Source organism: Gymnodraco acuticeps, unplaced genomic scaffold, assembly GCF_902827175.1.
Source record: "Gymnodraco acuticeps unplaced genomic scaffold, fGymAcu1.1, whole genome shotgun sequence".
Taxonomy (NCBI): Eukaryota; Metazoa; Chordata; class Actinopteri; order Perciformes; family Bathydraconidae; genus Gymnodraco; species Gymnodraco acuticeps.
Window position 1 is genome coordinate 1134420 of NW_022991375.1, and position 142672 is coordinate 1277091.

Here is a 142672-nt window from a genome sequence, read left to right on the forward strand (position 1 = left end):
ACCGTGTGGTGTTTTCAAAGTAATGAATGAATCAAATTGATCACATATATGATGGACCACATGTTCAATAAGCAGGCCTGTGTGGCCTTCTCCTGCCTGTCAGACGTGGTTGAACACAGACAGGGCCATCACTGGGCTTTGCTCTTTACATTGACCTTCGCTGTCTCTGTGCGTAATTGTGGTTGGGCCTGCAACCTTCACTCACTCAACAATATGGCTCTGGTCAAGCTTGAAAGCACGAGTTTGGAGGATAATCTCGTAATACACCACAAAGACCAGAGCAGACATACATTTATCCGAGACCGTGACAGCGGTCAAATAGAAGCACTTGACCGAGATTATGCGAAAGCCTCAGTCGGCGCCTTTTTCCTCCACAGACGAGGTTTCTCTGTCTTGATCTCATGTGGTTTGAAATAGAAATTGCACATAATTTACTGTATTCATTTGTGAAGGGGGGTAGCCTATGTTTTTAAAGGAAAGATACACAGTCTGTGTGTGTGTCTGCGTCATGGATAACAGGAGGCAATGGGTCTGTTTGCCTTGGGTGGGTTGTGTTTGCTTATACAGAATAATTATATCCCTTCAAGATCAAATGTATCGTACGTTTATTTACATCCGAGAACAAACATACATTTCTAGAAGATATGAGTCCGGTTGAGTTGCAGAAAACATGTTTATATTGAATATTTGTTTATTTTTCGAATACTATTTACAAAAGACGACATGGTAGACATATATGTGTCTAGGAAAACGTTTTAGACATCTCTAAATGAAATCCTTTAAATCCGTATCATGCTTAGACAATGCTGCAATCGAAGTGGATAGGGGCTACGGTCATTAATTTCTCATGTTTGGTTGTTTTTCTAACTTAAAATAATTATTCAACTATTGAATCTATCTGGTTTTATTTTAAAGAGATAGTAGAAACATTGTGGCCACCCATATAAATGATCGCCATCTTCAGTTAAGATCTTAGAATGAAGTTACAATAAACAATTTCCCAATTTGTGATGAATAAAGTATTTCTAATATCCAGTTCATTCAGCAAGATGAATTGAGGTTGGGTAATAAACGATGCGAAACACGTGGCTAAATAATATTCTACTGTGCATTATTTAATAAGAATGTAAACGTTACAAATGTAGTTCAGTAGTGATGTGTTACTTAAATTCGTCCATTTAATCGAATAATCCTGTTTAAGAGTCATATTATGTTTAATCTAAATGATCTATTTGACGCAGACAATTTTCTGCGTAACCGTTCGGAAAATTCTGAAAAACAACCTGTTTCGGGATATTAAAAAATGTAATGTCATATAGCAAAAATATCAGAAAAATCATACTTAGATACAAAGCCTACAAGCGAAGGGTTTCTTTGACTTATGATGGTTTCTCCCAAATGCCAGTTTACCAGCTGTTAAATATTTTTATTTTATATCGCGGGAGATCAAATAGTTAGTCAACTGCAGATGCTGAATATATATATTTATGTCTTAGCCTTTAGACCGTTTAAACAATTATTTCAAAATGAAATAATCCAAGGAAAATAATACAAATTCGCCTATTCGCCATCTTTTTGTCTTTATTCAGATTAGTAAAGTGTTTTTTTAGCATGCGCACAAAATGGAGGAGTGGAATTAGACATTACATTTCTAAAACTCTGAATGTGATTTTTGTTCAACCAATCAATAGAAAATCCGCAACAAACACGAGGATTGCTTGACGCAATAGCCAGTTTGTACATTTTGGGTTCCTTTTTTCCAATTAAATTGAAACCCTTCCATTACACTTACATTTCCGTCTCTTTCTTTACCTTTGTACTTTTTCTTTGTCAAATGTCATATAATCTCCCACTGAAATCCAGTTTATGTCCTTTTTGCCATGCAGGCCTATGCAGGCCTGCTCCTGCTGACGCCTTGTAACGAGGATTCCCTCTTCAGGCAAGCCCATCATCGTGAGTACCGTCATCATCAACCGGTAAGTCAGATCCTCTCCCGTTGACCGTGGAGTTGCTCAGTTTCCCTTCATGGCCTCTGTGTGGTCCGCCTCTGTCGTCGCCATTGCTATCCCGCATATTTGTCACCTGTGGATAAATCAACAGTTGTTTGGTGAATCAGGTTCAAACGTACTGATATATTGGCCTATATATTCCTGCTCGTTCATTTACGCAATTAAGTGTGAGCTCTTGTTTCATGTTTCAGTCTTATGGTTTTATAATCCCCCCGCATCTGCAGACTCGTATCAATGTAGCCAGCAACTTAACAGCTGAGCCAAGATCATTCAAGTTCAAAAATACTTACAAATAGTATTGTGTAAATATACGCATGCAAAACGCAAGCAATTGAATTATAAACAGTTATTGGATGTTTTGGCTGAAAATGATGTAGATAACAATAGCTTCGTCCAGTTGTGTTTTGGTTGTACGACCACTGCTCCGTGTACGCAGTGCATTGTACCTCCATGTTTGCAGTTGCATTGTAATGTTTGGTATTTAAAAGCATGTTTTAGAGTATGTGCATCAAAAGGTCAGTTAGTACCCGTTGTATACGACTTCCTGTGTATCTTTTCGGCCTCCCCACTCAGCAAACTAGGATGTTTATTTTTTTTCATTTTCAGATAAATAACATGGTGAATAGAAGCTTTGAGTTGCAGGTGTGGTGGCCTTTTTTCTACCATAAAATGAAAACAAAAACAGCCTCTACTAAAGCTTTTGGCTTTTATTTCAATAAAGGTTTAAAACTACAGGAGGTTTCTTTGCAAGACACTGAAAGCGCCCATTTAGTCTGCTTTACAGCTCACAGGCCTACCTGACGTGGCAATGTACTTGCAGATCCTCCCCACACTTGATTGTTTACTTGTTGTCTGACAAGGTTTTATGGCACACGGATTGGCCTGTGGATGTCGCTTCTCTTTGAAACCAAATCACTTCACTTCTACTTTCTACTTTAGTAAAAGTCAAAGCTGATTAATTAATTGGATTTGAGCGTGTTGTTTAAGTTACGAGCAAGTGCCTCTTTATTTCTTTATGATAGTATTTGTATCTGCACCAAGGTACAACAACATAGTAAGAAAGTTAGAAGGAATTAAGCTCTTATTTTTGACTAAATTACCTTTAACGCAGTATCCCTAAGTAGAAACACTATCTGTATCCCGGTATGACATTCATGTTATAGTCAAAAGTAATTTCATTAATGTTAATATTTTTATGTTTCCAAAATCTGACCAAAATCTGAAATAAACGAAGTAGTGCCTGTGCGTAAAAGCGCAAAAAGTCAACTTACATTTCAACATGAGGGGTTTTAATGTAAACGATTCTCCCGAAAACTACAAGACGCCATGATTAACTATTTAGTGATCTTTTTCCAGTTAAGTTCAAACCTACGAAATGAAGTACATTAAGGGCCTACGTATTTCACTATGCACCATTAGTACGTGGTAACGTTCATTAGACTTTTGCTCAGCTTAGAGTTACAGGCTCACACTATCGACTAATCTTGTAACCTTAAGCCTACGTAAATGCAGAAGCAATTAAAGGAACTCCATCCGGGGCACAGAGGGCCCTTTGCTCTCTGAAAAGGACCCTCTCCCTCCCCCGAACTTGAATTCGACCGTACAGACAAAGCTTTGGCTTTGAGAGCTTTTACGCAGAGCCAGACAGCAGTTTGAATGTCCAAAAACAGCACAGGGAGCATGGTCAGAGGATTAGCATAACATTTATCTTTAATAAAAAACACATTTAACATTACATTAGCATTTGGTTTTTAATATGTGTCTATTCTAAGAACACATTTTTTGTTGTTGTATTCAATGGTTAGAAATGGGCATATATATTGTAAAAATAAATCTTACCTTATTACTCTAGACATGATATATTTTTATGTGGGTGGAAATCCTCAGCTGCTGACTTTGAGTCCGTGTAGGTGGCGACTTCCTAACACGCTTGGCCTGTTTTGTGGTGTCTGTCTGGCCAGGGAGAAAAAAAAGTGCACCAGAATACTATAGCAGCTATAAAAACGCAGGTCTGTGCAGAGCTGCCTTTGGTTTTCCTGGGCATCCTGTGCTCAATTACAGCTTAAAAGCTTCAGGACAAGTCATAGAATTTGTCTGGATTGACTGAGAGGCGGAGCGTGTGGTCGCAAAGACGCTCGAGTTGTTTGTGCCCCTGCAGTTTATCCACATAAAATGGCCTGCAAGCAGGACTGTGACCAGCAGACTGCCTCTTTTGTTTTGTCTGTGTTCGTACACATAGGGCGATAGTTGGTGATTGCACCGTCTTAGAGTGTGTGATATTTGAAGGTTGTGTTTCACAATTGCAATTAGAACCCTCTTGGTTTCTCATGTACTCATTGGACTGTGGGGGCCAGGCCAGCCGCGGCGGTTAATCCGAGCTAAGGTCTCTCATTCACAGCACATTAGAGTCAGGTTGCAGCCTCTTCAAATCAAACTCCACGGTGGCCATATAGCAAAGAGCCAGGCAATGTGCTCGGTGACATGTTTACCAAATTAAATTGTAGACATCATTTAATTAATTTAATTAATATTGTGGGTATTTGTTATCCCTATTGCTTCATCTTCAGTGGAACATATATTCCAACATGCAATTCCTGTATGTAAATGTATAGGCTCCATACACTTTGGTTATTCACCATGCAGTTTTTTAACTAAATACCGAAGACAATTCTGCTAGTTCGTAAATCTGCGCAACATGATCCATTTAGAAAAAAATGTATGCGACTTGGATTTACGCAAATGTGTGTTCAGATGTTTTATGGGAATACATAGAAACAAATAGGGCTTTGATGAAAATTATTATTCATAAAACCATTAAAATGTCGTCTACATTTCTGGAATATGTCTTCTTGCTAAACAACGATCATTTGAATAAATATTGCACTAAAACATAAAGAAATGGCCGTGCGTAAAAGTGCAGCCGGTCGAGCGTTGCGACTTTTGCAACCATTAGCCTACATGTTTATATGAGGCAAAACAGAGCATTAAACGAGGATAATTTTTAAAATAAATAAATAAATGTAGTATTCTGAAGGAGTTGTAACATTTGGTTATTCAAGCAGACTGTTTTATTGGATCAAGGAGACGGACTATCAATTCTTGAACATTTTTCTCAGTGAACCGCCAGTCTTTTTTGAGAGGTATAGGTTGGATCCTTCTGTTGTTTATCACAAGTACACAACAAAGTTACAATACTAAAATGTAGTTGTAAATCTGAACGTTACAATTCAAAATACGTGTTTAACAATTCCATTGTCTAGGTTCATATTACATTTGAACCCTTTATTCGTGTTCTGTTCACTAAACATTTTAAGACGATATCGTGTATTTATTTTTGTCAGAATTTCAGTTTGTTCTTTGTTATATTGCTACTAACCCAAGGCTGTCGCCAGTTGAAACATTAGCCGCTACTTTGAACATGACCCTGATAACCAAATGCCCACTAGGCCAAATGCTATGTTGTAAAACCACCAAATGATGATGACTAAGAGGTTTCTAAAAGCAGACTTTAAGATAAGATGGTTGTCTCCTTCCTCAGTCCAGGTCCATGTTATCAAAGCACTTTAATGCTGGTTTAGTTAATGTCAGTGTCAACTGGGAATGCGACACTTTATCGTGCATAATACTTTTTGTTTTTCTCTCCTGTTCATCATTTATATTCTAGCAGAGCTAAAACGCTTAAATTACGCACACATTTTTTTTTTCAGGTGTGGAAAACACAACAAATCTAGAAATGCACAATAAATCTGGGGTATTTAAATTTGCTTTGATTTTAAATACCTCTGTTGTGTTTTAAAAAACATCATTCAATTTTAGTTTTCTTTAATTCTGACCTAGCATATTAAGGAATTCATTTTTAAGTCAATGTCAAGCATTAGGACACACAGCAGTCACGTCTCTCACACTATACACACACTCTTTATTTTTCCTTCACGTGCACGCTCACACGCAGGCACGCACACACTTATACACAGCCTGAAAATCTGTCAATTTCTGCCGCGTGGTCACGTGACCTCCTCCTCCGTAGAGAGGATGGAGATGGCTCTCCACGTCAGCCTACGTCTCCAAATGTCTGCTTAGCGAACCTGCTTCAAAGAGGCAGGAGGCACGGTGCTTCAGAGCCATGTTCAGGGCGGCTATAGAGGAATCAAAGCCCAACATAGAGTTATAGCAGAGGGTGAACTACGATGATGGATTTTGACGAAAGAGTCCCCGTCGGATCGAACATGTATTTGCCCAGCTGCACTTATTACGTGTCGGCGGGGGCTGATTTCTCCGGTCTTCCCTCGTTTTTATCCCAAAACCCGTCCACCCGCCCCATGACATACTCCTACTCCTCTAACCTGCCGCAGGTCCAGCCCGTCAGAGAGGTGACGTTCAGGGACTATGCAGCCATTGAAGCGTCCGGTAAATGGCCACACCGGGGGAACTTGCCCCATGGCTACCCCACCGCGGAAGACATGGTGCACCGGGACTGTATTTCGGCTCAGACAGCCGTCGTAGGGGACATGTTTGGTAAAAACAGTCCCGCAGCCTCTGCCGCGGCGTACCACCACCACCACCACCACCACCATACGGGTGCCGGATCCGCTGCCACCAATTTCTATGGGAACGTGGGCAGAAATGGCGTGCTGCCACAAGTCTTCGATCAGTTTTATGAAACCACGTACGGGAATGCGTCGGAGAGCTCCTCCACAAATGGCTACACAGGAGATAAACAAGCGACCAAGCAGCCGAGCTCTGCCCCGGAGGACGCACCGTCGTGCCGGGACACCGAGACGAAGGAGACCCGGGAGGAGACGAGCAGCCCGGAGTTATCTTCCGGCAACAATGAGGAGAAATCCAGCAGCAGTACGTATTAAAGTCAGCGCCTTGGTTATGAGAGAAAGTTTGCAATCTTGCGCGCTGCTGTTAACATTTTTATATGCTGTTTTATAAGCATATAAGGTTTATAGAGGGCCTGTAGACCCCCCACCCCCCAACAAAACTTTGTTATAAACTGCAGGATCACGTGTTTGGAATTAAAATTGGCCGTGAAAGACATACGTTTGGTGATTTTTCTATAACACCTCTTGACGTTTACAAAACGCACTTAGTTATGAATGTGAATTGTTACACATACCTGCGTTAATTCCGTGTATTATTAACGTGCTTGTTTCACGGTTTGTAAGCGTTAAAAGAGCACTTGCATGTAATGAGGGCTGTGCCTGGTATAAAGTTAAGCATACATTAGCTTTTGTGTGAAAGCCATCATAGAGTGTGTTCCAATATGTACATTTTCCCCTTTCTATTTTCTATAAAACTAATATCTTGGTATAAACTAGCTAATAAAACGCGTTGCATTTGAAGGTGAGCTTGTTGTTTTCATTTGGTTGGAAAGGTCAAAGCCCAAGTGTATAGTATAACAAACCAATATTAATGGTTTGGTAGTCTTTACAGTGTAATATAATATAACAATAAATTACACTTGAATGGGGAAATATGCTTTTTAATGCTTTATGTATGGAAATCCGTTCATGCGTAATCTTGCAACATCCAGGGTTTAACAATATGTTTGTAACATTGTGGCTAATATGAAATGTTTATTTTTTTTGACCGGTACACCTTTCTTTTTGTGCCTTCCAGGTGGACAGAGGACCCGCAAGAAAAGATGCCCTTATTCCAAATATCAGATCAGAGAACTTGAGAGAGAATTCTTTTTCAGTGTGTACATTAACAAGGAGAAACGGCTGCAACTGTCGCGCATGCTCAACCTCACCGACAGACAAGTGAAGATTTGGTTTCAGAACCGTCGTATGAAGGAGAAGAAACTGAACAGAGATAGATTACAATATTATACGTCTAATCCTCTGCTTTAGGGATCAACACAACACCGTCACAGCGTCCACAGCCCTCTGCCGTGGGACTGCCATGCGTTACCAGAGCGCCTGACTCCGGCTGTGACTCAGTGAACATTGTGTCCCACAATGGCCGCGACAGCAGCAACATTGCTCAGTGGTTAATTTCAAGTTCGAGGACAACATTATCCTGCGATCTGAATGACCTAAAAACTGAGCATGAATTAAGTCAATCGGTGGACTTTGATTTCGCTCTGAAGACTGTTTGGAGGAAAATGTAGAAAAGGATTGTTGTCCTCGCCAAGACTGTGCTTGCGAGGGCTCATGTTAATATTATTGTGACTCACAGACGCCTTGTTTATTTTCCTTTCACGCGGGCGGAAATGCAGTCACTAATTGACTGACTCAGTGTATTTTGTAATCAAAAGATTTGTTAAACTTTCTTTCTGTTTTTAAAATCAGAAAAGTGGGATTGAGGATGTTGGCGACTATGTGACTTTGATAACTGAATCTATATTGGTGTGACCAAATAATGAGTCCGAATGGATGAGAATGTAATGTGTTATTGTTTTGTGTGCTTATTTATTGTGTGGCCACTCGATTACTATGTCCTTTATTGCCACGGCTAATTAAGTGAAAGTCCCTTATTACAAGCAGGCTATTGTGATTCCGTGTCGAGTCTGGGCTGACTTCAAAAGGAGCTTTTTTCGTCTCTGCTGTAGACTGCAGAGTTAGGGCTATGAGTATATATTTTGCGTACCTTTCAACACCCACATCCATGTTGTCCTTTTTGATTTTTGGAGACTATCAATCAAGAATTGATGTTGCAGGCCAAAACCAGAGAGATAAGCTTGCCAGCTGGATCCTTGTGGAGTTGCACTGAGGTCACGCCCAACATATTCACACAGGTATGCAGCGGGCCTCTTCAGTCTTATATTGATACGCATAACAAAATGTTTTTCCACGACTCGTGATCCTTTGGTAGGCTACTTGCAGTCAAATGTAAAAAAAAGAAATGCTACATTTTTAAGTGTGCTATAAGGGCAAGGCTGGTCAGGGTCATCGCATTGAATCAATTGCTTGATATGCCCAAACTATTGTGTATTATACTATATTTCCAAATAAAAAACAAAATGAAAAGATCATTGAAAAAAAGAAATGTGCGTTGTATTTGTTCTGTTTGTCCCCCTAGCGTGTCCAAAAAAATATGAACATTTGGTGAGTACAATTACGCATATGTGAACAGAATGACCTCTCGCTTGCAACATATTAAAGTCAAGTGACTTTATATGTTGCAAACGATTCAAAATAAGTGAAATGGAGCAAATCTGTGCTCACATACAAAATATGAACCGTTCAACCAGGAACACACACAATGTAAATTATTTTAGTAAGTAAGTAACACATTTATTAATGAAGTTAAGTATTGAAAAATGCTATTAAATTACTCTAAATATTTAATGATAGGCTAGTTACTAACTAGTTAATTATAGTATCGATCACGTAAAAGTAAATAGTTTAAAAAGCAAGGACTTTCATGTGTTTTCACATTGTTGTGCTGTTGTTTTTCAACTATTTTGAACCATATCTCGGACCTTTTTGAAATGTATAAGATATTTACAACGTTTGCATTCTACCTAAAATACATCTTTGCTATTTAAGCAATGTTGATATCTTATATATCCATTATTATTTATCACAAGAACATTTATGTTGCCAAACATTCAGTACATCGTGTTGTTTTATTAGCTCCACACTCTTGCTCTAGTGTGTGTGTGTGTGTGTGTGTGTGTGTGTGTGTGTATGTGTGTGTGTGTGTGTGTGTGTGTGTTGTGTGTGTGGTGTGTGTGTGTGTGTGTGTGTGTGTGTGTGTGTGTGTGTGTGTGTGTGTGTGTGTGTGTGTGTGTGTGTGTGTGTGCAAACTGTCATTTCGCTGATTGGCTTTGGAAACACTGTTCCAACAGCAGTCTCCTTTGGCGAGGGTCGCCATATTTGCTGTTGTTATCACTGTGTTTATGGGCGCTAGCCGCAGCGCATTGGCGTTCATATATGACAGTCAAAAGGGCCATAAACGCGGGGAGAGAGGCTGAAGTTTATGGTTGCCTCTCTCTGCCATAGTCCGGCCTTGCCTCGCGCATCCTTTACTGCGCGCTGGAATTCCGTCCCTAATTACGGGGCATCCTCCCCGTTGCCGCAGCAACGCTGCCATAAAACCCGTCTGAGAGTCTGGGGCATTTGTACAATTGGAGTGCAGTGCAATAAACCGTCTGAGACCCAAGGTTATTAACTGTGTAACCAAGGAGGCGAGAGCAACGACAGTGAGAGGACGGATAGGAAAAGCTTCTGCTTGCTCGCTACATCGACTTCAGTTGGGAGGCTTTTCCCCCTCGTGTGCTTTATCCACCAGTCAGTTAGGTGCTGCTCTTGGGATTAGACTCACCTCCACCACCGGGCGGCGCTATTGGGACCAATGTCATGGCCGTGGATCTTTTCGTCTCCAAACTCACCTCGAATGCAAGCAGGTAAACGTATTTGTCACCCAGTCTATAGCTTAAACAGTTTGCTCCATTAGGGAAACGTTTTTATATGTTCATCCCTTAGAAAAATATTCTTGCATACGAAGTTAGTTTAAGTTAGGAGCCGTTTGTATTTAGTTTCCACATTTCTCTGGTGCTCACTGGGCCGTGCCGTGGAGAAAGTCTTCCTGGGGGCCCTAATAAGGCAACACATGTGCCATGCCTTCTGCTGCATGTGCTATTCATTTAGCTGAGCTTGAGCTTTTTAATGGTTGAAGTATAGCATGGCCGGCATGTACCTGGAGAGGTCTCCAACTAACAGTCTAACCACAAATGTTTTGGATTTGGGGAGAGGACTGCCTTAATTATTAATTTAAAAAACAAAACAATGGATACAGTTGGTACGTTAACGGCACAGCAGTAAGCATGGTGCTGGCTACAAAACAAATGAATACATTGTTGAAATTCTTCTCAAGCTATATGCAGCTCATCTATAATCAGAGCATCTCTCTTGTATTGCTCCTTCCTCTTCAAAGGTTCCGCTAACAACATTTAGCGTCCTCCCAAATCACATTATTCCCTCTACGTGCCAAGTATATGAAAAGTGCTTTTAACAGAGAAGATTTGATTATGATAAGGCAGCAATCGCGTCTCATTTTCCTTCCTGTCATTGATACAGAGCTGAGGCTATTCGGTGTCAGTGCGAGTGGCTATTCTGAACCTTGATGCGTGCGGACCTAGTCTCGTTCTCCTTTGTCTCTCGTGAAAAATAAATGCTTCCGCTGGATGTAATAAAACGCCGCATTATTGTTCATAACTGCACTCGGGACGAACATGATACGACTCAAACGGCCTCTCCGGCCACTATTATATGGGCCGGATCAAAGCCAGTGGTCAGAGTAAACTGTGTTGAGGATATAATAGCCGGGCAGCTGTGAAAATGAAGATTTAATAGCTACAATTAATAACTGTAACACGAAGATATCGATAGGCAGTACAACACCATGAAGTGAATGCAGGCCAACACAATGTAACATGGGCACACATAATTAATGGATGTATTTAGTTTCCTTAGTGGCTCATATGTCCTACAAGCAACAGGCCACTGCAGGGACGAGAAAACATGCTTTAAACCTAGTTATGTTAGTTAGTTTGTAGTAGGTTAACATTGTATTGGTTTTAAAAAATGTTTCTGGGGGATTTTGCTATACAGGCACAAACGTTTGGCGCACGGCCTTTCTTGTTAAAGCTCCCCACTGAACATACTAATTACTTTATATATTTCTACAGCATATCACTCTGCTTTAAAATAAAGCATTGTATTACTTTTTCGTATACACATAAATAACCTTCAATCATGTTATAGTAATTTAAATAATTTGAAGTAGTGAGATTTGAGCAGGAGCCATTGACAAATGTCCACCATCGACGCGCTAAAAACCTAAGCCAGTGTACATCAGTGAGCTGTCATTGACGGAGCGTTTGAAAACCTAAATGGGCTCAATTTATGAATTTCCCCTCAATCTTTCTCATTTCAGTACAACAGGCTGGATACGAACCCAGGGGGTTAGCGGCCACCTGGGCCTGGTAATGGCAAAGCTGGCCGAGATTAACTTCAACCTGGAGAGAGAATAGAGTGCACATGGCCAAGGACACTAGATGGAAGGAGAGTTTTATTGTGGCTCTTATTGGCCCAAATTGGACCGACAGGATGACTTGTATGTCTGCATTCCTTTCGCACATTGTGCCTGTTCCCCACAACACCGCGATCAATACGTTGATAGTTTTAACAAGTCAAATACTTATACTGTGCTCATTTTAGATTTGTTTTTAATTGAACATGTTGTAGGCTGCCGCAGTATTTATTCGCATTTCTTATAATCATCTTTGTGCCGACAGCCTTTGAACGAAAGTGATTGTTTTACCTTTTCTGTCCCATGCGTTATGACTTTGGGTACAGATAAACTAATTTCCATATCCTAAATTACTGAAAATACACATAAATACAACCATTATTAATGCGCATTTTGTTAACAAATAGTTTTATAAAAAAACACCTCTTTGTTTTATTTTGAGACATTAAATAACGAATATTCAACCAGAGAGAAAACCAATAACGAGATCTAATAAAAAACGTTACTGTGTATAGGTTTTTAATGATATTTTAATAAATAGATGTTTACAATGTGAAGAAACTCCATTTAGGAAACTATCTGTTTTGTAAACCTTTTTTTCGTCAAATTATTTTAGTTCTTGATGACAAAGATTTTGTTTGCCGTTGTTTACGCACGGGCATAGCGTTCCTCATCTTAATGAATTACACATACATTAATATAAGTCCAACATTTTAAATCAAAAAGGGTTATGTTTGATATAAAGGGGATTTTTTGTTGATGGATTACAACAAGGCAGTTCAAGGATGTACATTTGATATTGAATCATTCAGAGTCCTCTTCTGTGTAACAAAACATAAACGAAAATCTAAAGAGAAGAACAAAGAATGTCTGATATTACTCTTCTTTTCTTCAGACTACATTAGTGTTAACACCTTTGCTTTTAGTGCGGAAGACCAGGATGTCCTAAGGCCAGAGGATGCACCATATAAAACAGCTTTTTGCCAAGTCATTTAGCTAAAGGCGAATTCTACCTACAGTTAAAACATTTTATTACCTTTAAGTCCCATTGCTTTGTTGTCGTTTGTGGCTTCTGCAGTGCCATACTTGATTTGCAATCTGAGGGCCATATCTACCTCATGTAAGGAAGTATTTTTTTTAGAGCGTCTTTAACAAAAGGAGATGGTAATATTATTATAATGTTGTGTTCCACGACTCCTACTTGAGGTAAATTAAATCTGAAAGGCTGATACTGCGTTGCACCTATTTGAGCTGTGTGGTACATTTTGATTTGAATATAGGACAGGAGCAATCAGCTTCAGTGATTTTTTGATGGGATTTCAAAACTTGTTTAAAGAATGTATAGAAATGCATGTTTTTTCCCCCTTTACAGCTATGCAGTTGTTAAACTTTGCATCATGTTGGACCTCGCCCTCGGTAATGGTGGTGCATTAAGACGAGTTGAGGGAAAACACTGATTGCTCTGCTGCCTCCTTTCTCTGCCTCAGCTCCAAGATAGATATCGCTCCGGCAGCTACGTAGCCTCTGAGTGGGAGGGACTGCCCATCTTCCAGCATTTCCATTGGTTTTACATTCTGCACGGCAGAAAGGGGGGTGCCTCTAATCATATCCAGCATGTTTTGCACAAGAAATGTCAGCCAGAAAGGGCTATCTTCTTCCTTCGCCAAAATACACCACAATAATGTCATGTTCGGACAGCCCGTCAGGAAATGCGTTTTTAGTGGATTCTCTGATCAGTGGCCGCAATGAAAGCGCCGGAGGTCACTATGGGAGCACGGTGTGCGTGCCTCACAGCACTGCTACCGAAGTGCCTTACGGACTACACAACTATGGATACTTCCCAGGTATGGGTAAGCGAAGCGAAGTGGGTCCTCCAAACATGGTTTCCGCCTCTGGCCCGTACATGCCCAGCATGGAGATGTGGATGGACGCGCAGAGGTCATGTCGAATGGACCAAGAGCACCCGGTGGGTCCCCAGGTCGCGCCCTGCTCATTCCCGCAGAATATTAAGGAGGAGAGCACATACTGCCTGTATGAGCAGCCAAAGTGTCCTAAAGCCTCCACCGCGGAAGATCTCACTTATTCGAGGTTAACAACAGCTGGCCTAGGTTCGAGTTCTTGTACAGTTACCGATGGCGGCGGCGGGGGCTCAGTGCCTGTGCCAGGCTACTTCCGCTTGTCTCAGACGCACGCACATTCTCATAAACTTTACAACACTAACGGCCCCCAGCCGAACCCTTCCCATTCTCATTTTGGCCTACACCCCATTGCTCCCACTCGCTTCAACACGCCACCAACCTCGACTTCTGCTCCAGCCACGGCGCAGGAGGGGAGGAAGACCGAGGAGCCCGTGTCCTCGGGAAAAGCAGACCTGCAGCCTCACACGGCACCGGGAAGCGACGAGGCACGCGAGTCCTCGGATGCAGAAGCCTCCTCAGCCGACGAGACAGAAGAGCATGACAAAGAGAGAGCATCAAAGACCACCAAAGGTAATCACAGTTCATCATAGGTGTGGCCCTGCTCTGTTGCTTTGTTTGCATGCAGCGCAGGTAGAGAGAGGCTTTTTTTTAAAGGCACCTGTGAAGTTCTATTTCACTGGTTAGACTTGCAGTGATACATCAACTCACGGTCATGGTAACTCTGCATGTATTTATAGTCACCAAGTCTTTGTTCTCTAAGTTGTAGTGGTATCAGTAGATGATGTATAAGTGTGTATGAATAAGCCCAGAAAGATTATGCGTAAAATTGAAAAAGCAAGTTAAAGGGCTAAGCTAAGTTTGTTTTGATTAAAAAGTCCAACAGAGGTATTAACGATTTTATGATAATTTGTCTCAATACATACATGCATAACATATAGGTTTTACATTTATATCAATTACAATTTACTATAGACTCAACCAGTATTTCGTTTGAGTACTGCGTAAAATGCAGGCTAGTCAGTCGTTATATTCATGTAGGCCATTTTATATTGTCTGTGCCAAAATGCCTTTTTATTACTTCACTTTCTATGTCACAAAACACTCTTTTTAAATGAACGATTTTCAAACATTTGCAGTATGATGAATCTAACAAAGCAACCATACTTTACGCATAAACTACACCTATATACAAACACACACATAAAGGACACACAAATGTTACGCTATTGTGTGTGTGTGTGTGTGTGTGTGTGTGTGTGTGTGTGTGTGTGTGTGTGTGTGTGTGTATAACACAACCATAAACACAAACACAGATTCACACAATAGCTTTATTGGTATACAAAGCAATTTATAAAACGATTAGCATATTACCTATTATATGCAGGTGTCACACACGCAGGCTCTATATCGTTTCACACACACACACACACACACACACACACACACACACACACACACACACGCACGCACGCACGCACGCGCACACACACACACACACACACACACACACACACACACACACACACACACACACACACACACACAGTCCCCCATGTTGCAGTGCGTAATGTATCTGCCATTTTCTTTAGGAGCCGCAAAAATGCATAGCACGGCCAACTGGCTGACAGCAAAAAGTGGCCGGAAGAAACGCTGTCCATACACCAAGCATCAGACTCTGGAGCTGGAGAAGGAGTTCCTCTTCAACATGTACCTGACCCGAGAGCGCCGCCTAGAGATCAGTAAAGGCGTCCACCTGACGGACAGACAGGTTAAAATCTGGTTCCAGAACCGCAGGATGAAACTGAAGAAAATGACGCGGGAAAACAGGATCCGGGAGCTCACATCCAACTATGGATTTTCATGATGAACAAGGTGATCAAATTGAAATAGAAGATGTTTGGTGAAATCAATGACACCCTCCCTCCTCCAGCACCCCCACACCCTTCCTCACTTCTCTGTCCACCTAAGACTAATTTCACTGTGGGGTACTACTTTTTTTATTTCCAGACACGCTTAAAGTCGATGCATCGTCCTCTGTGCGCTATATTGAGAATAAGAAAATGGGGAAAAATTGAATGTAGAGTTTTATTTGATTGCTTTCTGATATTGTGTTTTTGTATCATCTACCTGTTTCTGTCCCTTCTGTCGTATGGTTGGATAGTGTCGTCAGTGGAGTTAAATTAACGCAATTTAAAAACATTGTGCACTGGAAGGTGGCTTAAATTTTCCACTTTTCCCCAAACTGCTGGCAAATAATCGTAAATGTATTCAAACAAATATTAATTTGTTTTATTTTAATTTGAATTGCATGATATTACATTTTCCTATACATTTATTTTGTAGTTATTCAATCACTCTGGAATATAACACGTACCACAAGGGAAGAAGAATAATTCACCATGTGATCATTAGATGTAGTCCACCATGGTATAGGCCTATTCTATATACGAGCTAAATGTATGAGTCGGATCTTTAATCACGATGAGGACGTTTACACGAAAAAGGTGTGCAAAGTGAAATAGGAATGTTTCTATTGTATATTTCTGTGTACATATTGTGTTTTTTGTGTAATGCTTAATAAATTATCAGCTCGCATAGAAGTAGCTGCCTGTATTTTTGTATTTATATGTCTAAAGGCAAAGTCTACAGAGCAGAAAAAACATCCTGTTTGAAATGCAAAACCCCAAATAACTTGGCCTCCATCAATGGGGACACACTGTGTGAACCAGCTGAAAAATGTAGATGCTAATGTAATGGCCATCGGAAATAATTAAGATATTAGGCTATAAGCCGTCTAGCTGCATGCTCAGCCGGCTATTGTAGAGTTTTATGACTGGCTGGTATATGAGGTTTCTCCCTCTCCTCTAAGAGCTGCTTCAGTCGTGGGAGAGCCTTTCAGACGGAGAGGAGGCCTGGCTCTCAGCTAGAAATCTGAACTGTAGCCTACTCATATATGGATAAAACATAACCTGCTGCTTTAATTTTGGAATACTGGGATTAACGTTTCGAGGATCGGGTAAGTCCATTTATCATTGCGAATGTGTTCATGTTTAGCCTTGTTGCACCGGCTTCACGATAGTGTTTACAAACAGATGTACTTTCTTAATGCAGACGATGTTTTGGACACTTGATGACGGGACCGACGAACACGGTGCATTATGAATTGGCTGATTGTGTTTCACTTGAGGCCCGGATCGACTGTCGAGTGGTTTAGGTAGTTTCATGTTGTTGGGGTCCATTTCTAACTCTGCAACATGAAACTGTCTTAATTGCCCCAGTTCCACTCTTCGAAACCAAAAGGAAAGCAAATCAGGGACATACAGATGATCGGGTTTGATGAAAATTGTGGAAAAGTATTTTGGAATCATGTTCTAAACCCCACTAGTTTATAAACCGGGGAGTGGTGATGGCTGTTGTGTATGTTCTTAACCTGTCTCCTGTAATGTTTTCCTTATACTTCTTTACTTGGGTTTCGTCGTTAAAATAAGCCTACGTGGCCATGTGTGCTGGATTTAAAATGTGATCAAAGCTGAACTGCAGTGTGCGTCGTGGATTTGGGATTAAGGGTAAAGCCGTGAGTGTTTTCCGTGAGTAGTAGTGACGCAGACACGCCAGACAAGGCCTCGGTTACGACCACTGCAGTGGAGGGGAAGGGGAAGGTGAATGGGGCAACAGCGACCTCCGTGGGCAGTGAGACCGGATGCTTCCGCTGCGCAATAGTATCTCAGACAAAAGGAGGGGAAGGGCTTTATGGCGATATTTAGATCCGCCAGACAGGCTGTTATCTCCAGAGGCAAAAGAAGTGAATAGCCCCTGTGGTAAACTGGGTGAAAAAACACCCTGATTTAGGTTTACAGCCTGGGAGCCATTGGCGTATTTTCCTCCTCTGAAGGTGTTTGTCTATTCTAAGTTTTAGTGCACAAATAGGCACACAGCCGCTCCTCCCCCCCCCATCGGGGTGTTTGATGTCTGTTTGCCAAATAAAGTGCAAGTAACACAGAGGTGATAGCTTGCAACCAGTATGCACATTATGGACAGCTTGTGCGTATTTTTTCGTCTTTTAAATAGTAAGAACAGAGTGGAAACAATTCCTGCAAGAGAATTGCCTGTGGCCTTGTGGGGTGTTGGCTCAGCTCTCCGTTTATTTGATGGTAATAAATAAATAAAAATGCAGCGTAATATGCGAGAACTCAAGGTTTTGCTCTGTATACGTGATCTGCGATGTGGGGAAAGGTTTAGGATAATGTGGATAATAATACGCACACAGTTAAAACGTTTTGGGAATATCCACATTAAAATGAAGTTAAGAATGCATTTTCTCTAAAATAAAAACAATCTCAGTATATTGTTAATTTTATATTATTTCAATCTGTAATCCATTTATTATCAGCTAAACTATTAAGAACTCCAACAAATATAAAGCTAGATTTGTTTTTTATGTTAACGCCTCTAGTGCGCAATTTGCTAATTGTTTAATAACAGTAATTGAATTTGTCTGTTAAATTTTACAAGCTCAATATTTACAACATGCATTTTAAATGTGCTGGTGTTCACCACCACTGCTCGCACCATTTGATTTTAAAAGGAGAAAACCACAAGCACCACACTTATTTGTAGCTCTATTTAAGTGTAATGTTACACCGAGGCACTGGCTGCTGGCATCAGTTAATTTGTTGATGGTGGTGATGATGGCGAAATATAGGCCCATACAAGTGATAACGGCAGTGTAAATAATAAACGGGTTTAACGGAGGGTTAAGCAGGGAGGAACCGGGAACCGCCAGTAATAGTACTAGGAACTTATTTCATAAATATTCGGCCATCGTGAATCAACTCAGTGGATCAATAACACAAATACTGCATATTTTGTTCATCTTTGTTTATCTATTTTTAATATCTTTATACATTTGAATTTTATTATTTTCACAACTTGCTTCAATATATGATCTATATTTTATATTGAACCCTAACCCAAATATTGCTTTACATTATATAAAATGCAATTATTTAATATCCAGTAACTGTTTTATTTGGTATATAGGTATAGTTTAACATCGTAATTACTGCCAAACTAATACCTGCAACTAACAAGACACATTTGTAACTGAACTATTCCTGCTCAATTTTCATCACATTTTCCCAAATAAATTCTCATTCATTTTTAAAGTTGTAATCTCGTGTTTGTTTTCTTTTTACTATTGGAAATGTAGTGCTGCAATATCTTCGTAAAACTACATATGCTGTAATGTGAATCATTACTTGTTGATAACCATGCACATTTACAGTGATGTGGAAATATCCTGTCTAAATCACAAAATGTGGTTATTGTTAAAAAATACATCATATGCATATATGCGTCTAAAGTGTAAATTAGTATAGGCCCCAAAACAACTACATTGTTTAAGTAAATGTGAGAGGGAAAATAAGTATTTTAGACTTATTTTAGATGACCTGCATAACTTGTTGGTGTTTGGCAGTTTTGTCCGTAAAAAATGTGTTAAATGCAAAATGCAGAACAAGGCCATTGGAAGATGTCTGCATCTGATACAGCCGAATAAAATGAATAATGCACTTTATAAAGTTATTTGAGATATAGGCGCTCTTTCAGCATTGAGCTGCTTAGTTTCTTTAATATAGTGGTTGAAACGTGTTTAGGTGAGCAGCAATAGGGTGCTACGTGTCCTATAAAGTACCTCGTAAAATCAGGCCTGTATCTTTTTGTGCAACCAAGAAGGGGTTTTAACAGCAGAAGCAGGTTAGGATACTGTAGCATTTATTTTACTCATCACATCTTTTTTATTTTCTGTTTTACAGAAAACAGATCCAACTTATGAATTCATAATTCTTAGCTTTAAAACTAGAGGTTGTTATAGGAGAGCGGGTGAGTATTTAATGACCAAAGGGATTGATTTATCCTTTATTGTTCAGCCTTTATGATCACGTGTGACTGCTACCCAATGGCGTGGCAGCTTGTCTCCCCATTACTAGCCCACTGTAGTTCTCTGTGGGGCCAAGTTGCTACTTGATTTCTCCACATTGTTATTTTGTGAGGCTGGCTTTACTGCGTGTGAATGTGTGTGTGGTGTGTGTGTGTGCGCGTTTTACTTTTTGCATGTATCTGTTGTATGACTGCGTACATGTAATTTCTCTGCCATGTCGACATCCGGAACACTAACTAGTTACTACGTCGATTCCCTCATTCTGCCCGAGAGCGAGGAGCTCTCTGTGCCGAGATACCCCTCCGGTCCTGGGCTCCAGCACTCCAGGCATCCCGCCTCCATCAGCGACCACAGCGAGCTCGGGACCTGCACTTTCCCGTCCAAACCTCCGGTATTCGGGCCATCATGGAGCCATGTCCCGGCTCAGTTCCCGGGCAGTGTTTCCTCTATGTACCATCACCACTACGGGCATCATCAAGGCCCGGTCGGTGCAGATACAGATAGCCGCTATCAGTCATGGCTGCTGGAGCCTATGTCCGGTTCCCTGCCCATGGCCGGATTACCGACGACCCATCACTACGGAATCAAACCGGAGGGTCTAGGGGCGCGAGCTGACGGCGCGCTGCCCGGCTCTCACACGGCGCTGCTGCTATCTGATTACGCCAACGGAACCGTAGCGACGGCATCACCGGGGGAAAAGGACGCACTGTCCGTCCACGCAGGGGACACGAGCGGAGAAGCTGAAGAGAAACCAGGCCTGGATCCAAGTAAGTCGCTGCAGAGTCCCCAATGTTTATAGTCTACTAATACCACATTTAGCTGTGAGGATTGGGTGCGTGATGGGGGTGCGCGTCTGAACAGATGCCATTCTGAACGTGCCATTTCCTTATGGGGACTGTTAATGGCCCAGCTCCCATTGCTATAAGATAACCTTTCGCAGCTTTTAAAGTGGCCGTGTGTGGAGAGAAATAGTTTTATTTGGTGTAGCTGCGGTCGGACATGTGTAGCCATTTTCTTCTCATTTTAGAGTTTTTTTCTTTTTCTGAGTCCAATTATGAGTGATGTTTGTTTTCGAATTGGGTTACTCAGCACCGGGCCCTCACACAAATGTCGCCCCCCCCCCCCTCCCCTCACTTTTTCCAGATAACCCTGTGGCCAACTGGCTCCACGCGAGTGCCACGAGAAAAAAACGCTGTCCGTACACCAAGTACCAGATCCTGGAGCTGGAGAAAGAATTCCTCTTTAACGCCTACCTGACCAGGGACCGTAGGTATGAGGTGGCGAGGCAGTTAAACCTCACCGAGAGACAGGTTAAAATCTGGTTCCAGAACCGCAGGATGAAGATGAAGAAGTTTAATAAAGAGGGCGCACCGAAAGGGATTGACTGAACCTTTAGACATTTGGCTGTTGGCGAGCTTTGTGCGTGGAAGCTCTTAACTCTGCTGGACCTTGTTTTTAAACTTAATTATCTTATTGTTCTATATAACAGAAGCTATTAGGCTTAATTGTCCTGTAAAAAAAGCATGTTGGGCTTTAGTTTGATGCGACTACCTTTATATTGCACAATTTTAACGGTGCCCACTCGTTTTGTATTTGTTCTTTTATTATTTTGATTTTAATTAATACCTCGTTAACGTGTATTTGTTGGCCTGGTCCATGTGCTCGTTTGTGTATGGATGTTTAGCTGCGTGTTCCGGTTCTTAGCTATATTTGTTGTCCATCTCAGAGTCACCTGAGCGTAGTTTGTAAAAATGTATTAATTTTATTGTTGTTTCTCCCTTACTGCTTAGAACTATGACTGATGACCCTGAATTTGAATCTAACATTGGAGCCGTATTACAGTTGCATTTTGAAGTAGGTGGTGAATAGACCTCAGAAACCTCTTGAATATGCTAAAATGCTAAATTAAAAGATGTTATGGAAGCTAAATCACACGACACGATTGACTACCTATGTCTTTCAACTACCTACAATAACCTTTTTTTCGATGGCGGATTATAGGCTAGGTTTGCTTGCATTATGCTGGAATTTCAGGGAATAACATTTTGGAAGTACATACTGTTTGTTAGTGAGAGAAATTTAAATAAAACACTGTAGGCTACTTAATGAATACCTCACGGTCTGCTGACCGTCTGACTTTTGGTTCACAAATGTAATTTGTACTTTATTTATTAAATAAAACAAATTATATCTGCGAATGCATGCACGTCACATTTTTATTTCACGTCGGCTTCACACTGAAATTATAGTTTTTTATAAATGATTGCTTGCTGCATAAAAAGTATTATTTGGATGCTGATTGCACTCTGGTTAATATGAAGGTTATTGCTGTCAACTAGATATCACGCCCCCCCCCCCCCCCCCCACACACACACGCACACACACACACACACACACACACACACACACACACACACACACACACACACACACACACACACTCTACAATATATAAATAACATCAATCAATCATTTTCATTTTGCAATAAAGAAATATCCATTTATTGGACATTCATTTATGGAGAATTAGGCCCAATAAAATTAAATAACATCTTAAATGTGTTTTTAAAAACTGTTAACGCTTTCCATTTTGCAGCACATACACCAAAACACACCAACACTAATATAAACGCACACACTTAAAGGGGAATTTGTGCGTGTTCCTGGATTGGGGACGGAGCTTCGTCTTGGCAGAGGATGTTGTTAGCTGTATACAGCCATAAAAGACAATTACCGCTATAACCTTTTATGGGGTGCAAAGCGCTGCGAGGCGAGAGGACACAAAACAAAAAAAGACATCGAGGTCTTCGACAGCTGAAGCCCGAAATAATGCAGCCGATGTGTTGCTGTTCAGCTCAGATATGACAAGGACGCTCAGCAAAAAGCTCCATCATTAGCACATGTCGACATAACCAATCTACAACACTACAATTATGAAATATAACAACTCAGAGGATTTAAAAGGCAGCTTGGCCTCAAAATACCAAAGGTTTTAGAGAAGAGTTCTACCTTTAAAACAGGACGTTTGCAAGGCCGGTTCAAGTCTCTGCATGTTGGAAAAAATATTTGGCACAAGGACATAGCAAATACGAGAAGCAACAAATCACATTTCAGCTAGCTGCAGAGCTTTACATCTGATGCTCGATCAGCATGCTTCTGTCATACACCAGGTTGTTAAGTTCTCTTAAACACAAAACATCTACTGGGAGATTACTGTAGTTAGAGGGTAAATAGGATTTTAGTCAAACTAACTGGAGTGCTGTTGTGACGCGCGTTAGGGGACGCAGATGGACCCAAACTTCAAAGACTCGAGCAGAGACAGTGCAATAAAACGCCTGGTCTGCTACACTGTCTGGCATTCCAGTTGTAATGGCTTTATGGCCGTCCAGACACAATTAGGCCGTTTCCAGAATGGCACCCATTTGTTTTTTCTTCTCTTTACGTGGGACTGCACCCTGGACAAAAGGCCGAGCGGAAATGATCAGCTTTATTGGACTCTCCCCGACGGGGACGTTCAGGACTCATGGTTATTTGGAGAGATCCTTTGTTTCTACCTGGGAACCTTCCGCCCTCTGCTCCTTAGCTTGGCCCTTCCTAAAGGAGAAAGAGCCATAAAGCCAGCAGCTAGCTCCAAACACAGACAGGCCTACTGCTTATTCAAAAATACATCTGGACATTTCTGTTAAATCGGTACTTTGGATAAAATCACAACCGAGGAAATATACTGCTACATTTTTAGATATGTCTCTCTCCCTTTTTATCTTGTATTTAATCCTTGATTGCAGCAGAAAAACACAACGCCTGCGCACATGATGCCTCTCCACCTTGCAGTCCCCACAAGTCCCCAGATGGTGGCGACACTGTTCCACAACATCACCCCACCATTGTTAACACTCCTCCCAATGAACCTGCACTGGGAAACAAACTGTAGTAACATTTTTTAAGAGACCACGCAAATAATTTCACACCTTTTTACAATCTCAGTGCAGAAACTGTTTCTCCAGCCTATGGCTCAGCAGAGAAGAAGCATGCCCTGCAGATAGGACGCTTTCTGTTCAATGTTTCTATTTCTTTAAGGGTTCGACGGCTTAATTGACGCAAATAATTTCAAACTGAACTTGTAATAGTAGAAATAGTAAAGCAATAGTTAGATGAAATATAACATGAATAAGTATTTGTAATGTCCTAAAATATATAAGGGGTTTACCATTTTAATTATGAACACATAATAACGCAATCAGTTTTCCATGTCGATCAATATTTTACCTTAAAATATTTGGAAAATTCAGGGTATATTATCCATTATTATTTTTCAAATTTGAATAGTTATTTTTAATTGTTACTATAACCATTTGCTTTCTTGTAACTCTGCGTATTTATTAAAGACATGCTTTATGCCAATTTATTGAGATAACATTGTTAAGCCGTTAAAAATAAAGCAAATTTGGAGGATGAATTAGGTGTTATTATTATTATTATTATTATTATTATTATTATTATAATAAAATATTATGTATAATGTTTCTAAATTCTCAACTAAGAAAATCTCGAAGCATATTTTGGAAGAAAGTATTCAACACTATCTTGTTTAAACTTAAAAATAGAAACTTGCATTGTGCATTATTTCTCTACCGATATTTTTTACATAAATGATATAATCAAAATATTTTAGCAAGTGACTGTAGGCCAATTTATAATTTAGAAGAGTAACAATGAAAATCACCTTCTGTCGGAATTGTTATATTTTTAGTTCGAATATCAAACTATATTATATCCAGCTATTATGTATTGTTTATTAGTGTATATGAACGAGTGTGTGTCGATTATTACCTTCAAGAAGGCACAATGTATTCCACGATGGTAAACACAAATAAAAGAATACATCTTTTAAATAGATGATTATTTGTAGTGCACTACGAAATATGACAAAAGCCCATGACCTTATACAACCTAAATTACCTCTAGATCAGTGGGATTGTGAGAATTTCTCTCGTGTGTAATTACATGTATGTGTTTGTGTGTGAAGTGTTAATCCCACTCTGCAGTCCTGCACCATAATGAAACCCCTGTATGCATGCTGATTGGATGAGAGCTGCCAGGCCTGCGCCACGTGGATGAGTTCTTTGGTCCAGAGTAAAAATGGGGTTTGGTGTAAATCTAGGCTGTATTGCTGTCATATATCACGCTACCTCGTAAAAACGACACTGAGGATTCTGGGCCAACAAATCAGAGAGAAAAAATATGAGTTCTTATTATGTGGATGGTCTTCTTAGTAAATATACGACGGCTACTTCTCTCTTCCCAAACGTGGAGCGGGCTTCTTGCAGTATTGGACCCAGTGGAGAGGACTATGGCTCGGCTCACACAGCTGCGGCCATCGCCTTTGCACCGTCTCTGTCCGGAGTTTACAGCGTCAGCAATGCAGTGTACCAGAGTCGCCCCGTGTTTACTTCGGGATATGGCCGGGGGCAGGACGCACACCCACTGCACTGCAGCCTGTTTGACCAGAGCCGCCTGTTCACCGACAGCTGCTGCCACCCGGAGCCGGGACCCCTCACCTCGCCGCCGGACAAACAATACCGGATGTACCCCTGGATGAGAGGATCAGGTAGGCTATTTGCTGATCTGTTTCTTATATGCTATATGAAAGCCCCTCAGGTCAATGCTTTTACAAAACATTGGGATACTTACATTGGCCGTTAGTGGTTCAATTAATTTCGTGAAGCCATTGGTGTTGCATGGGATGAATCGTAAAACTTTTATTGCGCAACTAATGAGTTCTGCAGCCATAAATTCATTTGGCCAGCGCTTCTGTGTGTTCAGTACGCAGAGACCTTGCCGCTGGGGGGTTTCTCTGCACTCCTATTACTCTTATAGCCTCTTCTCCCCTTTGTGGTTGTAAAAAAGAAGGCATGTTGTGTAAATCAGTTCTCTTGCACTCTGCAGCTCCTTTCTAATTGGGTCTGCACTGCAGAGGCTCTGGTATTTTCTAAAACTATTTGTTATGCACATTGCTGTATCAATATGCACCAGTATTGTCTGTTACATAAAGAAGTCAAGTGGATTTAGAATGAAAATAATTTGGATCATTGGCATTTGTTATAATTTTGAAGGTGAAGGTGTTGAGGCTGTAATCTAATTACTTATGGCTCCAGGTGCACAGAGCATCGCTGGCTTTTAATTGGAAAAGCATGCAGAGTTTCAAAGGAGGCATGCACCAAGTATCCCAGCAGGACTACTTTAAATAGATGCAGAGACATTTGAAAAATAATAATATCCCCTACTGATGTGAGGAGTGTGTTCGTATGAGTGTGTATTTGGTTAGGTGTAATGTACAAATGTACACAATTAATTGCGCAGTCACAACTAAATTAATGAGCCCCACAATAATTCCAAGTAAGCCTACACGTTTTTTATTGTCGTCATCAATTTCAACACCACTTTAATTTGTTTATAAATGCTTTATGAAGCGTCACATTTCATACATGTCGAGACAAATGTTTTATTGGAAGTGATACAGAGCTAGTGCATTTTATCTTACAGATCCGAACAGAAAGCGGGGACGGCAGACTTACTCCCGGTACCAGACGCTGGAGCTGGAGAAGGAGTTCCACTTTAACCGGTACCTGACCCGCAGGAGGAGGGTCGAGGTAGCCCATGCCCTCTGCCTCACAGAGAGGCAAATCAAAATTTGGTTTCAGAACCGCAGGATGAAGTGGAAGAAGGACAATAAGGGGGGGGCCGGTGCCGGCCCCCGGGGAAAAGGACGATGGTATCCAGGCGGTTCCAGAGGCCGGAGAGCCCGAAGCTGGTGAAACCCGGAGCCCCGGTTTGGAGTCAGAAACGGCTGCAAAGTAACAAAAGACATGCACGGACAGAGGATTAAATGGAAGAACCACAACATTAGAATGCGTAAGGGATATATCCCAAATGTTTACCATGCCATTCATGCACTCAGAGCTCTGTATGCTGATTAATTACACGACAGCTGAAGGCAATAATGTAATATACATTTAACAGTAGGCTGTATGCCACTATTTCAAACCCAAAATACATAATAAGGCTCCGCATGAAATACCGATATGAACTGCCTATCCAAATGATATATTTTTTAAAAATATGCAAGAAAATGTAACCTGATTATCTACTGAATTAACATTCCTTAACGAAAGACTACCTATTTTATGTTTCACATTTTCTTGCTCGCATTAAAAAACCGACACAATGAATTCAGCGCAATTTGAAATTGATTGTAAAATAAACGAATCTACCTATTCGAGTATTTTTCTCCACAGACTATTGCAACTTTTATGAAACAAGTAGGCTATTATTTTTGCGCATATGTGCCTTATTTTGAGTAGGCGAATTACAAATAAATGTCTTGTTAGTTAAATGCATCCAACTGTGATTTAGATGGTTCTGTATATTTCAGTAACTGTTACTTTTTAGTGTTATTTTTTAAATATAACTCACTTAGAATGTAAATGTGCCTGTTTTCGACACCTGGCTACTATTTGCCCCTCATACATCCCATAACTGTGTTTGTTTTGATATGACCTTCATATGTAACCTACCTCAGATTCCAGGAAAGTCAGCTATAGCTTATTATTGCAACACCCTCACGTGAACGTTTGAAGTCTTATCCATGCAATTATAAAACTATTCTTGCCTTTTTCATTAAGAAATATGTTCAGGTTAAATGACTGATAGCTACGTGTCTGTGAATGCTAAAACAAAAATAAACGCATGCACTTTTATTTTAACAGCAGTACATTTTAGCAGCCTATAAAGGCATTTATTTTTGTTCGTGTACAACAAGTAAACTCAAAATGTGCAAAAACTGTGATGTATACATATTTAGTGCCAACGTTTAGTTGTAGCCTATAAGTAACATGTAAACCAATAAATATTAAAAAACCGTATACCTCTGGGGATGTTTTAAATAATGAAAATGAAAATATATTTGCATGACATTACATGCTTTTTCTATTACCAAGCATTTGTTTGCATGTAATATTAAGTTACCCACAGCAAATATGATCATAATCATCAGTCATAATAACATGTACCGGTTGAGTAATAATATGTTGCTTCCAGTCAGTGCTGTTGACTGACGCCAATATCAGGTTGCATGTAATGAAACTTGTTGCAGTCCATTATGAGTGTAAGGTAAACACTTTAGTTTGGGAATGTGAACTATGAGGATGCGAGATGGGGCAGGCTGCAGATGAAGGGAAATTGCTGTTGAACTCTGCATTCCCTCTGTCCTCGGTAAGATGGCGCCTCACGGTGACCTGCCCCCTTCCTTCTCCTTTCTCTCCCCCTTCTCCCCCCCTCCCTTCGCTTCCCATCTCCTCCAGCACTGGGTCATAAATCCGTTGTTGTTTATGAAAATTTACAACCTGGCAATACAACTTTACGACCCGACTCGTCTTCCCATTGGTCGCAGCTTGTCACGTGGCAGGGAGCCATGAACATGAACTTTTTATATATAATTTCCAATAGCGGAATAGAGCTGCCTTTCATTTAACGGTCTCGGGCTTCCATGCGGCTGTTTTCCACCAGCGACCTTCTACAGTTTTATACCGGTTTTGGAATTTGGAGTTTTCTCTCGGTCGGGCAGGAGCTTGCTTTGTGTCATGACTGGATCGTTGAGGGTGCCCTGCTGTCGTTTGGGCATGATGGGTGGACGGAGCCCCGGTGCGTCACTGACCCCCAGGAGTCCCAGTTTCCGTCCAGGGACTCAGCTGGATACCTCCCTCCGTCACCGGCCGTCAGCACCTGCCAACTCCCTCTCCTCACCTCCCCCTGTTCACAGGCAGAAACCATCACAAGGTAAGACAAATTAAACGTATTAAACGTTTGCTTTTTCTATCAATTTACAATGATCAACCTTTAGAATAATACAGTTGTGTTCAAGTATTGCTACTTATTGTTTTCTGGTTAAATATCCACCGGTTGGAAGACATGGTTAAATGTTATTTGATTTGATTATGATTTCAATTGCGGAAGCTTAATATCTGATTAAGCGGAAATTAGTTAACACAAGTGCTGCTTTATCTTCCTGTTGGCTTTTGCATGCTTTCTATGCCGTATTTGTTTGTTGTTGGATTTGAATGTGGATGGACTTTTTGATGCAAAAATCATTAGGCAGATGCCATCTAAAAGAGGTGCTCTTTAACGCCCTCCTGTGGACACACTGGGGTTGCTTTGGTTGCAGCTTTGTCCGTTTTTGCTGCAAATGTCCTGCAGTGCAGGCTGGAGAGACAAGTCTAACTTGTGTGTTTAAATGCACCATGCTTTACTGTGTTATTAGTCACACAGGTGCATGCTGGATGATGCACATTGAATTTATAAACAGGCACATTTTCAGTGACAAAAACAGGATTATTTTATCGCATGAATGACCTTAAATAAACATACAGATGCTTCCCTCCAATCGAATTCAGACGATGTTTCTTTGCATGCATTTAGCGAGCCCAATGTAGAATATTGAGACACTGCAGTAATTTGTTTCTTGCGGTAAATTACTAGTCGATCAACTTCTGAAGATTTAAATTCAAAGCATGGACAGATTATTGCAAGATGAATCCTGCAAAAGGGAATGTATAGTTACTTTAATCAAATATGGTGTGCATTGATGTCCATATCCGAAATCTACATATTACAATTGTAGGCTAATTCACAAAACCAATAGCTTTGCTTTGACTGCTCTTGCTTTCAATATCCAATCGTTTTTTTCTCCAGTATTTTTGAGGATCGCTTTGCTGTTCGTATTCTATCACGTTTCTATCTAAATAATTAGCCTGCATGTGTGCGTTCAATACGTTTTTACAGCCGTGCGTAATTTAGGCATTAAGTGAAATTAAAATATTCTCAGTAAGTATTGAATTGCTATACTCTAAGACGCTGTTGTGTATGTGTGCAAAGGTGCCTGCAGAGTGCACTTCCCTCCTGTTTTCTGCAGCTTTGGCCCCCTCGCTCCCAGCCCAACCTGTTTGACAACAGTGCGCACTCACTTCTTTCATCTCCTTTCTTTTTGCTCCTTATTTAGTTCCTGGGTGTGTCCCTGGCTTGAAATAATGTTCGTGGGAACTTTGTTGCCATTGGCCAGCCATAAATCAGCTGTTGGAGCATGACTGAACACACACCCCGTAGGTCATCTCTTAGTGTGGGCCAACTGGATTTTGTGAGCAGGGTATTCACCCTTCCTCACACCGTGCGTTCTGGGGGATTGTTACCGCAAAGGGAGCACATACCTGTAGCAGAATAAATAATCTCTGGTTCATATGTTTGTCAGAAACACATGATGGGGCTTGTGCTGTGTAAAGGGGCTGCTGTTGGGAAATAGCATGTTGAAGAAAGCAAAGGACAAGCCGCTGCCTTCAAGAGACGAAAGTGCCATAAAAATTCCACAAAGAGAAAACCAAACGGACGAGGCGTCATGCCACCATTTAGGCGTCGTGTCTGTTTGCGGGTCTTCTGATTTTGTACTCCTGCTCAGGGTGAACATTGGTAATAGTAGATGATTTATAATGTGTGCATTGGCCAGGGTACATTTAGAGCTAGAACTACTTCGTTTTTTCTAACGTATAGGCAACGTTTTCCCTGAAAGTTTGAATTATGTATTGATAACCATCTCATGCTTCTGCTGTATTGTAATCGACCGATGAGACAATTGCTTTAAAACGTTTATGGCAATATCACAAAAAATGGTATATCATAAAAAGATGTAACGCATTAAAAGGAACATCAAATACTACGATGATACCTTTTTGTGATATAACGTTCAGCCATCCGAATGGATGCATTATGGCACAATGCAAATATCGAAACTCTTCATTATCATCTGAATAAGGCGTGAAATAATTTTACATTAAACATTTTGGCCCCATTTCATCCATTCATTGTGTCGAATATTTCCTTTTTCAATAACTTCAAATTCCGTCTCTTGTTTTTATAAATTGCACGGTGACTTGACACCAAGCTGCCCATAGAGCACATTGGGTTTTGTTCTCGATCTGTTGATATATCCAAAGCATAAAAGCACACAAAAAAACGATTGAAAAGATGTTGAGTGTTTACAATTCAATATAATGAGGTTTTGCTTTTATACGAAAGCGTAATAAAACACGCAACAACTTATTATATCATTGGAGAGCTTGTTGTTGGAAATCTTTACATTTAAATAGCCTAAAATAGACAGTATCGTGGCTTTACGTGTGTGCATAGCCTATGCTTAAATGTATTAATTATTCAACGTGGCATAAAGTACAGGCCTCGAATGGAAGTGTATGTGTTAATATTCGATAATGTGATGTTTAGCTTTTATCCTACCCGAAATATTTATTCACATTTTCCCACATTAGTCGCTCTTCAATTGTTTTATGATTATAAAAAAAAGTGTAGCCTATAGAGAAAAAACACAGCCCTGTTTTGAATGGGCTTTTATTCTATTAACTGCGCACACTATTTGCACTCATCACCTCATCATAACATGAATAACAGATTCTGATTGAATTATTTCTGTACACTTTCCTCGCAGAGATTGCACGCTCAGCATGTCACTTGTTGTATTGTTTAGGAGCCCGTTGGTTTTTGCCGCAATGGTCGTTAACCTCCGAATGACCCCGTGTGGAGCCCACGCCTCACAGAGCTCCGCAGACAGGCAGTGCGCCAGTTTGGCCAGAGGATGGCGCACCACGACAATTCAAAACACCCAAACCGTAGCTCAGAGTTGGCCCTATAGTCACGAGCGCATGGGGCGCGCTCCCTTCTCATCCCACCCAGTATTTCCTCCGTGCACGAGTTTACCTCTGGAGGTCACCAAGCAGGATTTACGACTGGTCAACAAAAGCACGTGATACTATGCCGTACCCCATATTTGGGTGCCTACGTAAGAGAGAATCAAGTCCATGTCCCACTCATTTCCATAATTCATCATAAATTGTGCAAGGGTGCTATAGGACGCGCTAAACCATAAGAGCCACAAATCAAGCACACAGGTTTAGTATTTTATCTTTGAATTTTATAAAAACAACAACAATACTTACTACGAGCGAACGGAGGAATTGTCAACAAATGAGCTCCTATTTTGTGAACTCATTCTGCGGTCGGTATCCCAATGGCGCGGACTTCCAGTTACATAATTATGGAGACCATAATACGGAAAACGAGCAATACAGAGACTCAACAGCCATGCACTCGAACAGGTATGGCTATGGCTACAACGGGATGGACCTAACAGTTGGTCGGACCGGTACCGGACACTTTGTGGGCGACGAGCAGACACCAGGCTACTCCCCGAGTCATTCAGCGGCGACAACACCCTCGGTGGAGCCGGTCAGGTACAACCAGTCTGCCAGCAACAACAGGACACCGTCTCTCTCGCCACCACCTGACCCACTACCGTGCTCCTCGGTCGCCACCTCTTCCCCGGTCCACGAAACTCAATCTCAACACCGAGCCGTGAAAAACTCTTTAAACACCCCGTGCTCGAGCTCTAACGGAGGCTCGCTGCTGCTCAGCCGGGACTGTGTGTCCAAATCTTCCCCCCTCGAGGAAGAGAAACCTACGGGAAGCGCACCAACAACTCCTCAAAATGTCACCGACTCATCACAGCCACAGATATACCCGTGGATGAGAAAACTTCACATAAATCATGGTAAAGTGCTTTTCTTTTAGTAATGTTGTATTGATTTTATAGATCTGTTGCTGGGTTAAGGTGTAATTGTGTTTATATATTATTGAGACGTTTTAAATGTTATCAAAACAGCACAGATTTTGATTATTTTAGTAGAAAATATGTTTACTATACAAAGGGGCATGTGGCGCCATGCGCATCTCACCTGTTTGGTGTTGTTCAGTACTGTTACCATAGACTAGGTACGCAATAATTGTATGAGATAAAATATAACTTTAAAGTCAGTTCAAATGTTTTCGATATAACCTGGACGTTGAGAATTTGTTGTAATGAAATATACTGTATTTATTTTAAGGTCAAATACCCAAAGTTGACCATGTGAATTACTTTTCGTAAGGTGCAGTTGAAAATGTGTAAATCTTACTAACGCTACTGGTTGTTTCTGCAATAACTAAGGGATCTACTTAGTCATGTTCCAACTTTAAAACCACAAACCAAAACAGGCAACGTTTTAAAAAATGCAAGAATTGTAATAAAACAAAGTTGCTGCACTATTTGTTTTTACATTTACTGTATCTGATGTGTTTCCCACTCTCTTTATGTAAAAAGATTTGTCAGGACCAGAGGGTAAGAGAGCCAGGACTGCATACACCCGGTACCAGACCCTGGAGCTGGAGAAGGAGTTCCACTTCAACCGGTACCTGACCCGCAGAAGGAGGATCGAGATAGCCCATGCCCTCTGCCTCTCAGAGAGACAGATCAAAATCTGGTTTCAGAACCGCAGGATGAAGTGGAAGAAAGACAACAAGCTGAAGAGCATGAACATGGCGTCTGCAGGCGGGGGAGGCTACAGGCCTTGATATTCACTCCTCTACCCCTGATAACGAGCACTATAAAAAAAATAAAACAAAGATTGTCATATCACATTCTCCTCCTAATTCAAAAAGCGCAGAGACTTGTGAACGGGCCGTGTGCGGGACAAGGGACATCCCACTTGAGCCCATTGTATGTCCAGCAACTGTCCCATTATATTCCTTAATATTATTTACTCTTTATTTCCACCGTGGTAATGCTTATGTAAGGAAAAAAATACATTATGTACAGTTATGTCTAGATTTAGAAGAAAAAGAGAGAAAATAAATGTTTGTTTAAATTATTTCCTGTTCAGACAAAGAAAAAAAAGAAAAACGCTTGAAATGCTACCTATTCACCGCAAATAAATCCAGTAAAAGTTGTGTGATAAGAACAATACCAGCCTAATAAAAAGAGGGTTGAGGTTGAGCTGTTTAGCCTTCGTTTTCTATATGTACTGTATATGTATGTATTTATTTGTGTGATGTATTGTATCAATTTGTCAGATAACTTGCTTCCAAAAGTAGAACCAGCAGAGCGTGAGCCTTGTGTGGTCATTGTGTGCATTGTAAACACATGTATGGACAGAGGTGCAGACTCAGTCTTGTATGTACAGTATAGCTGTGCCTTGCATCTTTATTTTGTATTATTTTTTTGCTGCTGTTTGCGTTGTTCACCTGGACGCAACATCTGAGTAAAACGAGTTTTATCTTTGTTTTCTCATAGCTGTTTTATGTGGAGGTTCCCCACAGTAAATCGCATTGCCTATGTGTATAACTCCATCGTGTTTAGCTTTTTGTAAATGTTTTTCAAAGACTGGAAGTCAAGAATATACTATAATAATAATAATAATAATAATAATAATAATAATAATGATGATGATGATGATGATGATGATGGCCATAATAAACTTTCTACTGGAACGGCAACATTATATTGAGTGAACTTTTTTGTGGAATCCAGATTCGTTTACGCATTTGCCACGACCGCGTAAAAGAAGCGAGGAGTCAGACCTTGCTGTTTGGTCTAAAATCTTTAAGTGAGCTTTCAGAAAATTGTCAAATCAAATCCTTGAATTCAACAGGTCCCCCTCGAATGAAAACTTCATATTTCACTCACCTTGCTCTGGAGATGGGGGTGTTTTGGGGTCCTTGGCCACTAACCGGCTGCATGGCCAGGCGTCCCCTTTGCGCACAGACTCATGGGCTATTCTCGGAGAATCAGCTCGACTTTTTCAGCTGTAAACTTTATTAGGGCCGATTCTGGCTCTCTGACATTTGGGTGCTAAATGAATGGGGGGTTTTGTCTATGAATTAGATCGTAAAAATCATCCAGAGCGCGGCCAGATAGGCTCACTGGCCATAAACGGTCACGTGGTGGCCATTAAAGTAAGTTTTATGGTTTTGGGGAGTTGACAGTATATTGCACATAACATATAATCGCACTGACGGCGAAGCTTAGTCTGACTCTCTCTTTGCAGGCTGTAAGTGTTACTTGACCGGTACAGACCGTGTCTATTGCTCTGTGTTGCTCAGAATGGACCGGACGCTTTCCAGGATGAGGACCGCGTCTCTGGGTAAGTTTCTGCAGACTATCCGGTAGCCAGAGAACAGCCCGCCTGTGTTAAACAGCCTTATTATTGTATTTGCTCCCTCTATCTGTCCCTATTAGTCCATTACACTAATTCGTCAGTCGTGCAGTGCTGAATCCTGGTCTCGGCAGATGTTGCGCAGGGTTGGGTCCGGCTCATGGCTATTTAATTGCTTCCTTCCCCGTGTAACTTGTTTCCCTCCATCTGTGGTGTAACTCATAATCCATTTTTACATGTTGGATAATTATCGCAGTGTCCATTTCCACCCCCACAAACTTCTAGTTGTTGTCGTTTTATTACATTGGAGGATTCACAGACCGTGAATCAGAAAGTTTAAAAGGGAAGTGTGTGTGGAGGTTTCCGCGATAAAGTTAGGCGTTAGTGCAGGCCTACAGATTTACTGCTAGCTCCGTTTGATTGGATTCTATATCTGCTTATGACTTTTTGGAAGTTGTGGGTCCATCCATGGAAAAAAGTTGCAGTCGTTGTTGTGCTGAGCTCTGCGCTCCACATGTTGGCACAGTGTATGGCTTTAGGGAAGGCTGTAAAGTGTCAAGTAAACACAACATGGGAACAAACATTTGAAAAGGAATTCCGTTTTGTGTCAGCCTCGTTGTTTTGTGTTTGGGGTTGAAAAGTTCAAATTACCTTTTAAAAGTCACTCTCGCTTTGTGGTGACCTCTTGTCCGATCAGTGCTGGGGCCAAACCAGCCACCATCCGGACCCTGATACCAAAAGACCATGGACTAAAATGGGGGGAAAATATATAATCTTTGACTTTTTTTAAAACTCATTTTCATTTTTAGTTTTAGTTTCCTGCATGCGTATTTTTTTTAACTAAAAGGTGTGTGACTCGGTGCGGCCGTTTCTAATTCGAAACTTCGAGGCCAAATATGAAATCCTATATACATTTTGGTGGATTTACCTTTTTGTGCCTATAGTTTTAGGAACCAAAATCACTTGTGACTACATGTATCTGAGTTAGTGACTGGGCGGCCAGCCATCATAACTCACCACGTTTTCTTTGTGTTTGCATCATTATGTCTAGAACCATTGCATTTTTTTGAAAAAATATTCTTTATTACTTAAAATTTGTTTTTGGACTTCCACCAATTCGGTAGTAGAATTTATTATCTGGCAACATTGTGGGGAAAAAACCTGGAAATGCAAGGTGGATTTCTTCCAAAATCTATTAAATTTTTTCCTCGTTTCTTTTTTTTATCAAACTGAAAGCAGTTTGATACAAATGTAATTAACACCTTACAAATCTGCAGCAATCGCTCGGTTTATATACTCATTGTTATGCATATGAGTCCATCCTAAGAAGATGCTGCATCTTTCTAGTTCGATTTTACACACACTGAAAATAAAACAAGACACTTTGAGAGTGCGGCTATTTGGAAAATAAACCCATTGCCAATATTTCATGAGGAGTCATTTCGACAGGGCCCCATGTGCGGCATACTGCCAGGCAGAGAGAGAGAAGCGTTGCAGGTTCATCTGGAGGTCAGCCACAGCACCAAGATAAATCTGCATCCTCTCAGAGCCACCAGCAGAGCTCGCTTTAGGCCAAGTTCACTGTCACCCTGCAGTATGGAGAGAGGGAAACTACTCACACATCCATGGTACCGAGCACACACACGCCTTCACGTTAATGACAAGTTTGCTTGGCGTTGCCTAAGCATAATGCGTTAAAAATGAATTTACCGAGGGACACAGAGCCTGTGGTAACATCCTGCACTGGAGGAGAAACTGGAGAGAGGGGAGTTTAACTTTACGCGTTGCCTCCAACAAAGACTTTTGGCTGCTTTTATTTTCTCTATAAGCTAATGAATGATTTGCATATTTTACAGCCCTATTAGTCTTGAGTGGGAGCCTATTGGATTTATCTTTTCACTCCCTCGTTGGAAACATCATAACGCTACAATCGCATTTTAGGTATTGTGCTGGCATCTCCTCTAATTATGAAAATTGTGAAAATGATCATCGTGATGGCAAGAGATATACACATTCTTCAAATACATTTGTCGTTGAGAGGGGCAGATATCTCACTGGGCTGGGACAGATGAGAGCGAGATAGCTGCAGAAGAGGAGGAAAAATTGGGGTCAAAAGTTTACGCGCTGAACAAGTCTCCGTCATCTGTTCACTCGGAGCTTGATGCCAGCCTTATAATAGCGATCTTGACTCTCCACACAAAAGACAGAATAGCTTTGAATTACATATGTTGCACAGTGCACTCCAGGTGAACCCTGAAAGCGCAGTGACCTCGCGTTTGGGACCGGGGGAGGGGACCCCCCACCCGTCCCCAGCAACAAGATTGAGTGGCTGGCGTTTATTAGGGCGGTTGATTGGTGAATTTCCTTTGAATAAATTGCATTTGATATGTTTAGGGACGAGGGCAACATTTGCATTTTGAGGATTGATACTCTCGACCCGGTCACAGGGTAATGGGAAGACCCACAGCCCCCAAATTGAGCCCCCGGACCCCTTAAAAAACATTTAGCCCCTCTCTTCCTGATCCTCTGAATAGAAGCCTTTTAAGAAAACTGAAATGGCACAGATGTTTCTTGTGACTCGTAGGGAAAATACAAAAAACACATTTTTTGTTAATAAATAGGTTTTACGCATATACGTAATTATTTTTGCTGGGCCTTTTTTTACCGCATGGGGAATGAATGCAATTTCTTTAAACTAAAATGTTGAACCTTTAGATGTTTGTAGGGAGACACCATTACAAATAAATGTGAACAAATCTAGATTATAACTAAACCTAATTTACACCAGAAACTAATACTTCAGTTAACATTACCCATGCTTAGGTCTCGGCAAAAGTGCATGAATTCTTGAACGCAACTCTACACACAATATTATAACAACTTATTTAAAAAATAATCCAACCAAAACTAAACACTTATTAAACCTTGGATCCTTTTTATAGAAAGGCCCAATCATTTCGGACTTTTTCAGACATAAACTTTTTAACTGTCATCTGAGCATCAAATAAAACAAAGTTATATTTAGACAATCTTATTTCATTTTTCATTTAGCACATTTGTAGACAGTCACACGCAGACACAACATATATTGCACTTTAAAAAGTGTTAAAATGCAAAAATGTGTAAATGAAATTCTCAAAATCGAGTCATTTTTTAATTCATAACTTTGTTTATTGAATCAATGAAGAATGAAAGCGACCAGATAGACGGCTAAATACTTTCCAAATGAATCCACATTTTTTGAACAGAATGCACAATTTCATATGTCTTCAATTATTTTTAATTCAAACGTTGACAGTCTTATTGTTAACTAACTCCAAAGTGCACATGAACCTTTCAGTTTATGTACTCTTTGGAACCATTTTGGAAACATTAGTTGTGTCGTCAATCTCTGAAATATACTGGCACAATACTATCAGTTGAAACGCCCTCTTTATTTTATAAGAATAAAGAAGTTGTCTATGCACTTTCTAAAGGAAGAAGCAGCTTGTCTTTGCCTTTATTAACGATCATTGTAGGCCTGAAGGTCACTGTTATTAGTCTAATCAAAGTTTGCAGCTGTATATAAAAGCTAGTGCCCATCCTGAGTTATTGTGAAAGCTTGTTCCGTTGCCAGTCCTTGCAGTGAAGTGGTTTAAAAGGACAATCACAAGTGGTGCACTGTATAAAAGAAAACATTTGTATTATGAGCGTTTACCTGTATCAAAATATGTCCATAAAGCTGTGAAAGGTATTTTCTGGCCCGAATCATTGCCACATCTTGGATGCAAAGAAGATTTTTTATCCCACCGTCAGGGATCCGTATAGACAGGAGACCTTGTGAGCACCATCTGCAATCTGTCACTATTGTCTCAGCACTTCACTGATAATCTAAATTTACAGTAAACTGTCAGCATGATGTATATTGCTTAAATAGACCTTCACCTCACAGTATATGCTCTGAAAGGGAACACCGTGATCTGGCTGTTAGATTATTATAACCTTAAATAAAATCCATAACGCACAGCTCTAACGGGTTTTATTCACATTAAGAGTGAAATGGATTTTTAAATTTAGTGGAAAATTGCTTAGATAGTGTAAGCTAGTTTGCCATCGCTTCCTTGTGCTCCAATGGTCAATTGGAGGATTATTATCCTATTATATATTGTGCATAGTTCGAGTGATTTCCAGATGCTTTATTATATTGAAACACACAGCAGCAGCTTGCAGGCCTGGACTATAACGGAGGTATTACCTGCAGTCTTATCTAAAATGCTTCTTTTGTATGGCTGAGCCGGATTTTTGAATCACAATAATATGTTTTAATAAAGCTATTAAAGAAACAAAAGTAGTCCATATAGCAACAAGTACTACAATGACCTGTAAAATCAGAGTGGATAATAGCTGATCTGGCCCATATTTATTCAGCACCTATATATAATAGAATGGCAGCAGACTGTAAATTTAGATATGATGTGAAGTAGTCTTACCGCTGACATTATGTTGACATATTGCCTCTCAGGTGGTCTCTCGGCCATACAGATACAGTAGATGTATGGCGGAAAGTACATCAGCTGCCATTTACAATGAGTTAGGTGTGAGAAAGCCTGTAAGATACACGAGATAGGAGCAGCTTTGCCTTGCAGCAACAGTGTGCTAACATGAGAGAAAAGCAATTTTTGAGGAGGATAAACTGAGGCATGTCTCTCGTTGCTGTGGGAAAGTCAATAATTCACCTGTTTTTAAATCTAGAGATTCAGTGATTTTTGAAGAAAAAATCTGCTGTATTTTATTCTAAATACATCAGCCCATTTGCAGCAGATCTTGGAAGACCCCTATTCCACCTTGTCTAACTCGTAGGGCGACGTGTGATTTTCGGGATAGTTTGAGGTCTTTTGCACATGTTTTAAAATCCTTTAGGGACCTTTCCAGGTGCTGACCTGCGCTAAGTACTCCCCCAACTCCCCAGAGCTGAACAGACCATGCAAAACTGAAGTCCAAGTCCGGGGTGAACCTCAGGTCACTGCGTCTAACATATATGAAAATGTCGCCTCTTTGGAAAGGGGGCACGCCTTGTTGTTTAACAAAGACTGTCAATGGGAAAGATTAATCAGAAACAAAATGGAAACGGTGTCACTTTGGGGTCAGGCAGAAGTTATCTCTGTTTAGAGGAGCGAATAGAATAGGGGGGACCAAGGAAAAAAGAAAAAAAGGAGAGAAAAGAAAGCTTTCAATATTTCCGAAGTTTGGCCTCTTGTTTCTCCATGCAGAGGCCTTGTTGACGTGGACAGTGTGGATCAGCTTTGTGAAGAGCTGCTGCATCTTCCTGGGACACATATACAGTGAGGCCCCTCGGACATGGAGAAGAAACAGGACCTGGACGTGATGGCCGATGGCGAGGAGCACGGTCAGAAACTTTTATATTCTCTACCTTAAAAAATGTGCAGTTGACCTTTTTTTTATTAATTATTTTTTTATTATTCTAAAATCTATGTGAGATCTTTCCTCAAATAATTATATTAAATGTTATTATTTTTTCATTTTCTTAATGAACCTGAATGTTTGCCCTTTTTAACTTTTAGTACTCACTATCTCATGTCATATATTTTGATAGTTACAACACATCAGGCTAATATCAGTATCTTTGCCTGGCTGTTTGCATTAAAGTGGTGCAGCGGCACGCGTAGGGGAGACGGATCAAGATATTGCATATTTGTATTGAAATAGTGGAAAATTGTTTCTGGACAACTTTTTATATATTTCACAATTCAAACAGATTTGTTAAATTGTATTGGGTGTGAGATTGTCTGTGCTGGACAGAGAATTGTGGTATGTCTTAAAAAATAAAATGTCTGAGCTGTTTCACAATCCCACGCCTTGGTTTGGCGTGTGGCCATGCATAATGAAAGATCCACTTGCAAGTGTTTGTTCAGTGTTTGGATTTCAATGGCAGGTAACGCATATAACTGGTAATACGTGATGGCCGTGCCAACAGAGCCTGATAACTTTCACGTGGTAAAATAAATACAACATCAAGTCTGACATCATTGCTATGTCCTGGCAAATGTGCAGAAAACATCATTACATTTGAAACGAAAAAAGGGGTCATATGCATGTACGCCGATGTGCAAAGAGAGAGAAGAGTGTTTTGTGTTTGTGTGTTTGTCATAGGCGTGTATTCACAAGGATGCACAAGAGTTATGCTTTATATGCAGGCGTGTGTCTTCAGTGATAATGTCATTGCTTGCAGGAAGCTTGTGCAAGGGTTTCTTTTTTGATCATTTAAATAAGCTGATATACAACAATATAGTTTGCACTGTTGTTATGCTGCCAGTGCCCCTGTTCAGCGACATTTTTGGGATTCAACACGTTTTAAACTCCAACAACAGACATTCACGTCACAGCGAGAAATATTCCTTTGTTTGTGATAACCTTTATTTTGTCAGGGCTTTCATTTCATATTCACTTTCAGATGAGGTGGAATTATTTTTGCACAAGCAGGAATACTTCACCCACATAAGTTTGGCCTCATGCAGTAAACAAGTTAGTTGATTGGTTTTGCTTTATATACGGTGATTTAATAAGGAAAACATCAACGTAAGCCAGTCCGAGCAGTGTTGGTGGTACCAATGCCATGCTTTCCATTGGTTCCTGTTTACATGATGCCCACAGGACACGCCGTGATTGGTGGCGCTTCACACGTGACCAGGCAACTTTGTACATTTGACAGGGAGTAGGAGGGTTTTGTGGAGATCAGAAAAACGACAGCGCGATAAAAATTAGTATTGTTGCACTTCACAAATTAATGACCATGAGTTCCTACTTGATAAACTCCAACTATATCGAGCCTTCCTTTCCTCCATGCGACGAATATCAGCAGAGCGGATACATCCCCAACGCTGGTGATTACTACGAGCGGCCAAAAGATACGGGCTTCCCCCATCACGAAGAACCATCCTATCCGAGGTCAAACTACACAGAAACGGGATACGATTACGGTAACGTCCCTGCTACCGGACTCGATGATTTCGGGGATGGGCATCACGCACAGCCGCAGCCGGTTCCACAGAGCCACGGTCCTCGCCTCTCCGCGGCCCCAGACGGTGGCGCAGGGGAAAATGCCAGCAAAGACTGCAGCCTCGCCAGTGAGGCATACCCCGGCGTAGCGAAGGGCAAGGAGCCAGTGGTCTATCCGTGGATGAAAAAGGTCCACGTTAACAACGGTGAGTTATCGTCACGGTTTAATAGCAGAACCACTGAGAAACAACCACTGGAACACACGCACGCCTATTGAGGCAGCACTAGCAGCCCTTACAACAGCAATTTACGACTATCGAGCAGCAGGGTCGGTAATTAAGGACCCTCGTAAATTTTATTGCCTGTGTTCGTCTGTCGGGGCCATGTGCCTTTGTTGCTTTTTAACCCAAAGTACCTCCACCACTGGAGCCGAGCCAAACTGTAATATCCAACCCCGCTGTTTTGTTAATCATTTCTAAGCTTGATATGTCCCTGGATGCGAGTGCTTGTACACTCGGCATCTCCACATTAAGGTCATGTCCGTAAACTGAAACAAGGCTTGAGAGTAAAACAAACAGAGCGGATGTGATTTCCCAACAAACCCAGAAATGTTTTATCGTTTTCCAACCATGTAATGTGTCCATTGGAGGAACTATAGGGCTTTGGATTAAACGCTATCAGCCTGCGTTTAACACCTGCTTGCATGCCTGTGTATGGCTTTTTTCTCCTCCAGTCAATCCCAATTACACTGGAGGAGTGCCCAAGAGGTCCCGCACTGCATACACCCGCCAGCAGGCTCTGGAGCTGGAGAAGGAGTTCCACTTCAACCGGTACCTGACCCGGCGCAGGCGGGTGGAGATTGCGCACACCATGTGTCTGTCCGAGCGCCAGGTCAAGATCTGGTTTCAGAACCGGAGGATGAAGTGGAAGAAGGAGCACAAGCTTCCCAACACGAAGATCCGCTCCTCCAGCTCGGCCTCGTCCTCAGCCTCGGGGCCCCAGCAGCAGCAAATCAAAACAGGCCAGCAGCTTGTCCCCACGCCGTGCACCGCAGGTCTATAGTGCTGAAATTAACCCCGTACCACAAAACCCAATCCAGACTGAGATGGCAAATATCACAAGTGGAATTTGATGGACCGATTCTCAGTATTTTACACACATGGTGTTATCTATTTCACCTTGCCTCTGCCATTGGGCCCCTGTCACGTCCTTTGTACCCTTTCCCTCTCCTGTCGTCCTCGCCCTCTTCATATAAGCTTGAAATTCACCTTTTATTGCCACGGTGGCCACTGAAGTGTTTCTATATTTGTTTATTATTATGAAAGAAGGATAACGCACATTCAAATGTAGGATCAATATGTATCATTACAGTTAACATTCAGTGAGGTAAACAGTATTTTTTCTATGTTCTCTGAGTATTTTATTTTCATTATTTTTTTATTATTGCTCATGGAAAGCTCTAATATACTTGAAAGATATTTAGCGAGACTCTAGATGCCTGTTAGAAAACCAGACGGCTGATTTAGAGGTAAGGCATCAGTCAGAGTAACAGTGTTTGTGTGTTTGAGTGGGTTGGTTTACTGTTGAATATAGTCCAGGTGACATTCACATTTAATGTACATAGGCAGATCATAATGAAGGCACAATAAGGAAAGCATTTCGTCAAGTAGAATTATGTTTGTTGGTGTTGTAAAGTCTAGGTTTATTTGTGCTAGTCCGTCCCATGTTGTGCTGTGTTCTAAACTGTGAATATTTGTATGTGTTGTCCCAGTATTGTGGTTGTGATGTAGGCTATAGTGTAGGTTCAATGTGTCCTTGTGAAATAAATATGTACTTCACTTAATAACGTCGAATTGGCTTTGGATATTTTGTCCCTGCAAATACTGATTTCAATTGAGAGCAACATGTACATGCGAAGCCGCGCGTATTGACATGGCAAGAGCATTGGCGTTCCCCCTTTTTAAAAAAAGAAGGAGATTGCATTTCCAAACTCATATATTTTGTGCTCATGCTATTTTTTCAATTCAATACGTGGTTGTGGACTTATTTTATTACTTGTATTTAAAGCCTTTAATCCGTTATCTGTGTTTGGAGATGTGTGCGTAAAATTGTGATTGCATGCCACTGTCCGTTTGGATAATTTACTGCCCCACGCTTGCATAATAATTTATATTTATATGTTTTACTTTCTCTGAATATAATCAAAATATATTTGCTATATTTGATGTTAATCAATGCAAACACTACGCAAATTCTGTTAAAGCAAGATTTACATAAAGGAAAACATATTCAGGTGTTTTAATTAATGTAACATGTTTATGTTTAGGCAAGCGTCTCCCTATCTACCATAAATACTTTTTCGCTGACTGAATAATGTCATCATGCTCAACTGACTGTTCTAATCCGTAAAATGCGCAAGAATGTCATGGACATTTCAGGGATAAAACTGAGACGAGCTTTGAATTAAGGAGGCAGATTTCAGCTGCTTGAGCATTGCTGGCTTTTCTACTTTCACGGAAATCAAACCAACCTTACATTTTTAAATGTATCCGGCCAAACATATTGTTATCTCTTGCCATTATAAGGAGATCGAAGCCAAACTCAGTGCACCGGAGTGTGAGTGTTGGTCGCTACCTGCTTCATCCAAACAATAGGGAGTTCAACCAGGGGACACGGCAGGCTCTGGCCAATCACTGGCTCAGAGCACTTCTTCTGCCCCCTGACCTTTCGACACACACAATGTTCAGACCATACATCAGTGCTGAGACCTCCGCGAGCTTTTTCTTCCCATTTAAGATTTACCCAGAGACAGCGCGGAAACAAAAACGGTTTTAAGGTGTGAATCTGAGCCATGAATTGTCCCAAAGTTATTCTTTGAGACAGCTCTTCTGCAATATATCACCGAAACACTCCTGTCAGGGTAGATTGTGCAGATATGAGCTGAAACTGGCATTTAGCATGCAATTTATTATGATTTCCAATATGTTGTGTCACTGATGGTTTCTGCTCAATATGCCAATATAGTAATGAATGGAGTTGCATTGCATTTCATATTAGATACAATTGATATTCACAAAAATTCCCACAGTAAAAGCCACATTTTCCGAATTCAAACAATCTTTCAGTAGAAGCTTTATTTATTTGATATACCGTTTTTTTGCATCTTTTACTTTCACTTTCACATTCACTTGTTTGGCACATTAGAGAAATAATCCTACGGCAATAATAAAAACGCTCTTAGAATATACCATGCTATTCATCTTTCTGTGAATCAGTTGCTGTAGACATGAAGGCTGTACAGAACATGGCGTTGAGGCTGATTGGGACCGATTTTGCGCAGACTCCAACAAGTCCAAAGTTAAATTACAAGATGTCAAGTCATTTGATTCGCGAATAGAGGTCACTTCCAATGTACTGAAATTTTAATTCGCCAGTTCACGTGACTTGTTGAATAATGAATGCCCCGGGGTCAGAAATAGATCTGAAAATCTACCTTATTTTCATTTGAAGTGATCCTCTGCATGGTGCGAGTCAGATCTCTTCTCCCCTGACAGAACTCTGTCTGCGGGACACAGACCGTCATGACTTGTGAGTAGATTTGGTTGTTTTTACTTCTTAAATTTGTTGTAGATGTTAAACAAATATATATATATATATATATATATATATATAAAATATAAAATATCCTAGAAGTGGGCATGATTTAATTATCTTCTGTCGACTATTAATGTATAATAAAATACAATCTTTTTTTATTTCCAACCTAACATTGTTGCATTTTCTGAGTTTTTCTAATCTGAGCTTTTTTAGGTTAAGTTTATTTAACTTAAACGGTCCTATTTTTATAAGTCTATTTGATTGAAAAGCATTTTCATTGACAGAAAATGTTGTTTTGGACATCTCAGTAAATATGCTGGTCTTAATTTCCCTAAATGTTCGAACCCAGGAGAAGTTAGCATGATACAATTCAACCCTCATTCTTTTTATTCTTCTTTTTATATTTTTTTATTTATCGACAGCTCATTAACAGATGCACTTTGCCCAGTACAAACTCGTGTTTTTACATAAAGTATATGTGAATCACAACAACCTTCATTTAGCAAATACTTGATTTATGAGACTAAAGAGACAAATAAGATAAGTGCAAATGTGTTTTAAAATAGGTGTATATGTGGCTGCAGAAGTAACACTATCTTACAGATGAGGCTAAAACGTTTCTGAGTATTCAGTAATAAAATCACTTAAAGTTGACCTGCAAAATAACGATAAGAAGCAACACTCTGCATTTGTGCTTGCAAAGTTAACCACGAAAACACTTTGCCTTTTAACATGGAACCATAGTTGTTGTTCATGGATTTTGACTGTGGCAAATTTTGTATTTGTTCATTGTATTATGATTTTCACAGTTGAATGTCGTTTGAGTTAGTGTTTTTAAACAACAATATCAATGCAAATTACATCTGCTGCTTGAAAGAGCCTTTCAATGAGGATGAACACAATAGAGAATATAGACACAGGTCAAACATTAACAGAGTCCTTAGAGTGTGTTACAATGTCAACAATACAAATGTTTATTTTTATTTATGGGCTGTTTTGCACTTACCTCCAAATGTGTACTGGCAGCTGTTAAGCAAAAGCATATTATACATAATTTTCAGTCATAAAAAAGAGCCAGTTAGTTCAACATGAAAATTGCTTTATTACAACCACCTTTACGCAAACAATTAAGTTGTCCTAGTCAGTCTGCCTTCATGAGCGATGTTTCCAAGTTTGCTTAAGGCGTTGCATTTCGCATTAGCCTTGATACTGGCCGATGTAAACCTCGCAGAAAGAGTTATCTTTGTCTGAGTGTATCCGTAACCCAAGCCTGGCTGTTAAGAGCTCCGAGTGTCAACATTGTGGGAAGATATGGACCGCCGTCTGGCCAACATCCAGAGGTCTGCGCCTCTAACTCCTCTTCGCTGACAGTGATCAGGAACCTTGATTTGTGTAAATAACTCTACATTTGTTTCATGCAAAACAAAGTTTAAACTTAAAAACATAATTGCTCAACTATTACTTTTGAGGAAAGGGCAAATGTGAAAAAAGTAGACTACCAGCTGAGGGCCTCATGGTTTCCATCGTCTCCTTGTTTGCGATCCCAAAATAAGTTCCCACTCGACTCTCTGCTTCTGCTCGGGTCAGGGAAAAGTTAAGGTGCGGTGGCGAAAGGCATGGGATTAACTTCCAGAGCACGGTCATGTACAGCCATAAAATCATAGTGACAGCTCCACATCTGCAATTGTAGAAAAACAAAGAGAAAGTTAACACAACGCAGAGTCAAACAATGTTTAACAAAAGATAAATAGTCTTCTTTACATAAACATGAGTCTAAAACCTGTGCGTAAAACCCTTTTTTTTTTGTCGTGATCATTAAAATTCCTCCTCTTTTCATTAGTTTTAGAAGTGTTGAATCTGAATTAATAAGAGCTGGTCTGCTTCCGTTCCTGTCTTTAAAAGTTTACCGCTCAAGTTGTAGTTTGAGAAGACAAAGGCTGGTGTGGGAGTGGGATGCTGTCTATGTCCGCCCCGAATGATTAATAGTTGTGGTGGGATTTTTCCACGCCTGCTGCTCTGTGTTGACGGAAAACAAGCGCCAAACGGTGCCGATAGAAGATCTTTCTTCCGGGCTAGACTTTTGACAAAATCTGAAGTGGCAAAAGTTATGCTGTTTTTATAGTGGTTTTGGCCAATAGCACAATTATGTCAGTTGGCATTTCTGCCACCGTAGCACCAACCCCCCTTCAAAAGCTCAAATACTCTCCTGTTGCACAAACCTATAATTTCTAACATCACTCAGCTGGTCATAGGAAACGCATAAACGCATTTAGGTCGAATGGGGGTCCATGTAGTGATCAGCGGGGTCGAGCAGCCACTCTTTGGTTACCTCACCTCCACTTTCCGCTTACTGCTGAGTGACAGACAGCTCCACGACCACCAGGGCGCACACCATCCTTATGTAGGACAGGTAAACGTGTGACATTTTTTACCCCATTTGGCAAACGGCATGCAGGCTTTTGCTGATGGAGAACCAAATGCTGATTAAGTGGTACTTCAACCGGACTGTGGACGGGGGGGGCGATATTGAGTAAAGCTCTCGGCAGTCCTGCATGGCTGCTGTGTTGTAAAGAGAACACAGTAGCCCTTTGCTGGAGTGATGAGTAATCATTATGCCATTCTTAAATGGTATTTTGTAAAGGAAAGCCCTCTCCATCTGAGATAGTGCGAATTATCACGCTGCAGTGCAAAACACTCTGGTTTGTAGCCTGGCTCCGAGCTGTGGCTGCACTTGAAACTCCGCACACAGGCAGGCAGGATTAGCTCTTTTTTCAGCCACTAACAGGCACCAAATATATGGCACTTTAAAACGGACAGAACAGTCTTTGGCTCTGAGTGGGCGACACGTGGAAAAGCTGTTTCTCTGCGAGAGACCTGCTCCTCTGCCAGATACATTGCAGTGTCACATACCCCTCTTTTTTCTCCCTCCAAACTGATCCGTTTCTCCTCAGGGGCAATGACTGCCTCCATTAATGATTCACGGGCTCAAATAAAAGGGATTTAAGTTGACGTTGCGTCACGTGAGCGGTGCGCATAATACTGCGAGATGTTATGGCACGGGGAAGAAAACCGGAGCCCCGGTTTGGCCATATGATGCTGATTATATGCGGGTTACCCCCACTTTCCGTGAGGGGAGTCCGGGCTCTGTAGTTTGTTTACCGAGGGGAGAAAAGGAGAAAGAGAGGCAGACAGAGAGAAAGAGGATCCCGGGTTTGTGGATGTATTATACTGCTGTCACGGACGGATATGTTTTTCCACGCGGACAGAGTCAGAGCCCGAGCTTTGGGAGGATGGATTTTATTTTGAGGTATTTCCGCCAATTGTTCATTACTGTCGTGAGTTATTGCTGCGCGAGGCAGAGGTCAGTAAAATAGGGGTCCAGGGCTTCTGCAGGGCGAGAAACTAGACAGGTACTAAGAAGCTATCGATATTCACCTATCTAGTGATATATCCAATTTATCATAGATAATCAAGCATAAATAGGCCTTTAAAATGTACACATGGCAATTATAGTATTAGTATTAGTATTTATAGTAATTGTAACGATTTGTCTGGGCCAATGACATATACTATTGTTATGTTATGCTTCCTATGCTAATCATCATAATGCCAATATTATGTTTCCCTTTACTCTTAGAATAGAGCAGTAAATAATGAAATATTTCTGCTCTATTTATATCTAGCATAAGCAGTCATTATGATAAATAGGCCTATACAACTGTGTGTAAATAAAGCAGCCGTATAATAAATAGAAAAACTCCAAACATAGAGCACGGCCAGACCAAGGTGCAACCGGTCCTATAAAACAAAACATCTCGTGTCTTTACGTGAGGTTTTTGTGCGTAAATGATACATCAAGATGGGCTCCATAAAATGTAGGGGAAAGCGGTGGGGTTGTGTCGCTCCGCCGGGGAAACGAGGATATAATGGAAGACGGAGTGCCATCCAGGACCGCGCGGCCGCTGAGGTCACGGCGCTGCAGCTTGATTTATGGGCACGGGGACTTGGGGAAGATGGTGCGCGAGAGCTAATGACTATTCGATCCGTTTGTGGAGAAAATGCTTACCGGCATGCAGGGAAACAACAAACACGTTATTTGCATTGGCCCCTTTTTATGTTATTTGTGATATTACCCTGATACAGGCAGCAATATTTGGTTGTATTGTTATATTTGTCTAAGGAGAATCGTTGCATTCTGGCTTTTATTTATGCAGTTTGTTTATCATTGTTGGATGGTTCTGTTGTTCTTACAGATGGATATATTTTTGGTTGATATTGTGTAGCAAAATGCTAAAAAGAATCTAGATTTTAATGGTTTCTCTAAACTGAACAGATAATACGTTAACACAAAGCCTTGGAGCCTTCCTAAATATAGCAGTGTGTAGCAATATAAATCATAAACCAAACAATTCTATTTAAAACACTTGCATCTAATTTAAGTTGGTTTGCACAAAACGTTTCATTTTGCGCATTTTTAGATTAAGGCCTATTGTGTTTTATACAATTAGACGAATTATTTATCATTTAATTCTCTAACAATATAGGGAGATGCTAGTCTAAAATAGCCTTTACGCGTGTGTTTGTCCACATTAAAAGGTTTTATTTTCTTCTGAATTGTGTTTATTTTTCATTGCAGAAATCCAGCCGAGTAAATTCAGGCCATCGCACGGTCTCCAAGACACCTTGAACTGCCTTCGGTAAGTCCATATATCTTTATTGATTTGTGTTATGAATGCTTGATGGTGATATCCTTATTCAATTTCTAATAAGTACCACACACGCCCACCAAAGCACTTGCAGGGATAGACAAGCAGCAGTACATTTCCTTGTAGCAGCAATATGACCAGCCCGAAAGCAATAATTCCTTCTCTTCCACTTGTCTTTGTGGTGTAATTTGTCACTATAAAAGTGACGAGGGGAATCTCAGCTCTTGGAGCGGTGCCTTACTCCTTTCAAAAAGTACTTTCAGTGAAAGCCATCTGTGTGTAGCTGCTATAGTTAACTGCACTAGTTAAAAAAAAAAAAATGTATTTCATCAAATGTTCAGATTTTGTTTCTTTCTCCTAGATTTTTACGCACATTCTGCACGGCCGTATAGGACCACCAACTCGCTGACATTTCACCCTTAGCTCACGGCTAAATTAAAGAGAGAGACGAGTCAGCATTTTAGCTAAACACAAAGAAGTAAATAATTATACAATGTGACTACTTTGGTTTCGAAAAGAAAAAGCCGAGTTGGCTAAAAAAAGAAACCTCACACGTGAATTTGTGTCCCACTCACCCTCCCACGCCGTCGTTGTGCTCTATACCTTTTTAATTGTGTCATTGCATTTTGTCCCAGAGCCTGAAACCAGCAGTGAAGCTGCGGTTCTGAGCGTGTTTACAGCCTGTGGCAGCTGAGAAGACATAAATCTATTTTTTTTTTCTCATTCTCTCTTTGGCTGCAAGAGTGAAGCATTACCATGCAGAGGGATTCCCCCTGCTGCCGGCTCTCTTCTCCCCTGCTCCTCGCTGCATGTCCTCCTCTCTGCCTTTTGGTGATCAACCTTCTTCCCATGTTTCACACCCTGCTCCTGGTGGGGTTTTTCTCTTGATATACATAGAACACGGCTTTGATCTCAAGTTGTTGTGATTTATAATGTTAAAATAATAGTGTGTCATACAAGAAGCCATGCCGGCAGCAGAATACCTGCCTCTGGAATGAAAACGAATTGCGCGTCCCTTGTGCCAAAAGATTGAGGAGTTTATGTAAAAATCTGGGTTAATGATTAAGCCGCAGAAAGAAGCCCTTTATGTCCCGTGGAAATAGAAATGCAGCATGGTCAGAGGCCGATTATTCCTTTGTATTCTCCCTTCTCTCTTACATCTTATCCACTGGGCTCATAACCCTACTGCAGAGCGTGGAGTAAATAATAACTAAAAACATTTAAAACACTTAGGGGATAGATTCCTTGCTAGTTTGTAACGAGGCATAATTTTTTTCTAGACACACTACCTCATTTGGTTGGGGGAGGAGGAGAAGGAGCCACTTGATTTGAACTGGCTTTCCAAGGCTCTTCTTATTTGCATAATTTTTTTTTGTCTATGGTGACGCTCTGGTTCGGGGCAGTTCAGTGGTGTCTGCATGGTACTGGTGAAGGATCACATAGTCTATAGCATTGCATTGGCCCAGTTTAATATCACTATGAAGCCCTGGCATTGCTCTATAGCATGACGATACATTCAATCTTGAAGCCAGATAACTCTTATCTCGCTGACCCGACTGCTCACGCCTGCTTTCGTAATCTCGGTTTACCCATCCACGTCGAGTAGGAAAAAAAAGGAAAGGAAAGGGGTTTCTCTCGGCTCTTCCCTTTTTTATTGTGGCTGCTAATGCCTGGTGCATGGCAGGGAGCACTCTGCTGCTGCTGCCTCACCCAGCCAGCCCTGCCCTTAAACTTTTTCTCTGGATTACTGCTTTGATCGATTTCGTCGCTGAATGAGAAAATATCGCTTGGTGCTCTGCATTCGTCGTCAGAGGATAAGGTAAGCAGGCCAGGAATAGGCTCCCTCGGTTGTAAATGGCGGAGTTTGTGTGTCGCTCGGTGATTTATCACCGTATGACTTAGATCTCAGTTCAGGAAGAGTTCACACACGCAGTCAGCCAGCCAGATTTCTCTAACGCCGAGCAGAGGGCTGAGCAGAAAGCCTGTCATTTGTCTCTCTTTCTCTGTCTTTTATGACTATCGCAAGCGAGAGATACACTACAAAGCCTTCTGATATCTTGTCCAGGTCATTGTGAGTGCAGATACAGCGAAGGCACCTTCTTTCACTATGCGGTTAAGCTGCAGTGAAGGCAATCTTAAAGCTCATTTTAAACTGATTTGCTTTAAACGGCTGCATGAAACCTGAGTTGCTCCACATTTTCCTTTCATTTCCTTGTACTCGTTTTTAGAAAATGCCTTAGATATGTATGCTCCGGAACTACTATACACCTATTTGTCTTGAAATCATATTTTGTATTGCACAACTTCGGAGATGTTAAACTCGGATCCATTGATTCAAGCAATTACAATGTGAAGTTATTGTTATTCCAAAATATATTCTTATTTTAATAAGTTTGTATTTATTTCCAAAAACGAGCTGCTTCCTTGGCCGCTTCTTCTGCAATTGCATACGCTGACAAAGAATAGCATGATTTCACATTAGTTATCAAACAGGATGGATTTATCTTTTATTTGCATTGAACATTATTTCCTTAACTTAAAAATAAAGTTAATTATCTTTCTAATTATATATTTAATACTGCATTTATTATTATTATTATTATTATTATTATTATTATTATTATTATTATTATAAGTAGGCCTATTATTATTATTATTATTATGCATTGCATACTATTTCTTGATGGCATTGGTTAAAACAACAGGAATCCACATTAAATGTTCCACTATTTCAATAATAATTCCACATTATAACAGCTGACCCTGTTACTGTGTCTATTATGGTTTATAGTTTCCCCAATAATCTTTAAGAGGGTGATCCCCATGGTTACCTGCGTGAATTATGGTGTTTTAGTAGCAGGCTCTAGCTGTGCCATGCCGGGATTCTGTCTCACAGTACCGGGCTGGCTGCTCACCGGGCCGCTCATTCCGAGCAGGCCGTCCCGGCCCGCTGACCCCCATATATCACGGCGAAGGGCCGCCGAGCAGACAGCACTGACAGCAGCCATTATTATGGGCCTGCAAGGAAAAGTTCACACCGTGGTCATAGAGATGCACGGATGCCCGCCCGGTTTTTCAGGTTTCCTCGTAGCCCTTTCAGAAGTAAAACAAAAAAGAAAAGAGAAGGAAGAGAATGCGGTTGCTTTTGCTTTGCGTCAGGTGGCCGTGCATGCGCATTGAGGTTTATCCTGTTACTGAAGGAAGATTTTTTTTTTGTACTCAGTGAAAACAAAAAAGGGTTAAAAAGTTGTGGACCACACGGAATGCATTCACCTGCTACATGGGAAATTAGATATACTGTTGACAGCCGTGTTGGTAGAATAACAATATAACATAAATATTATTTTCCTGTGTGGTAACCCGCTAATTGGATTTCCCTAAGCACCCTTTTTATCCAGTATTTTGTCTAAAAGCTGTTGTGTTACTACATTCATTTTTATTGTTAATAGGCAAACAGGTTTAAAATGTATTGTATTTTCTGGTTAGGTCCTAAAATTGATTTTGCAATCTGAAAAGCGTTTGAACAGGTTTTTGTTTTGATGTGTTTTGGCACAGATGGTAATGCAAGGTTAGTGCGTGCCTTTGTGCTCTGTGTAAGCCATAAGGTAAACGGTAATAGTCTACAGGACTGTTGGCCCTATCTTGCTTCCATAGTCTCCAGTGTCAGGCCTGTATTGAAAAGTAAGATGGATCGCCACCATTTCTTCTCCTCACAGTGCTTCTTGTAACCCTAGGTTCACCCGAGGAGGCCATTGGCGGAGAGGCGTCACGTGACCACGGGGTGCCAATGTTATTCTACAAGGGTGTCAAGACCCTGTCAGTTTCTGAAATAAATATTGGGAAACGGCGAGATGCAAAAGGCAACCTACTACGACAGCTCCGCAATTTACAGTGGCTACCCATATCAAAGCGCAAATGGCTTCAGTTATGATGCCAATCAGGTCCAATATCCCCGGGCCTCTCATGTGGAAAGTGAGTACCATCGACCTGCCTGCTCCCTGCAGTCTCCTGACGGCTCCGTGGCTCTGCAGAAGCCGGGGGAGATGGCGGAGAGCTGTGACAGGACCACAGCCATTCAGGCGGCGCAGTCCAAGGTTCATCCCGAAAGCAATCAACCGCAGGTGCCAGTGTCAGGCCCGCCCCCTCCCTCAATATCCCCCGGTGCTATCAGCCAAAACACAAGCAACGGGTCCAACCAGCCCAGTGCCAAGAACGGCTCCCCGACCTCTGCTACTCGCAAACAGATCTTCCCCTGGATGAAGGAATCCCGTCAGAACATCAAGCAGAAACCCAACAGTAGCTCCAGTTCAGGTAGGCTACTTTCAACCAAAACATTGCTGCTGCAAACACATAAGTTGAGAAGCCTCTGACAAGAAAGTTGCATACGTTTACTTGAGGGAGGACACAATACATATAGGGGGTGGGTTGGGGATAAGGTATGAGCATAGGGGCAGTGCAACATAGGACAATTATGTAAGGATTTTTAAAAAATGTTTCCTATTCCAGGGGCAGAGAGGTGTTCATCTAGATTTTTCAAGTCAGATGTTTATTATATATTATGTTTAAATTGTGTTCCCACTGGGGGATCTTTGAGTTATTCAGGAAATGCAGCCAAAAAATTACCAGAGTTTAATCAACTCCTTCCTGACACGATCCACATTAGAAGTGTTACTTTCATTATAACACATCCTGTAATGACTATCAATCAATACCAAACATATGATCAAATATAAGTTCACTGTAAGGTTAAAGACTGTATGTGCTCTTACATTGGGAGAAGATTCCACCATGTGTTGTCCCTCTGCCCTGCAGCTGGCCCGTCCCTACTGTAAACACAAATCTCCACTGATCACATAATGTTACCAGAGAGACAACAAACAAACACGGACAACAGTTGTTTCAGTTTGTCCTGCTGTTTTGATTAGAGGGAAACTTGGTGGACCAGAGTGGGGGGTTTGGGTTTAAATGTTTTTATTTACACAGAGCCAATCTTAAAATTCAGAGATGCTCATCCTCCCATGATTTGTTTTAATGTTGTAGGAAATATTTGAATTAAGATAATATTCAACAGAACTTATTGGGTGCTTGATTTAGAATTGTGCTAAGAAAAGACGTATGGATGAAAGGAAAACGGGGTGAGGTTGTGGGGTTTAGGAGTAATTTACGTAACCATAACTTATGCTTATCTTACAATGAACTTCTTTATTACACCATAAACGGGTACTTATTACAGTCAAAGTTTGAAATCCAAATCCAGGTGATCTGAATATGAATTTTCTTAAGGAAATATTTTTCATCAGTTTGTGATTACAGGTTGTCGGGCTGACATGGATGGAAACCGTTTTACGCACGTTTACGCACTTATGCAGGCATCATCCTGCTGTTTAATTGCAGACAAACATGATAGGTCAGAGTAGGGAGTTTGTGTTGTTTATAATATCAGCCATGCTAATCTTTCTCATGACCTTTCTTGTTTGTAAATTAAGTGGTTAATCTTCTAACTAGGCCGTCTAAGTAAATGATAAGCAGTATTGCAACAGTCATAGTGATTTAAGTTGAGAAAGTGTTTTATATTAAGGGAAACAACTGGTGCATGCCATTATTGGGGTGTTTTATACATTCTTTACTGATTTAAAGCCAAATCATGCTGCTTGATTAGATGAACACTTGTTGGGTTTTGTTTTTTTCTATGTAATAACATCCCAAAATGGATAAATGCTTACCTTCCCATGGCCCTCTCATATTACCAAATGGATTAATGTATTTGTAATATTTTGCTGTAAGAATTATGAATGCAAATCAGTTAGCCGACCTTCATTATGTGATTTATCTTTAAGAAGGGTTTTTCATTAATTTATACAACACATTGAGGTGCTAAAATTCGACAGAAAATGACAACCCTGCACTTAACAAACATGTTTCCAAAGTTTGTATTTTATAAATCAAGCTAATATCCTTAAAAAATGAATTCCTAAGAAGTAAAATAATAATCGTTAGTGTTGGTCCTACATACATGGGTATCCATATTCCTCGTGTTAAGTTATCTTTCATCTCCGTTATAATCTAATGGGTCAGGTTATGTCATGCTGCATTCCTTTTGCTCCACGTATGGCCGACAGGTAATGATATTTATTAAGTGTTGGCTGCCTGCCACAGCGGCAAGTAGACCAACACCTTGCTATTCTGCAGCCAAGCTCCTGCTTCGAAGGGGAGGCTTATCAGTGAGGGCAGAGCGAGCAGCTCTATACACCCTGAGGAATACATAACGTTTGTGTTTGCATTACGCGTGGGACTACGGGGAAAGATGAGGGTCAACATGTTTTAGTAGGAAATCTCAGGTTACCTGGTCCCATATCAAATATTGACCCACTATTCTTCAGTTACTTTTTTCTCTCTTTGCACTTGGTGCACAGACACTGATTGTTAATTGTCTTATGGAGCCCCCATGATAACCCTTGTGCTTTGCAGTAAAATTGTGATATGTTTGGAACACACGCACATGCACGCTCGCACATAAAGGGGTGGGAGGAGGTGGAGAAAGAAAAAGAGTAGATGATGAAACCCCTATGTAAGTAGTGAAGCAGGGCATATTTATCTGGTAAACCCCCCTCGTTATGGTTGAAAGTTCTGTTATCAGCAGCTTGAGTGTTGTCAGATGGTTTTGCTTTCACTCTGTGTTCTTTCACTGCCTCTCTCTCTCCCTCTCTTTCTATCTGGCTCTCTCTCCATGGCCGTATCCACCATTGAGGTCACCGAGGTCCGGACCTCGGTAATATTTTTCGAGCTGTGTAACAAAACTTGTGAAATACTTGCATTAAACAGGATTCTTTGTAGTACTTCCATTTACTGACGATGGGGCCGCTGCATAACTACGTAGCCTCGATTAAAGCAAACAGAAGAAGACGACATGTATCAACCAGTATCAACAAACCACCGCAGCCCGGACTTGTACCGGAGCAGCGAAGGAGTGATGAGGTATCTAGAGATCTGAGTCCAGCAGGCTGCTTGTGTTTCTGTTCATCAGGACATCATATGAGCAGCAGATCCTGTGTGAACGCTCTACGTTAGTCAGTGGACGTCCGACAACATGCACACTAACTTATATTGCAGCTATACTTTGGTTTAAATTGCGTGAATAAACTAGCTAGAGAGCTCAAGTTAATTACATTCATCCAATGTCAGAAGGATTACCTTTTAACAAACGTTGTAATGCTTTTCATTCATTTCAATTTGAGTAAAACATTGAAGATATAACATTGTATTGTTTTCTTTTTACACTGGCTCAGATATAATGAAAATACTATGTCAGTCGAAGCTCAGCTTTGGTAAGGAAGAGACAGGACAGGCAGAGAGAAAGAGAGAGAGAAATTGATGGAAGTCAGGGGGGAACTGCAGGTACGGTCACACAAAATAATGTAGGCTTAATAACCCCATCTATCTATCCATCCATCTATCCATCTATCTATCCATCCATCCATCCATCTATCTATCCATCCATCCATCCATCTATCTATCTATCTATCTATCTATCTATCTATCTATCTATCTATCTATCTATCTATATATATATCTATAACAATAGTCTTAATTTACAATAGGCATAATTGTAAAACAACATACATCTATTGCAGTTATGATGTCATAATAACATACAATTGTATAAAACACAATTTGCTTACATCTTTGTTCTCTTTTGAGAATCAAACAAAACAGATTTAAATAAAACAAAAAGTGCAAACAAACAAGTGAAATTAACTAAATGGCTGAATTGCTTTTAATTCACTGGCAGGAGCGACAAGTGAGGAGGAGCAAAAAGTGAACAACGAGGGAGAGATTGAACAAAGAGAAAGAGTAGAGGACAGAGAGAGTAATGAACAGGAAGAAGACAGAGAGACTCAAGAAGATGGAAGAGAGGCTGCAGGTTATGGAAAGGAGAGACATGGAAAATGAATGTTGACAATGTTTTGTGATCATTTTAGCCTCTTCTGCATGTCCAGATCATTAATAGTAACAATCAACTGATTCTTATGCATTACACTTTCAAAAATAATTGATGCTGACATTGTCAGCCCACTGACATAGTTTGAAATCAATATATTATACAATGTGTGACCCCCCATCAGGACTTAAAAAGCACCTAAAATCCCAAAAATATCGGGGGGTATCCCCGAACCCCCCTATTTGGACCTCGGTATTTAGGAAATCCTGGATACGGCCCTGTCTCTCTCTATCTTATCTTTCTCCCCCATCTTCTCTCTCTCTCTCTCTCTCTCTCTCTCTCTCTCTCTCTCTCTCTCTCTCTCTCTCTCTCTCTCTCTCTCTCTCTCTCCCTTCTTCTCTCTCTTTCTGTCTCTCTCTCTCTCTATCTGTCTGTAATGGATTACTGATTGACATCCTCCTCTCCTTCTCCCTGACAGTGGAGAGTTGCCCCGGAGACAAGAGTCCTCCGGGGTCAGCAGCATCGAAGAGGGCCCGGACAGCTTACACCAGCGCCCAGCTAGTGGAGCTGGAGAAGGAGTTCCACTTCAACCGGTACCTCTGCAGACCCAGGAGGGTGGAGATGGCGAACCTGCTTAACCTCACCGAGAGACAGATCAAAATCTGGTTCCAGAACCGCAGGATGAAATACAAGAAGGATCAGAAAGGCGTCGGAATGATGCCTTCCCCTGGCGGACAGTCCCCTCGGAGTCCCGTGGGCCCAGGCTCCGGGGTTGGCGGTGGTGGAGGATACCTCAACTCTATGCATTCTCTTGTAAACAATGTACCTTACGAATCCCAGTCGCCGACGTCTTACAATAAACCTCATCAAAATGCATACGGTATGGCCACGTCATATCCCCCTCCTTTGAACAACTCCCTCAACAACTGCCCTCCCTCCCAGAAGCGGTATCCCGGGAACGACTCGGCCACGCCCGAGTATGACGCGCATCCTCTTCAAGTCAATGGCAACTACGGGAGTCACATGCAGGGCAGCCCCGTGTATGTCGGTGGAGGTTACATCGACTCAATGCCCAATTCTGGGACCTCCGTTTTCGGTCTGACCCATCTATCGCACCCGCCGTCCACAAACATGGACTACAATGGAGCAATCACAATGGGTAACAGTCAGCATCACCGAGTGTGTGATCCGACACCGACGTACACAGACCTAACAGCGCACTACTCTCAGGGAAGAATCCAGGAAGCGCCCAAACTGACGCATCTGTAGCGGTGGCGCAGCCCGGAACACTCCGCCCATTGTCTTATCCACCTCCAGACACATTACTGCTTTGTTTCTGCGCCTCCTCGCGGCGTCCACCTTCTCTCTGCTTTTGTTTATGTTTTCTATAGTTTGATGTGTGAAGTAGCGTAGGGTAAATAATCACGACTTGCTTGAATTTTTCTTCTATTTGCTCGTGTCATTGTCTCACAAAGACTGAGCTGTAGGACGTCTAGAGTGGGAGGGAGGGGGGCACATATAAGCATAGGACTATTTAATCTTTTTTTGAATATTGTTTTACAATTTAAATGCAAACAGGGTATTATGAACATATGTTATTCATTTTTAATGTGAATTTGTTCGTCTTTTATTTATCCGCAGTTGAAGAATTGTGTTTTGCATTTTGTTGCACTTGCAAGGATCCTTCAAACGACACGAGTTGGGATTATGAGGGGAAAACATTTTCAAGAACAAGGGTCATGAGCTTACACGCAACTTCCCTTGCTTATGTTGCTCTATTGGACTTTATAATGTTATTTATTTGTGTTACGATAAAAGAGTCCTTTAGTATTATTTGACACCTTTGCGATCTATGTGTGGTGACAAGGTTGGTGCAAAGTAAGCGTCTCAACCCTTTTCCAGCCCATACATGTAGCGTGCAGGAACTCCACAGTAGCAGAAGCACCATGTTGCTGTTATAGGCTATGTTTTTTCTTCAAGGAGGTGTTTTTATTTTCTCAGTGAATGTAAAATCAATCAGTCATGCAATAAGGGTGGAAAGAAGGACACACATTAGCAATTTCTTTTGTTGAAGAAAAAAAAACAGGCATCATTAATTTCCTTTTCGATGTCATACATTCCACGCTGCTCCCAGTTCGAAGAAATAAATAAAATAATTGAAATACAATTGCATAAAACTTGTAGTTTTAATTCAGACACATTTTAAGCATGTATACAATTACACACATTTAATTCAAGACAATTTCTCGATAAAACATTTCAAAAATACATTTCCCATTATTACATATGGTTCCTTTTATATATTTCATGACGCTTTATACTTGTATTGGTGATCACAAAAAGGGGGAAATAAATGGTTGCAACATTGCCATTATAAAAGACAATAACAATAGCATAATAATTCATGGACGAACATTTGTAGATCTCTATATTTTGTATTATGCTTATAAAATAATGTGAAATCCGTGGCCATATTTAATATTCAAAAACAGAAAAGTAATTGGCCTCAGATTAAGTCAAATATTGAATAAAATATACTCCCTTTTTTCTATCCATTTATATTCGACGTGAAGAAAACTCTCGGTGGCCTTCTCCCCTCCTCTCATGCGCGTGGTCACATCCATAATAATACAAATGTCACCCCGGCCCTTCTGGAGATTCTGCAAGAAGACAACAAGCTAAATGAGAAATCGTTTGAAAAATATTTTCCTGATGTGTTCAGTCACTCAAATTCGGTCAGAGAGGATACAGACTGAAGTAGAAATCGTAAGGGGGATTATTTGTCTCATAATATTACAGATTTACAGATGCCATTGTCAAAGCCATGCAGTTCAAAACGAAAAACCTCAGTGGTGTCGATACAAAGCACATTATCGTGAAAAGCTGGAGCACGACAGTGATTTCATATGTGTGCGTGTTTTGTTAAAATGAAGGGCCTGCATAAGAATTATTCTACATGTTTCAATTATTTGCAGTAATTTCATATAAAGAAATGTAACACATTCACACATGGAGCTAAAATGCTTACATGGTTTTGTATTTCTTTTCATGACAAAAATGCACAGATATGTCTTCACATGTTTGTCTTATCAAATTACCAAAACCATTTTTGCACTATGGTATTTCTTTTTTTATATTTTGCCTTTGTGCAACTGCAGTATTATTTGTCCTCACTGATATTACACTTGTAAATAATTGTCAGCCCAATCTGATTGATATGAGAGGGCATGAACATTACTAACCCTGACATATGGTTAGCAGGGACACCTAGAACAATTGAACCATGGTGTGTCTCAGTAAAAAAAAAAAGAAAGAAGCTGATGCACTATCTGCATCCAACACAGACACGCTGCATACACGCGCACACGCACTCACAGCAAGCTACTGGTATGACCCATATGTGCCATAAGCACATAAATAACGTTTTAACTGAAACAGAACATTTGTATTTCTTCTTATGCATATCCATCCGTGGGAAAGTGGTCCTAAATCAATCCTGATGTAAAGACCAGTGGACAGGCTGGGGTCCACTAAATGCCGCCACCCACTCCTTTCCTTCACACAAAGCCTGTGCGTAATTCCAAAAAAACCATCCATCTCTTCCCTAGCAACTCTGTCCTGCCCCTGGTCCGCTCAAAATCCTGCATGTCCTCTAGAACGACAAATGCACGTTTTTATGTGAATGCATTCACGATTTAAAGATAAAAGCCAGGTGGAGAAGCTGCTTCGCCATACTCACCGTTGGCGCATTACAGCCTCCTCAAAAAGGAAATGGTCACATCTTGTGTAGATGGATTCTTATGTATCTTCTAAAAATATCCCTCCAGCGACAGCCCGGCTACAACTGCGAGCAGAAACTGGTTCTAATCTGAGTGGCCAGTGTTTCTCGCCGCTTCCTGGCTGCATTTGATCCGGGGGAGAGTTAGAAGCCTTAAATGTGTTGTGAGGGCACCGAGCTGTCAGACCTTTTGGCGAGTAAGATTGATCGCGCGCAGGCTTCCAGGACTCTTTGTTTGGTATATAAGCAACAAACTGAGAGAGGCCTACCACTTCTCCTCTTCCTCTTTCTTACTCTCCAAACCATTTTTTGGAAATGAAAATACAACATGTACTGTTTGACGAAAAACATCCCAAATGTGGCTTTCTAGGATTCTGGAAGGGCTATAAAACCACACACTGCAGGGAAGTGCCGTTCAATAAGAATATACCATTTACATAATAACGCTGCAAATGGTCGATTGTAAATGTAACGGTGTTTGCTTCATTGCATTTTCAGGTAGAATTGATTTCTGGAAATACAGAGGGATGGTTTCCTCGGCATTATATCTCTTGTCCTCCCAGTAAACTCTGCTATAGCCTTGTGGGATTCTAATCTTAACAGCTACATGAAATTCTTCAAATTATTAAAACAATATTTAAACAACAATGGAAGCTTTTGGTGATCGAAATATTAGAAAATTACCTATCATATTAGAAAAATGCTCCTTGTTTTTTTGGCCTCATGTCTGTGGGTTTGTGCACACACATGGACGGGGATGACCTCGTTTCAAAATCGAGCTTTATTGGAATAAACGAAAAACGTATGTGCTTTTATATCATATCCAAAGTGTCCATATTAAAGTGTATAGTAAAACAATGTTTATGGGTACACATACATAAAATATGTGCGTGTTAAATTTCGTACACATTTATGGACCTGATCTGTAAATGTTAAACAGCTGTTATGTGTACAAAATGGTCCGTACATGTCATATCCTACTATTAACTCAATGGATGGGCTTTTTATTGCAACACATGTCAATGGATGCACTTCATATTTCATTATTATGCATCTTTGAAAAATCCCATCTATTCTGGAGTGCACACTTACTGTGCAGACTGGATTGTTGGGGTTGGTTTCTGTCGAAAAGTCTCAATATCAGTTTTTGGGGTATGTTTTTTACACATCTAAAGCCAGACTCTTGCCTATTTGAATAGCTGGTGTGAAATGTGTGTCTGTGTGTGTGTGTGTGGTGTGGGGGCGTTCTAGACTGACATCCTCAAACAATACGAGAAAGAGGAGTGCACGAATCCGCGCACCCAGGCTGGGCTCCTTCCCTGTAATAGTGAGCGTCAGCCATTCTTAAAAAACACATTTTGTGGCTAGTGGACTGGACTGGAAGGGCGAGAGGAGGATAAACTGAGCGGACAAAGATGTAAATAAAAACAGTCGTCCCCCAGCTGAGCGAGGCGTTCTTCATCAGAGTTTTTGGATCAATCAGGCAGACAGTGGCTCCTTTTGATTAAACCCCAAATTGTCATTGGGCAGAGGTAATCATGTGACAGGCAATTCGGTCCAATTTCAACCTTGTCTCCATGAATTCAATAGTTTAATAGTAGCTCGGTCCCCATACTGCCGTAATCAGTGATATAGAAAAAACACCACCAGGAGATTTTTTTAAATGATTTTTTCTTTCTCGTCCTCATTGAGCCGCAACATTTATAAAAATACGCGTGCAAACTTTCCTCGGCTCTCAGGGAGTGGAGATGAATTACGAATTCGAGCGAGAGAGCGGTTTTATCAATAGTCAGCCGTCGCTTGCTGAGTGCCTGACATCTTTCCCCCCTGTCGCTGATTCATTTCAAAGTTCATCAATCAAGAGCTCGACGCTTTCACGCCCGACACTGATTCCTCCTCCCTTTGAGCAGACCATTCCCAGCCTGAATCCGGGCAGCCATCCGCGGCACGGCCGGCCCAGACACAGCCCTGACGGATGCAGCTCGCTGCCCACAGCCTCTCTACCCCCGGAGTACCCCTGGATGCGGGAGAAGAAAGCCTCCAAGCGGAATCACCTGCCGACTTCCACCGCGACCACCATCTCCAATGGACCTGTGTGTTTTTCCCCAAAAGGTGGGTATTTACAAACAGGGACCCTTCACTGCAAATGTGTTGACTAGACTATTTTTTGCTATAAGAGCTCAGGCCTTTCCTTAATATCAAACAGGCTACATCCGTTTTGTTCTGGTATATTTATGGTTACTGCTTTGCTGTGATTGTGTTTGAAGAAAAAAAAAAGTTTGGATAAAGTTTGGTGATGTAAGATGATTTATTCCCCTAGCCGTGGCAGTTTTGATGTGTGACAGTAATGAAGAGTGATGGAGTGCCGTTGCCGAGGAGGGCAGCTGGAGCATTCATTAGTATCTCACAGCAGCCTGGACCTCACTGCTTTTAGTGCACTGTGTTAGCTTCACACTCATGCTGGACATTATTGTTGTGTTTAAAACTGTCTGATTAGTATCTTTATGTTGTATTGATTTTTGGGATAAAAAGCTTTACAGGCTTGGGTCAGTATAGCTCCAGCGGCCATTTTGCTGCAGCATGTTGTGAGCCTCTCTCTGGTGGTTTGGGAAAGCCATAATGTTAGATTCACGGGCAGCGGGGTTATGTAACTGTTGTGTCCTGCGTTTTTAATCCCATGCTACCGTAATGCTTATTTTCCAGACTCGCCTGAGATGGTGGAGAGCGGAGGGGGAGGAGGGGGCTCCCGGCGGCTGAGGACCGCGTACACCAACACACAGCTGCTGGAGCTGGAGAAGGAGTTCCACTTCAACAAGTATCTTTGCCGGCCGAGGAGAGTGGAAATAGCGGCCCTGCTGGACCTGACCGAGCGACAGGTCAAAGTCTGGTTCCAGAACCGGCGCATGAAGCACAAGCGACAGAACCAGAGCAAGGAGAACCACAACGGGGAGGCGAAAGGGCCGGGGGCCGAGGACGACCTCCACAGCGACGACGAGGAGGACGATGAGGGCCCCATGTACGAGAGGAGCGGGGCCCTGCTGGAGAGAGATACCTGCTCCTTTCAAAATAACTCACTGAGCTCCATACAGCAGCTCCACAATGGCGAGTCCATGGGCTTTGCTGCTGCGCCGCTGAACAGCAATGACAAAAATCTGAAACATTTTCCCAACCCGTCACCCACTGTTCCGGGATGCATGTCAACAATGGGCCCAGGCTCGGCATCTGGCCCGGACAATGGCGACAGTCCCCCGGCCCTGGATGTTTCTATACACGACTTTCAACCTTTCTCCTCGGATTCCTGCCTACAGCTCTCCGATGCAGCTTCGCCGAGCCTGTCAGAGTCTCTGGATAGCTCCGTGGACATTTCTACAGACAGTTTCTTTTTTTTCTCGGAGTCCCTAACTACAATCGACCTGCAGCATCTGAACTATTAACTGAAATCAATCACACTAGCTTTCTTCCTTTCTCTCGGGACAATACATATCAGGCTGCGATGGTATTAACTCTGATGTTATTTGTATATTCGGCACATTTATTCTGTTGATATTTGACTTGACGATTAATACAAGGTAAGGATGAAATTAAATCACTGAAATGGCTCTACTCAAGACGTGACTTGTAATTACCATAACAAATTGATCTAATGGAATGGAAATTACGAGTGTATGTGAATAATTATACAATATTAGGCCTATGGATCCTGGTCATTTTATTTTTGTATAGCTTCCAATGTCTTGGATATTTTTGTTAGAATACAATTAACTTGCTACAATCCTTTCTCCTGGTGTTTTGAGTCGTTTTTTATATCTATTTCCAGACTGGGTATTTTAGCTAGAATTATTCATGTTGAAAATATGCAAAATCAAAGAAGTAGGGCAAATATAGAGACGTTATGCAAATGTAACAACAGGTTGGCAATGAATATAAATAGCCTAGTCCGCATTGATTTCAGTAGTGAAGGCACACACATGATTGGAATTTACTTGTAAAGTTTACATTTCAACAAAACGGGAATTGTTTTAAATATGACTATAGTTTACTAAAATCATTTTTACAACATGTTTTTAAAGGCACAAAAACATATTTTATTAAAAACTTCAGAGATAAACTTATTTTTAAATGTAGTAAAATAACTTGTAAATATCTGCTAAATTGTAGTTTAGAAACGAACAATTAATAATGAGTTAAAAAGTGTAACTTGCTTTGCTGGAATTGTTTTTAGATGTTCTTAGATTTACACAGGTATCTTATTGGCACTGTTTCAAGCTTCCTACACCCTAATGCAGATTATTTTAATGTTCACCTTCACACTTCATACTTTGGAGAGTAAAAGCAAACACGTCTGCACGAATATAGCATGACAGGGCTCTTAACATTGTGTGCGTGTTGCAGCCGAATAGCCAGGCCATGTTTGCCTTCAGGAGCTCATAAATCACTCCGTGGCATGAATGAGACGGACATTAAGGAGACCAATTGTGGCGTAATGTGCACAAATAAAACTCCACTTACATTTTCATACGGGACTCCCCAATTCGTGTGCTAAAAGGGGTCTGAGTCTCTGCATGCGTTTGGTAATAATTCATGTTTATAGCTTGTTTAAACACGGCCCTGGCTCGGGGACAGCGGCAGCGTGCAGTAGCAGGGTGTGAGGCTGCACTTTTCCCCGAGTGTTAAAAGTAGCTCAAACTCAAAACAGATTTATGGATTAGAAGCAATTTATCAGACACATATGAACTAAGCATAGATTCAGAGAGAGGCTCATTATGCAATGTCTGGATAACTTCAAGAGAGTTTGTTTTGGGGGCTTTTGCAACATTGTTGGAGCAGTTATATTTGTTTAGGAAGTCTTGAAGTAATATAGGGATTATTAATGATTTTGCTCTATTGTATTGCACTTGAGATGATTTATGGGAATCGGGTATTAGCTCATGCACAGCTTGAAATAGCGTAAACAGCTTTACGAGCAGCAAAAAATAACCACCGGTTGCCACGCTGGCCTCCATGGATCGATTCAGAAACTCTTCTGAGATTCAGAAACTCAATGGTTCAACTGCGGTTTATCGAATAATCTGAAAACCATAAGAAGCCAATCGAATGGTTTAATACTAGCCTACTAGGTAACTGTGAGTGTGTGCAATGTGAGTCTGTATTTAAGGAGGGGGGTTTTGAGGTTAAAGAAAAAAGTGTGGGAGGGGGGCAGTTCCTCTGCAATCCAGCGCCCATGCAGTGACCAACCAGGGCCAGTATAACCAAATCATTCCGAGACAGCGCGCCCTTTCTGCTCACATGTGTTCACACAAAGAGCCAAGAAAGCTCCAAGGCCTGGCGAAGTTTCCACAGACAGGATCCCCTGCGCCCACTCACTCACTCACTCTGTTGCAGAGGCAGCTGGAAGAGGGGGAGAGAAGGGAGTCGGGGGGCATTTTTGACCCTACTGCGATTTTTTTTAACTAGCCTATAGTATAACGTTTTGCAATAGCTGATAACTTTTGGTATCAATACTCAATTTTTGGTAAATGTTATCTTTGTTTACATCTACATTTTAAAGCAGTGGTGGAACAAGTATTAAGATACTTTACCCAAAAAGTAAGAGTAAAACTTAATTAACACTCCATGACAGAGTTAAGTCATATTTAACATAAAGAACTAGCGCAAATAATTTGGCAGCAGAATACCAATGCATAAATGTATATCTATCTGTCTATCTATCGGTCTATCTATATCGGTCTATATATCTATCTATCTATCTATCTATCTATATATATATATATATATATATATCCCTTTGCATGTATCAATGCATCCATCGTTGCATATCTGAAGACTGTCATGAATAAACCATAAGAATTGGAAACATTTAAAGTGTTTGACCACATACAGCCATTAGGGGCGCTCTTCCCCCGATATGATCACCCTCCTCCCCTCCCTGCTTCCCTCCCTCCTCCCCTCCCATTTATTTTCCTTCCTCAGTGAGAGGTTGCCTCTGCTGCTATACGCAACAGCTCTCCCACGCACACACATTTCCCCTGCTCAGCTCTGTCTATTTTTTTTTCTTCCAGCGCAGCTTTTCGCCGCCATTAATTTCCGGCAATAAAGAAACAGCTTTATTTGATGAACTTAACGGGATAATCAGCCCACAGTCGCACCTCGGGCTATACATTATAATAGGTCCACGACGGGCTGCGCATTATCAGATCATTTGATCACTATACGTGCATAATGAATACACGTGGGTGAAATCAGAGAAGATAGCAGACCCTGTGACCCCGGGAGAGGAACATTTAATACTAAATCATCTTAACGTTTAATAGGTTTTCTTGTCGTTATACATCACCTGTGACCTCCTAGCATTGCTAGCAAGTGCAGAAACCCAGTCAAACATTTTCAACTCGACTTGATGAGGAACAACGTTTTGGGAAATCTCTCTTTGACAGGAGTTCTTTCTGCTCGAGTCAGGAGTGAAGCCTCCCTCACTGTGAACATATTTGCTGAGCAAATCCCTCACAGTGTTAAAGCGTGAAACACTTCGCATTGGAATGGGACATCGCCTGTGGCAGTGACACACACACACACACACACACACACACACACACACACACACACACACACACACACACACACACACACACACACACCACACACACACACACACACACATACACACACACACTGAGCTATCCATCCAGGAGAGAATGACACCATAATACATATGATCATGCTGTTACGCACGAGAGGATACACACACGCACGGGGGCACATGCACGACAGCTTCCAAGCATATACGCACCAACAGGTCCAGGCACACATACGCATGCACACTTTCCCCTCTATTCCAAAAATACCGTACCTGAGGTCAGGCTGCTATAGGTCGTCCTCAGGGGAAGTTGCAGGGGGTGAACGTTAATCTTTCCCCGGGCAGGATGGCACACAGCAGGGGGTAGAAGATGCCGTGTTTGCCGTTCCCCACTCTTCATGCGACCCCGGTGCTGTCCGCCGCCGTCTGCTTCCCAGCTCATTGTTTGCTCGGCCAATACATTAGTGGCGACGCGCGTCACCTTGATCGACGAGTGCCTGGAATTTAAATAGCCACTCAAACACCAATCTGTCACCGGCTAAGGGGATAAGGAGAAGTAGGCCTACCTCACTGGCTGACCTGGGTCCACGTGACAGCACCCGTTCACTGATATCGGCCCTCGCGCCCCCTCCTTCCCCTGATAGGGACAGAGTATAGGTAAAGGTTGGCACGGTCACTCAGGGTAAGTGGGGAGAGAGGATCAGAGGGTGTCTGTCGAGCGGACTGTCCCTCGCCCCCCGGTAGAACAATGCTACAATGAGCAGCTTCTTAGATTACTCGGTGATGAACGGTGAAGGTGGCTCGTGCTCTGTCAGGGCTTTCCACTCAGATCACGGGATTACAACTTTTCAGTCTTGCGCGGTAACTGTCAACAACTGCGGGACTGATGACCGCTTCATGGGGAGCAGGGCTTCCCCTGACGGCATTCCTCACCAGCCGGGGTCATACCAGTCTGCGAGCTCTCTGGGTCTCGCCTATGGAGCACATCCGGCCTGCAGCTCCAGCTATGGACCCCAAGGTTTCTGTGCTACGTATAACCATTACGCGCTCAATCAGGAAGTAGATTCCACAGCGGGATTCCCCCAGTGCAGTCCACTAATGTACTCGGGTAACATTTCCTCCTCAATGGTCTCTCAGCAACGCCAAGGTTACAGTGCCGCCCCTCTGGGTCAGCTGCAGTATGCCCACGCTGCCTATGGCAGCGGGCACGAGCAAGCTGCCCCGTTTCCTGGGTGCTCAAATCCACTGTCACCACTGCATGCAGCCCACCTGGAGGCTTGCTGTTCGCCTCTGTCTGAGGGTGCATCTTCTGCTCAGACCTTCGACTGGATGAAAGTCAAGAGGAACCCACCAAAAACAGGTGGGTGCAAAGTGTCAATGGTACAAAGTGTTAATACATATGTCTAATGAGCGTTCTGAGTTCAAATAGACTTTATATTCAACAACTCGTGTTTGAATGGGCCACGTCTGTTGTGTTGTTGTTAATTGAACGACAGAAGGCTGGGAATAGTCATGTTTTTGTAATATATTAAATAACGTAGCAGATGTTATCTTTCAGTGTTATATTAGACAATGTATGTGTAATAAAGCATGTTTCAAAGCAACTGACATTAATTATCTGCTGCGTAAAAGCTGCTTTTTGCGGCGTAAAAGTTTAACCTAATCCAAACCCTGTTGTCCCTATATGTGTGTTGTGAGCAGTGAACATGTAAGGGAACCTTATACAATAAGTTCACAGTGATTTGTTTCTCTGTCTGCAGGCCGGTCTGGGGAGTACGGTTACGGGGGTCAGCCGAACACGGTCCGGACCAACTTCACCACCAAGCAGCTGACGGAGCTGGAAAAGGAGTTTCACTTCAACAAGTACCTGACACGTGCGCGCCGCGTTGAAATCGCAGCAGCTCTGCAGCTGAATGAGACTCAGGTGAAGATCTGGTTCCAGAACCGGAGGATGAAGCAGAAGAAGAGGGAGAAAGAAGGGCTGCTTCCGGCCAAAGCTTCATCCTCAGACCCGGGACAGAGCATACAAGAGAAAATGGACGATGCAGCATCAGATAAATCTATTTCAGCTCCATCTACTCCGTCTCCCACACCCTCCACTGTGTCTGATCCTTACTCGTCCAACTAAGAACTAACTGCCTCTTTAACTCTTTAGGCCACAGCCGGCCGTATATCAAAACTCATAACCAGTGTAACAAAGCCAAAGTTCTGCTGGATGTGTGGACATCTAGACTGAATTAATGCACTATTTAGGACTTTGGACAATCATATGGACTGTGTCTGAGTTAAATATTTGTTTTATATTGTGTTCGGAAGAACGATTACATTGCTGTTCAATCAACCATATACCACTTTCTTTAACATTTTACGTAAAATACGCGTTGTGCCACTAATGTGACGGCGCAAGAACCACCCTACACCTGTTCCCGAGCAGTGCTGCAGAGTGTGACAATGTAAAGTTACATAGCTGCACCCACAAACAAATACCTCAAATGTGCCAAAGTTGTGCGTAATGGCCACGGCCTGGGTGATTGCACTGAATGTCGCCAATTAGCCATCACAATCAGCGAGATGACCTCGTTTATTAATCGTTATAAAGTGCATTGTTATAGTACCCTCCTTAATCACTGTCCCCTGTGTGGTTAAGGCCTGCGTGTTTGTGTGTCACGACTGTCTGAATGTCTTTTGTGTGAGATTTGCATGATGCCTATTGCTTTCATGTATTAGCTGAGTTTTATCAGTATGGGAACTGTTCATGTAAGGCCATGTTTGTTCCAGGCTTTTATCTGTTATCTATTTAATCCATTGGAGCGCATACAAAGTGTTTGTCCAGAGAAACGTTTACGGGTCAATCATGTGTATTAAAGTGCGTTTACCTCTAAAAGCACTATTCATATGTGTCATTGCTTAGGGGAAATCTTAAGAGAGACAGAATTAGAGATATTTCTAAGGATTTCAAAGCCAAGCTTCCATCTAAATCCGAGTATCAGACCTTTATCTTAAACTCTGCTGATAGGAAATGAATTCTGTGTCAATGTTTACTATCGCCTGAGAAGCTGCACGTGTCTGTTTTACGCACCGCAGAGTCCCTCAATGTATGCGGCCGTGCGCGCACTCATCCCATGGGGTAAAGAGTTATTGGCATAATAAAGGCATGTTTATCCACGGAGGAGATGAGAGCGCGGACATCAGCGTCATTTGTGATGACAACCTTATTGAGCCCTCGGCTTATTGAGGGGACAAAAAATAAACTTCATCGATTAAAACATCGAGGTTAGGCTATTGACAAGGATTGTGCCCCTCTGGCCCTGTCAGCGTTAACCCCTCAGCTCCCCAAGTCACAAGTTGTCATCATCCCCACCTGATGACAAGAAGAATAGTGAAAACTTACAGCACTGCATGTCACACATCAGTTCCACAATTGTGCTTTAACAACAGTTATTATTTGAGGCTTTGTTCCAATTAAACCGGATTTGATAATCTGCTGTTTGAGAGTGAATTGTCTTTCAAATCAGATTACATTATTAATACAATTTATTTAAAAACAAACACACTAGTGTATCTTAATGGACTCTCAACAGTTTTATTTTACCTGCCCTTTTCAAAGTTGCTTATATCGTGTGACAATTTCCAAACAAAAAAAGGGGGTTTTCCTGATTCTCTAGCTGATTCCTGGTGTGCAAGCTGCGAGGCTATCACACCATAAAAGGGCAAAAAACGCCGAAAGAGCCATGATTAATGAGCGACGTTCACCTTTACCTGCGATCCACCTGCAGGAGCTGCTTTCGGAGCTGTGGAGACCTGCTGAGGCTGCTCAGTCTAATTCAGCAAAGAGAGTAAGTTATTTAGCCAACCTCTGTTATAATCGAACTCTTTGTTTATATTGGTTATGCATTTTATAAGGTGTTTTTTCAGTTGTTGCTCCTGTGACAAGGTTAGTTTGGTAACTTCAGACACCCTCATTTTGTTAGAGGAGTTGTTTCAGTATAAATAGTGAAGTTAGCACACAGACCTCCCTGTTTGTGTTTGTTAGGCCAATTTGGATAATCAGGTGAAACATTGTCATATATTTGAAAAGGATAGAATACAATCCATGCTCTTTCTTTACAGCAAATAAATTAAGATTTTCGTTTATTTTAAACAAAATGTAATGCGTTATGTATATATTTTTTAGGAGATTGTAAATATGTTAAGGCAGAATGAAAAGTATTAATTTGCTCTTCCCTATTTTAATATCCTTTAAACATTTCTGCTTTTTTGTTAAATTATTTAGCACATTTGAAAAGTGTTATATTATAGGGTTATAAAAAAGTGTCGAGGAAACGACCTGAATTAGATTGACACGGTTTCATTAAAATAATGTTACTCAAATACAATAGTATTTTTTTAAACAAAGGGTATCGTTAATAGTTGTTGTTTTAATAGCGTATTATTTCAACGCTCTATCTCTAACAATTCATTCTTATCAAAATGCATCATATTATTTCACACAAACAGAAAATGTTCAACTAAAAGCTTCTGCACAATTTATTTCCACCTCATCTGAGTTTTCTCAACTCGTATTATCAAGTCATTTTATTTCCATTTAAGACCAACACAAATTGTATTTTTCATATATCTAATTCTATTTTAATCATAAACCCAACATGCAACATATTTTCTTAGTATTTCCTTTGAGTCTAAACATCTGGTGTATTTTTATTTTTGCTTGCAATCTCAAATGCGACAAGGACAACATTGCGTATCTAATTTTCCTGCATCTTGTAAATAATATTTTTTTTTCTTGAGTCCAAAACTTATTTAAGACGCTAAATGTATACAAATTAGAAGTTGTAACCGAGAATGAAATGTGTAATTTTCTCATAACACATTTAAGACATATCATTTGTATCTATTATTGTATTTTCTATTGTATTCTACTATAACCCCTAGTAAAAAATGAAAGCCTGTCTTCGAGACTTCCCCATACCTCTTAAAGGACCCTTGGGTGTCCCCGGACCCCATTTTTGCGAAGTTTAAGCTCCACGGTTTTCCCTCAGGCCCCTGTGCGCTATGCAGGAGCCACACAGAGTGGATTAGAAACGCAGCTGATCCTCAAAAGAAAGCCTGGGGTCAACCCTCGGTCGCAGTTTGAGTTTGTTGTCATAGCACCACCCACACCTAAACAACAGTTTACAGACCACACTGGGTAAACAAGCTCCTCAACAACGCAGTCACAGTCCAGCTCCGACGGACTATTTGACCGAAACACCCTCACACTCGCTTCTAAATGCTAAAAATGACCTCAGCGTTTCAAAGAAAGTCTATCAGGACGTCTGTACTGGTCCGACCGCCAGAATATGCCCCCGCGCGGCTGATGGTTCCCATTAGGGCTCTCGGATAAACACACGGACGATGACAGATGTTTGACGAAAACCATTAAGGCTTTGTGAAGGAGGAATATATGTTTAAAGCTTTTGATTTAAGGGGGTGACGCAGAAATTAGATGGAGGATTCATTTGCGCGTCCTTGATGGGCCTGAAATAGATGTGCGCCTTGAGCCAACTAAAATGTGTGCCATGGAAATTATTTGTTTAAAACATTTGAAAAAAATGACTGGTCGAACAAGTAAGCTGTCATAATAACATACACACGGAAAGAAAGTTTAGGCTGCTGATTTGACCTGAAGGAAATAAGTAAATGCCTGTTTAAAATACATTCATCTGAATTTTAGTTTAAATATCTCACTCAAGAGCTCGGGATAAACACAATACATATTCTGAAGCTTTAGAAGAAAAACATGACGTGTTTAGGATACTTTCAAAAACGAGGTGTTGAAAGATATTTGAATTCAAACTTTTGTTTGTTTAATTTGTTTTTTTAATCAAATATAATTTCCGATTGCATACAAATAAATAAAAGCCACAAAACCCTAATTTAGAAACTTTTTTTAAATCTCAACTTGTGAGGAAAATTGTCTTTTTAAAACTATGTTTTTTATATGAATTATTTTAACATTCTTACATTTTTTGTGCAAATGGAACCTGAATTATATTTGGAAGATGTTGTTCATTTTGCAATCATCACAGGGAAATGTAGTCTTTTAATATTTCAAATGAAATCATATAAATTGATTTCCTTATATTGTCCTTTATCTTATCCATATCATTAAAAACTGAATGTGCATGTATTATATTACTAACTAATAACATATAGTAACATTATAATAATATAATCTAAATTGTGAATTGTCACTTTTTTTGTAGGATGTCAAAAGCCTTTCAAAAGCATCAAAGGCTTTTGCACAATAGCTACAGCGTTTTGGCAATGAAAATCCTCAGTCTCACACTCCAATGCAACAAACAACAAAAATAACATTCAACAAAAAAATGGTGCAATAGGAATAAAAGCAGGAATAGAATATCTATTTATATTATTTTATTTATTTGTTTTACTTACATAATTGCAACTATAACAAACAAACAAGCATTGTTTGTGGATTTATATCTTGTTCCAGAAATGTTAAGTAATGTTGCTCAACATCTGAAGGCTGTGAAGAAGGGAGCTTCAGTTAGCAAAACTAAAGTGTCCTTCCTGTGGCATCACAGAACAACATATCAATAAATTAAAACTGAATTGAAGCAGTGACAGAACAAGAAGCTTATGATAATTTGATTGTTTTTTCCAGCATTATCGGTGGACATAAAGAAGATTTGTGAGACCCAAAGGGGAAGCATGCGAGTTGACCACGAGACTCAAACGCCGCCACCTGAGTGTGAAGGTATTCATCCCAGTAACACACTTTCACACACACAAATGAAATCACCTGTGATGCTGTACTGTACTGAGGGCTATCAGAAACAAATACACAAATATATAGGTGCTTAACGATATTAAGGTCAGAGACAAGTACATGCATAGGTGCAGACACACACACACACAGGTGCAGACACTTGGAGAGATGGAGAAATAGTGTTAGGGTTGGAGTTTCAAACCACCTCTGCCTCTAAATAATTTTGTTGTTGATGTCATTTTAATAATTGTATAGGATTTGTGTATGTGTGTTTGCTGGGAATACGATGGAAGAAATACCCATGAAGTTCAGGGAGGTAAATCGAAGGGAAGGATTGGAGGAGGAAAAGCCAGTGAGAACAAAAAAAAGTAAATTCAAAAGGCTTTGTCATCACACCTAACTGATGAAGGCTTTTTAGGTTCAGGCTAATTTCTGTGTGGTAATGCAGACATTCGTGTCCTAGGTCATAATGGAAAGTGCAGTGGTATGGACAAAAATATACTGGCTGTGATCAGTCTGTGCCTACGTAGATCTTATTTGTGGTTTGTTTATGATCAGCTGCGGTACTATGCTACACAGATAATGGGCATGGTTAAAACCAAAAACAAGGCAGTTTCTTTGTCCATTTGTTCACACAACAGTGCAGGTAGCCCAGAGAGACAGAGAGGCAGACAGACAGAAGTCACTCATCAGGTTAGTCGAGATATTGGCACATCCAAGCTCATTGACCACTCCCCTGTTGTGATTGGCAGCCAAAATGAATTCCTCCATCGACAGATGTGCGTCTCCAAGTGCCGATAAAGGGACAGAGCCGATAGAGGGATTGACAGTATGATGGAGGAAGAGAAGACAGGGAAGGAGAGGAGAGATGACATCATGTGGTCAGTTGTATGTGTTTGATGAAACAGTGTTGTGGTGTTTAGAGTGAGGAAAAGTGGAGATGAGATGAGGTTAGAGGCCGACTGTAGCGCTGTACGTCCACAGCAGAACTCACCTCAAAGACTTGTCTGCAGTTTTCTTTAGGCTCCTTTTGTATGGAGAAGCAGTCCTGCATTGTGGGGAGACTCTCAGTGAACAGAGAGCTCAGCCGGGACGCTTTAGCAGGTCTGAGGCCCAGAGAAGGAATGGGGAGAAGGGCTGTGGTCTCGAGACAGAGGTCCATCCATCACGCATGTCCTGACCTCGGCTTGACCCCAGCAGGGCAGCCAATGAGGCGCCCGCACCCCCTAAAGAAAGCCCCCCACCACACAGACACCCACACACACTTACCTACTCACACACACACCCACACAGAAAAGATCGGGTGACGCTGAGTGGAGTCTGGATGCTCTTTGTGTTGGCGATCATCGCTTCCCAGAATCCTTTGTTTTTTACGTGACTAATGTGAGTAACACCTGACAGACAGGCTGTTCATCCCGTGTCTCAGTCTTTCTCTGAAAAACACACACACACACACAATCTGGTATGTCGTACGTATATGTTTTCAACAATAAGTAACATTGTGTTACTAAATACTAAAATACTCAACAGTTACATTTTTCTCAAATGTCTTTCCTCATCCAAATTCCTCGAAAACTACACTCCATATTTTCTGTAAGTGTAGAAATAAAAGCAAAGACACTGTATATTAGCAAACAGGCAGGTTAATGTTAGGAGACATTAACAGATCCCGTTACAGCTCATGTTAGCTTAGGCTCGGTGACTGACTGCAATCAAGTCTTGTCCTCAATTCATAGCTAACCAACTGAATGTAGGCTAAGCTGATTTATCCACCTGATATCAACAATTGTGTATTAAAACCTAAAACATTATATAGGACTTTCAACCATGATGCTGCTATCCGTGTCTGGTTGGAAACTAAATGTCAACCAAACGCTATTGTTTAATTTAGCTTCAAATAACAATGGTAACTGGGTGTTTAGAGCTTCCTCCATAATATGGGGAGATGCAGTTTAGTCATATGGGAATGCTATTTCAACAGAGTTGCATACAGAGTGTAGGGAAGAGGAAGGGTTGGATGCATAGGTCAAAAAACACATGACACTTTACCATGCAACTCCACCGCTGTTCTTGTGTGTAAAACCAAAAGTCAGCTGTTGACCTTTTTATGTTGACAGCTAATGAACTACATAACTCTTTTCATATAAGAAACATAATTATTTTCTTAAAACTAACCAAATCTTTTTGTTGCCTTAATATAAGAAATTAGGTTTTTTATCCACAACATTTGCCCCATGTTTAAACTGCAGTTGTGCGTCCGTATTTGACAAGTTGTGAAGTGGAGAAGGAAGCCATAAATGACACCTGAAAAGCTTGAAATGCTTAGTCATGACACTTCAGTACCTCAGTGTGCTTTAAATAATCATAAGTATCAAAAAATACCTTCTTAAAATCAATATTTCACCAGTCACTTCGGAGAGAATACTGTGGGCTTTTATACACTGTTGTTCCTTTTGTTATGCTTGTTGTCATGTTCTTATTGAGCCTAAGATGTAAGAAAGACAAACAAAGCTAAAACATAATCCCAAACCCTAAACGGCAAAGCCAGCAAACACACCCGACAGCATTTCCTGAGTGCTTGTCAATAAGCAAGTACAGCCTGAGCCAAGCCTTTGATATTAAGGACCTGAGCCTTTGGTCTCATGAATAACTAGACAGGTGAAGAAGCTTGTGTTAAAATGGCCTCAAGCAGATAGCCATATTAGCACATCACAGAAAGAAACACAGAACAACCGCCACTACTGTCACACACAGCTGCTGGGCAGAAGAGAGGTTTCAGCACCTCAGATTAAACGTCTCCATGTCAGGGAGAATTTGGAGAGCGTGTGAGCGTTAGACTCTGCTCGGGGTGACATGCAGCGATTGTCAGGACGTTTTGAGCTCACCTGACACTGTTTTACCTGTGAACCACCTGTCAGTCCGCCCCATAGGAAGAGCAATGGTGCTCACGTGTGTTGTGACACAAAACCACTGAAAATACAATCTGCTGGGAGTAGTGAGCAATTTGTGCGATAACTGACACAAAATGCAGCGTGCGACCTCTTTGATGGTTGCTGACAAGAGGTAGCATACTAGGTCACATTAAGAAATGTCATTTATTTTTAGCAACATTTCACACAGTTGCGTTTGTCAAGGTTGTTCAGTCTTGTTGTAGCTGTTTTATTGACATGTTAAAGCATTTCTGATACCAATAGCGGTAATACACATTTTAACATTATTGAACTTTAACTATAACTGCCTCTTTCAGAAACAAACAAACAACACATTCAAGTTTTCAGATTTTAAACACTAATCTGCTTTAATGCATTAGTGATTTGATACCAGAAAAATGTCACATGCACAAAGTCCCACGCACACAGGCACACGCACAAGCTGTAAAACCACAATGGGTGTTAAAGCAGGCAGAGTTAATACAGCAGCTTGTTATTGTAAAGAATAACGGAGATGTTTCAGTGACAGATGTAAGGCTCAGTGTAACTCTAAGCGTCTCGTTTGTACACGCCCTGAAGCACATCACACTGTGGGAGTCTGAGAGGCGGAGTGAAACTATGCACTGATAGGGTGCCGTCCCCTTCAGGCAAAGAGCAGTCTAGATTTGAATCACACAACACTCGTAACAGTGAGCTTAGCAAGACAAATTGATTCTCACTCAAAATCTGTGAGATACTGTATGTTTATGGTTGTGTAAACACACCAGATAAAAGCTTTTAATCACGCTGTTGCAGTTGAGCTGCTGACAGAGTAGCAGTGGCCATCAGAAAACATCATCTTACGTAAACCATGATATTGGGAAAGCAGTCTTCCTGATTTCTTTCTTTTCTTGTTTTGTAATTACGTCTGCAGTTTTCTCCTTAGCGGGAACCACGGCCGGATTTTCCAAAGCAAGTTAGAGCTATGATCATCAGCTAAAACATTAACATGTCATTACATTGGAATTTCATTTCATTTTTGTAACGTCCCTATCTGTAATGTCCCTTTATCTTAGTTGGACCTTTATCAGCTAATGTTTCAAAGAAACCATTGCAACAACCATGCCACAGAGCTAAAGTACAGCTAGCTGGCTAACCTCTTGGATAGCTTAGGTTACAGTTATCTAGTTGGCCGACCCTGTCTTGTGTCAGTTTTGAAGCTTCTAGAGATCTGTCCAAAGGCTGTTTTAGTTAACTGAGAAAGACATGGAAGGTCTCGATTTTAAAATCACATTACAATCTGCGTAAACATTCGCAGTACAAAGGGATTACAATATTTGTGCATTATAACTTTTAAACTAACCACCAAGTATTTTGCACCCGCTGGCTTACTTACTACAAACCTCCTAGCACCCCCTCCTCCTTTTACCCCACCAGATGCTTGGTTAACTATCACAGAAACCCTGTTATGTAGCACAACCAGTTCTGCTGCCTGCTCACTTCTGTTGGACGTGTATAAACACCTTCACCATTGGATCTGAGGGTTATTTAGTCCCTAAGGTTAACATTTCTGTAAAGTAGCATTCAGCATAAGTAAAACATTTTGAAACTCCCCAAGAAACCAAATGTTATTTTAAGCATCAGTTGATAAAGGAGTACAAAAACAGCAAAGGTGCTCAGAGTTTATATTGTTGAAAGTAGATATTGTGTGTGTGTGTGTGTGTGTGTGTGTGTGTGTGTGTGTGTGTGTGTGTGTGTGTGTGTGTGTGTGTGTGTGTGTGTGTGTGTGTGTGTGTGTGTGTTAAAAGCAGCTGACCTCTCCAACACCACATGCTCACCTGCAGACAGCTGGACAGTCACCCTCGTCTTCACCCCCCCTCCTCTCACTCCCCCTCGCTCGTTATCATTTGAGCTCCACAGAGACTCTTCTAATGACAGCGCTTGTCTATAATGGCGTCGTCACAGCTCGTGTACGTGTGTGTGTTACTCCATGTGTGTGTGTGCGATTGTGCTCTCGTACGGGTGCATGTTTGCCCTGTAATGACAGCGGCTGTCTATAATGGCTCGTCCTGGCAGGGATCATTTGGTCCTCCCTCGCTCCCACGTCCGCTGTCCGGTGTCACCCGTGTCCGGGTGGACGATGATGTGATCTTTAGTCCCCTCTGCGATCTATAGACTGGCATTTGGCTCAGCAAGCGTCCCCCGGCCCTGACATGCATGCTAAAGCTTGCCGTTGTTCTGCCGATAAACCCCACTGCTCGCCTTACCTCCCCCAAAAGGACGTTAATGCCAGCCAGCGCAATATTCAGACAGCAGATACCGGAATGGCAGTTAGCCACTGAAGTTCGAGCCCCTGTAGGGAAAAGTATAGACGGTTTGTGTGTGTGCATGAATATGTGGTGCAACTATTATTTCAGTGCAGCAGCAATCGGATGTCAATAATTCATTTGGTTTCATTTGTGGAACATTATCTATGTTACTTTTGTTAAAGAAAACATTATAAGTGGCCTTCTCCATTTAAATAACATTTTCTGTGCGAAAAAGTCAAACTTTTTTCAAATCTTTCCACAATAGATAGTACTCACATACTGGATCATCCCATGCAGTCAGAAAGCAGAGGATGCAGCTACCTGAAAGATACAGTATACCAAAATAAATAACATTTTGTAACTTTTGTTCATAACATCTTCAAGAAATATCCTCTACCCTACAGGAAACAATGTGTTTTGCATTTGACTCAACAGTTTGTGTGGGAAGACAAATTCAGTTCTTAGCATAACCAGTCATAGGAACCTCAGCCAAACAAGAGAAAAGCGTCATCAATACAAAGTCAAACTTCATGGATAAATCCAAGCAAAATAAGTCATGACTGGGCATACTGGGAAGGTTCAACCGTTTGTACTTTCATTTTCTTCTATATCTTCTACTTGTTGTGACTAAAGGGACCACCATCCTGTCACAAGGCTAAGGCTAAACACGCAGGCAGCCCTACAGCCAATGAGGTTTAAATGAGTTTCCTTTAAGTTCCTATGTGTTTGGCCATAGAAAGTCTCTATCTCAACCTATATTAGCTTATTGTATTGACACTTCTCTTCTGTTTATGCGTCCGTGTTTTCTATCTCTAATGTAGGCTTATATGCTCTTTAGTGTGCCATTTGGTGTGTGTGTTCTGGCTCTAGTGTTGGTCCTGAGGGACTGGCTGTGTCCACTCCTGCATTGATGCCATCACAATCTCATCTGCATACCTGACAGCACAGACCTTCTTCTTCCTTCTTCCAACCCCCTTTCCTCAATCTTGCTGTCTGTGGGCTTCATCCAGTGCAACCTCTTGTTATAATTTCTTCTTAATGCCCTTTCTCTTTCATTATTCATCTTTTTTGCGTTGTCCTGTCTTACGATGTCTTTGTCTCTCGGGTCTTGCTTTCTCACTCCCTTGCAATTTTTCTCTGGGTCAATACTATGTGTGTTTGGGATTCAGTGGTTGCCGTTTCTAGATAAACACCCTGTTAGCAGGATTATCCCTGTTGTCCTAACAATGTAAACCTGGGATTAAGCCTAACTCTCTAGGGATGTGTGTGTGTGTGTGTGTGTGTGTGTGTGTGTGTGTGTGTGTGTGTGTGTGTGTGTGTGTGTGTGTGTGTGTGTGTGTGTTATGTCCTCTTTTCTGAAAAGGCTGCCTTTTAAAGCATGTAAGGTCTCAGTAGCTTGCTGCACAGATTATGTGTAAAATGTGCATCTCTACATTATATATTTTTAGTGTTTTTACTTAATGTAATGTTTTTTGTGGACAATAAACAGGAGGTGGTGTTCCTCAACAAAATGTATTATGGATTATCCTTGAGGTCTAGCAAATAGGTTGTGTACCTTTTCATCCTCACTAAACAAAGCCAATTGCAACATTTTTATAATTTAAATTGGGCATTGTTTGTAATCATTGTTAGCTAGCTAGCTAGCTAACTTCTAAATTGCCTTTGCAGGTTCATTGCTTTACTTCTCGGCATGTTGGTGCTAAATGTCCATCAGTGTAATCCAACAGGATTGCATATGGCCCTGCCAGATTGCTCACCCCTTTGCACAATACAGTAATAAGGAGACTGACTTGTAAAATGCACCATAGCACTACAATAGTCAAAAACTCATGGCGTCTTAAAGGGGCTTTGAGACCCAAAACACCACTGTGCTAAAAATACATATGAGGGTGGGTTGTGTTGTTTTAGATAGGCCTGCTGGAGAGATGTTGTAACATTATCCAGGAAGGCCGGTTAAACAATGAATCTAAGTGTTAAAAGGCTTTTCAACGTATAAAAACACTGCAGTTTATTGCACTACTTTTACAACTCTGACAAGTTATTACAGAGTTAACAATTGTATCCTCCATTACTCATCACCAGGCAAACAGTATAAATACCTGTTTAGCAATCAGGATCCCAGCTATGTCAACACTGCAGCATGATTGACATGAATGTGGCGCGGCCTTTTGATGTGCGTTGCTAATGTCTGTCTCAACACGGCCTTAGGCTTACTTCAGATGAAATTGTGTAATGGAAGGAAGGCTTTAATTAAATATAAAATATCTGAATATGTTTTATGCTATGCCAGTTATTTAGTTTTTACATAATCTTTAAGATCAAAATCACACTGTGTCGCTAGAAAAACATATTTTAAATGATCTGACTGTTACTTTTCAATGACGATTCAGCCGAGTAACGTTTTTAAAGCTATGGGTGAACAAATTGCTGGTGAAAGGGCAAAGGAGAGAGTGCTGAAAAGAAATTGAGGCGGGGAAGCGAGTAAAGGGGTGGTTGAGAAGGCGGGGCAAGGGCTGTGGTGGCGATGGTGAGGTGAAAGGTGAAAGGTCAGCCCCCCTAGTGATATCTCCTGTGCCAGAGAGGCAGTCACGACCCGGTCAGCGGAGGTTCAGGTGTCAGAGAGAGACGACTGACTGACGAGACCTCTCCTGCGCTCCGTCCCGGTTGGACCTTTCATCCTTCCTTCCCTCCCTCTCCGCTGTCACTTCCTCCGTGACCCATCCCTCCTTTCCTTCTAACCTCTAACCGCTCCCGCTCTCTTCACTTTCTGTCTACCCACAGACCCCCCCTAACCCTGTCATCCTCTCATCCTTCTCTTCTTCCTTTCCCCCCACTCACCTTCTTTTTCACCCCTTAAGCTAAACATTACCATAGGGCTTCACTCAGCAGGCCAGGCTGACGAGGGCAGCTCTCTGTGGGGCTGCTTGTCTTCAGTCCACCATCATATGCTCACACGGCTTACAATCACACAGAAACTTTCACATGCTTATAAATGCCCTAGTTGGCAGGAGCACATGTAGCCTACTCTCTACTGCCAATTCCTTCAGAATAATTTTTAAGTTAGAAGGGGGAAATTCCAGTTTTTAAATGTTAGGTACTAAAAAATATTTTAATTGTTGCTATGATGCCCTTTATAAACCACTTTTACCGATTTTATTGCGAACATTCAAGATTCAAACGCTGTAATTGAATATGCACAATAGCTACAGTGTAGTTATGGCAATGGACATCTTAAGTCCAAAGCTCCTCCAACATTGTTACATAATATATATAAGACACAACAATAAAGTAAACAAAAACAACTATAAAAATAGTGCAAGAGAATGTTTCAAGACTAATGTGCAAGTAAGATTCTGCTTATGGACACCACTAGGAAAACAATATGATCCTGAGCGTAATTTAAGTGTTTCCCTTCTTTAAGAAGTTGTGGGCTTGGTTTAAATGTGCAGGCTCACTGTTTTTCTTCTTAAAAGGGTCAATAAGTAATTTGTGGCTCAACTTGACCTCAATCAGCAACAAAGGACCTGCAACATCAACTGATTAAGACTTCATGTAATGTTAGTTTTGAAGTATGCAGAGTTGAGACACTGCTATGTCCATTAACTTCTAAATACTTAGTCATTGTGTGCTGTGCTTTATTTATTGCAGCTTTAACACATATAGGATAGTCATTTCCATCTTGTGGAGCTCCCATTAAATTAACCTATTGTTGCAGGTGCTGAGGTGTAGCCTTGATGCCTACCATTAACTTGGATGGGATTGAGCTCCCTATTTCATCATCAATGACTATTACAGCACACTATATTGCCAAGAGTTACAACAACATATCAGGGAAACTATGTTTTCATGTCAACATACTTTAGGAATATGACTTGCAATTTCACAACAGTGGATACTCACAAGTTATTGACTCCGGACCTGGTCGCCAGCCGGAGTCGATAGATTAACCACGGCCGACCTCAGGTCTCGCCAACCACTGGTGATAGGAAGACAAAAGGTAGCTTAGTTATTGAGATAAAAAGTATGATTCCACTGACAAAAATGAGTTACTTGTAGAAAAATTATTTGATGCGACAAAACCATCATAAATCTAGTAGCCACTGTATGTACAGTACCTTTCTGAGGAAAAGTTTGTCAGTAGCAATCACTGTTGTGACGGCTGTCTCCATCACATTATTGCTTTAATACTGAAGTGTCCGGACACAAGCTCTGATCGGTTCAGCTTTCAAACCTGGAACCCAAATCAGAAATGTCCCTATAGATATTTTGGTCAATTTAACTAATTGAAAGTTGGAATCAAGGTCAGATCCACAATACACTTCTCCAGAAAGGAATTCATTGGATCTTCCATCCCCCAGCTGGCTCACATCATGGAGGTGTTTGGGAAAGATTAATCAGATCAGTAAGAAAGGTTCTCAACTCCACTCTGAATGTACAAAGTCTCGACGAAGAGGGACTTAACACAGTCTTATGTTCTATATTCTCAATAGCCGTCCAATCACCAAAGCTTCTACAGATCTAAACGACCTAGAAGCATTGACACCGAATCATCTTTTGCTCCTTAAGACAACACCATCCCTGCCACCAGGACTGTTTCAAAAGGAAGACATTAGCCGCATTCACACCGCAGGACTTTCCCTGGTACTTTGGTTCTTTAGTTCCGTTAGTACCAATGTCGCGTTCACACCGCAGGGAACTCTTTTGGCCATTTTCAGTCCCTGCTATGCCTCATTCACACCAACGGTGTTTCAGGGCCGGTTCGGAGCTGGAGCTTGAAAAGCACCGGGTTTTCCTCTTCACACCGCAGCGGAGCAGCCTCTTAGCTCCGGAATCCGGTTCGTTTCAAGCACCAACAAATTGTCCGGCCAGAGCAAAAGCACCACATACGTCACGCTTACGTCGAGGCGGGGGCAGGGCCAGAGACCATGGCAGAGACAGATCAACTCCTGAACCACAACAAAAAGCCCGCGTTTTATCCAGTTTGTACACAACGATGGAGAAACTTAACAAGAGTTTCAGAGTTTCAGCCATATACTGTATAAAGGTTTCTGCTCATGGTGAAGCAACGTGTCTGCGTGTTAAGGTGGAACCTGAGCATTCACCTTGATCACCTCTCATTATAACTCATTATAAATCTATAAAACTATAAATATTAAACTTTACTTCACGTGTTCATTTGAGAACAGCTGTTACATACCTGGGTGAAGGTTACAGTTCATTTAAATGAAAGATACAACGTTACTCCACACTCATGGTTCAGTCCACCTTAAGAAATAAGACCGACCTCGGAAGCAGTTGTGTTTTAAAAAAAACTTTATTGACACGAGTACACTTTTTTATAAGAATATAACTAAACCACAGAAATGACTCCGGAAAAGCTGCAGATAGAGCCATAAGAAATGAATGCAACTGATTTCATCCACGCGGTTTGGCTTGCAGGCACGCAAACGGTTACGTCATGACGCAAACGATGACGCAACGACGCATTACCAGTCGGACTCTGGGCGGTGTGAAAAGAGCCAGAGCTAAACCGAAGAACTGGTTCTGAACCTGAAAAGCTCTAGCACGGAGCTTGAACCGGAGTTGCGTTGGTGTGAATGAGGTACTAGAGAGGTGGTACGAACCTGGTGATAAAATGGCGCGTTTCCACTGCAGCGGGGTAGCCCCGTTTAAGCGTCCCTAAGCGTCCTCGCTCTGGCCTCGGGATGCCTCGCTGGCCGGCCCAGGCCGTGGCGCATTTCCATTACAGTTTAGGACCTGGGGTAGCAACGCAGTGTAGGCGGGGCGATCGGCTTTGTTTTTGTTCACATTTCGAGTTGTTCCGTCGAGCTCCCGCTGGATTTGATCATCCCCAATGAGATGTAGGAACGTCGTCACCTCCTCGGTCGACCACGGTGTGCTTTTCTTATTAGACGTAGCCATTTGTGTAGCTCATCCGTTTACAAAATGCTGTTTATAAAAATGCTGCAAGCTTGCTTCTAGATATATATGCGACGCTAGGGATGAACTCGCGCGCAATCTTGTGACGATTCTCTCTGACCAATCAGCAGTCGAGAGTGTTGACGTCACTAGTTCAGCCCTGGCCCTGGTCTGAGGGAACCACGATTTTATGAGGCCGGAAAAAGAGGGAAAAAGTACCCGCTGGCCGGTACTAGGCTATATGGAAACGCCACCAAAAACCGGCCTGGCCGCTTGAGGACGGTTAAGGACGCTTAAACGGGGCTACCCGCTGCAGTGGAAACGCGCCAAAAGAGTGCCAATTTCTATTCTATTTCTATTGGCTGGGCGAATTGCAAACGCCCCGTTAGACTCTGATTTTTTTTTGTTAGGCAGCCATTTTTTTCCTCGCTACAAAACCACATCCACACCTGAGCGAGTAGTTGTTTTGTAATTATTCTGCCCTTGCGTATGCATCGCACTGCATAGCTTAACAGATAGCGAACAAAGACTCAGAAGACAGTTGTTGAGTTGACCATTTACTGAGGCTTGAAATTGTAAAACTGCAAGAATAAACAGAAAAATACAACACAAGTTACACAATTGAAATAATACATGTGCAACATAATGCAAATAGAGTGCAGTATAATCAACAGCCTATGCTAAGAATGGGCTATGTCCGTTAGCTTAGCAGCTAGTTAGCTTAGCTTATATTACACATTGAAACCACACAATCAATTAAACCACATTTTTTAAACATAACTTGGCACACAGGTAAGTTTGTATACTTACAGACAGATCTACTCCAAGGATTAAAACAAAATGATCTGTGGCATATAACTGAGCTACGATGTGCTCTGCATGGCTTTGCTGTGTAAACTAAAACACAAGAAGGAGAGTTGCGCTATCTGGTGCCTTAAAGCTACAGTACCGAATTTTGCCACTAGGGGGTGCCAATACACTATGGTGTCAGAACAGTACTTTAAAGCAGTTATGACCACACGTACTACAACACCGGAGCGGTGGAATGATGAGGAAGCAGTGGCGAGCCGTCAGGGCCCTCTAGGCCTTCTGTGAGGGCCTAAGATATTCTAAAAAATTATATTTGAAAACATTAAAAAAAAAAAAAAAATGTAATATTTTTTTGTTGTTACATTTTTCATTAGTTTTACCAAAATAACTTGATTTAATTGTATTTAAAATAATATTTCCAAAGATATAAATCCTTAGAATCTGCCTGTTCAGTTTCTGTTGGAATGTGAAGGGTTAAATGCCGTCTCCGGGCCCAGATGAGAGTAACACCTACGTCACTTCCGGGCAAAAATTACGGCCCCGCCCACTTTTGGGGGAAAACAACGCTGTCATTTGAATGGCGGTCAATACAAATTCTGAAGTTTTTGCCAATCCGATCAAATTTTTTTGAAAACCGTCGATTTTTGGATCTTCAAAGAGCCCGATTACGATGGCCAGACAGGCAAACAATTACATTTGATCATTGGTAATCGACAATCGGTCTTGATATATGGTTAAATTAAAATCAGTAGGCGAGGCTGTAATTTCTCCAGCTGTTACTCTCATGAGCGAGGCGGAACATAATAGTTGTATCATGCCAACAAGCTGCCGTGTCGTTTATTGCACATCAAACATTAAATATAATCCAGAGTTCAGTGTTTCTGTACTTCCTCTAAGAAGAAAGGACAGTCAAAGAAGAGCTCTGTGGCTTCAGGCTCGATCGCCATTCAAATGACAGCGTTGTTTCCCCCAAAAGTGGGCGGGGCCGTAAAGTGACGTCGATGTTACTCTCATCCAGTGGCGGCGCCAGAGATTTTCTCTAGGGGGTGCTGTGGGGTAGCTTGACGTTTCATAGAGGGTGCTCAAACATTTAGGGTTTCCCATTAATGCACCAGCGCTACAGTTGCATTTTCTACTGCAACACTCCCCACGCACACACAGTGTACCCGCGACTGTTACAATGAAGGCTCGATAATCAGCTCACGGCATATAGGCAGGGGTAAAGTGCTATTTTTACAAGTGGGGAGCGGACCTCACCTCCTCTAGGAGGGTCCTCACCTCCTCTAGGGGGGTCCGGGGGTTAGCTCCCCCGGGAAGATTTTTTGTTACATATTTAAGTTAAAAGCATCAATCTGGTGCACTTTGAGAGCAACATTAAGAGATCTATGGATACATCTCAACACCCATACGAAACAGAACTGTCAACAGATTTTCTATTTCTTTATAGATATTTTACAAATCACTCCCCTTTTAAAACAAACCGTTTGAGACCCACTGAGATAACTAGACTAAAGTTAACTATCTAAACACTGAGAGAGTCCTTTACTTCACCTGAGTTGAGGTTACCTGAGACTCTCCGTCTGACAGGAGAGAGTTCTCTCTCCACCTTGTTGTTGAAAAAGCTCCTTATATCCATTAGCTTGGCTAGCTAGCACCAGATGCTAACCACAACGATCTCCGGTAGATACCCACTGGTGCGCGAGGCGAGCTCTCTCGCTCGCGCACGCACGCACACAAAATGGCTCGTGCCACACACACACACACACACACACACACACACACACACACACAGAGCAGGGCTTGAATGAAACACAGAGACCCAGAAGTAAGCTACTTGTACTCACGAGGCCTATTATGTGCAGAATCCCTCTCGCTTTCAGTTGGTTTTGATTGAGTGTCCACACGTGGTCGTTTAAGGACTAAAAAACGATCAATTTTTCACTTTGCTGTTAGCAAATCATTTGGCGCTCTAGCTAACAGGAAGTCAATCAAGTGTCACAAAGTAATTTAGCCTATGGGTAGGTCAAAAATCGAATGGGTGCTGACCATTGGCCTAATCATATCACCTGTGTCATCAAAAATGTGTTTGTTTCACATATGCATTGATGTAATCAATAATATTTCTAATTTAATTTAATAAAAATAATAATAATAATTTTCGAAAAAAAATTAAAAACACATATTTCTTGGGGGTGCTTAGTGGGTGCTTTGGCAATCCTGGGGGGTGCTTCAGCACCCCCTAGCTCCCCCCTGGCGCCGCCCCTGCTCTCATCTATGAAAATCGATAGCCTACTGCTATATTTAACCATATATCGAGCCCGATCGTCGATTTCTAATGGCTTAATGCAATTGTTTGCCTGTCTGGCCATTGGAATCGGGCTCTTTGATGATCCTAAAATCTCCGGTTTTCTTAAATTTCTGATCGGATTGGCAAAAACTTCAGAATTTGTATTGACCCCAACGTTCAACTGACAGCGTTGTTTTCCCCCAAAAGTGGGCGGAGACGTTATTTTTGCCCGGAAGTGACGCATTTGTTACTCTCATCTATAGTAACTCAACGAGAGAGTAATGTCAAATGACAGTACAATTGACCAATCATATCTTCCCTCTAAATAGGCGGGCTTTATTTTCGCGGACTTTATAACAAGTTCCGCCCGCTGTGAGCTATGGAGAGGCGAAGTCACGCCCATCTACTTCCGGACCATGGGACCCCGGAAGCGAACAATTTACATTGAATTCAATGGAGAGAGAACACGTATCTTTTGATCCCGTTTGAATTGTGCCACGAACTACACATATGATGTTTGTCAATCTTAAACAATCATTTCCAGGTCAAAAAAGTCACATTTTGTCGTAAAACTGCTGAAATATAAGACTATGAAAAATACGCTACTACAAAGACTACAAATCCCAAATCCCATTCTGGGTCGCGTAAGTGATGTCACAGGCATGCTCGGTGATTTATAATAAGACTCGTAATTAAAGCGAAGAAGAAGAAGATCTCATAACTGATTTATTCCCTCCAATAAATTATAGATCGCTAAAAATAAATTCACTTTTACAAGATGCCTGTGTGCTTTGTTGTAGTCATAAAAGTGATCATACCACTTGCTCCTTCTATCGATTCCCGTCTGATGAAAGGACCAGGAGTCGCTGGATCAGACATATCAGGTAATATCATAGGTAAATATACATGTTGTGCATGTTCATGTGCATAGTCAAGTTAGCTACCTAGCTAGTAGCGACGAGTAGCGAGCACGTTAGTTAGCATTACATTACTTAGCCTTGTCATTTTTAGTAGCCTTACCATGAAGTTATTATTTTATTACATGAAGTAAACCAAAATGTTAAACAGTAACCAAACATGATGGTAAGTATTTCGTGAAACATTTGAAGAGTAGCCTACTGCGCCCTCCACCGGGTGCTAAGGAAGCAGTTCAGGGAGAGTCGAAGGCAGGCATGGAGCTTTGCATGACATTCTTCTGGACGTGTTTCATTGTGATGACAATCTGTTTGTTGGAAAGACAGTCGTTGTGTGCTTATTGAGAGAAAATTGTTAGAAGAGATAATTATTCAAAGTGTTTCAAAGTGTTGTTACTTTAAACTAAGTGTTGTTACTTTAAACTAAGTGTTGTTACTGACCTTTTTCTCTTTTATTTTCTTTACCTCACCTGTAACTGCTGAGACGTTGAGGAACATGCACACTGACCTGCTCTGGCAACCTGATTTCCACTGTACGTAATAGTATTTGGTTATGGTATATTATTTATATACATCAAAGGCACAATGCACCCCCCAGAGACACACATGTATTGAGTGTGATATTTTGCATAGGTCATGTGAAATCATCTTTACATACTAGAAAACTGTAGGAGCGGCAATTTGTTTTGAAATTGAATTTGTAATATCCGATAATAAAGTTGATCTGTTTTATTTATTCTTCTCTCTTCCCAGCTCCATCCATCACCATTCTCTGTTCCTGCAGGTCCTGCTTGCTAATCAATGCTCATATTTTTTTACACAATTACAAATAAAGTCATTGTATTGTATGACATGAAGTTGTGCTTCATTCGGAGTCAATAATAAATTCATTCTGCCTTCAACTGCACAATGATTGTGGACTGCACCGACATCCATGTAGCTGCCCCCCAAGATGAACCAAGCAAAGAGGGTCACCATCATGCCCAAGGACATCCAGCTGGCCCGCCGCATCCGTGGAGAGAGGGCTTAGACTGACCTGAGACCAGCACACCCAAACACAACGGCTCTTTTAAGAGCCACCTACAGTTTCAAAGAGTTGCCATCCTACGTTATTATAATGATTAAACTGGTTCATGTATCACTTAGTTTACTGAACCGTGATGAATGAAAGAAATGAGTGAGGTAGTGGTTTTACTGAAGTTACAAAGACATTAATATATGAGTAACAGGTATTGTATTGTAAGTATTCGGTATATTCCTTGATAGCTTTTGGAGAAGGTTGTTTTTAAGTTTACTAAAATCTATCGTTTCAACTGTTTCACTTTATAAAAAAGGAACAGGTGAGTAGAGCATCATTGAGTTTCTTATTCTGTCAGTAAATTATCCAAATTAAATGTTTTTCATTATTTTAGTCAACCCTAAACAAATTGATTGTACCTTTTAATGATGACCTTACATGGTCGGCAAAGTTAAATTAACTTCAGAAAATCAAATCTGTTCTGAGAAAAAACTAATGAATGTTTAAAGATAGGAACTTGCCATCCCACTGAAAAACAGTCCGTAGAGATTTAAAGGCGTAGTTGTAGTTCAGTCCAACGTTTCATTTGGATTCATTTGACAACAGTCAACTATTTTCATAAAGAATTTTTTTTTTTTTCAAAGTCAACTTTATTGTCAATTTTACTCAGTTTGAGAGATCAAAAAGATGTTTAAATACAATTATACAATTTACAGATATGTATACAAATATATATATCCTATATACACCATCATGTATAATGATGGTGTATGATGTAGAAGGAAGTGTGGTAGATAACAAGTAAATATAGAATTACATACAGATCCATGTTACAGCAAAAGATGGAATAACTAAGAAGCACGCAGAATAATAATAATTACATGCAACAATTAAATAACTGCTCAGCATCTCCACCACAATCTACCTCTACTGGCCAACACAGGGAGCATATGCTGGGTGTATAATTTTTCCAGGAGGAGGAGATTTCCATGCCATGCAGGGTCTTTGGGGATGGGGATGATGATCAGCTCCTTCGTGGTCCACACAACAAAGTAGCAGAGACTCCGGTCTGTGATATGCAGCTGCATATCACAGACCGGAGACCGGAGACCGGAGTCTCTGCTACTTTGTGCCAGTATGGGTGATTCTCCTTGAGAATATATGACCCACCCTCCTCACGAAGACAGAAGGATGGTAACTGGACTGCCTCCGCGATGGTCATGTTCCTCTGGCTGTGTGGACACTTCACCTCCAGCAGGGCAGATGGCTGCACAAGTCCATCGGGTGATGCTCCCAAAACACCCGACTCACTCACAAAGAGACCAGACTCGATTCTAACACTGTCACTTGATAGGCCTCCACAAAAGCCTTCACCCCTTCGGCTTCGTTTACAACCCCCCAGTTGACAGTTGGCGATGTCTCTGGCCAGTGGGTTGTATGTCTCCTCTCGCTGTTGGTAAAGTTGAGACACCGGCTGGACTACTTTTTAAGTGCCAGGCTTCCTCCACTGGCACTCACATCTGTGGAGCTGATCTGCCACATGGCAAATATTGCCAATGCTGCAGCGTGGCTGCATTTGTACATCTCCTGTGCACAATCACAGTCAGCGCTCTGCATCGCGCCATCGTCTCCCATGCAGATCTGTAAAAATAAATTAAGTACCATTTGTTAACATGCTATAATAGATTGAATGAGCAATAATACAAGGATGGTCCGGATCTGGGGGTGGGAGGGTTTATTTTTCCATAGTTTTGTCCTCTTGTCTGATTGTTGTTATTGTTTGTTTTTTCTGTATTTTTTGTAATTTGTGCTGTATTGGTTGTGATTGTACATTGTATTTTTCTAAATGTGTATGAATACATTTTTGAAAAACATTTGATCAACAATAAAAAAGGATTTGGTCAGGATCTAGACTCAGTGTGTAGTTTATTAATTAATCAATGCTCTCTACATTAGGAAAACACATACCAGTGTACCAGAGGGAGTCACACACAGCTGTGCCTAGATAACCAAAATCCTTGAATCTACACACAGCAAATAAACTCAAATGACACAACGAGAAAAAGGAGATCACACATACAGTATAGTCGATATAAAACTGTCCGCTTCAATCTGAAGAGCAACTAAAACAAAACACGGGAGTGTACCTTGTTCTTGTGAACACTAATGTTATCCACAGCATACACAGAGACCACGAAGTTCTTAAGGAGAAAACTAGTTGCTAAAACAAAACACGTTAGTGTACCTTGTTAGCTAATGTTAGCTAGCTGACATTAACGTTACACATTGCACTCATATTACTCACCGAAACCTTGTAAAGCCGGTCCCGCTGCTCTTACAGAACCGACTAACTCCCCTTTCATATAGGTACAGCTCTCAACGTGCCCAGACTTGTAGTGATTTTCACCTCGTAAAATACTTTTATTCTCATTCTGAAAGAATGTGGTGAAATGTGCTAACGTGACGGCCATCTTTATGTTGGTGACGCGTATTGTGAGAGACGAGAGACCTGTAGTTCACTGAGCGGTTTCACACGAAAAAATGTGTAACTTCACAGTTTTACGACACATTTTTATTTTTTTGACTTGCAAAATGTTCTTTTAAATTGACAAACATCATATGTGTCATTCGTGGCACAATTCAAACGGGATCAAAAGATAACCTTTCTCTCTCCATTGACTTCAATGTATAATTTTCCGCTTCCGGGGTCCCATGGAGGCTTTCGGAAGGGGAGGCACTTCGCCTCTCTATACATCCATGGCTGTGAGGACTATGCAAGTGGTGCAGTGACGCGTCCTAAAACCCGGAAGTAATATGCGCTTGGATTCCCTCGACAGAAAGCAGTGGGATTTCTCCATAGGATTTTGGAAAATAGCTCGAAATAAGGTCTGTGGAAAAGGAACCTGTTAGATAAATGCACGTTGTGTTCAGCCAGATATGTCTACCCTACTTTTACTATTTTTGAATCATACATCTAATGGATAGATTTATGATCGATAGATTTATGATTAGCATGATGGCTCACTTCAGTGATAGTGATGACATCAGTGATAGTGATGACATCGTTGCGAAATTATTAACCGAGTCATTTTCAAGATTGAGTTACAATGATAAACTGGAGTGGCATAGGATCAGCTGCATGACCCCGCCATCAAGTGCTTCATCCAAAAGGACAGGAGGATGGACTTTGTGTTTCAGTGATTTGATCATCAAAGGTAGGCCTAAGTCATTTTCAATGCGGGCCGCCGTGCTGACTTAATTCCTTTGTAATTGTTACTTGGCTGTGGGTGCCCTGTCATGATAAGTGTTTATATAAATGGTGTTGTTTTGTGTGGTAGAGGGTCGCTGTCATTGATGCGTTTTGCACCCCGGACCACTGTTTTGATATTCCGCTGAAGTCTACGTTGAGACGTAATATCTCTTCTTTTTTTCGAGGGAAGGGGGGGTCAGAGGGCCTAGGTATAGGGACTGTGAGAAAGTGTCGGCGCTTCTGGCAATTTACTCTGAGGACGGGATGCAGCAGCTTCTACAGAAAGCAGTTCCCAACTCCAAATGTTTTGAGCGATGTTCGCAAAAGCTACTTGAGCTGGGAATCGTGCACAGTGCACACGGATGCCGGGTAAAAATAAAGAAACTCAGGCAGGACTATACAAAAATTAAAGACCACAATAATAAGAGTGGTAACGATTTTCTATTGTTATTATATATATATATATATTGCCACTGTTTTTTAATACTGACACCTAACTTGCACTAAGGTGTGTCTGCTGCTATATATATTGCCACTGTTACATTGTTTTGAAACTACTTACACTTTATTTTACATTTCACACTTTTATTTAGCCTAACTTCAATTTACATGCATACGACACACCTGGAACAGCGTGATGCCGTTATTGTTATGTCTTGACTGTGCAATAAAACAAACAAACAAACTGGCGAAGCTTTATTTATTGTGTCTCACCCCAAATTTGCAGAATAGAAGAATGTGAGAGCAGACAGGTGTCGGTGGTTGAATTTATCTACAATGTTGCAACCTTGTGCAGCAATGGCAGGGGCAGACACACAAGTCTTACGCACATAAACACAAGTCATTTATCATGTCATTTGTTTTAGATAAATAAGGGAAAAACACCAAACAAGGGTTAATGTCCTTTTCCAAAATCAGCCTGAGGGGGTAATATATAATAAATACATAAAGATAAAGTCCATTGTTATAATGGGGTATTTTATTTGTAAATTACCCTTATGAACTCCATCATGTCTGAGGTCGGAAAGTAAACAAACGCCTCATACAGCGGGTGGGCTTTATACCCCCTCCCCCGTGTAGTTCTTCTTCTCTCGTTTTTTTTGGTACTCTCCGTGAAGTGGTTTTGCGGCCTGCCAGTAAACCCAGAGAAGAAGAAGACGAAGTGACGTCAGCGTAATCTTGCCTCAGGGAAAGTACTGCGGTGTGAATGCGATTGGCACTAGCCCCCTGGCGGATTCAGTGCCGTGGTACTTTAGTGCCGGCACTAAAGTACGGCAAGTCCTGCGGTGTGAAATCGGCTAATTACGCTCGCCGCAGGTGGAGACAAGTTCAGTATATGTCAGACTTATTCTGGAAAAGGTGGATTAAAGAATATCTTCCCCTACTTCAAGAACGACATAAATGGTAAAAAATCAGACGCAACTTCACACCAGGAGACAACGTGATCATTATGGATGACTCAGCGCCTCGGAACTCCTGGCTTACTGGAAAAGTTGCTGAGACCATCGTTGACAAAAAGGGACTCGTGCGTATGCTTCGGATCAAGACCAAGACTGGTGTCCTGAGCAGACCAATTAACAAAGTTAGCCTTCTTCAGGAGTCAGAGGACTTTTGCCAAGTCTAAATGGACTATTTTTGCCTATTTTATTTTTTGTCTCCTACCCCCTGCACACACACAACCCACACTAATCATTTTTATTGATACTGATTAGTTAGAAAAGATGATCACTTTTCCAAACAGACTGCAACATATGAACTCTGAACAAATAATGCAAGAAAGATCTGGACGTATATTTTGTGTGTGTTGTCATTTATTATAGTAATTATAATTTTGTGAAATGATAATTAGGGGCCGGTATTGTAGGTGCCATAACACTACTTAGTTCAAGTTCATTATTTGTATTATTATTATTATTTACGTCACCTTTATTTGCTTGTTGAGCACTTCCGGTAATTGTCCCATGGGTGTGGTTTGGTTTATAAGTCACCTGTTTGATGTCGAGTGCACATGACAGAGGGTGAGCTTGTGCTGTCATTTTTTCTGTTGACCGTTTTGTCCATAGTTACTATGTTTTGATTTTGTTTATTAAATATCCTTAAAACTATATTGCTTCAACATGGACTTTCTTTTCGAAAACGCGTCACAGTTTAAAGCCAAGTTTAGCCTCTCGGCGACTCAAACGTAACTGGGGATTGAGCCGCCACAAGTACTGAGCTCTTGACAGTTCTGAGGACCTTTTTCTTAAGGTTACTCTTGCTAATAAACACACTGACAACATCTACTTTGCATTGTTTTGGCTGCACGTGTCTAGGACCATTTGAGGGGGTCTTTGTGGATTTAATTAGCTGCATAAGACCATTAGCCAATGATATGCATTGTACCTGCAGTTCTATAATAACCTCAATTAGTTTACCATTTTTGATGGACTATTATACTACAACAATGCATGTTCAATCATGTGATACCATTCTCATACATAGTAATACATACACTGAACAAAAATATAAATGCAACACTTTTGTTTTTGCTCCCATTTTTCATGAGATGAACTCAAAGATCTAAAACATTTTCTATATACACAAAATAACCATTTCTCTCAAATATTGTTCACAAATCTGCAAAAATCTGTGATAGTGAGCACTTCTCCTTTGCCGAGATAATCCATCCCACCTCACAGGTGTGGCATATCAAGATGCTGATTAGACAGCATGATTATTGCACAGGTGTGCCTTAGGCTGGCCACAATAAAAGGCCACTCTGAAATGTTCAGTTTTATCACAAAGCACAATGCCACAGATGTCGCAAGTTTTGAGGGAGCGTGCAATTGGCATGCTGACAGCAGGAATGTCCACCAGAGCTGTTGCCCGTGAATTGAATGTTCATTTCTCTACCATAAGCCGTCTCCAAAGGCGTTTCAGAGAATTTGGCAGTACATCCAACCGGCCTCACAACCGCAGACCACGTGTAACCACACCAGCCCAGGACCTCCACATCCAGCATGTTCACCTCCAAGATCATCTGAGACCAGCCACTCGGACAGCTGCTGCAACAATCGGTTTGCATAACCAAAGAATTTCTGCACAAACTGTCAGAAACCGTCTCAGGGAAGCTCATCTGCATGCTCGTCGTCCTCATCGGGGTCTCGACCTGACTCCGGTTCGTCGTCGTAACCGACTTGAGTGGGCAAATGCTCACATTCAATGGCGTCTGGCACGTTTGAGAGGTGTTCTCTTCACGGATGAATCCCAGTTTTCACTGTTCAGGGCAGATGGCAGACAGCGTGTGTGGCGTCGTGTGGGTGAGCGGTTTTCTGATGTCAATGTTGTGAATCGAGTGGCCCATGGTGGTGGTGGGGTTATGGTATGGGCAGGCGTATGTTATGGACGACAAACACAGGTGCATTTTATTGATGGCATTGTGAATGCACAGAGATACCGTGACGAGATCCGGAGGCCCATTGTTGTGCCATTCATCCACGACCATCACCTCATGTTGCAGCATGATAATGCACGGCCCCATGTTGCAAGGATCTGTACACAATTCCTGGAGGCTGAAAACATCCCAGTTCTTGCATGGCCAGCATACTCACCGGACATGTCACCCATTGAACATGTTTGGGATGCTCTGGATCGGCGTATACGACAGCGTGTTCCAGTTCCTGCCAATATCCAGCAACTTCGCACAGCCATTGAAGAGGAGTGGACCAACATTCCACAGGCCACAATCAACAACCTGATCAACTCTATGCGAAGGAGATGTGTTGCACTGCGTGAGGCAAATGGTGGTCACACCAGATACTGACTGGTTTTCGGACCCCCCCAGACCCCCCCAATAAAGCAAAACTGCACGTTTCAGAGTGGCCTTTTATTGTGGCCAGCCTAAGGCACACCTGTGCAATAATCATGCTGTCTAATCAGCATCTTGATATGCCACACCTGTTAGGTGGGATGGATTATCTCGGCAAAGGAGAAGTGCTCACTATCACAGATTTTTTCAGATTTGTGAACAATATTTGAGATAAATGGTTATTTTGTGTATATAGAAAATGTTTTAGATCTTTGAGTTCATCTCATGAAAAATGGGAGCAAAAACAAAAGTGTTGCATTTATATTTTTGTTCAGTGTAGTAGTAATGATGGATGCAATACAATCTTTTAATTTAATACAAATGTTTCCCTTCACTTTTTGTGTGGGAAAAATATTTCATAACCATTTCACAGCTGCCAAACGGACCTCACCCCGCAGCTATGGACGAGGTTCTCATCACTCTCTTACTGTCTCATCATCATGTTGACTGGCACGCCTGAGGACATGAGGCAGCCAGACATAGGCACTGGCAGGTATGCACACAGACATACACTTTGGCAGGTGCAGGCTGCACGAAGGGCTGCCAGTCGTTTCTTCTGTGTTGCTTTTCATTAACTTGTCTCATACAATCAAAGACTGTCAGCAAGAGTGACAGAAGGAGAAAGAAAAAGAAGGAGAGAGAGATTGTCTCCTTCTTTTCACAGATATGACTCTGTTCAGGCAGCTGCATCTAAACTGAAACTTCCTTTTACTCTTGATAACATTGTGTCTGGCCTTCTGAAATGTCCTCAGGCGATATTCACACACAAAAAAAAATGTAGTGATCAGAGCACAAGTTCTCTGGGTAGCTTACATTCTACAGTGTCAGCTCATCATCTCCAGAAGCGCACACCTGCATGTTCCAAGAAAACATTCAAAGGAAAGTATTACTGTTGAAAAGCTGCATTTCCTGCAATGTGATCAGGAAGTTTTGTGAAATGTCAAAGCTTAATGAAAAAACGACAGAATGCATTCCCCTCTCTGCATAAACCGATGGCTTATTTCTTTGCTTTCGAGAGACGCGTCACTCTGCTAAAAGGTTAAAGGGAAGATATTCTAATCAGGGACTCTTTACAGAGCAGCAGCTCAATAAGGTCAACTGGTGTCACAACACTCAGGTTGGAGGGAGGAATGTGTGTACAATTGTGTGCAAGTGTGATGGTTACTTTGCAGTAATCCTCTTTCAAATGTTCTGTGGCTCTAACAATGTTTATTTTCTATTGTTTTTTTCTTTTTGCTTGTTTCTTGCCCATACAAACACATCACTGCATCCTGACAAACACACACAACCACGAGTAACATGTAAAGCGCTGGTGTCTGACGGGTGATCCGCCGGCCAATCGGCTGTATTGATTATTGGGCCAGGGGAGGTTGGTGGAGCGGCAGCAGTAATTAGGGCTTTTTGGTGTGGATTAGCTGAGAGAAAAGGTCACCCGCTCAACATCAGTGGCAGGACCACAAGCAGGGACAGGGAGGGGTGGACGTGACGAGGGGACTGTCCCCAAACATGACAGGGCGTGATTGGCAGGGTCATCTAAGTCATAAATGTGAGCACATGCAGAAATTGACAAAGGATAATTCAATTGTACAACAACTGGACCTATTGTGTAGTTTCCTACTTCATTTATTTACTGGTTATGATATCACTGTACTCACAAAAGTAATAAGAAGAACTGGGTACACGGTGAAATCTGACTGGGCAAGAAACTTGATCGTTCAGACAGGTTGCAAACAAGCCCGCAGTGTAGAGACACCTTTAGTTGGAGGAAAAATCTACAATCTAAGTATTCATCTACTTGGTAAAGGAAACTAAAGGAACTGCAGAAAGTAACGTGTGTTGAAGTTAGACCAAGAGTTTAGTCTACAGGCAATTTGGATGAGTAAAAACTAGGAGTAATAAGGCTTCCTACTTTGAGAATGAACGGTTTAATCAAATGCCTGACTTCCTTTAAGTAATGCTGGCATGTTCCCATAACCTAGCAATTAACTTAACAACTTTAGTGTTGTCATAACCTGTGTAACCGATTGCCAAGCCAACAAAGAGGAGATCCAAGTTGTAAAAAGAACAACATTGTCCTTTAACATGTGCAGAATCTACATGTAAAGTATGTACGTTTATAATCAGACCATGCAACTGTTTGAATATTAATCACTATAAGGGCATTAACATTGACATTCTCTCTCTATCTCTACCAACCTGCAGGTTGACTTCTCAGTGGTATGACAGGTCTGAGTGTATCTTACAGGGTGACGACCCTCCCAGGCTGTGACCTGGACAAACAGGACCAAGAAGCTACAAGAGGACATGGAATGTCCTTTTTGTTTTGGTTAACAATTTTTGCTGAAAAAGTGGATATGTCCTCCCTTTGCACTTGCAGGAGCAAAAGAAAACATTTTCTTGGCAACCTGAGTTAGAGTTTACGTAACATTTGTATTGTGGCTTTTACAGAAATTATAAAAGCTCAGGCAGCTCTGTGTTTTACCTGGGGATGCATTATTCTTCTTTTCTAAGCCACTGAAAAAATGATTTATTTTAAGAGCGCCGCTTTTTCTTTGTGAACACATTTTTGGTGTTAGCACAGCCACTTGTCTGTATTTTTAGTATGTCCCATATTATATATGTTTCATGCGCCTACAACCATCTGGAACCAATTGTTTCTTAATAAAAAAGCCAATGTGAATGATTAAGAAGGTGTCTGCGGGTCTGCATACTGGGTGTCAGCTCCCCTTCTTCTGCTCCACAGCGGCTTAGTGTGAGGCAGCAGCAGCAGCTGTGGTACATTTGGGGAGCACTGTTTTTTTGCAAAGCTGCAGCACTCCTAGTGGTGGAAACACAGAAAAGGTGCAACATTATTGCAAAACCAACCAGACAGGAGAAGACAAGTGCTGATTGAGAAAGCTTGTGTGCAAGAGTATTGCTTTGTATTGCATTGCCTTGTTATTGTGTGTTGTGATTTAGCAGTGGCAGTGACTCGTGTATATGTGATGGTGGTGGTTGAAGAGGCATGCATGCATGCATACGTCACTTTTCTGTGTCTCATCACACAACAATACTGTGTGTGATCCCTTATGTGTGTATGTGAAGACTATATTTGGCACTGAGTGTTCATTGTCACATCCGGGCTTTTCTATGTATGTAGTGTGCATGATTTGTAAATGTCAGTGGAAATGGCGTGCCACAAAAAGATTCTGAAGAAGTGTTTTGTTGTGTGAAAATAAAGGACATACATAACTGTGATGCGAGTCAGAAACAAAAGCGCGAGGGCCAAACAAACCTTGAATCCTCCAAAACAGACTGCCTTTGCCTTTCAGGTAAAGACAGTGAATGTTGCAGATCTGTATCTGAATATTTGACACAAGAAGACACTTTGAAATGTATACAGTGACTTGTAAAGGTGAATAGGAACATACAGTAATAAGAAAGGTGATGCAGGTGCATGTTTACATTGTAATCTACAAAGTCTATTAAGAATTGCCCTTATCGCAAAACCACATTTTCCCTGTTATACAAGTATTTGTCACAGATTGTATTTTGTTATGGGGACAAAGGCATGCATCCTTAATTTGTCTGATTGGTTAATATGGAGCTAACAGTACACTATCGTTTTGGGATATGCAAGAAAAAGCAAGGGGCTCTCCACACTCTGCATTATAGAGTTCACTAGCGGGTCAAAGTGTCTCCACATACATCACAGCTGTAGCAGAACGGCACACACCCGTTGCTATGGTGATCTGCCATTTTTTCCCCCCCACTTTGCTAAGCCAAACAGTGGTGGGTGGGTGCCGAGATACTGGGGTAAAAACAATGAGGATTGTGTGCCTGGTCTTATGTATGTTTCAGAGTGTTTGTATGCATTGTGTGTTTATTTGGTCAGGCGTATTTTGGTTAATGCTAAAGAGACCCATGCGTACCTTCCTTGTTTGGTCTGACTATCTGTGGTCTCAGCTGTACTCGTCAGGAACGCCGTGCAACAATAGCTAAGGTGCCTGCGGAGGGAGCTGCACAGAGTGATAGAACTGGCAAAATGAGGGTGTCAGAAGCTCCATTGAACATAATCAGGCTGTGGTAGATGGGCTCGGCTATTGGGTTAGGGACCATAAGTCTGCCGATTAAACATGCATGGGGAGAATTCTTCATCACGCTGGCGAAACAAAGCCGCCCTGCCCTTCCCACGTGTTCCTACATCGCCATGGAAAAAGCCTGTTTCCCTGGCAACCGAACTGGCTCCCTTTGTCACAGGAATGGGGAAAGAGGTGGAGGAGGGAGTGGAGGAAGGGGGAGTCGAGTGGAGGCATGACACTCCAGGCTGACCTCCACCTGACCTCTAGGTGAACATGCAGTATTGGGTTCCTGCTTTCCTGGTGTGAGATTGGTCATTTTTGTTGTCCCAACTAGTTCTGCCACATTCAATTTCGCAGTTTTTAACACACTTATAATGTTTCCGTACAAGATCATATGCATTTTTATACAGTAAAGAGAACGAGCAGATGTTCTAAGACAGCATGAGGAAGGACATTTACATTGGACGTCATTACTCCACGCTGACAGACTGTGCTGCTTTAATGCTTTCCAAAAAAGCCGACATATTTTCTTCTACTGCCCCCAGTGGCGCATTGTACGCCCAGTGAAGGTGAAACAAAAAGCATAAAAAGGGCTGCGTGAAAGAGAAATGACTGAAGGCGAGGAAATGGAGGATGCAGTTCAGAAAGCGTAGTGATGAGAAAAAGACAATGGCTTGTTAATACAGCAGTCGGCGAAAAAGAGAGACAAAGTAAGGCGCCGTCTTTATGTCGACCAGCGGCTGCTTCCATAGCAAAGGCTGGTGCTCTAGCTGTAATGTTAACCTAGTGTTTCCCTAATGGGCTTAATGACATATGGAGCACAGATTGCAGCAGGAGCCGGCTCACTTTGAAACCACTGTCGCCTCCCTCAGGGCTCGGAGAACACTGCATTAGGAAGACATCGTGACTGAAGACACAGGTCAAGTCTGGTGAACTATAATGGTTAAGGGAGATAACTGAGGGGGTCTTTACATGACCTTAAACATCTTTACATCTCATTATGAGCGGCTCTCAACAGGTGTATTTCTTTCTTTTTCAATTCCAAAAACATAAATTCCCTGCGATCATTTTCTAAGACACCACAGGATGATATACTTTCTTTTGTAAATTCTCGCCACTGGCCTGTATGACATCTCCCTAAGCATCTCTCCGCGGCATATCACCCGCCATTTTGTTCCAATGTGTTCCCATCACCGATATCTCTTACATCTCTCAGCTTTTTTAGTCCATCCACATCTCACTTGTCGTCTGGCCGTCATCTTCTGGTGGACTGTTACTGATGATATCGGATTGCGGTTGGCTTCACGCCACGGAAAGTGGAGCTAATGGGCTTTCAAATGCTTTATGCAGGTCTCCCTTGAAAAAGAGATCATTGATCTCAATGGGATTTTACCTGGATAAATAAAGGTTTTGAATTGAATTTATTGTGAATGCAACCTGTCAAGATAGGATCAGATTTGATTAGGGGACGACAGAGGCAGAATAAAGTGTATTTAAAAAGAGAGGGAATATTGTCTTGTATGTATGCATGTGAAAGAAAGAAAAAGGGAAACTAAATTAGTCTATTCAGCCAAATATACTACTTTTTAAATGTTATTAGATCATTCTTATCTCTGCAAGTGTTTTTCATCCCTGCTTCCATTTGCCTTTCCTCTTTTCTCTTCAGTTTCTCTTCTACATCTGCATCCTTCCCTAGCAAAGCAGAGTAACACTGCCTCTCTTGGCTGGATGTGGTAAATGTGTTCCTCTCTGGCAGATGAATGATGTCAAACAGACATATTTATATTCATTTAGGACTGAGGAGGAGGAGAACCCATCTGTAACGGATGTGATAGAAACCGCTGCGTGTGAGTGTGCGTGCATGTAGGTGTGTGTGTGTGTGTGTGTGTGTGTGTGTGTGTGTGTGTGTGTGTGTGTAGGCACACGCGTGTTTGAGCATGTGTTCCAAGGTATCCATCGTTTGTGATAAATGAATCATGCTTTTGTGTGAGCTGATACCGTGTTTGTGGATTTGTGTGTGTATAGGGTTGTGTGCGTTTGTGTGTGTGTGTGTTTGTGTTAACGTGTGTGTATCTGCACGCAGGCGAGGTCATTCCCCGGTCACTCGTTCAGGCTGTGTGATGAATGAAGAGGAGAGGTGCCTGCAAAGCCGGAGAGATTTGGGAGAAACATTGTTCCACAGGGTTAAAAATGGTCTTGTGTTGTGCCAGAGGCTGAGGGAATGTTACAAAAAAAATGTAAGGCTGCAACTCAAGCGGATGTTCATCATATTCCGTGTTGAAAATCAACCTCGGCAAAGTAATAAACTCATAAAATATTAACATTAGCCATTCGATTGTGCAGATTTGCTCAGTGAGAGATTTTGCAATTAAACGAAGAATACAAAATGTGCTCCCTCTCTATGTCCATTATCTTTTTTCCTACAGGAGAAGTGAGGGTGGAAGTGGCTCTGTTCGGTTTGGACGGCAGGCCGGTGGGGTCAAAGACATTTGACTCAACCAGGAAGTATCATGTTGCAATAGACAGGAAGTCTGTGTCTCAAACAGGAAGGACTTTACGCAGAGGAGGCTACTGAAAGCCAGCATCAGCCATCAGTGTCTGTCAGCACGGGACAGAAAATAGAATGTGTGTGTGTGTGTGTGTGTGTGTGTGTGTGTGTGTGTGTGTGTGTGTGTGTGTGTGTGTGGTGTGTGTGTGTGTGTGTGTGTGTGTGTGTGTGTGTGTGTGTGTGTGTGTGTGTGTGTGTGTGTGTGTGTGTGTGTGTGGTTAGATTATGTGTTACCTTATATCTTAAATATCTACATATTGATGTATGTTTTAACATTATAACTATACTTAAAACCTGGATTTCGTCTAATTTCAAATGAGTAAAATATGTTATCAAATCTTTACAAAAAAAAAAGCCAATTCAAATCGAGGGGTGTAAAGTAACTAAGTTAATTTAAGTACTGTACTTAAGTAGAATTTTGAAGTACTTGTACTTTACATTAGTATCTCAATTTACTGTTACTTTGTACTTTTATCCCACTGTTCAGAGGTAAATATTGTATTTCTACTCCACTACATGTATTTAATATCTTTAGTTACTTTGCACATATAGATTAATGATATAAAACATAACCAAGACTTAAATAATACTTTATCCGCCGGACTAAATTCACAAACTACCCAGCAGTAAATAAAATACAAAAAATTAGTTCCACCTTTACCAGCTCTGACAAACATATTAATAATCAAAACATATGATATAAATCATTTTGAAAGGGGCCGATCTGCATATTGAGTACTTTACTTTTGGTACTTTAAGTATATATTAATGCCAGTACTTTTACTTGAGTAAGATTTTGAACCTACTCTCTGGTAGTTCTACTTTTACTTCAGTACAAGATGTGAGTACTTCTTCCATCTCTGCTCAAATAACCTTTTTGAATGTTGGTGTCTAAGGCAAGGTGTGCAACAGAGCAATCATTTGTCTGGATGTCGGCCTGATAGAGGTCAGTTCTGATCTGAGGATCTGCTGAGGATGATTTGTGTGTATGCGTGCATACATCCAGTGTGTCTGCTTGGGACAATGTGGTCAGGCAGAAGTGCATTGTGGGATCGAAGTCCACACCTCATCCTAAATTATTCATCCTGTCAGCTGGCCTGTCCACCATCGCCGTGGAAACCGCTGACCAAGAGCTTTACCCTCATCCCCACGGATTCACCTCTTCATCCCCTCCTCGGCCCTCACTTCCTCCCCTCTCTCTCTCATTATCTCTCACCTGATTCGTTCATTTACAACCTCTCTCGCCCTCACTCTCACTTCCAGTCTTCCTTACTTCTCCTATATTTTCATCCGTCTTTCTTCTACTCTCATTATTCAGTATATCTGTCTTCCTCATTAGTCCTGAACTCACACTGACTCACTTCTTCACTTTCTTTCTCTATTTTTTCCTCTTCCTCTCTTTCTCCATGCTGACAGTCTCTCCTCTGCTCCCCCTGTGTTGCTGACTAAGATTATAATGTGTTGGCTTTGTAGGATGTTTATGTTTGTGTCTTTGAAGTCTGCCCTAGTGGCCTTTTGGAAGACAGCCATAATCCCAGTGAGCCGCCAGAGGTTGTTCAACGTGCAGTGTGTGGGTGTGTGTGTATTCATCCTCATACATGTGTGCACATGATCAACTCTGAGTGCAGTGTGTGTGTGCGTGCAAGCGTGTGAGTGTGAGTCAGTAATTGTGACATGGCTCATACATCATGGCCAGAGCCCGTTTGATTACAAGCGGAGGGGCCCCGTGATTAATCGCTGGATTCAGCTTCCTGGCCCGAGTTGTGACACCCGGTCACAGAGCATCTGTACTGACACACCCCCCTAGCCCCACTGCCCTGCTCCAGCGTACCCCCATACCGTATACACCCCTACACACACACACACACACACACACACACACACACACACACACACACACACACACACACACACACACACACACACACACACACACACACACACACACACACACACACACACACACACACATATACCCCCTACCTTCCCCTCACTTCCTCCCCCTGCAGTCCATTACCTTCTGCCCTTCTCTCGCCCCCAACAACGCACCTTACCTTTTTGCTTCCGCACCAGTCTTGCCTCCCTTGCACTCCACCGCCTCCTGTTTTATCTTGGCCCAACCCTCCCACTCCTATTCCCCCTCTCCCCAAACTCCAGCACCACCGTATATCTTTCCGTTGCACTCCCCTCCGCACTCCCTCATCTTGCTCCTTTCCCCCAACCTTTCCTTTTCAATCCATTCTGTGCAGCCTTACTGTTTTGATCTTATCACCTTTAGCCTCGCTGTTTTTCCTCTTTCCCACAAGCTATGACCCCTCCAATCCCTCTTCTGTATACACCAGCCACACTAACCCTTTCTCCTAATCTGATTCAGCTCGCCTCCAAATGTATCTTCTTCACTCCCTCCCTCACGCACGCACAAGGAATCACACTTGCCAAGCCAAAAGCTTCTTCTGTACTTCAGCTCCAGCATCTAAAAGGATCTTTAGCCCTCTCCGCCTGCCAGCTGAGGTCATGTGATCCAAGTCCCTGAGGTCTAAAGCAACCCTTAATCTTACAAGCAAGCAACCTTGAGGCTTATTTTTCAACCAGGACATTTCTCTAGTTCTCTGCAGGTATACTTTGGGTGAGGGTCATGGAGTCATGTTTTTCTTTGTATTAAATAGTGTTTGTAGTGTAGTGAAATAAGTAAACAATATGAGCAATATTAAGCATACATTTTTCCAAGATACAGTATATAAAAAAATTCTTGTTTTATTCAATATTATTATATTATATTTTGCACATGTCATGAAAAGATTGTCATAATCAGACTTAACAATCCTGTCTGTGACTCTCGTGTCCCTAATGTAAATCCTTAAACTCTATACTTTATTATGAAAAAAACGAAATAATCTCACAAAACTGCGGGGAATTGTCGTTTTTTTTTCTCAAACAGGAGTTAACAGTGTATTTGATAAGAAGTATTTTCAAATGTGGATGAATACATATTGTGTGTAAACGACAAAAAAATAAAGCAATGCTCTTGTTAACAAAGTTCTGTGTTTCTCACTGATGAGAGCAGAGGGATTAAGTTATATCAGGCTGTAGCTACACATACTTATTAGAAGAGTAACTAGGCTCATGGTGAAAGTAAAATATCATAATGTTGATCCTGATTTGAACATCAGCTATTTCCAAAAAAGGCTGAAGCTCTGGAACACATTACCAAGTGAAATCAAATTAGTGCCACATATCGTTTGCCTCATAGCATAATTGCCTAAGTCATATTTTAAGGTTTTAAGCAAACATGTAAGAACTTTTTATTTATACTGTAATAGTAAGTTATATGACTGAGGCAATTATGCTACAATAGCTGCCCACTGCTAGTACTAGACTCCTGGTACTAGGATGGGTTAAAAGCAGAGAACAAATGTCACTGTGTGTGCTGTGTGCTCTGCATGTGTGACCATTAAAGAGGGTTTCATCCCTCCCCAATGATTAATTATTATTATATTATTAGGCTAACGATATAAATTGTAATATCCTAAAGAATAGGTGCTGGAAAAAAGCAAACCAAAGCTATGACAATTTTCAGCTAATTTTACTGAAAGGTGTGTTGGTGTGATGTGTATTTGATTTAGCTCTCATTTTTGTCGTGTCAAAAACTAATAATTAAGAACGATTAAAATATAATAATATCTTCTGAACATAGAATAGATTGAGCGATTTGAAAAAGAGTGTAAAAGGAAGAGGAAGCGATAGATGCAGGTTCAGGGTGAAAGGCAAACAAAGGAAGCAAATCTGAGAGTGTGAGCAAGCAAGCTAGAGAGAAGCAGAGACAGTTTGTGTGCGAGTGTGTGTGTGTGCATGAATGTGTGTGTGCGTGTTCCCCTGGCTCTCACCTCCATGCGGTATCAGGATGAGGGATGGTCCTGCCAGCGATCAGCCCGAGCCTGGACTCAAGCTCCGCACAAGGATTCCCTGCTGAAACCATTAGTCTGGGCATTAAACACCATTAGAGCGCGCGCACACACACACACACACACACACACACACACACACACACACACACACACACACACACATACACGTATACACACACGTACACACACACATATACAAACACGCACACATACACACACACACACACACACACACACACACACACACACACACACACACGCCATTAGACCAGAGTGCAGGAGAGTGACTGCCAGAAGGTTTTGTAGCTGAAGGTAAAAGAGCAATGGTAGAACGAGAAGAACAATGACGTAAAGGAGGGATGAAGATATAGAGGAGGTTGGAAGGGTATTACAAAAAAATCTACGTTTCCTTAACGTCTCTTTCTCTTGACATCATCTATTCTATTTGCCTTTTTTCTAATGCATAATTAATTAACGACACGTAATACATTAATTTCCTGGATGTCAGGTGTAGGCTTACCTCATCTTTCCCCACACTCTGCACATGGATGCCTTCCCCATGTATGCCGTGTGTTTATGTGTCTGTGCTCTCATGTTGCACATAAGTGAGTCCCCGGCGATCCAGGTGTAATTGGGTTAGTGACAACCAGGACAATGTGACACCTGCAGGTCTCAGCTGTACTGGCCTGGAGTCAGCAGGAGCTCTGTCATCTGGACTGGCCGCAGATGAAATGGCCATTCTGGGACTGATCCAGGGTTAGAGGCTCCACTGCGCACAACACAAATATCAGTCAAAATACTAACCTTTTGTCTTTTAGCTGGACACAAGCAACGATACAGGACAGAACAAGTGATTATGTGACATACACTTTATACTATAAATAACTGTGGCAATTAAGAGCAGCTACTTTCCACACTCAATCCCATGCATACTTAAATAATAAAGTGGAGTACAACAAAAAGTCTGTTGAAAAGATGCACAAGAAGATTATAGAGTGGCGAAGTCCCTCCCCTTCCGGGGGACCTCCATGGGACCTTATGGAGAGGCGAAGTCACGCCCATCTACTTCCGGACCATGGGACCCCGGAAGCGAAAAATTTACATTGAATTCAATGGAGAGAGAACACGTATCTTTTGATCCCGTTTGAATTGTGCCACGAACTACACATATGATGTTTGTCAATCTTAAACAATCATTTCCATGTCAAAAAAGTCACATTTTGTCGTAAAACTGCTGAAATATAAGACTATGAAAAATACGCTACTACAAAGACTACAAATCCCAAATCCCATTCTGGGTCGCGTAAGTGATGTCACAGGCATGCTCGGTGATTTATAATAAGACTCGTAATTAAAGCGAAGAAGAAGAAGATCTCATAACTGATTTATTCCCTCCAATAAATGATAGATCGCTAAAAATAAATTCACTTTTACAAGATGCCTGTGTGCTTTGTACCAGGTTGTAGTCATAAAAGTGATCATACCACTTGCTCCTTCTATCGATTCCCGTCTGATGAAAGGACCAGGAGTCGCTGGATCAGACATATCAGGTAATATCATAGGTAATACACATGTTGTGCATGGAACATAGTCAAGTTAGCTACCTAGCTAGTAGCGACGAGTAGCGAGCACGTTAGTTAGCATTACATTACTTAGCCTTGTCATTTTTAGTAGCCTTACCATGAAGTTATTATTTTATTACATGAAGTAAACCAAAATGTTAAACAGTAACCAAACATGATGGTAAGTATTTCGTGAAACTTTTGAAGAGTAGCCTACTGCGCCCTCCACCGGGTGCTAAGGAAGCAGTTCAGGGAGAGTCGAAGGCAGGCATGGAGCTTTGCATGACATTCTTCTGGACGTGTTTCATTGTGATGACAATTGTTTGTTGGAAAGACAGTCGTTGTGTGCTTATTGAGAGAAAATTGTTAGAAGAGATAATTATTCAAAGTGTTGTTACTTTAAAATGTTGTTACTGACCTTTTTCTCTTTTATTTTCTTTACCTCACCTGTAACTGCTGAGACGTTGAGGAACATGCACACTGACCTGCTCTGGCAACCTGATTTCCACTGTACGTAATAGTATTTGGTTATGGTATATTATTTATATACATCAAAGGCACAATGCACCCCCCCAGAGACACACATGTATTGAGTGTGATATTTTGCATAGGTCATGTGAAATCATCTTTACATACTAGAAAACTGTAGGAGCGGCAACTTGTTTTGAAATTGAATTTTTAATATCCGATAATAAAGTTGATCTGTTTTCTTTATTCTTCTCTCTTCCCAGCTCCATCCATCACCATTCTCTGTTCCTGCAGGTCCTGCTTGCTAATCAATGCTCATATGTTTTTACACAATTACAAATAAAGTCATTGTATTGTATGACATGAAGTTGTGCTTCATTCGGAGTCAATAATAAATTCATTCTGCCTTCAACTGCGCAATGATTGTGGACTGCACCGACATCCATGTAGCTGCCCCCCAGTAAGATGAACCAAGCAAAGAGGGTCCCCATCATGCCCAAGGACATCCAGCTGGCCCGCCGCATCCGCGGAGAGAGGGCTTAGACTGACCTGAGACCAGCACACCCAAACACAACAGCTCTTTTAAGAGCCACATACATTTTCAAAGAGTTGCAATCCTACGTTATTATAATGATTAAACTGGTTCATGTATCACTTAGTTTACTGAACCGTGATGAATGAAAGAAATGAGTGAGGTAGTGGTTTACTGAAGTTACAAAGACATTAATATATGAGTAACAGGTCAGTGTAAACACAAGCTTCTGTCAATTATGGATCATTCAAACTATTTATATAAAAATATGTAATAAAGTTCTAAAACAAGTATTCGGTATATTCCTTGATAGCTTTTGGAGAAGGTTGTTTTTAAGTTTACTAAAATCTATCGTTTCAACTGTTTCACTTTATAAAAAGGGAACAGGTGAGTAGAGCATCATTGAGTTTCTTATTCTGTCAGTAAATTATCCAAATGAATGTTTTTCATTATTTTAGTCAACCCTAAACAAATTGATTGTACCTTTTAATGATGACCTTACATGGTCGGCAAAGTTAAATTAACTTCAGAAAATCAAATCTGTTCTGAGAAAAAACTAATAAATGTTTAAAGATAGGAACTTGCCATCCCACTGAAAAACAGTCCGTAGAGATTTAAAGGCGTAGTTGTAGTTCAGTCCAACGTTTCATTTGGATTCATTTGACAACAGTCAACTATTTTCATAAAGAATATATATATTTTTCAAAGTCAACTTTATTGTCAATCTTACTCAGTTTGAGAGATCAAAAAGACGTTTAAATAAAATTATACAATTTACAGATATGTATACAAATATATATATCCTATATACACCATCATGTATAATGATGGTGTATGATGTAGAAGGAAGTGTGGTAGATAACAAGTAAATATAGAGTTACATACAGATCCATGTTACAGCAAAAGATGGAATAACAAAGAAGCAGGCAGTATAATAATAATTACATGCAACAATTAAATAACTGCTCAGCATCTCCACCACAATCCCAATCTGCTGTGTCCTGTTTTCCTCCCCTCTGCATAACACCCCATCACACATACCAAACACAACGCAGAGTCCGAGGGTGTTAAGAGTATGTTTATTGAAATGTCCTCCTCTCTACTGGCCAACACAGGGAGCATATGCTGGGTGTAGAATTGTTCCAGGAGGAGGAGATTTCCATGCCATGCAGGGTCTTTGGGGATGGGGATGATGATCGCCTCCTTCGTGGTCCACACAACAAAGTAGCAGAGACTCCGGTCTGTGATGTGCAGCTGCCCTTGGACCTGGTGCCAGTATGGGTGATTCTCCTTGAGAATATATGACCCACCCTCCTCACGAAGACAGAAGGATGGTAACTGGACTGCCTCCGCGATGGTCATGTTCCTCTGGCTGTGTGGACACTTCACCTCCAGCAGGGCAGATGGCTGCACAAGTCCATCGGGTGATGCTCCCAGAACACCCGACTCACTCACAAAGAGACCAGACTCGATTCGAACACTGTCACTTGATAGGCCTCCACAAAAGCCTTCACCCCTTCGGCCTCGTTTACAACCCCCCAGTTGACAGTTGGCGATGTCTCTGGCCAGTGGGTTGTATGTCTCCTCTCGCTGTTGGTAAAGTTGAGACACCGGCTGGACTACTTTGGAAGTGTCAGGCTTCCTCCACTGGCACTCAACATCTGTGGAGCTGATCTGCCACATGGCAAATATTGCCAATGCTGCAGCGTGGCTGCATTTGTACATCTCCTGTGCACAATCACAGACAGCGCTCTGCATCGCGCCATCGTCTCCCATGCAGATCTGTAAAAATAAAGTAAGTACCATTTGTTAGCATGCTATAATAGATTGAATGAGCAATAATACAAGGATGGTCCGGATCTGGGGGTGGGAGGGTTTATTTTTCCATAGTTTTGTCCTCTTGTCTGATTGTTGTTATTGTTTGTTTTTTCTGTATTTTTTGTAATTTGTGTTGTATTGGTTGTGATTGTACATTGTATTTTTCTAAATGTGTATGAATACATTTTTGAAAAACATTTGATCAACAATAAAAAAGGATTTGGTCAGAATCTAGACTCAGTGTGTAGTTTATTAATTAATCAATGCTCTCTACATTAGGAAAACACATACCAGTGTACCAGAGGGAGTCACACACAGCTGTGACTAGATAACCAAAATCCTTGAATCGACACAGCAACTAAAGTCAAATGACACAATGAGAAAAAGGAGATCACACATACAGTATAGTCGATATAAAACTGGCCGCTTCAATCTGAAGAGCAACTAAAACAAAACACGGGAGTGTACCTTGTTCTTGTGAACACTAATGTTATCCACAGCATACACAGAGACCACGCATTTCTTAAGGAGAAAACTAGTTACTAAAACAAAACACGTTAGTGTACCTTGTTAGCTAATGTTAGCTAGCTGACATTAACGTTACACATTGCACTCATATTACTCACCGAAACCTTGTAAAGCCGGTCCCGCATGCTGGCTCTTACAGAACCGACTAACTCCCCTTTCATATAGGTACAGCTCTCAACGTGCCCAGACTTGTAGTGATTTTCACCTCGTAAAATACTTTTATTCTCATTCTGAAAGAATGTGGTGAAATGTGCTAACGTGACGGCCATCTTTATGTTGGTGACGCGTATTGTGAGAGACGAGAGACCTGTAGTTCACTGAGCGGTTTCACACGAAAAAAATTGTAACTTCACAGTTTTACGACACATTTTTATTTTTTTGACTTGCAAAATGTTCTTTTAAATTGACAAACATCATATGTGTCATTCGTGGCACAATTCAAACGGGATCAAAAGATAACCTTTCTCTCTCCATTGACTTCAATGTATAATTTTCCGCTTCCGGGGTCCCATGGAGGCTTTCGGAAGGGGAGGGACTTCGCCTCTCCATTTCGGAAAAAGTATGCATTGAAGTCAATGGAGAGAGAAAGATTATCTTTTGATCCCGTTTGAATTGTGCAACAAATTACACATATGATGTTTGTCAATTTAAAAGATAATTTTGCAAGTCAAAAAAATAAAAAATGTGCAGTAAAACTGTGAAGTAACACTTTTTGTGTGTGAAGCGCTCAATGAACTACAACTCTGGTATCGCATACGTCACCAACACCAAGATGGCCGTCACGTTAGCACATTTCACCTCTTTCTTTCAGAATGAAGCGAAAAGCATTAAAAGAGGTGAAAATCACTACAAGTCTGGCCATGCTGAGAACTGTACATACACAAAAGGGGAGTTAGTCGGTTCCAGCATGCGGGACCGGCTTTACAAGGTTTCGGTGAGTAACACGAGTGTAATGTGTAACGTTAATGTCAGCTAGCTAAATTCACTTACGTGACTCTGGGATTTGTAGTCTTTCTAGTTGCGTATTTTTCATAGTCTTATATTTCAACAGTTTTAAGACAAACTGTGACTTTTTTGACATGGAAATGATTTTTTAAGATTGACAAACATCATATGTGTAATTCATGGCACTATTCAAACGGGATCGAAAGATAATCTTTCTCTCTCCATTGACTTCAATACGTTTTCAGAAATAAAGTCCCATGAGGCGGAAGTAGATGGGCGTGACTGGACATTTTGGATTTACATGTTTTACTTAACTTAGCAAAGACAGTCGTCACAGTCGTTCACTTTTTGTAAAATATTTGAACCCCCTTCTCAAATAACTTTTGATTAAATTATCTGATCTGTAATAATCTGCCTTTATTTAGAATTACGGTTTGATTTACCAGCCACGAGTTATGCACTAGCGCTCCGTCAGTAAGTTAGCTCCGTAAGTTTTACTCTTTGCTAACATCAAATGAAGAAGACTAGCAGGCTAAGTCAAGCTAAATTGATATGAGAGTGAACCATCTGAGAAGTAATGCGAGAAATACCTTTGGATCTAACAGCTATTTTTTAATTCAATTTTGGGATCATGTGATTTATCTGTTGACCATCGGATTTTCTCATGGCTCAAGAAAAGTCCCTTTTTAGCATTAGCAAGTAGCAACTTCTTACACGTTTCCCTGTTCAAATGTTAAATTAATCCATTAATAAACAGGATATCAATCAGTCATTTCTAAAAAAAACAAAAAACTGATGGGTGTCTAGGCATAAACACAGGCCAAGATATTCATCGAAAGCTCTGTGCTTCCCTCTGAAAGGCACCTTGTGGTCTGAGCATTACTGACAAAATATCCCACATACATGCAGCAAATAAACGCTGCTGGTGTGTGACAGTTTCCCGGATGCCCTCCTCCTCTCATCAGGCAGAACTTGTGATCACAGACTGATATCATCACACAAACGTCTCCTTGTCACATCGGATTTCTGCTGCTCAACTCTGAGGACTGTCTCTCTAGGCCCGAGTGGCGGTAGACCATGCTAACCAGCGCGACGCCATCGGAAGCTAATAAATCATCTGTGGTTTTATTTCAGATTTATTCGGACCGTAATGAAGACGCGACGGGCCCCAGGCTGTAACCGACGGCGACAGGGTGACACTGATGAATGGCTGAAGGTGCGTTCTCTACAGTCGGTAGGAGAGGGAGGACTGTCAGGCTGCTTCGGTGCGCTGAGTGTGTGTGTGTGTGTGTGTGTGTGTGTGTGTGTGTGTGTGTGTGTGTGTGTGTGTGTGTGTGTGTGTGGGTGTGTGTGTGTGTGTGTGTGTGTGTGTGTGTGTGTGTGTGTGTGCACTCTAAGGATCACTTAGATCCACAATATGCATACAGAATTACCATACAAAATAGCATCACCATCAAATATACTATCATTACCATACTCTTTGCAAAGAGCGAGTGGATCCTAGCCGAGAAAACACTCTGCTTATCATGACCACCATCGTCATTATCATTACTAGAATCATGGCTTGTGTCCTTACTATCTGCATCATCAACATCTTTATAATCATCATTAGCATTAGTTTTATGGTCAACAAGTTATCGTCATCACCTCATTATCTACATTATCCTCTTTGTTGACAATTCTATTCTAATCTTCGTCACCTAAACATCACCGTGATCATGACCATTAACATCCTTGTCGCAACATGCGTCTTCATCATCATCATCATCGCCAATACTTTTATAATCATCCGCACTATCGTATTGTTGTTTACAATATCATAATCATCATTCATCATCACCATCATCATAACTTCATCCTTATCAGTGTGATTCTCAATATGTATGACTATAATTACAATTTTCATTTAAAGCAGCATCACTAACATCTTCATCGCGTTACTTTACGTAATACACCAAAATCCAAATCATTGGCATTAACTTTACCATCACAATCCTCACCAAGATCATAACTAACTTCATCATCATCATTACTGTCATAACCAACGCAGCATCATTATAACACATTTCAACGTCATTGACATTACCATTGTCAAAGGTGGATCCTAATGATCTAACTTTTTCTCTAATGATACCCCAACCGATACAATACTCTGTTTTCGTGAAATATAAAATCTGCATACCTCACTGCATGGACACTATTTGCCCACCATGATTTAATGACTGTAACTGGAAGTAGACACATTGAATTATTATGATAACATTAACATCCTCAATAACTTCATCATCATTAAAATCATTGCTTCAATCTCACCCTCATCACCATTACAACAATCATCAATACTATCAAACCTCTGACCTCCCTCTCCACCTCTTGTATGCATTCCCATCACTCTCTGTGTTGCTGTACTCTATTACCCTGAGTCTGTGTTTTGATAACGCGCTCTTTCTGTGTGTCATCACAGTCCTCTCTGTCAGCCAAGGACAAATCGACTGAACTAACTCAATGCTTCAATTCTGGCAGCTTCCAGTCATCTTGTCAATCAATGAATCCATACCAGGCGTGTCTCACCCGGGCCTGACACAGTATGGCACAGCACTTTTTGAAGAGCACAAAAACACGTGGATACACCTTTCCCACGCACAACAATGGCACAGACTATGATGTTGAAGTTTGACTTAGTTCCCTCTGGTCAGCTCGAATCACAGCATTTACAATTACTTTAGTGACCCAAACTCACCTACTGTATGAAGAGTTCCTTTCTTTCCCACTACTGGCTAACATAACGAGACGTTGAACATGTGGATCCTCCAAAGCCTCGACACTTGGTTACTGTTGCTACCTCGGCCAATAAATCCAGTTGTGCTTTTTCCTTTCAGGGACCTACCACAGTGTAGAAGCAACAGTTTCTCTGAGTCTCACAACATATCTGCTAGACACTGACAGCAGGGGTTTCCAAAACTGTTTAAACAGATTCACTCTCTGTTTTGGTCCCCAGTATACGCACTGAGCCTGCTATTAGAATGGAGCTTTTTAAAAACATTTAAAATACCCAAAACGCCAGCCTGGTATGGATATATGCAATGGGGCTGTAAAGTTAAGATAACAACTGTCTGTTGCTTCGTCATCTCTCCGTTATCAATCAAAGAGCTGTGACTCCGCAATGATGAAATGGAGATTTCTCCAATTTCTCCTGGAGCACCGCAGGTATCACTGTTTGTCTTTAACAGGCAGCATTTATGAGCTATAATCACAACACTATTTCATGGTGGTTACGTTTTGACAACAGAATCAGAAAATATGTCAACAAAGACGACAAAATCAAGGAGTTCAGTTAAAAAAAACAGTTTAGAGTTAAAATGGATGATGTGCAAACATAGTCAGCACCAGGAACCCAAGTAACCAGGTACCACTACTACTAGTTCCTGATATTTGGTGTATGAGGCAAAATTATGTTTGCTGACCAAAAGAGCAGGAAAAACTGAATTTTCAGATTTTCGATTATACAGACTTTTCAGTGCAGATGCCATTTCATCAGATTTAGCCAGCTTACTCTCCAAATGTGGATTTGGATGCACTTTTCTAAAAGAAATAGCTGAATAACAATATTCTAATGAAATAGCAAAAGCACTAACATCAATAGAAAAAGGGTGTCATACTTGTTCAGTATATAATATAATCCTACATTGATTTGAAGTCATACAATCACATGATATGGAAGTTATATTAAAAGAACCAAGAGTTTTCAATAACAGGAAATGCTTATTCATAATGAAAATGCATATTTGATAGGAGATTAACTCAAATCTAATAAAACAGTTATGCCCTTCTTGTCTAGTTTAGTAAAAAATAATGCTGTATTGATTTGAAGGTATTGGGCATGACAGAAGCTATTAAAACAATGTGAGACTTCAATTCAGAAAAATAAAAGAGCTGAATTGTATTAAAACATTATAAAGCAGAAACCTTAAACTCCAATTATAAGTTGTGTGTCTTAAAGAACTTATCACAGTGTAGTGATATAGTTGGTGTGGATTGGCAGTCAATAGGTCAAACAACATGGAGGCTATTGAAAGAAAAAGTGATATTTCAACAACAACAAAAGCTGAACATACATTATAATTAAAGCTGGACTAAAATCCAATAAAAGAAGAGATGTGTCTTATTAGTTCGGTGTACTCATAATAATTGGTATGGATTGGGAGTCCCTGTATCACAAGACATGGAGAATATGGAAAACAACCCGAAATTATCTTTTAAGATATTGTATTTATCTTAACTCAATTCATGACACACCAACAATCAAAAAAGGTTTGCAACATTATACAACAGTCTGTAAAACTGAGTTAAGAAAGACTGGAATTAAAGTATAGATAAGTTTGAGAAACCGGCGAGATACACTTTTTGTTATATTCCATGGAATGCTCTTAACATCCCGATAGCAATGAATATCTTAAGTGCTTTGACAAAAAATCCATACAAACATTACATCTGTGGAAGCCGTAGTACTGTAAAAAGCACGACCAATCATTTTAGCCGGCCCGGCTAAAATAACTGGATGGCCTACCTGCCTGTCAGCCTTCCATCTGTGCACAAACTTATCTCGTGCCCTCATTGGTCATGTGCGCGTTCGTGTGTGTTGGAGGAGGGGCTCTATAAGGAAGTAGCAGATTTCTTCCGGCTGTGTATTTTCAAATTCTAGCTCACTCGAGCTGGTTTCTCCGAAATTACCTACCCCACCTTTAATGTGTGTCGGATATCCAACCTGAAACTAACTTCACCGCGGCACACCTGTTAGATACTGTATAATTACGTAATGTGATTATTGGATCTACGAGCGGTTTTTCTGTGGCTCAGTCAATCAAACAACACGTATAAACTGAAAGTCAATAGGACTGCAACAATAGGGTGCAACATAAATGCGTCCTATTTTTGGTCGGTAGCTTTGCTGTAATTTTGTATGTATTAATTAGGTAATTGTTAAGTATTGTATGTCTTGTTTATTCATGTGTGACTTGTGTGTTGGTAGTCTATAACACAGGTATTACTATAGCTCCCCTGTTTTTGGTATGGATCTAAGGGGAGGGCTATAAAAAGCTGCTCTTTGTGGCAGTGCAGTGAGTTATTGAGGGCATGGCAGTAGGATGTGCTGGGAGTGACTTCTACATAAGTGTTAATAACTTTAAATAACCATAGTGTGGTGTTTGCTGTATCTCCTAGTTTTGTTTGTGACCTCCTCCCTGATAAGTTTGACCAAGGAAAGCCATTGTAAATTGTATTGCTAACAAAAGGTGAACTTTTCCTCTCTGAAAAAGGACTATTCTCAATTATCTTCCGTGGTTAATAAGCAATTCCAAACCAAATGATCATGTACACATATTATTTCACAGCTCTCTGTGTATATAATGTTGTTCACAGCAGTGTGAGTGTGTTGTCACTCCATCAGCCTGTCTCTCCAATTACTGCTGTTTGTCTATGGTGAGACAACATGAAGGCATTTGGCCTCTCCCGCTGACAACCACCATGAAAGGACAGATAACACACTCCTCCTTTACACAAGACTGGCAGCATCTCTCTCCTTCCATCTTCATCACTTCCTCTCACACACTCTGTTACACTCCTTCACTCTGTCTCTCCATCCCCTTTCTAGCCCTCTACCAAGCTGTCGTTCACTGGCTGCAGAAATCTCTATTACAATCTCCTATCCAGTTATCTACCCTGTCCTTCACTACTCTCTCTTTCGCTCCCCCTCTATCCCTCTCCCTCTTTTATCCACACTGCATATCCTCTTCCCTCCTGAGTGTTAATGAAAAGTTGTGATATGTTTACCATATTGCAGCACAGTTTAGTGGAACACTTCATTTTAGTTTTCATAAGGGTGGCAAGCACACTTTCACACACACACACACACACACACACACACACACACACACTGATAAGTGCACAGAGCCAGTTAATTAGAGCTTGAGGCCCTTCTCTCCTAATGAACCTGAGGGTAATTAAAAAGCCCCTGGACACGGGTGTGTCTGCGAGCTGCTTCTAATTAAGCCCCAGCGAGCTGATTTAGCTAATTAGCTAAAAGCTTGATGTCGGACACCAAAGCATTCAAGCCCCCGTGGAACACAGGAAGTTACAATGTTCCCACATTGTCCCTGGCAACACTTTCATTTCCTGGGGCATTAATCACCAGAGTAACAACTGTCGCCATAGTTACTTCCATACGGGAATGGAGGGATTGGAGGGGGGGTAAATTGTATCCCTGAGGGTGAGAGGTGTAGACCATACATATGTGAGCTCTGGGGCAATTGGAACAATATGATTCTGAGTTCACAGCCAGCAGGTAGGAGTGGGAAGGGTTGGTGTGAGAATTGGAAGTGCGTCAACATTTATATTATCAAACAGCTAGCAATAAAGCTGTTATTGTATAACAAACCTCTGTCTGATATATTCATCAATTAATAACCTTAACCTGTCACACATATTGGCTGCGGAAACGTAGGATTTAGTTTAACTTTGGTTTAATGTTCTCTGCTCTGTTCATCGTTTCTGAAGGCAATGATACCATGGTGGTAACTGAAGTATGTTGGTGTCTTGGAAAGGAGCAACAAACACGAGCAATCAACCCTGAAAATGAACAGTAAAGATATTATCAAAACTGAAGTTGTAAGCATACATCACAGTCAACCCCGAGCCTGTTTTTCAGGTTTCAGGCTCGAAAATGACATTCCCAGAACAAATGACCATATCTTCCCTTCTAAAAGGGTTAAATTAATAATCTTTTTTCTCAAAGTAATGATAAACCTGTGAGTTGGATGTAGAAAAGTCAGATTCAATATAGATGTTTTTTATTTTAAAGAAAATTCAGATTGAACATGGTAAAAAACTAAATTATAGTGTCCGTCCAAAAAATATTTTGTACTAATAGTGAAAACTAACCTTGGATGATGGGTTAGTAGACTAAAAGCTTTAGGAATCCAAAGTACACCATATAATAAGTACCCTGTATCAAGATTGATGCAAAACAAGTGATATTTGACCTTTTTAGACAGATTTAGCAAAAAAAACCTCTTCTGGGGCCATTTGGGTGGATTTTCCATATCTCTGGCCCCCCTTGCTGGATTTTGACATGTGACATCTCTTTCTGTCCGTCAGAGCCAATGGAATCGAGGGGAACTCCCACATAGTCCTTATTTGGTAATGTGTGTGTGTGAGACTACCGCATAGCCTAGACCGGAAGCAGCAGCCACTCTGGTGGCTACCATTAGCAGCTAACTTTTGCTCTGCGATTTTTACATAAAAATGGAATTATGGATTATAAATGAAATAATTTGTTTATACAGAGACGTTAAAAACCTATGGATTAACCGATTCAGCCGCGTTTTTTCTCGTTTTAATGCCATTGAACACGTATTTTGATCAGATTGACAGCTACGGTGAGACGATCTCCCTAGAAGCTCCGTAAAGGTACGTGTTGTGATGTCTGTGTTTGCTTCCCCTGTCGCGTGTTCAGATGACTCAGTGATGATACTATATACCTAAATAATCTGTGGAACCTCATTGATTCTGTGCCAATGTCCGTTAGCATTTTTCGCTAAGGGGTCATATAGATGCTTCTTATGAGACTTGTGTTTTGTTTTGGTAAAAATGGTTTGTATCGTCAATTAGCTGAGATTATTTCCGTTAATCTGGTATAACACATTAATAGGTTCTTAAATATTAAGATCCCCTGAGACACAGTGTCGTGAAGAAAAAAAACAGGGTCCCCACCGACGGGGACCTTGGGGTTTAACAGGTTAGACCTACCGGTAACTTTCATTTGGATTGTTTGTATCTTCTTTCTGATCATCGGACCATTTGTGTGGATTGCAGATAGTAACACGAAATACAAAATCTAAATCTGAGTTGTTTTACAGAGCAGGTTTCCTGTAAGGAGGAGGTGGTTTGAAGTTCCCTTGGCTTTACATTTTGGGTGACCTGCAAAAAATAGTTAGTGCAAACTCTCAGACCTTCTCTCCTCCAAGACATTCATGATTCCTCAATCGGATGAAAATGCAAAATGCTATGAACGTAGTGGAGTGAAGAATGATAAAGACAGTTTCAGCATTCGATCATTGCTAACTCTCACAGCTCCACACACCTGCACCATCACAAATAGGGTTTTCAGTTCCAGTTATACGATCTGACAAGCACTTCATTTGATGCAAATAAAGCAATAAGATTCCTATCAGTGAGGCAAAGACCAGATCTTTGTGAGGTCAGCAAATAATTGTGGTCCACTGTACAGCAATTGGAGGATTACTTATGGACAATGTACATATTTGGTTTGCTTGTTGCAATAGTGCTTCAGTTGATTATCATTATCAAAAAGACATCGATCTCCATTAAGTATAGTGTCTGTCATCAGGATCATGTGCAAAGGAATGTGTTTTTAGGGTAAGCTCAAACTAAAATGCAGAGAGATAAGAGCTTTTTCTTATTTCACAGTCACAAGGACTTGACATTATGAATTCAAGTGTTTCCAAAGTCCTCCCGGAAATCACAAAACTTCAAGAGATACATCCCAGACCGTAGATTTTCATCTTGTTTCATCTGCCTCCTCCTCATTTTCCTCTCTCCTTCTATTCCTCTCTCAAGCTCGTGTCGCCAATAACTCAGCGTCCAACTTCATAGCTAGAGCGCATCTGATCCCCATTCATTTCCGCAGCAGGGAGAGGGAGAGCTGGCGTTGGCCACTAAGGCCCTGATCAATCATGATCTAGCACGACAGCTTGTATTAGAGACGGAGAGATGGAGGGATGGAGAGATACAGAGGAAGAGAGTGGGGAATATAAGATATTCAGACATGGATATTTCTCTTTCGGAGATGCATGTGATTTGCCGACATGACCAGATGTGATCAGAAGATATTCAAAGGAAAAAGAGTGAGCGGAGGAGGAGGAAGAGATGTAGGAAAAAAAGACATCCCAAGCCCTGTTCGTTATTAAGAGATTAAATCCCATCTCTGACAGACTTGTCACTGCATGAGACAGAATCGAGCATGGCCGGTAATTTGACTAGTTCCCTATCTCCTCACCGCTCAGTTGGCCGATGACAGCCAGGCGACAGAGCGTTGAATATGCAAGATGTCTCTCCTTCTTTCCCTCTAAACTCCACCATCTACCTCAGAGACACACACATGCACTCACTGATGTATGCATACACACACACAACCCTGTGAATGCTACTTTGAACCATTTGCATTATCACCGAGAGGTTTTGACCTCTGAGGATACTGACGGATGAAGGCTTGCAGGTTCAGGTCCCTCGTATTTGTATGAGCAACACAAATTGTGACTTTAAATATCCAGCATCAGCTTCGGCCTCTCTCTTAGTGAGTGTGTGTGCATCTCCACTGACAGTTCCTGTTAGCCTGCTGTGCAGATCCTTCCAGCACACCCACAGTGAATCCAGTCAGGCCAGGTGTTATTTCAACACTCACTTTCAGAAGATGAACGAGGGACGTTTTCCTCCTCCTCCCATCTCACACATTCTGCCTTGTTCTCTCTTTCCCCCTAATCCCATCCCTCCATTTGGAAAAGCCTGACCCAGTATTACAGTGACATTATGGGGCCACTTACCGCCCTGCTAAAATAAACCCCAGTGAAGGAAGCATGTGACAGAACGGGGTTACAGTATGCCGTTGCGCAAATTAATCAAACAAATAAACGAGGAATTTAGACATAAACAGGGAAGCTCTCTGCCTCCCTTCCCTCCTCTATCGTCTATTCTCTCGTCTCACAGCTCCTGTGTTTGTTCTTGCTTCACTCTGACACACACAAACTAGCAGATTGAAACACACTAACATGCACTGAACACATTCATGAACGTATAACTCCTGCAAGGTAACAGGGAAGGTAGCAAGGACCTCAGAAGCAGCTATCAAACCTTTTTTCTATTCATTTATTTTTTTAGTTTGGGCTGTCACTATTCAGTCAATCCATTTTTTACTCCTGACCAAATGTGGGTTGCTGCTGGCACTCAAATGTCTTACTTAAAGGTTTCCATCCACATTTTACTCAAGCAAAAAATATTTCCTATGAGTCTGGTCAAACTACACATTTCAATTCCTACTCTGTCAACAGATTGTAAAATGGTAAGACCTTTGACATTGAAATGCTAACAGGCATGACAACCGTAGCATCACTGATGATCTTGCTGTTCATGTTATGGTATGCTCCGTAGGTAGCATGCTATTTTGTATCAATGTGATAATGATTGCTCCAGAAGCTGTATTTTTGTCTGTGTACAGTGGAGGCAGTCACAAGAGGGAGTATCTAAAGTGATTGGTTGAATACAAAGCCACTGAACATGTTGAGAGTATTGATGATTCCTTTTCGTATTAGAGTCCTATACATTCAAATAATTTCCCTCTCTGATTTAGTAGATGTTGATTGCATACAGGGCTGTTTCTTCCTATAGGCGGACTATGCGGGGGCATAGGGCCAAGCTGAAAGTCTATATATATTTTTTTTTATTCATCCGAAAAACAAAAAAAGTTTAATTCATACACACAAAGATGAACACAATTAGTAGAAGCGGGAGGGCTGAAGCATAGCTTGTGGAAAGTAGACCTCCCATGCAGCATCCTAATACAGCGGCATTATTGCGTCAACAACGTATAGAAATGAAGGAGTACAAAGAAATAAAGAAAACAGGAGAAAAAATTAAATAAAAGTTAGGGCAGGAAAACAATAAATGCATATATACGAATCAAGTCAATAGCAGTTTCAACTATCTTTTTTTGGATATTAAAATACTTTATATAAATATATACATAGGTACACATGTACTTGGAAAATTAATAATAATAATAATAATAATAATAATAATAATATATGCATAATTGCATATAAACATTGTGAACACTTATTTTCAAGTAACTTTTTTTACATTCATATGTTCACGCTGTGGTTTGGAACTGCTTTTGAATGTTATTAGGCATTTTGTTATAGAAAATGTTGTGCATAACCAGTACTGTTTTAAGCTGTACTATGTCAACACATTTTCATAGATTGAGTTTTTTTAAATATGGGAGTTGTGTGTTCATATTTACCAACACCACAGACTATTCGTAATTTTTTGGGATGTTATTATTCTTTGTAGATTTGTTGAGTACGTGTTTCCCCATATTTCGGAGCAGTAGTAAAGGTAAGGGAGAAATAGACAAGAATGTTCTTAGTATGATACAAAATACCTATTGTTTTTAACAGTTTAGTCTGTACATAATTTATATGGTGCTTCCAATTGAGTTTTTCGTCAACAAGCAGTCCTAAAAATGTACATGCACCAACTTTTTCTATCTCTGTATTGCAAATCCGTATAATGCAGTCATTTCTACTCTCAGACTTTGTATTGAATAACATGTAATTTGTTTTGGCCACATTAAGGGATAATTTATTAACTGCAAACCAGTTACATAGTATTTTTGATTCTGCATTCACAATTTTAACAAGATCGCCAAGATTATGATGGGAGCAGGGAATTCAAAGTTCAGGTTCAGCCTCAATATATTTGGGGAGAATTAAAATGAGCCATCTTTATTTGTAGACAGCCAACCCCCTCCTGTGTTGTTCGGTGAAGCATTATATGCTTACACATCCAATGTAGGATATAAACACGACTAAACTGCAATGATAGCAAAGCTGTGGCTTGGGTTTTTGGGGTAATAAAATGAGTGATCAGCCCAACGATCACTCATTGGCTGACAGCCAATGAGTAACGTCTGAGGAAGATGAAAAATGTAAATTAAACATTGTTGAGAAAATGCTGCATCTCTTGCATTTATTGCCATAGAGGAGCCTTATTGTTTACCTTTTTAATATCATTTTTTGTAATTTTCAATTGCATGGTTTTCATGAAATTAGCCTGTTTTCCTATTAAAGTGTAACAGATTGATGCATCTCCACAGATCATCTTAAAGGCTTCGGAATCCCCCCATTGTAGTTAAATAACTGTAAAAACTTGGGCCCCCAAACAGCATCTTGCATAGGGCCCCCAAAAAGCTAGAAACGGCCCTGATTGCATATGACTATCAACTACTGTGGGGGAAACTTCTGAAGCAATTGGAGTCAGGACTCAAAGAGAGACACGATGGAGAGCTGGAGCTTTGATGGGAAACACTGATGGTTTATTTGGAGCTTCAGTCGGAGAATTCACAAGACAAGTTATAGGGCCACGATCTGACCACACGGATGAGAAGCCACAATCAATACTGAAGAACCCTCCTGTAGTTCCAGGTTTTAACTAGTTCAGAGTGTAATAATCAACATTATTCAATAGATAGACTAAACAGCTGAGGACACTGAATCACATTTGTTGTCGCTTATGGCTCGGGGTCATCTACACCCAGAGAAGGATGTGCTCCAGGTGTCCCACAACAATAACTATCTCTGACCGAGAATTGCCCAGTCATAAACTGGTAACAACAACAAAATGCTTGGGCAGCCCCTCCTTATGGGAGATAGCGGCTGCCCAAGGTTGGGCATCTGCGTCAGAGGGCAAAAGGTAAACATGTAGGGTGAAATTATTCCTTGACAACTACAGTATGGTATTAACATTGGTTCCCTAAAAGCCTCACTTTTACAATACAATCCTGTTCATGCTATCCTGAGAAAATGAAGGGTTGCTTTAGCCAGTGTCCTCTGCAAGGCTGCAATCTCTTTTCTAATGAAAGTAGGTCTAGTACTTGCTCCAAAAGTAGCCAGATGAATGCATTCAATCAATTGCATATTGGCAGGGCCGTCCCTGGCCAACTGGAGGCCCCACGCAAAGTTATATGATGAGGCCCTCTGTTTTGCGAGCGTCGTGGTAGTGCTAGTGGCTCAGTTGAGGCCCCCTCCGTGAGGTGAGGCCCCTCTGCAAGGTGAGGCCCCCTCCGCAAGGTGAGGCCCCCTCCGCAAGGTGAGGCCCCCTCCGCAAGGTGAGGCCCCCTCCGCAAGGTGAGGCCCCACGCAGTCTGCATGATCGGCCTGTAGGGAGGGACGGCCCTGTATATTGGCCATATCATTACAAGGACACTTGCATGAAGCTTAGTAGTCGTGTTAGCTGCAGCGAGGCTGAGACTGCCTGCGCATTAGGCATTTGAAATGCATACAAATATTTCCTTTTTTCCCTCTGCTCTTTATGGAACTTCAAATCCTCAGTTACTGTAAATGGCTAAAAATAGACTGATATTGAACAAACTGATCTCTTGATGTAAAGATGTAGCATTTGGCTGTTGTTGGACGACCAAACTATACACCCTTACCAATCTGTGATATCATAAGGGGTGAACATTTGGATTTTTCTATCATTCTTCAATCTTTGAACAATATCCTCTTCACAATCCTGGCAGAGGGAAATCCAAGTTATATTTGCAAACATTTGTTGCAGCCAGCTTGCCTTCCTTTACATTTTCTCTGTGCATTAGGTGGAGCTTTTAACTTTTATTGGCTACTTAATCACACCTTTTTCTATTTTTCATAATTTGGCTTCCATTGTGTGTATTTTTTATATTGGTTTGCAAGTGACCTCAAAAATACTTTCTTTCTTACTCTTTGTACAGGACAGTTGCACTGACAGCAACTGAAATGAATTACGTTAACATATTATATTCAATGTATATTGCTTGTGTTGCATTGATTATAACAACTGATGAGTTTTCTAATCCTAAACTAATAACAAATATAATAGTCTACCATTGATTCTGCCAGACAAACACAAAACCATAATAGGAATTTAACACTGGTAAGTTCATGGAAATATTCAATCAATTTGTCATCTGTGTTACACGCTGGTTACCATAGAAATGGCTCGGATGCCCATATTGCATGCAGGCAACATCCTGATTAATCTTGACGATGACAGTGCGACTCTTGATGTGGACGGCTCTACATTGATCCGTAATGAAGCCATTGAGCAGCATGACAAATGCAGGGGAAGGAAATGTGTGAGCACATGATTAATGAAATAATTAATTAAGTAATTGGATTGACTTAATTATTTATTCCTCAATCCTTGTAGTCAGAGAAAAGTTTGATTGCATATTCAAATTAGGGGGTGCAATGAGGTGAGCTGTGTTCTGCTTTTTGATTCTTAGTCAGTGTTGCTCATGTATACAAATGAAAAGCATTGAGTATATGTATCATTAATTTAGCCAAATAAACCCCTGATATTTTACTTTCTTTCTGTACATTTCAGGGACGTTTGGAAGCAGATCCCTGCACATGACAAAGTGAAAGTGGTTTCCAAAGTTTTGGGATGATTTGTTATTTAGATAATCAGATTAATGAACATCTGGACAGCCCGTCCCATGAGCTCTCCAATTTGAGCCAAACATAATTGTTTCACTTTTTCATATTGTTAATAATACAGATGATTAACTATCTTAATGAAGAGTTAAGTCGGTGATCCTATTCCCATATGTGAATCCCAATACGTCTGGAAATAGATTTTGTGATTCCACGTTGCCTTTTCCATCTGCTGCCTGCTGTTTCGGGGTGTGTGGGATGTTTCCTGGACCTGCTGTCAGGACTGAAAGCTTTTCCAGGGAAAACAAGCAGGAATTTTGGATCTTCTTTTCAGAAGCTGGCGTCCTCTTCCTCCATGAGCTTCTGCATATGTCATAGCTGGCATTAGAGCTGTAACTTCACATTGACTCAAATGGAAAGCTTTTTCAAATGTCCAATTACTCACATCATAAATACGCTTATATTGTGGTTGTTTGGGCTGTGGTTAAGTTTATGGTGCTTGCCAGTGGATTTCTGCCATGTTATAGCTTCCTCTTGGATGCATTCTTAGGATCTGGCATGCATGCGTTTAATTAATGCATTGTTTAATTTTAAGACACTCCTTCTCATTCTGCCTTTAAGGTAAGCCAACTAAAATGCCTGGTTATGGTTATACTGAAAGATTGTAATCAAGGTAAATAAACAGGTTAATGACAAGCCACATGCCTATCCAACCAGACTTTCACACTTACTGTTTATACTAACTTCATGAAAAGTGACTTTCTCTATGGCCAATTTTGACAATATTCACAAACATACCACTTAGGCACATTCAGCACCGTTTTGTGTGTTATCACAAACAAATGATGTAACTGAATGGTGTCTGTCATTTATAATTCCTGTGTGGTAGTTTATAAACATGCAGTATCCATTTACAATCCAGTGTCAAATCTTTATGGGATTGAGCACAAGATGTAGAATGAGCAAAGAAAATGTGAGCAATCGATAAGTAATGTTAGTGTCACTTAAGACCTATTAGTTACCTTGCATCCTGTAATGTTGTTGTAAATGGTAAATGGTAAATAGATTGTTTTTATATAGCGCTTTATCCAGTCTTTACGACCCCTAAAAGCGCATAGTCATAAGTCATAATTCACCCTTTCACACCTAATTCATACAAAGCAATGTGCCATTTGCTCAAGTAAGCTAACATTCACACACCAGTATCGAACCCTGCAGGAAGACAGTGAATGTAACTTTAAGTAACTTTTATCATGGGTGTTCAAGTCTTTGTATGTGTCTATGAGCCTGTGTGTGTTTGAGTATGATTCTGTGTGTGTGTTTGATTATGCGCCTTTGTGTGTGTGTTTGATTATGAGGCTGTGTGTGTTTGATTATGTGCTTGTGTGTGCATGTGTTTATATGCAGCGTGTGTAAGTCTCTGTCGTATTGGAGATTATTGTGCATCCATCAGTATGCCGTTAAGCAGTGGCCAGTGAGGATATGAAATGGCTCTCACTTTGGGGCTATCGCTGATCAATGCTCATAAACATTTAATGTCATAATCAGCCATCAGGCGAGACAATAACACATCAGCACTAACAGCTCTCGGTCTCGGACGGCCGGATGGCAACATGCTCATACACACATGCATGCACAGGCACTTCTTTAGTGTTACATCTCTGGTACATTAAGTATGTATATTTGATATGGAGGTGGAAACAACCTCTGCTCTGCACCACACACATTCACAAGCACACACACATTAGATATCTTGCCTCACACACCATTAAACAAACACACACCATCAACCATTTAGTCACTAAAATAATGTGTGTGCTCAGATGATGTTATGCTGTGGTCCGGGTGGGAGATGAAAGAGAGACAGGGGAGAGAGGAGGGAGGGTATTATCGAGGGAGGGCTTTACAAAGTAAGCCAATTTATACAAGGTATCCCGGCTCGAATTAGCAGCTAATGACTCTATTAGCTTTCATTTTTGCACCGAGGAGATTTGCCTGCATAAATTAGGGCCTGATCATTGGCAAAGTGTCATGGCCAAAGGACAGTTTATAAATACAACAGCCAGGCCCTGTCAGCCGCACCGGGCGTTGATATAGACGTCTCTGTAGACTTTGTCGTGGAGCGCAACAGACTTGTGCCAGTCAGACGGTGACAGGGGACCGTGGGGGTCCCGGGGGGAGCTCTCTCGCCGTCGTCCCTGAAAAGGTCAACTTGACGCGGGCAAAGCCCATCGACCTGCCCCCCTGTCGGCTCCGTTGATAAAAATCAGATAAACTTAAGACCACTTATCGATCCAGGCTGCGGAGCCTTAGGCAAATGTTGGCAGAGCCGTCCTCCTCTTCCTCCTCATCCTCTTCTTCTGTGCATATGATTACACACAAGCACATTAAGATGGGGAGGGACAGGGAGAGGAGAGGGATAGAGAAGAGATGAGAGAGGAAGGCAGGAGTTTCTCTGAGGAGAGGAGGTGGGATGTTATTAAGAGGTGAGAGGATGAGAAGTGGGAGAAGGGACAGTAAGATTAATCACAGAAATTTGAGCAAAGACAGGGACATTTCATTAACTATGAGAGCACTTGTTCGAGCTAAATGGTCAGAGAGAGGTGGGGGATGGAAGAGGAAGGTGAGAGACGAGGGGATCTCTGAGGTGGAAAAAAACACAGATTTAGACAGAACATGCCTGAGCTGCTTGTAACTTCCTTTTTCACAGTTTAAAAATAAAAACAGCACATAATGATCTATTCCCTAATGCTTTGCTTTCCTTTCCTGAGATAGTTACAGCAAAAAAGGGGGAGAGGACACAACAGATGAGTGAAAGCGGCTGTGGGAAAGAATGAAGGCAGAAGGGGCCCTGCAGCAGGAAGGATACCGAGCCTATAGCAAAAGGCCAGGAGTCAAAGTCAGTGAGAAAGTACCGACTGCTGCGGAGAGACAGAATTAGAGCAGGGGAGCTGCGAGGGAGACGTACAGAGGTGTAGCACATCTGGCCGTCAACACAGTCACCTCAGTAATCAGACCACACATCCTCTCCAGTTTCACTCGCCGTCCTCCCTCACAACGTCTCTCTTGCCAGGCTGGGTGTCTGTCTGCTGGCCTCTGCACCCACCCTATCTCTCACACTTCCTCCTTCCATCACTTCGCCCGGCATCCACACGTCTACCCCTTTCTCCACAACACACACATACTGTATGCACTCACACACTCGCTCTGTCTCACTGTCTCTCTCAGGAGGACGAGTAATACAGCTCAGGGCAAGGAGGTGCTGATAAGGGGACAGGGGTGTGACGTGAGCAGGGGCCGATGACCAAAGATAACACACTGACTTGTGCGTGTGTGTTTTCTTGTGTGAGGCCCTTAGTCGTCAGGGTGTAAGTGGGAATGATGAGGGTAACCCCGTTATCAGCTCTGTCTATGTCAGCACTTCCATCTGGTGTCGGCTCTAGTCAGTGTGTGTGTGTGTGTGTGTGTGTGTGTGTGTGTGTGTGTGTGTGTGTGTGTGTGTGTGTGTGTGTGTGGCCTAGCATTACTATACTTGTGGGGACCTAAATCTGTTTACACAGTCACGTGTGGGGACTCGCCTCCCTTATGGGGACAAATTGGAGGTCCCCATGAGGGGAATCATTCATTTTAGGGTGAAGACTTGGTTAGGTTTAAGATTAGGGTTAGGGTAAGGTTAAGGGTAAGGGTAAGGGTTAGGGTTAGGCACGTGTTGGTTATGGTTAAGGGTAGAATAAGTCTCCAGGAAATGCATGTAAGTCAATGTAATGTCCCCTGAAGTGATGTGTACATGGTATGTGTGTGTGTGTGTGTGTGTGTGTGTGTGTGTGTATCACTGCTGGGCAATGGTTGTCTGGTGAGCAGGAAGTGCAGTCAGACCGGTGACACATGCAGCACAGCCTAGGCTGCCTAATTCTATTACTCTCTTTTAGTGTGTGTGTGTGTGTGTGTGTGTGTGTGTGCGCGTGTGTGTGTGCGCATGTGTGTGTGCGCATGTGTGTGTGTATATGCATGTGTGTGTGTAAGTGCGTGTTTGTTATGTGTGGGAAAGAACATTAATCCCATCCCTGCAGGAGAAGAGGAATAGAAGTTAATGTAGCCTTCAATTCAGCCTTCTTCACATCTGCTTCTAATGTCTCATTAACAGTGTCGCTAAATCAGAATAATATGTGGCACAAAGTCTTGAATATATTAGTTGCATAAGCAAAATATGTAAGTTAGCAGCATGTAAAAGGTGCAAAAAGTGATGAAAATGCAGCAATGTTAGCAGCAGAGGAAGTGTGAGTGAGTTTTTTGATGAGGCCATGATCCACAGCTTTAGTCCTCTGCTGCCAACTATTGGTGGACAATATAACAGCAGAAACTCACACTGAATATGAAGAGCCTCTTCTCACTCCCTCTCAGTAAAACCTAAGCACTGTGTATACAACACAAGTGTATTAAGCAGTACCCTTGGTAAAAAAACTATGTAAGAATTTCAAATGCAATGTACAAAGATGGTCCACGTTGCAAAACAGCTTTAGTTCTTATTAGTCTTGGATTAAATCCAGACATAAAGCATCAGCGCTGACAGTAGGACCATTTATCAAGGATTTAAAGGCAAAGAAGCAGCAACTGTTTCCTCTAAATTCACAAAGTTTTCTAAAAATGTTATTCTGCTATATTAAATACAACTTGTTACACTATACGAAAGTTGCATTTTCAGAAATCTAAAGCTATTGCTGAATGCATTTACGTCCAAGATTGAGAGATATAGTCTTTTGTTTTGTACCCACATGTTTTTAAGTAATGCAAATATGTCCTTTTGAGTTTGCCGATAAGAGTGACTTATAATACAGTTTTTTAAATTTGACTTTTTGCACTTAAGCCTCAATTTGTTGTGTCATAGTTTGATGTTTTCTGCCGAAACATATTGCATCAAAATCCAATATGTATATCTGAATATAGGACAATACAATCAAACCATATCTTGTTTTATGCATCCTAACCAAACAAACACAATGACCATTGCTATTATCTTATCTGAAGCAATTTTGCCTATTTCCTCTGCACAACAACACACCTCTGATGAAACCAAAAAGTCGACTTTGTCATCCCAAATGTATGTATATGATGCAGAAACATGATTCATATGGACAAATACTAATATAACTCATAGGAGATAGGTCATTATGATTACACAGAGTGCTCTCTGCTGGCCATTATCATTCAAGTGCATCTTTACACTGAAGGACACTGCAAACCCTGTTTGGCTCTGACACCATGGTACAATTTGTGTGTGTGAGTGTGTGTGCGTGCGTGTGTGAGAGTGATGGAGAAACAACTTCTTGTTTGGAATAAACAGTGAGCAGGTGCACAACATATTGCATGTGACTTTTTAAGGACAGTCTGATCAACTGTGTGTAAAAGTGGAATAATTCAATGCATCTGTGTGAGTGTGTGTGTGTGTGTGTTTGTTTGTGTGTTGCTGTGGGTAAGTGTCTGTTTCTCGGTGTGTGTGTGTGTGGATCGTGAGAGCTGAGTCTATTTCATCATAAGTTGCAGTGGACACTAAAAGATGCAAATAGGCTCAATAAAATATGTGTTATTTTTTTAAATCTAATATCGATGATTCAGTATGTAGCCTCTCAATAAAACCCTGCAGTAAATGGCTCGTAGATTTATCTTTAACCATAACCTGACTATAAGGTTAAGTGTTCCTAATAGTTATAAATGAGAGGCTGCCCGTTACTTTTGTTTATTGGCATGCATCTTTAGGTCCCCTCTCTGATTCCAGTAATATAACATGTCGCTGTCTCACCGCGCTGCAGAATGAGATTAGACTCTGACATGGGCCCCGCATCATCCGTCGACGAGTCCGCACAATGAACTCTTCACCCGGGCAAGGCACGGCGGCGAGACGACGCACGGAGGCTGAATATCCAAGCAGGAAGGCAGGCACAGCAGGCAGGCGGTCTGCGGCTGCGCGCTCACTGCAGCTCCAGGCGCGCTCCTCTGCTCCTGCAACAATTACTCATTCAAGTCTGCCATCTACCGACGGTAAAAACGCAATTACACCATCACATGTGAGTCCTGAGAGTCTGTATTTCTCCACAAAATAGGGATACTATACCATAGATAGACCAAAGTGGATGGATAACGTTTTCAAACTCAGTGTATTTTGTATTATATGACAGTATCCCCATAACATCCTTACTGCATAATCTTCTGATGTTATCCCTATAATTATTTACTTTTACAGCAATAGGCTAAGTATTTTGTATATTCAAAATATTCCTTTAAGAATATCATTATATTCATGTTGGTATGTTGGTCTCCTCTGCTAAAATGTTGGTACATTTCCTTTTAAAAAGTACATAAAGATTTGTTTTTAAATCTTTAAATTGCAGCAAGTATATGTAAGGCAAGATTCCTCAAATGTGTCCTGGTGCATTAGGCAACAACGATTAAGCCATTCCTGCCTACAGTGAGTCAGGTTATTTTGGAAAAGAGATACTGTATGTTTGAAATTTCTAAAAAGGGACTATAGGAGATATTATATATACATAGTGGTCGCTGAAAGTACTGCTGTTTTATTATTTGAATAGCCAAACATTAGGATTACTTCAGTGTTAGACTACTCTGTACAATATACAATTTAATAGATGGATAGATACAGTAGAGAGATAGATAGATAGACACACTAACATATATATATATATATATATAGTGTACAGTAAGTGTATGTAACAAACAGAAGGAGCTGCAGGAGTAGAAGAAACAGAGCGCTGTTTTATTGGACTGGTTTTATTGCTCTCACTCAGGACTCATATCCTGAGTTTAACAGGGCTAAAGGCAAAAGGTTTTAAGTGAGTGTGTGTGGTGTGTGCACGTGTGTGCATGTGTGTAAGAGAGCGGCGGGGGTTATTGCCTATAACTGAGGGTTGCACATATAGGCCAAGGCCATATCGTTGGACTGAATTGAAAGCAGTAATGTTGCTAAAGATTGTGTTACTGTCTTCCTAATGTGATAAGAGGAGGGTGATAACAGTTTATTTTGTGCCAGTATTTCACTCTATATTGAAAAATCACAGTTATCTGTAATTCCTCACTTTTAATGCCGCATAAAGCAGTTTTAAACTTTGATACTATGGAAATTAGAAGGCAAATCACCAAAGGGAATATATAACAGATGTGGAAATAACTCACAGCTCATAATATAAGCCGCCATCACCATCCCAAAATGTTTGACATGAGTTTTCCCACCAGTTCCAACATCACAATATGTACAGATCCTGTTAATAGTGTGAGGGAAAGTGTTTCCCAGATGGCCTCAGATGCATCTTTGCGCTGGATAATTTTACAGTTTGTTTATAATGCAAGCAAACAAAAGATTCCTCTCAGGTTATTGAATCCCTATGAGAAAGGATACAATCACTTTGGAGATAGAGTTACAGAAAATCATTGCATTGTTTCATCCTGATATGGCTCTGCGGTAATGAAGGTTGTGTAGCAGGGAGTGGTGCCGAGTTTGTACTCTGCATAGCCTTTGGGAATTGCTGAGTAAACATGAGCTAGAGTTGGAATGCTCTCTAATGGCCATTTGTTATCTTTTACATTCCTTTTGAATGGATTTGAAACTTTTTATGGTTTTGGAAATTTAAATCTAGGGGTTTCAGTAGGTCAGTAATCCTCTGCCTATATTTTCTCTGAATATTGTTGCTTTCAAGAGGTCAAAGAGCACACGGGAAATACCTTTGCACTGAGCTTGGTGGAGAGGTGGTTGTAAATCATTACAGCCAAAAAATCTCACTATAATTGAGCTTTCAGGTTTTGTGTTTCATGTTTGCAGCCGCGAAACCAACTGAACAGCGTGTCGAGTTTGCAGAGACATGCATGCTGCTGTTCATTGTTTACAGAGGCTTCTTCCTCTGGGATAGTTTACATAGAGAGCAAACACCGCGGTGTCAAAACCCTTAAAGCTGAAGTTTGATTGATGTCAACACACTGTAGGAATCGCTCATTTATGTTTCCCTTTTTATCAGGGCAAATGAAAGAAAGCTAAATTAAGCCATTTTCAAATGCATTTCTTTACATCAAGCCCTCACATGATTTCTGTGTTAGTTGGCCACATGAAAACAGTATGTATTTCCTAACAATTTAATATGTAAACTATCCTCTAAATAATAAGTGCAACATTCAAAGAAGATGATGTATTCAAGTAACCACCTTTTTTGTGCTGGGGATGACTGTGTTGATGATTGTGGTAGAGGTACTGATTTATTCTTCTTCTTACTACTTCTACTACTTATATTATGTAATGAATATTAGAACGTAGTAGGTGCTTCACTATACACTTTATTCACATCAAACATCTTGATTTGTTGGAGTAGGAAAAGCACAGTTGTTAATATTACCATTAATGTTAGCTCTGTTTTATTCAAGTGTCCCATAACACTTATGCTCTAAGGGAGTGAGTCAGCATGCACAACACATGCAGGCCCCTGAAACTGACCGATCTAAATGGAAACAGGACATTGTTATAATGCACCTGTGCTTTTTATGTGAAAAAGAACAACCAATAAAAAGAAATGACAAAGAACAGATTGAAGAATATTCTAATAAATTATACATGAAAATCAGAAACATCTGAAACGTCTAAAATAAAAATTATCCTGTTTTTTTTTATCTATGACCAAAATAACTGTCAAAGCAACTACAGTTTAATAGGTTGGCAATATAATATGTCATGAGAAGATATAGATGCAGATTTGTACGGAGGCATGGTTAAATTACCTGAATGTTGAGCATCTGCAGGGAGTGTACTGTAGTTCGTCCTGTAGATGGCAGTAGAAGACAACCAGTGGCTGCTTCCTCACTCATCCACCTGACAGCAAGGTGGCGTCGTGATGATCAACCTCCTAACACGAGGTAATGGTGCCCTCATTTCACATTTCGGTTGCTTAAACCCAACACACAGACTCAGAGATCCCATTTGTAAAGTTTCTACACTAAAAGAACACTGTAACGTTTTGATAATCGAGAACAAACTGATTAGGTCTGCTTTTAAAGGGATGCATCTGCGAGTTCTCATGTACACCTCATTATCCAAACACATAAGGACACTCACAAAAGTGCTCTCTACTCAAGAAAGCCAATTTCTGAAGTGAGTATAAAGTGTTTACTTGGAGAAGGCTAAATGTATCGTTGTTTGATTATCACATTACAGGGACCTGCTTGTATATCAATTCATCTCTGCCCCGCTTTGTGTTTCAAATTGATTCCATCTAATTCTATTACAAGCTGCTAAACCTGCATCCGAGATCATCTACACATAAAACCATAATTGACAATCTTCATATTAGGGCGGGTTAAATCCAACGTGGAGGCGCGCTTCGGGCAGACTATAATTAATATGAACTGTTTACTGCGTCGACGGGGCCACGTTGCTTAATGGTGTTGTTTATTGTGTTGCAGGAGCCCTGCGTTTCCGGTGCATCAATCCTCGTGTCAGTGCCTGGGCCACGGTGTCGCCGAGGAGTGATGGCCGTGCGGTGATTATAACGGAATAAAAGGACGTAATGAAGTGCTTTCCGCCCCGTTATTCTCGTGTGCCCGGCCGCTGTCAGCCACCTCCACGCCGCCTTGATGCTCCACTCCTCCCCCTCTCCACTCCATCTCTCCATCACTGTTTCATCCGGCTGCCTGTTTTGTCTTTCCCTTCATAAGGTTCATATAAAGTTGAATCATTAAACTGTTAATAACTTGTCAAGGGGCATAGCTGTGTGTGTTTGTGTGCGTGTGTGTCATTTATATCAATGCCTTCCTTGTGGATTCTGTTAATATTAGCATGTCTTTGTGTGTTTGCCATGCTTCTATATTTGATGTGTGCATAACACTGTTTGTGTGTGTGCGCATGTGAGGGAGATAGGGAGAGAGAGAGGGAGAGAGACTAATGGAACAGGTTGGTGGTGATTAATTGAAGAAATAGAGAGTTGATTGTAGTAATTAAACAAAACAAGGTAAAGCAAACGACTGTGCTGCCATCTGGGCCCGCAGGCTGAGAGCACATGCATTTACCCACTGCCAAGCACACCATTTATTTACCCATATAAAGATGCTAGGGGACCGGCTGGGGCTCACTGTGCTTGTTTGTGTGTGTGAGCATTTTTGTCGAGCGAGAAAAATAATTGTATTCATCACATGGGAATGTGTTTACGTGCACGTGTAAACTAATGTTTTGTTTTCAAAAAGAGAGAATGACTACTTTGGTCCCTAAAATGGCGATGCTTGATGTGTGGATGTGTGTGCAAATGTGTTGTATGCTTATATCACATTTGCATCTGTGATGGTAGAGACATTCATCCAGTGTCACTCTGCTGATCATCTGTGCTGCTTTGGTGGATAAACATCACAATCAAGTGATGCTGCGATGGAGAGTGAATGTGCAGAGATGCATAACAGAGACATGAATGGCACTAGATTAATTAACACACACATATTCAAACACACGCACATGGCCAGATAAACTCCAATGCTTTTACGCACCCACACATACACAAACCAAGCAGACATCTACACACTCCCAGGCTGTGTTATTTTGGAAACTAGTCAACCATCAGCTAAATCTGGTCTCTTCATTTTGCCGGGCGCTTCGGAGAGAAAGCTGTGAGGGGTGGTGTGCGCATATGAAATTGCTTACATTATATGCTGCAATGTTTTTCCAATGGGCTGGAACATATTAAGCTGAAAATGAATAGCAGGTCTTCTCGACACCATGTTGAGCGGTGGATAAGCCTTCACTTCCCCTTCTCCGAGTGCTCCATCATAACGACAGCTGTCACTTTTATAGCCTGTGTATGCGTCTGCTTGTGTGCATATACTGTGTTTGTACCATATGTCTGAATGTATCTGCAAGCATGTGGGCCTTTATTTGAGTGTGTGTAACTGCTACTGTAAAGCTGTGTGCAGTGGCCTTGTAGCAGGTCATGTGTTGAGACAAAGGATCTCCTCTGCCTGACTCCCCCTGGAACAAAGCCATGCCCATCTATTTGTTTTAGAGCCGGTCGTACAAAGCAGAAAGATGTTCAAATGATGCCCATATAGATGATTATCATAAATATGACATCTTTTATACCCCAGCAGGTAGCATCTGAGCATATGCATGTGGGGTGTATGTGTTTGGATACGTTTGAGGTCTCTGTGTGTTCACATATGCATATTTATGCCTGTGTGTGCATGTGTGTGTTTGTGTGTGTGTCAGACGGTGGCTCATTGGTATGCTGACTGTCTCCGGTTCCCCTGTGGTGCTGGGTGGGATAGGAAGCATCTGTCACCTCTGCAGAGATCCAGCATGCTGCCGACTTAACCCTTAAAGCACTGCATCACCTGAGGGCTGCTATCTGAGAGATTGAGAGGGAGAGAGAGAGGGGGAGAGAGAGGGAGAATGAGAGAGATATATTTCTATTGGCAGAGCCACCCAGATAGGCGGGTCTCTTGTCAGAATTTCCCCTTGATTGGTACATTTAAGGGAGGAGCTAATGCAGACTGACATGGCCTATCCTGGCAGGAGGTGGAGCCTGGTTGCCGCAGCAACCCAACACCTTGATTACCTATTGGAGGACAGAAAATTGCTGACATATTGCTCTTGTTCTTCTTCTTTACTCCCCTTACATCCCCATTTCCCCTTTTCAGTATCTCTTTTTGCCCCTCTCTCTATTTGTATCTCTCTTTCTCCCTCTCACACACTCAAACAAGCACACACACACACACACACTGCATTTTGATCTGACCAAGCTGTGTTTTAGGGGTAGTTGACACAAAAGGTCACCCATTACATACAGGAGATCATACATCACAGACCCTTTTTAGGAGCTTATTTTGACATGTCATCACGAATCAAAGGTGTAACTTATAACATTAACAATGCCATCTGCAAGGTACTGGGTTTGTGCATGCTACCATTGTTAATGTTGAGAGTTACACCTGTGCTTGTCCTGCACAGCCTGACGTGGTGCTAGTTGGCAAACTACTGTTGCTAGTAGCTAATTGATTTGACACCATACAGATGGAAGATGCTAGCGTTAGTCACTATAAGTTGACACGGTTGCCTGCACTGTGTTGTTTATTGCTCCTTGCATTTAATCCTCAAGATGGTATTGTTTTGTCTGATTAAGAGTTTAACCGTAAGGGATGTAGCTCTCGGAGCTACCATGTTTGCTAAATACTGGGTTCACTCGTATAGAAGCAATACCAATCACAATGTATTCTAAATGTATTCATATGATGAACCTCCTTCTTTTGTGGAACAGGTTACAATGAGAAATGAGGGTTAAATACAAATTGTTGGTGCAACATAGCTGATCATTTATGATAGCTACCTCCATTTGGGCTTTCTGTTCCCTCAAAGGTCTGCACTGCCTCTGGTGAATGGAGAGAGTTGCTTTGGCTCACAAGCAAATCCACTAATTGCATCTCAAATGAAGTAGTTCCCTCATGAAATGTCGCTGTTTAAATGCTGTTTTGATCCAATATCCTGCACGAAAAAGTTGGTCATACAAGTTTCACAACAAGGCCTATGGATTTAAAAAATGCAAAAAATAAAACATCTATTATATCTTCCCTTTGTCGTTCATGCAAGTTCCTGCATATCTCTGTGTGTGTGCGTGTGTGTGTGTTGATGTGTGCGTGCGTGTGTGTCCTCCGGGTGTCATTGAGCTCTGGGATAAATCAGCTGGGTGCACGAGCGTCGGGCTGCAGTAAATTAGCCCGATTTTAATTGTGTCTGTAATAGATGACTATAATTAGTCAAGGCTCTTCCTCAGCCTCTTCTGCCCTGACATAATCTTCTCCAAACGAAACTGCGCATCCGTTCGTCTTTCCATCCTTCATCCCTCTATAGCCTGGGGGGACAGGAGGGATCTTCTCTTCCTCCACCATAGGATACCCCTCTCTGACAGCTTCTCAGAAAAACCCACCAGAGAAAGACCCTCTTCCTTAGTCAATTTAAATGTTGTCTCCTTTCTTCTGCACGTCTCATTAGGAAATCGTGATTCTATGGGAACACAATTTCATATTTTCTCCTAGAAGAAAATATGATTTAGAAGCAAGTTTCAACTTTGAGTTTCAACTTATCAGATCAAAGTTTTAAAAAAAAAAGGGTTTTCTGTGTACAATCCTTAAAAGTTGTTTTGAATCTTTGGGGGTCGTTAATCCTCCAACAAAGCTAGTCCGATCGTGAAACGATGTTAATCTAAAAGCATAAATCCCACAAGTATTCATTTCAATTAGGAACACTCTTCATATGTACTCGTCAATAATTCCAACATATAGAAAAACGTGTATATCTGCTGCTGATAGCTCTGCTCTTAGGATGCTCCCTAGATTAATTAATTACCAGACTGAAAATGGACCAACCACTGGTTAATAACACAGCATTTCATTTGACGTTTCATGATAAGGATATCAACAAAAGAAGCTGGTTTCCAAAAGCCATACTGAG

At 41.2% G+C, this 142672-nt stretch overlaps 9 protein-coding genes and 3 long non-coding RNA genes across 17 annotated transcripts; 9 read left to right on the forward strand and 3 right to left on the reverse strand.

Moving 5' to 3' along the window:
* Positions 1–581: 581 nt before the first annotated feature.
* LOC117563010 lies at positions 582–4138 on the reverse strand. Its single transcript, XR_004571648.1, has 2 exons — positions 3849–4138; positions 582–2082 (listed from the first exon to the last, which is right to left on the reverse strand). It is a non-coding gene; the product is annotated as an uncharacterized LOC117563010 (long non-coding RNA).
* Positions 4139–6057: 1919 nt separating this feature from the next.
* On the forward strand, positions 6058–9005 carry hoxa11a (homeobox A11a). Its single transcript, XM_034240738.1, has 2 exons — positions 6058–6860; positions 7635–9005. The coding sequence occupies exons 1-2, from the start codon at positions 6197–6199 to the stop codon at positions 7865–7867; spliced, it is 897 nt and encodes a 298-aa protein (XP_034096629.1). The 5' UTR covers positions 6058–6196; the 3' UTR covers positions 7868–9005.
* A 1123-nt stretch (positions 9006–10128) lies between these two features.
* On the forward strand, positions 10129–16528 carry LOC117563034 (homeobox protein Hox-A10). The gene is made up of 2 exons (XM_034241170.1): positions 10129–14485; positions 15505–16528. Exons 1-2 carry the CDS (start codon positions 13627–13629, stop codon positions 15777–15779), a joined length of 1134 nt encoding a protein of 377 aa, XP_034097061.1. The 5' UTR covers positions 10129–13626; the 3' UTR covers positions 15780–16528.
* Positions 16529–17198: 670 nt separating this feature from the next.
* Positions 17199–22052, forward strand: hoxa9a (homeobox A9a). Its single transcript, XM_034241175.1, has 2 exons — positions 17199–20620; positions 20997–22052. Exons 1-2 carry the CDS (start codon positions 20068–20070, stop codon positions 21239–21241), a joined length of 798 nt encoding a protein of 265 aa, XP_034097066.1. The 5' UTR covers positions 17199–20067; the 3' UTR covers positions 21242–22052.
* A 158-nt stretch (positions 22053–22210) lies between these two features.
* Positions 22211–27777, forward strand: LOC117563040 (homeobox protein Hox-A7-like). The gene is given in 3 exon segments (XM_034241177.1): positions 22211–25461; positions 26397–26587; positions 26589–27777. Coding segments are annotated over 3 exon segments (681 nt in total). The 5' UTR covers positions 22211–25094; the 3' UTR covers positions 26712–27777.
* On the reverse strand, positions 26263–34615 carry LOC117563041. The gene is made up of 3 exons (XR_004571649.1): positions 34468–34615; positions 28440–28661; positions 26263–26700 (listed from the first exon to the last, which is right to left on the reverse strand). It is a non-coding gene; the product is annotated as an uncharacterized LOC117563041 (long non-coding RNA).
* On the forward strand, positions 30334–34282 carry hoxa5a (homeobox A5a). The gene is made up of 2 exons (XM_034241174.1): positions 30334–32517; positions 33106–34282. The coding sequence occupies exons 1-2, from the start codon at positions 31935–31937 to the stop codon at positions 33354–33356; spliced, it is 834 nt and encodes a 277-aa protein (XP_034097065.1). The 5' UTR covers positions 30334–31934; the 3' UTR covers positions 33357–34282.
* Positions 34616–34803: 188 nt separating the features above from the next.
* On the forward strand, positions 34804–61121 carry hoxa3a (homeobox A3a). Of its 6 annotated transcripts, XM_034241164.1 has the most exons (5): positions 34804–34924; positions 40186–40322; positions 50166–50226; positions 53970–54546; positions 58653–61121. In XM_034241164.1, the coding sequence occupies exons 4-5, from the start codon at positions 54087–54089 to the stop codon at positions 59441–59443; spliced, it is 1251 nt and encodes a 416-aa protein (XP_034097055.1). In that variant the 5' UTR covers positions 34804–34924; positions 40186–40322; positions 50166–50226; positions 53970–54086; the 3' UTR covers positions 59444–61121. The 6 variants fall into 6 exon arrangements, with proteins under 6 accessions (XP_034097055.1, XP_034097060.1, XP_034097056.1 ...); XM_034241169.1 differs by lacking the exon at positions 40186–40322 and having other exon boundaries at positions 34908–34924; XM_034241165.1 differs by lacking the exon at positions 34804–34924 and having other exon boundaries at positions 34996–40322.
* On the forward strand, positions 40447–43775 carry hoxa4a (homeobox A4a). The gene is made up of 2 exons (XM_034241176.1): positions 40447–42138; positions 42666–43775. Exons 1-2 carry the CDS (start codon positions 41721–41723, stop codon positions 42992–42994), a joined length of 747 nt encoding a protein of 248 aa, XP_034097067.1. The 5' UTR covers positions 40447–41720; the 3' UTR covers positions 42995–43775.
* Positions 46612–51213, reverse strand: LOC117563042. Its single transcript, XR_004571650.1, has 2 exons — positions 50991–51213; positions 46612–47207 (listed from the first exon to the last, which is right to left on the reverse strand). It is a non-coding gene; the product is annotated as an uncharacterized LOC117563042 (long non-coding RNA).
* A 507-nt stretch (positions 61122–61628) lies between the features above and the next one.
* LOC117563035 (homeobox protein Hox-A2a) lies at positions 61629–65729 on the forward strand. The gene is made up of 2 exons (XM_034241172.1): positions 61629–64064; positions 64656–65729. The coding sequence occupies exons 1-2, from the start codon at positions 63701–63703 to the stop codon at positions 65384–65386; spliced, it is 1095 nt and encodes a 364-aa protein (XP_034097063.1). The 5' UTR covers positions 61629–63700; the 3' UTR covers positions 65387–65729.
* Positions 65730–69006: 3277 nt separating this feature from the next.
* hoxa1a (homeobox A1a) lies at positions 69007–71410 on the forward strand. Its single transcript, XM_034241173.1, has 2 exons — positions 69007–69886; positions 70287–71410. Exons 1-2 carry the CDS (start codon positions 69283–69285, stop codon positions 70652–70654), a joined length of 972 nt encoding a protein of 323 aa, XP_034097064.1. The 5' UTR covers positions 69007–69282; the 3' UTR covers positions 70655–71410.
* The last annotated feature ends 71262 nt before the right edge of the window (positions 71411–142672 follow it).

Bases quoted from the DNA above. Each gene is read 5' to 3' on its own strand.
- LOC117563034 (XM_034241170.1), top strand. From the start codon at position 13,627: ATGTCAGCCAGAAAGGGCTATCTTCTTCCTTCGCCAAAATACACCACA. The intron at 14,486-15,504 runs GTAATCACAGTT...CATTTTCTTTAG, and splicing joins AGCATCAAAGACCACCAAAG to GAGCCGCAAAAATGCATAGC.
- hoxa11a (XM_034240738.1), top strand. From the start codon at position 6,197: ATGATGGATTTTGACGAAAGAGTCCCCGTCGGATCGAACATGTATTTG. The intron at 6,861-7,634 runs GTACGTATTAAA...TGTGCCTTCCAG, and splicing joins TGAGGAGAAATCCAGCAGCA to GTGGACAGAGGACCCGCAAG.
- hoxa4a (XM_034241176.1), top strand. From the start codon at position 41,721: ATGACCATGAGTTCCTACTTGATAAACTCCAACTATATCGAGCCTTCC. The intron at 42,139-42,665 runs GTGAGTTATCGT...TTTCTCCTCCAG, and splicing joins AAAGGTCCACGTTAACAACG to TCAATCCCAATTACACTGGA.
- LOC117563035 (XM_034241172.1), top strand. From the start codon at position 63,701: ATGAATTACGAATTCGAGCGAGAGAGCGGTTTTATCAATAGTCAGCCG. The intron at 64,065-64,655 runs GTGGGTATTTAC...CTTATTTTCCAG, and splicing joins TGTGTGTTTTTCCCCAAAAG to ACTCGCCTGAGATGGTGGAG.
- hoxa3a (XM_034241164.1), top strand. From the start codon at position 54,087: ATGCAAAAGGCAACCTACTACGACAGCTCCGCAATTTACAGTGGCTAC. The intron at 54,547-58,652 runs GTAGGCTACTTT...TCTCCCTGACAG, and splicing joins CAACAGTAGCTCCAGTTCAG to TGGAGAGTTGCCCCGGAGAC.
- hoxa5a (XM_034241174.1), top strand. From the start codon at position 31,935: ATGAGCTCCTATTTTGTGAACTCATTCTGCGGTCGGTATCCCAATGGC. The intron at 32,518-33,105 runs GTAAAGTGCTTT...TTATGTAAAAAG, and splicing joins AAAACTTCACATAAATCATG to ATTTGTCAGGACCAGAGGGT.
- hoxa9a (XM_034241175.1), top strand. From the start codon at position 20,068: ATGTCGACATCCGGAACACTAACTAGTTACTACGTCGATTCCCTCATT. The intron at 20,621-20,996 runs GTAAGTCGCTGC...CACTTTTTCCAG, and splicing joins GAAACCAGGCCTGGATCCAA to ATAACCCTGTGGCCAACTGG.
- hoxa1a (XM_034241173.1), top strand. From the start codon at position 69,283: ATGAGCAGCTTCTTAGATTACTCGGTGATGAACGGTGAAGGTGGCTCG. The intron at 69,887-70,286 runs GTGGGTGCAAAG...CTCTGTCTGCAG, and splicing joins GAGGAACCCACCAAAAACAG to GCCGGTCTGGGGAGTACGGT.